Raw genomic sequence first — 142,686 nt, 5'->3', positions numbered from 1 at the left:
ATATTGAGCATCATAGTAAAATACTCTGAAGTAAAAGTAACAAAACTAAGAATGATGATTATTCATGGAATCTAAAATTAGAATACAACATATAGCAATAGTAAACAAGTTACAACATAAGTTTGTACTAATAATATTTAAAAGTGAACCGATTTTTTTTAACACAGAAAAAATAATAATAATAAATTTATGATAAAAGATTAAAGTAAAAATACAGATAAAAGTAATATTAATTCCTAAAACTAATAAAAAAGATAAAATTAAAATAGATTTAAGTTAGTTTAAGATTTTTATGATTATATTGAGATTATTTGTAGTAACAATAAATATAAAATGGATGTAATATACTCTATCATATGATTCCTAAAATCGAAAATAATATACATGCTAAGATTAGAATAGAGGAAAATTCAAAGGACCAAAATTGATTTCTATTCACGTTACATTTTTCTTGAGTTACCTAGCCACATTTTTAAACGATAAAAAAGTCACGTGTCTCTGGAAAACCAAATTTATTATTTTTTATTTACTCTGATATTAATTTTTATAATTAAATAATATAAAAACTATTTGCTTTATTTTAATTTCGTTTTAGACAACTTTTATAGTTTTTATAATAATATTAATAATATCAAATAATATTAAATAAAATATTACAAATTAGAATATCATGTAACATAATTCAGCTAAATACGAGAAATAATCAAAATTTTTATATAATGCCATTGTTTCATTCATAATTATAGGGGTAAAAAACCCAAATAAGCCAAGGGGAGCTCATTTTTACCCAAATCCGCCAAAACAAATTTTGATACATCAATCCACCAGAACACATCTTTATATAATTCGAATCAATAGGATTCGAATTAGCTTTGCACATAATTCGAATTGATTCAATTCGAATTATGACCAAATACTCTTCCCACGTAGTTCGAATCAATTAGATTCGAATTAGGCATGCAAGGTTCGAATTATATCAATTCGAATTACATGGAGTACGTGGCTTAAGGATTCGAATTACAAGTGAATTCCCTATAAAAAGGAGTTCGAATTAAATTAAATTAAATTAATATTTAAATTGAATTCCCTGTAAAATTCTAATAATTATAATATTTAAATTAAATTTTAATTTAATTTTTAATATTTAATTTTTTTTCAATTTTAAATGAATTTAGTATTATTTCAAAGTTAAATGTGATATAATAACTAGTATATTTAAAAATTAATATAATATTTAATTTTAGTACGTAAATAAAATTGATCTATTAATAATTATTAATATAAAAGTTTCTTATTAATTATTTAAATTAGATTTAATAGTAAAATAATATTAAATCTGTTTAAAATTTTTTAAAATTAAAATAGGCTATTTAAATTATTAAAAAATAAATTAAAAAATTAATTTAAATATTAAAAATTAAAATAATACTTTATAGGAGAAAGATAGAGAGTATAAATAATACATTATACGATAAAGTATTATTTTAATTTTTAATATTTAAATTAATTTTTTAATTTATTTTTTAATAATTTAAATAGCCTATTTTAATTTTAAAAAATTTTAAACAGATTTAATATTATTTTACTATTAAATCTAATTTAAATAATTAATAAGAAACTTTTATATTAATAATTATTAATAGATAAATTTTATTTACGTACTAAAATTAAATATTATATTAATTTTTAAATATACTAGTTATTATATCACATTTAACTTTGAAATAATACTAAATTCATTTAAAATTGAAAAAAAATTAAATATTAAAAATTAAATTAAAATTAAATTAAAATATTATAATTATTAGAATTTTACAGGAAATTCAATTTAAATATTAATTTAATTTAATTTAATTCGAACTCCTTTTTATAGGGAATTCACTTGTAATTCGAATCAACTCGATTCGAACTCCCCTAAGCCACGTACTCCATGTAATTCGAATTGATATAATTCGAATCTTGCATGCCTAATTCGAATCTAATTGATTCGAACTACGTGGGAAGAGTATTTGGTCATAATTCGAATTGAATCAATTCGAATTATGTGCAAAGCTAATTCGAATCCTATTGATTCGAATTATATAAAAATGTGTTCTGGTGGATTGATGTATCAAAATTTGTTTTGGCGGATTTGGGTAAAAATGAGCTCCCCTTGGCTCATTTGAGTTTTTTACCCTATAAAAAGTGAAGAAATAACATCATTGTCGTTGAGAAACTCTTGTTGCCTTGTATTAGACGTTATTATGCAAGAAAAAAAGAGACAAATACTTGTTAGTGATATAAAAATTTAGTAATTTACTATAATCACTAGGTTTGCTTTTAAAAGATACAGTTACAGTAGGCTAAATAACAGACATTTATAAATTTTTAATTTAACAAAATGACAAGGGTATTTTTTAAGAAAAATAAAATCTATGAATAAAGATAAATAGCATAGTTTGAAGGATAAATATTGAAGCTATCTTTTTCCAAGACAAATTTGGTCAACCAAATAAACAAGAAGTTGCCTATGAATGATGATAATGATGAAGGCAATCTGTCACTAGGTTTTTGGTACTTTACACGAAATTATTATTATACTTGCAACATTATTTGCAATTACAACCGCTGGTATTTGTTGTAGGGAGAGATATTTTTATCTGTGCAAGCTAAGCCTCTCAAAATTCACAGGCATAATAATAAATCCAAGTATAGCAATTTAAGCTGATCTAACATTGTTTCAAGGCTTTCAATTCACACTGTTTTGAATATGCACCAGCAGACACAAGGCCTACTTTAGAAGACAGTAATTTTCTATAAGTATCTATCTATGAATTCTTCTCCCCCAAAACTTACCAAAAATTTGCATATCCAAAGAATTCTTTGAATTAGGACAAAAACAATATCAGCTTAAGAATCTAAAAAGACCAGCAAAGTAGTAACAATTTCAGAATCTAAGAACATAGTTGGTAGCATTCAACATTCAGAAAAGGGGCTAACTTAATTTCAGCTGATATGAGCATAATACATGAACAAATGGCAGAAAACAAGGAGGAGAGTCGTAGGGTACAACTCTGCAGCAACTAGAAACCAAGAATCATGAGAAATGTTGATCCCTTCAAGAGCTACTGAAACTGGTGGTGATGGGAATGACAATAACAAGGATGAGGATGAGAAGAATAATGATCCCAATGCAGAGCCACTTCCTACTGTTCCTCTGGTACTTTTTAGCGCTCACAAGTTCTTTGTTAGCATCCTTAACATAGTGAGAAGCATGGATCACGTGGTGCTCAATGTCATCCATCTTCTCCCCTTGAGCCTCCACCATAACCGCCATGTCCAAGAACACCTGATGCAACTCAAGCAAGCTCTTCTCGATCTCTTTCGCCGCATCGTGCCTGTCCTGAATCTCAACCACCGTTTCCATCACTTTCCCCCTCCCATGCTCCCCAATCGCCTTCCCCAAGAACTCCTCTTCTTCCCCATTCGAAATTATCTTCTCGATCACCTCTTCGTCCGGGTACTCACCGGTCACCGTGAAGTACCTTCAAGAGCTACTGAAACTGGTGGTGATGGGAATGACAATAACAAGGATGAGGATGAGAAGAATAATGATCCCAATGCAGAGCCACTTCCTACTGTTCCTCTGGTACTTTTTAGCGCTCACAAGTTCTTTGTTAGCATCCTTAACATAGTGAGAAGCATGGATCACGTGGTGCTCAATGTCATCCATCTTCTCCCCTTGAGCCTCCACCATAACCGCCATGTCCAAGAACACCTGATGCAACTCAAGCAAGCTCTTCTCGATCTCTTTCGCCGCATCGTGCCTGTCCTGAATCTCAACCACCGTTTCCATCACTTTCCCCCTCCCATGCTCCCCAATCGCCTTCCCCAAGAACTCCTCTTCTTCCCCATTCGAAATTATCTTCTCGATCACCTCTTCGTCCGGGTACTCACCGGTCACCGTGAAGTACCTTCTTCCAACAGTCTCCTTGTACTCTGTCATCATCCTCTGCCTCAGCCCCTGGAACTCCATCATCAGCTCTTTCAGCTTCTTCCGGAGCCCGTTCGTCACCGCGATCCGAGTGCGGTAGATGGCGGTTGTGGTCCCATCCTTGAGTCCCGAGAGCCTCCTGTTTGCGGAGTTGGCTTTGTCCATGTCTTCCAGATGGGCTCTAATGGCCCGGGCCTTCTTCAGAAGCGTCACAATGTCGGAATTGATTCTTGTCCTTAGAGATTTCAGAGCGTCGGGCTTGTGGAGTGATTTTCCCTCCTCGTTGGCCTGTTGGAGCCTCTCGAGTATCTCGCGGAGGCTCGCCATTTCCGTCTTCACCTTCTCGGCTTCCTCCAAGAACAGGCCCATGTCCGTGTCCATGTGAGTGGTGGAAGAGCTCAGCTCCACTCCCTGCCCTGCTTCCAAGTCCAATTCGTCTTTCATTGCCGCTTTCTTCAGATCCACGTAGCTCGTGAATGACTTGGTCATTAGGTCGTTCATTTTCGATTCCCTGCAACAACACAAACACCAATCAGAACTCTCTGCAACAATTTAGGTTGGCGAAATTGTGAGTTGAAACAAACATACCTAAGATTTGAAACACGAAATGTAGCAAGGTAAGTTATGTCTGTGTGTTTGTTGAAGAAGAAGAAGAAGTGAAGGGTGTTTTATGAGTTCAAAAGTGTAACGGATAGTTTAATAAGGAAACAATAGAGCCGTTGCCCAATTCAACGGCTACATTTTTTTCTTTCTTCAAATGTTGTATTTTATTTCCTTTTTTATCCCCAGTTTAACTTGTGTTCTATGCGCTTAAGTCTTAACTCCCACTTGTTAATTAGATCTCGCCTAATTAAGTTCTATAAATTAAACTACGCCATAAATATTTTAATATTATAATACTCAATGTCCATTCTAAAAGTTTGATTTCTTTTTTAGTTTACAGGCGATATTATTTTTCGGGTAAAAAATTCAAATGTGTCGAGGAGAGCTCATTTTTACCCAAATTTGTCAAAACAAATTTTGATACATCAATCCACCAGAACACATTTTTATATAATTCGAATCAATAAGATTCGAATTAGCTTTGCACATAATTCGAATTGATTCAATTTGAATTATGACCAAATACTCTTCTCACGTAGTTCGAATCAATTAGATTCGAATTAGGCATGCAAGGTTCGAATTATATCAATTCGAATTACATGGAGTACGTAGCTTAGGGGAGTTCGAATCGAGTTGATTCGAATTACAAGTGAATTCCCTGTAAGAAGGAGTTCGAATTAAATTAAATTAAATTAATATTTAAATTGAATTTCCTGTAAAATTCTAATAATTTTAATATTTAAATTAAATTTTAATTTAATTTTTAATATTTAATTTTTTTTTCAATTTTAAATGAATTTAGTATTATTTCAAATTTAAATGTGACATAATAACTAGTATATTTAAAAATTAATATAATATTTAATTTTAGTACGTAAATAAAATTGATCTATTAATAATTATTAATATAAAAGTTTCTTATTAATTATTTAAATTAGATTTAATCGTAAAATAATATTAAATCTGTTTAAAATTTTTTAAAATTAAAATAGGCTATTTAAATTATTAAAAAATAAATTAAAAAATTAATTTAAATATTAAAAATTAAAATAATACTTTATCCTATAATGTATTATTTATACTCTCTATTTTTTTCTATAAAGTATTATTTTAATTTTTAATATTTAATTTTTTTTTTCAATTTTAAATGAATTTAGTATTATTTCAAAGTTAAATGTGACATAATAACTAGTATATTTAAAAATTTATGGAAATATGTTTTTTTTTTGGGTTTATGGCTCATATAATAACCAATAGAACATGTCCATAACTATTTCGATTCTCTGTTGTCAAGTAGAGAGAGAGATATATATGATAACGTGGAAGCAGAAAAAAATATGACGCTTACTTTTAATGTTGGGAAAGTACGAGGACCTAATAGAAGTTTATGAAGTATTAGAAATATAATTATTAGTGTTATTTTTTTTCGTTATATTTAATTTTTGTGAAAAAAATAGATGATAATTTAATTTTATCCAAGTAAAAGATTAAAAAATCTTTACAAAAATAATAAATGAATAAATAAAAATTGAGGTTAGCATTTTATGACACATACATATCAGTTATACAGTAAATAAATTTTAACATCACGAGTTACAATCATATGCTTTATTAAAAATTACTCTTAGTCAACATCGAGATTGACTTGGTAGATTATATTATTAAAAAAATTTTAAGTGTTCCTAGATTTTAATGTTAATAATTTTAATCATTAATCTTAATTATAAAAAATATATAATATATTAATTAAAATTAATTGTTAAAATTAATGAAATATCGGTATTTAAAAAATATTTAAAAAAATTATTATTATTATTATTTATATTATATCAGATTCACAAGCTTGAAATCAAACACAAATAAACAAACAAACAACAAACGTAAAATCATGACGCAGGTGCATAATTTCTGCATGCACTATTCAGAGATCACCATCATCAACAGATAGGAAGAGAAAACTTATTTAAGTTTTCTATTTTTTGTTTTCTTTAGTTTAGTTTATTCTTTGATATAAAGTTCTTTATCTTTTTCCTTTTCTTTGGTCGTGACATAAATAGAAAAAAGCTTGATTAGTTTATTCTTTGATAATAAAAGTTCTTTCTCTTTTTCCTTTAATTTTCTTTGGTCGTGACATAAATAGAAAAAAGCTTGATTGTATCGATGAGTCGGTGGGATAACATGATATTTGGGGATAGAAACAATATGAATATGAATAATGTGATACATATAAGTATTTTTGTTAATTAAATTTAATTAAATTGATCTAATATTAATAAAATATAAATAATATTATTTTAAATATTATTATTTAATTTATAAAAAAATTTAAATATATAAAATTACTAAAACATATATAATCACGTTAGTTTATTACCAAACACGGGTAGGAGTGTTTGCGATGCGGTTTGGTTCGGTTTTAAGAAAAAAAATTATCCAATCCGAACGCTTAATTATGTGCGGTACGGTTTGAATTGAATGGAATTTTTTTGGAAATTCAATATGATTCGATCCAATTACAAGCGGTTTAGATTGGTTTGGATTGACGGTTTTTAAATAAAAAAATTAAATACATATAACAAGTCTCAAAATCAAATTTTAAATAATCAACAATGACATAACAAGTCTTAACAATATCTTAAAAAGTAAATCATAACATAACAATAGAAATAAAATTATTGGTTGGTTAAAATAAATAAATAAATAACATTTTGAATATAAAATATTTATTAAATAATAATAATACATGAATAATAGAAAAATGTATAACAAATTGAACATGTTATAAGTATAATTGTAAATATAATAATAAAATAATATATTATAGCACATTGTGCGATTTGGATTGGATTGGATCGGTTATGAAAAGTAGATCCGAAATCCGATCCAATCCAGCGCTTTGCAAAAAATATAATCCAATCAAATCCGAATTAGTGCGGTTTTAATCGGTTTTCAGTTTGGATCAAATTGGATGAACGTTTTAATTTGGATCGGTTTAGATTTGAACACCCCTAAATACGGAGACATAGCTTTCATTAAATAATAAATATAAATAATAAAAAAATAAGAAGCAAGTGATCATTTTTGGCAGCACTTGAAACTAATAATGGAATGAAAAGGTCTAGAAAAACAATACTCTTTCTAAATAATATTAATAACATTAATTAATAATTATTATTTTTAATTTCTTTTAAAATAAAATTTAAATAACCAACTGTAAACACATTTTAAATAATAAGAATTAGTAAAATATCCGTTTCCCGAATAACGTTTTTTCTCTTTTTTATTAACAATCATAAATCCTTTTCTCCACACCTGCATTACGTCCCATCTTTGCTCTCCTCAACTCCTCACCGGAATCTCGCGAAACACTACACGTATTTTGGCTCCTTCATGCGTCCGCAACCATTCCACGCAATTGTGCTTTGTCGTGTCTCCCCAACCGTCGCTCGCAGCTCAGTCCCGTCGCGCCTCCATCCCGTCCATCGCTGTAGGCAGTCTAGTCTCATCGTGCCACCGCAAGCAACCCAACTTCGTCCTTCATCACGCCACAAGAATTGTCTCTGCCCTCCGTCACTACTATTGTATCGTCGGGTTTCATGTTACTACTACAGGAAGAAGTCGCGCCAATGACACAATCGCAACACCCCTTTGTATCGTCGTCCTCCATCGTGTTCTTCCGCCGCCGTTGGTCTTTTTCTTTTTTTCCTTCCGCGACGTGGGGCGCCCTCCACCTTCCATAAATCATCTCGCAAGCCTCACGGATATTTCTTTTTATTGTACATAAATGTTTAGTTTTTATTGTACATGGGTATTTCTTTTAAACTCGATGGATGTTGTTTTTTATTGTACATAGATGTTTCTTTTTATTGCGACTCTAAGGTCCAACATTGTCGACAATGTTGGCGGCGTGATAGGGGAGGGAGGAATGGAGTGGTTGTGGTGAAAATAAGATAATGAAAAAGAAGAAATGTGTAATTAGGAGTAAGGATGGATAATATATTTTTTCATGTTTAGTAGACCTATGGTGTAGTCTGTAAAATTCGGTAAATTAATAAATAATTAAATAATAAATTAATTATGAGTCAAATAAATTAGAAAATTAAATTTTATATTTTAGAAAAGTAAAAATATTTAAAATACGAATTAAAATATTAATTTTAAAGATTTTGGCCTAAAATTAAGCTAATGAGCCAAATCGATTGGATCGAGCCGTATTAGACCCAAGGCCTAACATATATATACAAGTTCAACCTTCTCTTCTCCCTCATTTCACATGAAACACGCTGAGGAAGAAGGAAGGAGATTAAGAACCTTAACTTTTAATTCAATCTTCAATTCCTCATAATTTTTAATCCGAAACTCAGATCGCTGCACTGTTTGTGGCCACATGACTGTCTCGCCGAGCTCTTCAAAACCATCTCAATAAAGTCATAAGAAATTCGAATTTCTCACCCAGCCCTTTCTTCTCTTTTGCATCATATTTTCTTGTCTTTGTCTACCACTACAAATGCACCTTTTGTCAACATTGTTGATAGTTCCCTCTTGGATGCAACACATAAAGGTTTTATTTCATAGTCAAATCTTACTCTCCCTAATACTTATTTTATTCCTAAATTAAACTTTAATCTTATCTCTATTGGTCAACTTGTTGATCTCGATTTTGATGTCAATTTTTCTATTTCTGGTTGTCGTGTGCAGGATTATCGAACGAAACAGATCATCGGGACTAGACGTAAGATCGGAAGTTTGTTTGAACTTGAGAATCTTCATATTCTTTTACGTCAAATCTATGTGTTGTTTCTTCTCCATCTACACTTCATTTTTAGCATCATCGTCTTATCTATAGCTCCTTAAAAAAATTGTGTCGTCTTATGTCTAAAGGTGTTTTAGGTCAGGTTAATCATGAGTTTTTTAATTGTATTTCTTTCAAACTGTAAAACAACTAGCATTATCTTTTCATAATAATCCATCTCTTTCTTACTCTCCTTTTGATCTTATTCACTCAGATGTTTGGGTCCTGCTCCCACCGCTTCTATAGGATGGGATCGATACTTTGTAGTATTTATTGATAATTATTCACGTTTTACTTGGGTTTATTTCATGACTAATCGTTTTGAGTTGCCTCAACTTTATATTAATTTTGCTACTATAATTAAAACTCAGTTTTTCAAGGTCATTAAAGTCTTTTGATACGATAATGCTATGGAATATCGTGACTTCAAACTTTTAAATTTTCTTGCTGAATAGGGTACTTTGTCCGAGTTTTCTTATCCTGATACATCTCAACAAAATGAAAGAGCTGAACGCAAACACCATCACATTCTTGACTCTATTCGTGCTATACTTATTTCTTCTTCGTGTCTTGAGCGTACTTGGGGTGAAGTTGTTCTCACTATTATCCATGCTATCAATAGAGTTCTTTATTCTGTCATTGGTAACACTACTATCGTTGAGCGTCTTTATCATTACCTCTATAGATTATAGCTCTCTTCATATTTTTTGTTGTGTCTGTTTTGTCCTTCTTCAGTCTCATGAGCATAATAAACTTGAACCTCAGGCTCGCATGTGTTATTTTCTTGTTATGGCACTAAATACAAGAGTTATCATTGTTGGGATCCCATCTCTCGATGTATTCGTATATCTCATCATGTTGTATTTTTGGTGCATTAAATATTCTCTAGTTTCTCCTCTTTTGAGTCCATTCCTTCTACCCAGTCATCATCATTTTTCACTAACTCCCATGTTGATCTTTTTTCTAGTGATGATACTACAGGTTCTATCTCCAGTCAACCTCTTGAGCCTCCTACTCTTGATTATCATTGATTTTCTACTATTCTTCATCACCATGAACCCAAGTCATTCTGAGAAACCTCTACAAATTCAAATTGACAACAAGTAATGCAGGAAAAAATCTAGGCATTTGAAAAAGCATACACTTGGGACTTGGTTGATCCTTCTTCTGATCAAGAAGTTATGGGTAGTAGATGGGTATACAGGATCAAGCTAAGACTCGCTCTGATAGTTTTATTGACCGTTATAAGGTACGATTGGTTGCTCAAGGATGTACGCAAGAATATGATATTGATTATGAAGAGACTTTTGCTTTTGTTGCTCGTCTCATATTTGTTCGCGCTTTCCTTGCCATTGCTGCGGTAAAAAAATAGGCTCTCAATCAGATGGATGTGAAAAATACATTTCTTAATGAGGATTTGAGGAAAAAGGTTTATATGAAATCATCCTGAGATATAATTGTCCTTCTAGCAAAGTTTGTCTTTTTCGTAAAGCACTTTATGGTCTTAAGCAAGCTCCTCGTGAATGGTTTAAAAAGTTCAGCACCACTATATGCAATATCGATTGCACTAGTAACCCTCATGAAAATGCTTTCTTTATTCCTAAAAGTGAACATGGAGTTGTTCTTCTACTTTTGTATATCGATGAAATGATCATGACTAGAGATTATGTTGATAGTATCTTTGATCTTAAAGCATCCCTTCACCACACTTTTGAAATGAAAGATCTTGGTTCTCTCAGTTATTTTTTTGGCCTTGAAGTCATATTCACAGATGACGGTGTCTATCTCTCTCAAGCTAAGTATGCTTCTGATCTTCTCGAGCCGAAATTACAGATAGTCGCACTGAGTCTACTCTTCTTGAGTCTAATGTTCGGTTTACTCCTATGGATGGCACTGTTTTGGATAATTCTACTCTTTATCGATAATTAGTTGGAGGTCTCATCTACTTGTCATGTTCTTAGACAGTTCTTGTCAGCTCCTCGTACTACTCACTATGCGGCAATTCTTTGCATTCTTCGCTATATCAAAGACACTTTGTTTCATGGCCTTCATTTTTCTGTCCATTCATCTTTAACCCTTCAAGTGTACTTTGATACTAATTAGGATGGTGATCCCACTGATCATCGTTTTACTACTGGTTATTATTTGTTTCTTGGTGACTTTCATTTTCTGGCAAGTCAAGAAGCAAACGTTCACTACTCAATCAAGTATCGAAGCTGAATATCGTGCTCTCGCTAACACTACTGCTGAGATTATCTCGATTTGTTGACTTTTCGGAGACTTGGGTGTTCCTCAGTTATCCTCAACTGATATTTTTTGTGACAACTACAGTACTATTCAGATTGTCCATAATGATGTTTTTAATGAATGGACCAAACACATTGAAATTTATTGTCACTTTGTCCGATAACATCTCTTTATCGATGTTGTTTGTCTTATAGCTGTTGGGACTCTGGATCAGACTACTGATCTCTTCATGAAGGCTCATCACCCTACTCATTTTCAGACTCTGATATCTAAACTCAAGATGGTACTTTAGTTCCCATTTGAATTTGAGGAGAGATGTTAGAGTATAATTAGGAACAATTAAGATCAGTTAGTATCAATTATATTTATTTAGCATATCTGTATATATATTTATTATAGAATATTACGTTTTTTTTTACTTTAATTCTTCTAATACTTATATATAACTTTGTATATTGTATCATTCAACACATCAATAATATACAATCACTTTCTTCGTATTACTCTCTAGTTGTTTATAACATTTTGGATGACCATTCATCACGTAGTCAATGTGAAAAATAATTATTTTTGCTAATTTATCGTTAATTGAAGGCTCATTCTTAAACGCTCCTTGCTAAGTATGGAGTGCTGCACACCTTGTTAATTCGTTAAATCTAAACTCTTCATTTGTTATATTTTATTTGAATGGTCTGGATTTAAAAAGGTACCTGTTAATCAGGTTAATCATTTTTTACAAGTTTTAGAATTTTTTTATAAGTGTCAGATATTTGGCTAAAGTTCAAAATAAAAAAATAGTATATAAATATTAAAAACAACATGACTGTAAAAAAAATTATTAGACTTTAAAATTAAAATAAATAATACATAAAAAATAAGTTAAAAATTCATGTACTAAATCTAGAAAAAAATTTAAATAATATTAAAATTTAAATAAATTTTGTTTTATGTGAAATAAAATTATAATATTGAATATAAACACAATGATAAAAAATTGTGTTATATATATATATATATATATATATATATATATATTTTATGTATATAATATTAAAATTTAAATAAATTTTGTTTTATGTGAAATAAAATTATAATATTAAATATAAATACAATGATAAAATTTTTTGTGTTATATATATATATATATATATAATTTTATTTTGTGAGAAACAAAATTAAAACATTAAATATGAATAGAATAATAAAAAAATTTGTATTATATTAATTTAATTAAAAAAACCATATATATAACATAAAAAACAAACAAACATATAACAATTTTATTTTGTGCGAAACAAAAATTCATATAATTTTTTATTAACAATTTTTTTATTGAAATATGTTATTTTACTATATTTATAATATATTATTTGGGATAATTATATTATTTTAGTTAATATATATTATTTAAAAAATATTTAAAATTTATTATTTTGTATTAAGAATATTATTAAAAATATATTGTTAGTTTTTTTTAAAATAATATTTTCTTTTCTTTGATTCAAATACTATGACAATAAATTTTTTGTACGTAACTGTGTCTACTCAATAAATATTATATTCATTTATTTCTATATAGTATGTAAAATAAATAATTAATGTTTAAAAAAGTTAATAAAAAAAGAAGTATTTTTTTTACCAACTTTTAGGTGAATATAGAGATTATGTCATTTGAATTATAACTCGTTGACAAAGAAAGAAATACTCTTAATTATATTTAAATAGAATAATTATTTATTAGGCTCATTCTTATACAAATAAAAATTTTTCTTAGTTTTATATCTGTAACATTTTATACCAATTAGCTTCAAAATTTAATTATTTTTTGAATAAATTAATAAAAAATAATACAAATAATTATTTAAATAAAATTATATTTTAATTTTTCATTCTATTACGTACAAGTTGAGGATAATTTGAAATAAAAGATAATGGACTTGTTATAACTGTCATGTATTTTGTGCTTTGACTGCGTCATCATCTGAGAATCATAGTACCTTCATGGAGACCAGTTCTTCTACAGAATCAGTTTGGAGTTAGCCAACAGCGTCTTCCTTTTCTATGGCAGCAATTTTTTTGGCTTTGAAGGTCCATTTATGGTAGAGGTGGAATGGAGTGGGTTCAAGTGCGTCAAAATCTGTGGCTAGACAGAACAATAGTAAACAAAAAAGTGAAAATGCTTGAAGACATCACATCAACAATAACAGAATAACGGAGGGATTCGATTAAATTTTTCTGAGTATTTTTTTGGTGTAAAGATAGTCCTTTGTTAAACGAGCGAATTAACGTTTTTTGTTAGTGTCGGTTTGTTTGTTCACCCCATAACAAAAAAATAATAACAATAATAAATAAATTTAATTTACTTGATCACTTTTAATAGTAGGTTAACTTTTAAAGAGTGCTGTACTCCTTACTTTACCTGGAGTGCACTAGCTTTCGCCGTAATTGAATACACATATAAAATTATTTTATATTGATGACAATGTATTAAAATTAAATTTATTTAATTAATAGTAAAAAAAATCAAGACTTTTTAACGTCCATTTTATTATTATATGTATTGGCAAATATGTGTTTTTGATATTGATGTTATTATAAAAAAAATTAATTTTTTAAATAAATATATAACAAATAATTAAAATTTTAAATTTAATATTTTTATTGAAAAATTAATTTTATAATTTTTTTAATTAATTAAAATCATTTTAATATGTGTATATCCCTATGTCACATATTAACTAAATCCTATAATTAACTTAAATTAGTCGAATAATTAACTCATTGCTTCACTTAAATACACATTAGAATTTAAATATCATTTTATACGTACAGAAATATTGGCTAACAAATTATATTTCTTGACAAAATTAAGTGTTGGACTAGCTATGCTATACTTATTCGTCATGAAACTATTAAGAAAGTCTTTCGCTGTCAATTAAATTATTAATATTATCAAAATGTGATGATATATAGTTACTAGTTAATTAATCAAATATTTAAAAATATATTTTTTCTAAAATATCTTATTGACTAAAAAAATGTGCTTATTAACTATCAATAGTATATTGATATATAACAGTAGAATAAATTCACTAATTCCAGACAAAATATATAATTAAATTGTAAAACATATTCCATAAAATTCACAATAAAAAAATATCATTGATCAACAACTTTGCATGTTTTAATAACAACAAAACATAAAAGAAACTAAAATACATTACTTAGTAAATAAATTTAATTATTATATGCTTAGACTTGAGAGCAACTATGAACATTCCTTAATTGATCTATAAAGGACGACGCATGCATCTTTCTTCATCTCAATTACTGTTTCTTCACAATAATGTAGAATACAGAAATCCTGGAGCCAAACCGAGAGTGACAAATTATGACCCTGAATTTCGGTAAATGAACAAAAACCTTTGAGTGCATCCTCTTCATAAAAGTAGACATGATTTCGAGTTTCAAAATTTTGTAGCTAGGCCTGTATGTAGCTTAGTTAATTATATCTGCACATATATAATAATCACGTAATGAGCCTCAAATGTGATTTGATACATACGCCTACGTACCCCTAATATGCCAGGAAATTAAATTAAATATACTAATTTAATTAAAGAAAAATATAGGTAGACAATAAAAATATTAAATAATGTGAATAATAGATATATCAGATGTTTAATTCACTAAGTGTGCGGATGGTTATCTAATACTAAGATTTATGTGAATAATTTAGGAGGATAGTGTGTTTTTATTTTATCGGGCCAATTTTAAAGCCTATTATTCACATTATTCACAAAAATTATTATCTACCTAACAAAATCCATTAATTAATAAAATTTAAACAATAGAATCTATCTTATCTTCCGTTCTTGAATTTACCCTACAAGCTAAGCTAAGCTTCATGATCATAAAAAATTATCAAAACACCATGTTAAAAACAAAAATATAATCACAATAAACTCTCTTCTAAAAACATGATAATGATAGACACACAAAATAGTTGAAAATTATTAAACTATAATTTTATCCAAGACAATTGCACGTGAATTTCATCGAAAAACAATTGCTAAGTAAAAATTAACGAACCTAGTTATTAGAAAGAGGAACGAATTTGAAAGCTGAGAGGTGGGCGGTGGTGGTTATGAAGAACAAATTAACCGTCGATCGCTGCCATCCGCAGTTGCACCACCACCACCGCCTCTACAGCCACCGTACTAACCCAAAATTGGTGGAAAGAAATCAGTGATATTGAAATCTTTGAAGCGAAGTTTAGACTTTAGAGAGACCTGAAAGAAAAATAGAATTGGCGGTACAAAATGAATGATTATTACCGGTCATTATATTTCTGTCAGAAAATAAATCAAGTAATTTAGTGGTCAAATTTCGTTTTAAAAGGCGCTGTATAATGGCCATTAAAAGTAATTATTAATGTAATTAACCTTTGGTGTACTGTTAACGTTTGATTTAATTTAGCTGGATAGCTTGATTAATTAGCATTCAGGTATACGATCAGTAGCTTTCTTTAATTTTGCTTTTTCTTTTTTTTTTTCGATGCATAACTCACGTTAATTATTAGTTGGTGATTAAAAATTTTTACCAGCACATGCATAGGATTTTTTTTCTGAAATAAAATAAAAATAATTATTACTTTTTAAAATTTAATTTTTGAACTTTAATTTTTTAAATATATATATATATATATATATATATATATATATATATATATATTTTGCATTTAGGATAAATTCGCGGTATTCATTCTAGGGTGACAACATATACCCTATTTGCAGGTACCGAAATGCTGATCTAGCGCAATTGCATGACATGGTGGACACTACTTAAACAACGGCGTATTGGTTTTGCACGCAAATCAATGCATAATCGTTTAAATAATGTCGACCATGTCATGCAATTGCATCAAATTAGCATTATGGGGATGGAGATGATCGCAGGAGTAAGTTGGAGCCACAATTGCAAATATGGGATTTCTAATTGGGGCCAACGAAATTGTGGGGTCATTTCGAGCACCAAGCTAAATTTCAGGGGTCAAATTGAGAATTAACTCATACTTATGTGCTGACAAAAATGAGATATTTTTTAGGGTTAATTCAGGTCATTAGAGATTGAATTTTGATGTAATTTTTTGCAAACATTATTATAAAAATGAGATATTATTATTCTTAAAATTTGGTAATTTTTTGTTATGTATATATTATTTTGTGATTTTTTAAAAGTATTATTGATTGTTAACAAAAAAAATTTATAAAAAATATATACTTACCGAAAAATCACAAATTTTTATTTATAATAATATCTTATTTTTATAATCATACTTGCAAAAAATTACATCAAAATTCAATCTATAAGGTATTTTTTGAATATATATATTTATTGTTGGGTATTGTTGTTGTGCTTTTAAATTACTTGAAGGCATTTTTGTCGATAGTAAAATTCGGGTGCATTTTTGTCAGCGTATGAATAATTCGGGGGCGTTTTTGGTGGTTAACCCTGTATAAAAATATGTTTCAAGTGGATGTTGAATTAAAAACCTCTTACCAGTGGCGGAGTTTGAAACAAAATTTGGGGGGAGGGGGGCAGATAAAGGATAATTGTCAAGATATTTTTTATATAGACCCCATTTAAGATAAGCTCGTCTAACCTCATCTCTCTAATTTGGGTGATATTGTCAAATTTGAAGTTGTTTTTCAGGGTCTCATTCCAAAAAATTAAGGTCAAAATCATCAGATGCAACTTTTTAAACTTTTAAAGGTTGTATCTTACTTTCTTTGTGATTCATTAAAGTAGAAGAATTATCTACATGTATTGATATTGTAAAAATGATATGTTCTCCTTCTTAAATATTAGCATTTCTCTTAAAAATTCATCAAAAATTTTTTTATGATTATTTTATATAAAAATTTAAATATATATCCTGTAAATTATGTAAAAAAAAAAGTTAAAAGAATAAATATTAAAATTTATAATATTTATTGAATTTCTTTTATCAATTTATACAAATACAATAATATCAATACTTATTGAATATTCTAATATTTTTTATCATATAAAAAATTAAATTAAATAAATAGTAAAATATAAAATAATATTAAATTAAATAAATAAAAAATACCTAATTTTTTATATTTGAACTCAAAGGTAGAGAGAGTATTACTTATTGAATAGAGAGCTACGAAATGCGAAAGAGATAAAGATTGAACTTGGATACTTTAAGTCATAGTAAAATATTTGAGCCAACAAAATTATTTTTTATTTTTTGAAAAAGTACTACTAATTTTTTTTTTGATAAAAAGTTTGCCCCCTGTCTCAACTAAGCTCAACTAAGCTCTGCCCTTGCCTCTCACTAAACTTAAAAGATACTTAGCCACTAAAAGAAAATTATTAATTGGTAATTTAATATTTTTTTTTACATAAAAATCAATTCTATTTTAAATTATCATTAACTTATATAATAACGTTGTATTTCTTTTTATAATCTGCGGGTTAAAAATGGGTAGGGTTAGGGTTGAGATATTCTCAACCCGCAGGTAGGGTAGGGTTGAGTTTATATAAAAATCTCAACCCGTGGGTAGAATTAGGGTTGGCTCCAAACCCTACCCTGTCCATTGCCACCCTTAACTCACTCCGATAAACTTCTATAATTTTATAGAGTTTGTCTTATCTCCCGATAAACTTCATTACGTATTTTTCATAAATATCATATTTTTTTAATTTATAAGTTGAAAAGTTAACAATAACAACCATTATCATCATCTCCAAAGTATATATGAGTATTTTTTTTGAAATACTGATTTTTTTAATTTATAATAAAAAAATCATTGTTAAATATGGCTTATTTCTGTGTGCCGTGCATTTCTGAAAACGTGATAATGGTTACCATGAGCGCCGGCAATATTGAAGAAGTCATACTTATTGTCTGTGTACTTTGTATATTCCTGTATACTGTTGGAGACGATAATAATGGCTTAAAATTTTAAATTTTGTTCTCAGTTAAGTTTTTAGAGAGAATTTGGATGAAACTCGTTGGGGTTGGGTGAACTCTATAAAATTATAAATAAAAAATTCCGCTAGAGAGATAATGAAGAATCTTGAGTTCTTGATAATGTGTACAATGGGCTGGTTATTTAGCCTAATATGAATGAGTGTCGCTAGGGAGCCAATAGGGTATCTGTACAATGGGCTGTTTAATTGGCTCAATATGTTTACCCACATTCATCCTAATTTCAAAAGTAACTACCACCACCTAATCCCTCTCATTATATACATTGTACACTACATATATTAGTTCCCCATACTTTCTCAATACGAATAAATAATGAAAATCACTTAACAAATTATCTAAGAAGAAGTATAGAAAGCCAATGGAATATTTGTACAATATGTACAATGGGGTTTAGAGATGTTTGATTCAGTATTAGAGATATAACTATTAGTGTTATCTTTTCCTATCAGCTTAAGCTTTGGGATGAATGGTTTCATGACATGGTATCAGAGCTCTAGATCCGAAATGTCAAGAGTTTGATCTTTGGTGAACCCCAAACTCAGTTTAAGCTTTTGGGATAAGTGGTTTCATGACATGAGATGTTTATTATCCCTGGTACCTGGATGGTTATTTTAGATAGTTTGGGTGATGTTCATTTTATTCATATTGGGCCAAAGATTTAGCTCATTGTACACATTGTACACTTAGACCATTGGCTCCCTAGCAGTACTAAAAAACTCTCATTCAATTATTTCACATCAAATTTTAAATTTCAAATTCTCCAATTTCAAATTTTAAATTTTCAAAAAATTCAGTAAGTTATTTCAAAAAAATAACCATCCGAAACCCTAATTTATCAAAGCATTTCACTCTAATATATACATTCTTCTTTCTCAACCGTCTACCACTCCACCTTCATCAATAATCATCTCACTTCAACCCTAATAAAAATAACCATCCGCTTAAGGATAAAATTAATCATCCACATACGTAATAAATTAAACATCCAACATATTTTAATTATAACCATATGAATATTACATATCGGTTTCTCAACAATTTTCTTGACTCAATCAATTTCTTATTCACTAGCCTTCAACAGCAGCAACACCCTCCCCCCTAATGAATCGCGAACACCAGCAATTTGGAGATCATGAACAACAGCGGGAGAACGAAGTTGCAAAACAGAAACGGCTGCAGCAGCGCTAGACTCTTGAACAGTAGCAGCAATAGTACTGTGGTTGTGAATATGAGCGGCAGCGAAAGAACATGGTCACGATGATGACGAGGACGTGAATTGAAGATTACGGTAAGATTAGAAATAATAGTATAAATGTGTTTAAATGTTAATTCTATTTTTTAAAATTTTAAAATTTGAATTAAATAATTAATTAATTATCTAATTTTAATTTCTTTTTTATTTTTATTGTATATATTGAACATTAAATTTATTGTTTTTCAATACTTTTTCAATTAAAAGTTTATCGGGATTAAGCGAACTGATTAAAAAAAAATCGTATTCTAAAAATTAAAGTTGGAAACTTGGAATAATAAATTTAGAGAAATAATTATTTTTTTATTTTATTTAAAAAACAAACCACGTGCATGTATCCTAAGAAAATAAGACCACGTTAATTAGTTCAAATAATTAACATGTGTCTTGAATCTTGACAGATGTTAGTTAAATTCTATAAAATTTTATGTAAATAAATATATAATTATTTTATGTATTATAATACTAGGAGAATTGATTTGGAAGGCCTTCTTAATTATTAGCAAGTATTCTAGATATATTAGTTAAAAATAATATTAAGTTTTAAAACTTTTTTACCGTTGTATTTTTAACAAATATTTTAAAGCTATTCTTATTTAATATTTCATCTATTTCAATTTTCAAAATATCTATAGTTTCTAATTTTTCGGTATACTAAAAAAATTAACCTGTCTAAATCTATTTCACATCAAAATACATTTATATTTAAATGTGTTAAAAAACAAAACAATAAATATTTTAAAATTAAATTATTTTATTAATCTCTGTATTTTTTAAATTTATAAATAATTCTCTATATTTTAAATTTTTTATTTTATTTTTACATTAATTTTAAACGTGTAATTAAATATTTTTTAAAAATAAATATTATAAACATCTCACGTCACTAACAAATATATCTCAACATATTTTATTAAGTTAAATTATTAAATTTTTATTTTATTTTTATTTATTTATCATCTTTTAAAAAAGAATTATTATACTTATCTTTTTTTTAAATTAGTTATACTCATCTTTTTTTAACAAAATCAATTTAATAATTAATATAAATAAATAGCACTGTTCTTTCATTAAACAACAACTTACACTGAAATTCACAGATTAGTTACTCCTGTTGCTGGCAAGGTTGTTTGATGCCGTGGCTGTTCGTGATCTTTTTTCGCCGCTCCTTTCAACAAAATTGCAGTCAAATTTTGGAGCTCTCAGCACTCCATGTCTCAGTATAATTCAAGGTGTTACTCTGTCCCCGAGGAAATAATCTCAGACATCCTATTACGACTTTCTGTGAAATCTCTGTTGCGATTCAGGTGTGTTTCCCGGTCCTGGAAATCCTTAATACACTGCCCGATTTTCACAAAACTCCACCTTCAAAGATCTCCTAAGAACACCAACTTCTTGTTGGTAGAAATAGACATGGATCCTGCTTTGGTATTATCATACTCTCTTCATTCTTTAATGAAGGAAGCAATTCCCTTTAATGCACAGTCCCTTGGTTTTGGGAAAGATTTAACAGAATGTTAATGTGTCAATGGTGCAATCAACGGACTTTCTTGCGTTTCAAGTATTGTTTATCACATGAAATATAAGGTATTCAATGTACGGCTTTGGAACCCGGCTACAAGGTTAATATCTGCAGCGTCACCACCTTTATTTGTAAAGAGAGAATGTGCAAGTATTGTTAAGTTTGGATTAGGCTACGACGATTCAACCAACACTTACAAGGTGGTAGCTAACATAATAGATCCTCGACAATGGAAAAATGAGTTGAGAATTTACAGCAGAGCGGGTGACACATGCTGGAGAACTGTTTCAACTTCCCCGGATCTTCTCCTTTCTTGGGAAGAAGGACAATTTGTGAGCAACACTTTTAATTGGTTAGCGGTTTGTCCACGTGGACCAATTGATCGTCAGAGAATTGAGCTATTTGAATACACTTATGATGACTACGTAATCTTTTCACTTCATGTGGGGAAAGAAACGCACAAGCTTTTGCGAATGCCTGTTGATCTTGACCGCTCCAAACGTCAAGAACCAAAGCTCGTAGTGTTGAGGGATCACCTCTGTGTTTTTCATGATTTCAAAGGGACTCATGTTGTTGTGTCGCAGCTTGAGGAATTTGGAGTTGAAGATTCGTGGACTATAATAATGAAATTCAGTTATATTTCTCTTCAAATCGACGCATGTAGCTGTTCATTCGGGGATTATTCACAGTTTAACATGTCCGAAGATGGTAATTATTTGCTGATCTATAACGAACGTGATAGCATATTACTTGTGTATGATCAAAGAGTCAAGGAAGTAAGCAAGTGCATAAACCTTTGCAATAATAATCATCGTTGGGTGGGTGTCAATGGTTACGTTCAAAGCTTGGTTTCGCCTCAATGAAGAATACCGGTTAGGGTTTGCAAGTTGTGTTAGCTAGGTTAGTAATAAGTTCCATATATGCAAAGATGCAACACAACTAGTTTGAATTTTTTTCCGCTCCTTCCTCCTTAGCTTGAGTAGTTTGTTGAATGATTTTAATTTTATTCTTTTTCTAATTATCATATAAAAAAAATAAATAAGATAATAAATAAAAATAAAATAAAAAGTTAATATAAATATTTTTAAAATGACTAAGATACGACTACGAATTTAAAATTCGTAGATGGATTCAATTAAAAATTTTAAAGTATAATAATCTAATTAAAAATTTATTATACAAAAGACTAATGGAATAATTTTATTTTATTTTTAAATAAAAATAATTTTTTAAATATTTTAAAAATATTAATATTTTAATTATTTTAATAATTAATTTTAATTAATTTATATATTATAATTTTTTTATAATTAAAATCTAACAGCTAAAATTAGGAAATATCCACCGCTAAAAAAATGGAATTTAGCCACTAAATTTTAATTACGAACCCCAAATCATGATAAAAATATTTTTTGTAGCCTTTGAATTTGAAATTTATACACCTCTAACTTTGTTTTTTCTGTTTACTCCTCCGATCTTACATTGATTATTGATGTACTATGGTCATCCTTTCTTGAATAAATTTATTATTAATCTATAATATTATTTTTTAAATATTTTAATATTAACACAAATTTAATGAAATTAAATTAAAAAATATAAAAAAATAAATTTAAATAAAATAAAAAATTATAAAAATAAAGATAATATTCTAATAGTTGAATTAATTATAAAAATAAAATTTATTTAGCTAAAATAATAGAATTTGAATAAATAATAAAAAATTCAGTAACTTTTAAGTAAAAAAAAATTTCAATAAATCTTTTACTAAAAATAAATTATTTTAGTGTTTGTTAGATTTAAAAATTATTTTGTAAAATTATAAATTAATTTTTGAATAAAACTTTCTATCCAAGCAAAATTCTTATCCAAATTTATCTTTTTAAATCACACGCTCTTCTCCTTCTCATTCTCCGTTTCTTTCTCCTTCTCCTTCTCCTCGCCCAGATTCTTCTCGTATTTTTTCTTCTTCCAAATTTGCAACGGAAATCTTCTTTCCTTCTTCTTCTCGTTCTCTTAGAAATTGTTAATTTAATTCAAAACACATGTGTCTATTCAATTCAAAACAAATCAATTTAATTCATAATGAACTAAACATATTATTAAGGTGAAACAGAACACGTGATTAAGATGAAACAATTGTATAGTACTAAATGAATAGAATATTATCCATTATATAAAATCAAATTCAAAACAGCTTTCTGTATAATGAACCGAACACGTCATTAAGGTGAAACAATTGTATAGTACTAAATGAACGAAACATTATCCATTATATAAAATCAAATTCAAAACACCTGTGTCTACAATTTAGAGATTATCAATTCAATTCAATTTAAAGCACCTGCGTTCATTCAATTCGATTAAAAAAATAATTCGTTAGCAAAATGTTGATATTGGTGATGACGATGATGAAAGAAGAGAAGAAGAAGAGGAGGAGGAAGAGAAGAAGTAAAAGAAGAATCTACGTGCGCGGAAAAAAAGAAGGAGAAGGAGGAAGAGAAGGTATGCATGAATTTGAAAGAAGAAGAAGAGGACGTATGCATGTATTCGAAAAAAGAAGAAGCGCAATAGAGAAGAAGAAAAAGCGCGCGTAACGACGCTCTTTCAACGAGAGTAGTTTTTATTAATGTTAAACCTACTTGAATAAACTTAGATAAAAAAATATTTAAATATGTAGCAATACCCTTAATTTTTTTATTTATACTCTTATTTAATTGGTATATACTATTAATTAATTATTTTATAATTATTTTTAGTTATAAGAAAATTAATACTAATTAATGAGTAATTACTCACTTGTATAAAAGTTTGTAATTTAAGTAACCAAGAAATTGATTTGTACAATTTTTTATAACAATTTTATGTGATAATTAATTTTTCTAACAAAATAAAATTTTAGTAACTGGCTTAATAATTAAAATTTATTAAACATTAAATTTTTCAGTTAAAAATATTTACAAAGCTGACTTAATGTATAACTCTTATTAATTGTTTCATACATAATAGGTAAATAATTAAATAATAATGTATTATTTGAACCATCAACCGTATCAACAAAGGGATAGTGAGCGTCATAAATCGATTATTAAAATGGTTTTTTAGTTATTTATTGTTATTATAACAAAAATTAAAGTTAAAAATAATATAAGCTCAAAATTTAATTTTAAAATTTTAATTAGAATAAGAAGAAATATTTTTAAGATTAAAGAGCGTTAAAAGACAACCTAAAGACCTAAACAAGAATAACCAAGCTGAATTTTTAAAATTTTAAATTTTAAGATGCGCTTATTAAGGTAGTTTTTGACGAAAAGTTAAAGTAATTATGGAAAAAGTCCTACATAACTTTCCATCACTTCTATTCACGTTTTTTGACTTTTATTTTTCTGCGGCACCTGAAAACACTTTGGTTATATAACCACACTATATGAGTCATATGATACAGTATTTTTCAAGTCTAAAATATTGACTTTTTCTTTCTCCATTTTAGTATTATTTGTTGGGTTTTAGCAACTAGACAACCACATAATAGCAACAACAATAAAAAATTTGTAGAAAATTTGGATGAAATAAGTCTCTACTCCTACTAGAAAAGATTATAATGACCCTTTAGACGTGATTTTTTGAATTCTGATATTTAACTTATTTCTTTTATTTAATTTTGTATTCGATTGTAGACACTTTAAAATGACGGAAATTCAAGTTTGATATTTGAAAAAGGATGAAAAAGTCATGATAAAACTTGATAGCCATGGACAAAGTTGAGATAATAGCCCGAACTTATTGTTACGATTTCTAGGTGTAATGGCCTATAGAGCAATGCTGTAAATTAGAAAGATCTTTGGTGTTGAAAATGTAGGATGTATGTGTGATTTTAGTAGTGCTGTATGTCCGGTAGATTTTGACAAATCTAAACTTATTTTTGAGTTTGCAAACCATAGAATCTCTAACAACGTATTTCAGCAACAAATAAATTTAGAGAAACAGATTGAAACTTAAAAAAAATTATAGATATAATAAAGAAACCAAAATCAATATATGCCAGACATTTAATTAATGTATTTAATAAGTAATAGTTAAAATTTTAAATATATTTATTCTAGAAGATATTAGATTTTTTTTATTTATGTTAAAATTTTTCTAATTTCTTATTATATACAAGTTTAGACTTATTATCTTCTTATTATTATTATTATGAATTCTTATTAGTATTTTTTATTAAAAAATATTTAATATTATATATTTAAAAAAGTTTGATTTTTATTATTAATATTATATATAAATATAATTTTAATTTAATAAAATTGTTCAATTAGTCACAGTTAAATTAAAACAAAAACTACAAATTATTAAAAGAAAAAGTTTTTTACAGAAAAATGTAGTAAATTAGCACAAATTAGTCACATATTATATGTGAAAAACAGTACGAGTTAGCTACAAAAATAGTATAACTAAATAATTTGGTGTTAGCCACGAAAAAAAATTATAGTTAAAAAATTCTATACAAATTAATTACAGATAAAGTGTGGACAATAATATACAAATTATGGCTCTTCAAAAGTTTTCGTTATTTAAGTCTTTAGCTAATAATTCTAAAATCGTGACAAATTAAAAATATAATTCCTAAATTAGCTACAAATATTCTTTCGTATCAATGTATAATTGCCACCGTTATTTTAAAATTTAGTCAATTTTTTTCGTAATTAATTAAATTCCTTATTTGTGGTAGTGACATCTTTATTCTTCTACCAAGAAATTATGAGTTTAGTTGTAATATTAAGATGACGCTATTCTCATTTCATGTTAGTGTCACACACCTTCTCATAGGTTTTTGTCTCTATGTCGTTCATGTTCGATCTCCATTGAAAGTGGATCCTTCAGAGTTCAGACATCAGAGCAGTGGCATTAAATGGATTGTCGCAATCCAATAAATCCATGCGTTAGTCTTTAATAAATGCTGTCAGATATATATAGTACTCCCAGTGTCATGTTTCAATAATGCAGCTTCAAAACCAAAAGATCTCACTCCAAAAAACAAAACAATTCCAGTCATTCATTATTTACAATTTTACATTATGTAGATGTAAGATCCAATAATGATTCATAATCCATTCACCAACTATATATCTCTTTAAAATAGAAAAAGAAAAACACTATATACTTAAGGAAGGATCTATGTATGTGTGTGTGCTTTTAGCCAATGCTATCTTTCTCCACATTCGAACTTTTCTTTTTCTTTAGGATTTGAGAAAATAGTAACTTATTAGTTCATCGAGAATTTTAAAATTTATATGAATAACCCCTCTTCTCATCATGGAAAAAAATAGTTCCTCTGTATAGATTCGTACATTATTTTTATTAAAAAGAAGTTGCAATATTGTTTATTTCATTTGAATAAAATAGTATTATTTTTTAGTTTATTAATATTTATTTCTAAACTTCTATCAATAAAAAATAATATTTATTTCTAAATGTATTTGTTTAAATATAAACACTTATCTATAGTTGTCTTTATTTATTTTATTTTACACTCTCATATATCTTTTTAAGATATATAATTTATTTCTTAAAATAAATACGATTCTATTTACTGATGTTATTGTAAATAAATTTTGATATTAAAAATGTAGAGAAAGATAATAAAAAAATTTTGTTTGTAATTTAATTATTTTTATTTATATTTTATTTTTTAAATTAAATTTATTAATTTCTTTTACAAAAAGATTAGGTCATCAACTCACCATAAAATAGAACACGATTAATAAACCCACTTTATTTTAGGGTGGAGCCCTCATTTATAGTTTTATTAATGTGAATTTTATATTTAAAATTTTTAAATAATTTGATAAATTTAACTAAATTATTATTTAATAATTTTTAAATATTAACCTCAAATAAAAATAACTGTATATATGGCTGCCTTTGTTTTTAGAGACAAGACATGACATGACACTAAAACGGAGGCAATAGGACGGAGACATTGAAAATTATTTTTCGTATATTGTGTTTGGATACGACAAGACACTAATGTAATGTTTTGGATAGACATGGAAAAAACTTAGATATTATACGAAATGACTAAAATAGCCATGCCATTCAAAATTTTTTACATCAAGTACAAATTAATTTAATAAAAAATAAGATTATGTAAGAGTACAAAAAATTAGAAGAAGAATTGGTCTATGAACCAATAAAATAAAAATGGTATTAAAATAACAAAATTAAGAATAAATAAAGTAACATAAAGTAGAAAAGTGAATTAAGTCTCCATTAATACAATATGCCATAGAGAAGAGAATGAACAATAAAAAGGAATAAATTAATTATCCAGTCAAGTAAGAAATTTTACCCAAAAAAAGAGAGTATCTGAAAAAAAGAACGTAGAAAAAGAAGAACTACAATGTAGAAAAGTAGCTAAAATTAGGAAAAATAACAACAGATAATAGTAGAATAATAAAAAATATATATGGATAGAAAAGAAAAAAAATTTGATAAAAAGTCTGTGTCCACCTCTTCAAATTCTGTGTCCATCATAGTCTTTCGTAAAAGAGTGGACACAAAAATAAAAAATAGTATCTTGGAGATAATGTGTTCTGTATCCATGTCTCTGCCTCCAAACACGTTCTAAATATTCATTGTCCATATTTTTGTGTCCTGTCTACGAAAAACAAACGCTACCTATGTGAACCTTTATCTTATTTTAGCGAAATGACCGGACTACTTTTGCCACCGAAGACATCATTGCAAACCACGATTAAAGGTGCAAGAAATGTTATATATGCTCAGGTACACATTCCACTTAGATCAGCTGCATGTGAATATCATCTAACGAAGAAACAAGATTCGATTCTCAACTTCAATATCCATTATCTTTCCAGCATCATTAGGAGCTCAAAAAGTGGAATGAAGCAAGTTTATTTATTACTAAGTTTATCACGTACACTACTTGAAAATTAGCATGAATGAAGTAAACCTAAAATTTATGAAAGATATATGCAATCATCTCTTGCCTCACGTTTTATATATTTTTTTTGGGAAGCATTACCCGTTTAGTTACATAAAAGAGACCAATGCTAATATGTTTCGAACAAATTTGTGTGTAACATACAATTTTAGAAAGAAAAGTTATTAATTAATAAAGAGTGGAGTGCTAGCTCAAGTGTTTAGAAGCTACTCCATACGATTCTTTTTGAAAGAGTTTTTGTTAATATAGCAATAAAAAAGAAAAAAGAATTGTGTTTTTTCTTGCGTTCCGAATCTATGTTATATATTTAAGTTTGAATAATTCTAATAAATGATATGTACATATACAATTAAATAAGAATTGAATTACATTCCTAACTGTAACATGATTTTCAATTATTTTTGGGAGTATACAAACTTAACTTGAACACGTCTTCCTGGAACTCTACAAAAGTGTCATTTTCAAAGAACCGGAAAATAATCTATCATGTTCGGCGTTGATTGAAAGAGTAACAATTGTGTGCCAAACATAAAAGGAGAATAATGATATATATATATATATATATATATATATATATATATATATATATATATATATATGGTAATAAAAAATCTTAGACACTTGGTGACTAATTTTTTATATCTATATATCATGGTTGTAACATCTACCTAATGAGAAAAAAGAAAAAAAAAAGCTTCTCAATTCAAAGAAGATAACTATTATTTGGATATAATTATTTTGGCACTGTGTTTTGGTCACTTATTACCTTTAAAATTAATTTGATTTAAGTCCATCTTACACGAAATTGCATCCCTCCATTCAACGGGTCAACCTATGGTCTTGATGAAGAGGTTTTCTGCTATATATATCTACGGGGATTTTTAAATACTTTTTTATTATCGTATATACTATATATTTATACAAAAATAAAATTATTATTTTTAAAATTTAAAGTCAATTTTTGTTAGAATTAGGATAAAAAATATGTATTTATTATATTTAATAATCTCACATTTAATTTATTATATTACATATTTAAAAAAATTAAAAAATAGACATATTTAATACACTAGTTATTATATATAAAAACTTTATAATTTTGGTTTTTTTAGCAAAGTAAATTAGTAAACAAAGTTATAATAAGTTACCCTTAAAATGCATTAGCAAAGAAGATTATAAAAATGAGAAATAAGAGATGATGAAATTTGGCGGCTGTATTTCACCCCCGTGTCATGTGTTGATGACTAATTTTTAATATATATAATAATTTTATACTAATAAAATATTTATTTTTGTAATTATCTGATGGATAGGATACGACACGATACGGAACACACAAAACATAAAAATTTAAAATTTGTATAAGATACGGAAATATGTTATATATCTAAAATATAAAATATTTTTTAGATAATTATAATGATATTTTGGTCTTTTATTCATATTAAAGTATAAAATAAATTTTTTAATTATTTTTAATGTCTTTTTAATTATATATTAAGAATAAGACAAAACATATTAATATACGAAAATATTTAGATATGTATAAACATATTTAAAATTTTTTATTTTTTATTAAAATACAATCAGATATAAAAAATACGTGTGTCGAATACGACAAATTGAAAAAATATTCATTTTAAATAATTACTATGTAAATAATACAAAACAAATATAATTAAATAATTTTTTACCATCTAAGTGTGAGTGGATTAAAAAATAAAAATTTAGGTATAGTTAGTTTCACGTGAATTTAATAATTAAAATTTGTTAAATAATAATTTAGTCAAATTTATTAAATTATTTAATAATTTTTAACTATTAACTTTGTATAAAATTAATTTAAGAAAAAAATTCTAAACGATTCTTCACAATTATCTCAAAAGATAACAAAACTCTTAAGAAAAAAAACTCTTCTCTATCCTTAATTTTATTTGTATGGGACTAATTAGTTTATGTATATATTTTTTTGATACAGAATTAATCACTCCCATAAAAAAAATCAAAGACTAAATTATTTTTTTGTTTAAAAATTTTGTAGTCTTTTCGAAATAATTATTAAAGGCCCAATTAGGTTGGATATTCAATCTTAATCTAACTGAGTTTTCACCAGATTACAAATAATGTCTAAATGAGTGGCTTGTGGTGTGTGGGTTGAAGAATCGGAACCGCGGCAACGATTTGTCACTACTCACTAGGCTTAGGCTACCTGCTCCTACTTCTCCATCTCCATCTCAATATTTCCAAACGTAAATTACAAAGAAGATGAGACTACGTGACGTCAGCTATGACGCCATCATGCTCCTCTCATATGCACTTACAAATTCACTTCTCTCTTCATTTCATTTAACACCACCGCCTTCTCTTCTTCTTCCTCACTCGTTAATTATAATTAATTAATTGAATTATGAGTATATGCTAATTGCTAAGACATAACAAAACGTCTTCACTTTCCGCCACACTTTCGGCTTTCTAAGTCTACTACCTACAGGTTTGTTTATACGCCATCCATTATTTTGAACCAAGAAAAAAAAAACTGACGTTTACACTTCTTGCTTTCTAATTTTCAAATGATAGTATTATTTTTCTTCTTCCGTTAATCGGTGCTTGTTTCCTGTTTGTGTTTTTGTCCTGCAGTAATTTTTTGAACGATAGTGTGTATGTATAATATAATCATACGTACTCTGTTTTCTTTTTCTCATTCTTCTTGGAATGATCAATGCCGAAACCAGCTCTTTTGTGGCTTTGCATTTTGCATTGAATGGTTTCTGATAAGTACGGTTATCAAATTCTCGAGTTAGCTCATGAGTCTAACTAAATTCATGATTTTACAAGAATTTAGATGATGACTTCTCCGGTTGAATCTTTCACTGTCATTATATTCTTACCTACTTCTCCTTGTAGTTAGTTTCACCCTTGGGATGTTTTTCTTTCATTAAATCTTGTTTCTGCGCCATTCTTTGTGTTCAAATAATCAAGTCAATATGTTTTACACTGAAGGCATGATTTAGCTGACAGATTTTTCTCTTTTACACAGAATTTAAGTAACGAAGAGAAGGCCTAAAAAATGGAGGGGTTTTGGAGCATGTTCTGTGGGGAAGAAACATGCAGCTATGATTTCAAGTTTTTGATTGATCCTTCCTCATGCATCAACCACTTCTTGATATCTTGCTTTGATGTGTTGCTTCTTCTCATGCTCCTATTCATTATGATCAAGAAGTTACCCTCCAAACCGTTACATGGTCTAACAGGGTCACCAAGACTTTCAAAATTGCATCTAGTCTCTGCCATAGCCAATGGTGCTCTTGGCCTGGTGCATTTGTGCTTAGGCATTTGGGTTTTAGTGGAGAATTTGAGGAAAACCCACACTTCTTTGCCTCTTGATCTGTGGTTGCTAGAATTCTTTCAAGGATTGACATGGTTGTCAGTCAGCATAGCAATAAATATTGGCCTAAAACAGCTTCCAAGACCATGGTTAAGGATGTTCTCTGTTCTTATCTTTTTGGTTTCTGGCATTTCCTGTGCTTTTTCCTTGTTTTATGTAATTGGTAGCAAAGACCTGTCCCTTAAGGTAGCTTTAGATATTCTATCTTTCCCAGGGGCAATATTATTGTTGCTTTGCACATATAAATGCAGGGAAACTGACATGGAACTTGATGAAAGCCTTTACACTCCTTTGAATGGTGAGTCCAACAAAATTGGTTCTATCAACAACGATGCTCTATATGGAAGAGCTGGATTCTTTAGTACCATGTCATTTTGGTGGATGAATCCTTTGATGAAGAGGGGTAAAGAGAAAACACTTCAGGAAGAAGATATCCCAAAGTTGCGAGAGCAAGATCAAGCAGAAAGTTGTTACTTGCTGTTTCTAGACCAATTGAACAGGAAGAAACAGAATGATCCGTCTTCGCACTCATCGATTTTGTGGACTATAGTTTTATGTCACCGGAGAGAAATTCTGATATCAGGATTCTTTGCATTGCTTAAGGTGATTGCTATTTCCGTTGGTCCACTGCTTCTGAATTCCTTCATACTGGTAGCTGAGGGCAATGAAAGCTTCAAATATGAAGGTTTTGTATTGGTCATATCACTTTTCTTTACGAAGGTCATAGAATCTTTATCACAAAGGCAGTGGTACTTCCGAGCCAGACTGATAGGTGTGAAAGTTAAATCTCTGCTCACTGCAGCCATTTATAAAAAACAACTGAGGTTATCAAATTCTGCTAGATTGAATCATTCTGGTGGTGAGATCATGAACTATGTGACTGTGGATGCTTATAGAATCGGAGAATTTCCTTATTGGTTTCACCAGACATGGACGACTAGCGTCCAGCTATGCATCTCCTTGGTAATACTTTTTCGCGCCGTCGGGCTAGCTACAATTGCCTCCTTGGTGGTGATAGTTTTCACTGTGCTTTGCAATACTCCACTTGCAAAGTTGCAGCATAAGTTTCAAAGCAAACTCATGGTGGCACAAGATGAGAGGTTGAAGGCTACTTCTGAGGCTCTTCTGAATATGAAGGTGTTGAAATTGTATGCGTGGGAAACCAACTTCAAGGATTCTATTGAAAGATTAAGGAACGTGGAGCTGAAATGGTTGTCTGCAGTGCTATTGCGCAAGGCCTACAACACCTTTCTCTTTTGGTCCTCACCTGTGTTGGTATCCGCTGCTTCCTTTGGAGCTTGTTACTTTCTTAACGTTCCCCTGCATGCTAACAACGTCTTCACCTTCGTGGCAACTTTGCGCCTTGTTCAAGATCCAATTAGAATCATTCCTGATGTCATTGGGGTGATCATTCAGGCCAGAGTCGCGTTTGCCCGGCTTGTAAAGTTCCTTGAGGCACCTGAGCTGCAGAATGCAAATGTCAAGAGGAAGAGTTTCAGCGACAACATGAGGGGCTCCATTTCAATCAAGGCTGCTGACTTTTCATGGGAAGATAATGCATCAAAACCGACACTGCGAAATATCAACTTAGAGGTTAGGCCAGGGAAAAAGTTGGCTATTTGTGGAGAGGTTGGATCAGGAAAATCAACACTGTTAGCAGCAATTCTCAGGGAAGTTCCTAATACTCAGGGAACTGTAAGCTTATTTCACCCTATTGAGAGTGCATTATATTTATTTGAAAGATATCTATCTGATTCACTATTTCTGAATTGCAGATTGAAGTTTATGGCAAATTTGCCTATGTTTCTCAAACAGCATGGATACAGACAGGTACAATAAGGGATAACATATTGTTTGGATCAGCAATGGATACTCAAAAGTATAGAGAAACTCTGCATAGGTCTTCACTAATAAAGGACCTTGAGTTGTTTCCCCATGGTGATCTCACTGAGATAGGGGAGAGAGGGGTTAACCTGAGTGGAGGCCAGAAGCAACGGATTCAGCTCGCTCGTGCTCTTTACCAGAATGCTGATATATACCTCTTGGATGATCCATTCAGTGCTGTTGATGCACATACTGCCACAAATCTGTTTAATGTAATGACAAATTCCTTTCTTTACATACTGCATTTTATTTCTCCAGTGTTGTTTACTTTCTCTTTACTGAAGGATTTATTTGGAATTTTGTAGGAATACATCATGCAAGGACTTGCAGGAAAGACAGTTTTGCTTGTCACTCATCAAGTTGACTTTCTTCCTGCATTTGATTCTGTTTTGGTAATTTGGCAATCTTAAACCACTGTTTAATTTTATATCATACTTCTCTCCTTGTATTTTTGTAAAAATATATGATGATTGCAAATATATAACAAGTTCTAAAGTTATGATTTTGTGATTTTTTTAATTGAATTATGAATGGACTAATTAATTCGTTTTTTACATTTGATGTCACACGGGTTGTTCATGACTAATTTTTTCATTATTTATTTGATTTGTGCGCATCTGCATCATTCAATTGTTGTTTCGGTCCTTAACACCATTCTGCATTATAGTTGATGTCAGATGGTGAAATCCTACAAGCTGCTCCTTATCATGATCTGTTGGCCTCAAGTCAAGAATTTCAGGACCTTGTCAGTGCTCACAAAGAGACTGCTGGTTCTGACCGGCTTATGGATGTTACTTCTTCCCAGAGAAATTCTAATTCTGCAGTAGAGATTAGGAAAACTTCTGTGGAGAAGCAGTTTGATGCATCAAAAGGAGATCAGCTAATTAAGGAAGAAGAGAGAGAGAAAGGAAACCAAGGCTTCCGGCCTTACTTACAGTATCTGAATCAGAACAAAGGATACGTGTACTTCTCTGTGGCTGTCATTTCTCAGATTACATTTGTGATTGGCCAGATATCGCAAAACTCATGGATGGCTGCCAATGTTGACAATCCTCATGTCAGCACTTTGAAATTGATTTTAGTGTACTTGTTGATTGGATTTACTTCAACATTATTCTTGTTGGTGAGAAGTCTTCTTACAGTTGCTATGGGACTTCAGTCATCAAAATCATTATTTCTACAGCTACTGAATTCTCTCTTTCGCGCACCAATGGCATTTTATGACTCCACCCCCTTGGGACGGATACTTAGCAGGGTAAGCATACTAAACTATTTCCTCTTGCAGCCGTATGCAATGGAAGTGTTTTGACTGACCGTTATTTTGTTGTTCAGGTTTCTGGGGATCTCAGCATTGTTGATCTTGATGTCCCATTTGGCCTTCTTTTTGCTGTTGCAGCTACTTCTAACTGTTATGCTAATCTTACAGTCTTAGCAGTTGTTACTTGGCAAGTCTTGTTTGTCTCTATACCGATGATTATTTTTGCAATTCGCTTGCAGGTAACAGATTCTTACTTTTAATGTGAAAGTTATATTCTTTTCTGGAAAGTTTACTAAGAATACTTACTTCTAATACAGAGATATTACTTTGCTACTGCGAAAGAATTGATGCGGCTCAATGGCACAACAAAATCCTATGTAGCTAATCACCTAGCTGAATCTGTAGCTGGAGCTGTGACAATAAGGGCTTTTGAGGAGGAAGATCGTTTTTTTGCAAAGAATCTTCATTTGATTGATGTCAATGCTAGTCCTTTTTTCCATACTTTTGCAGCAAATGAGTGGCTCATTCAGCGGTTGGAAACAGTCAGTGCAGTTGTTCTTGCATCTGCAGCACTTTGCATGGTTGTACTTCCCTCTGGAACTTTCACATCTGGTGAGACTGAGTTCAATGTCACTCTGTGTTTTGTCTAATGGCTTATAAATTATGTCTATATCCTCAAACTTAAGCACTTTTTCAAGAAATTTTTCTAACTTGAAACTTTGGTGTTATTTTCCAGGTTTTATTGGCATGGCTCTCTCATATGGCCTTTCACTTAATGCTTCACTAGTATTTTCAATTCAAAATCAGTGCAACATAGAAAATTACATAATATCAGTGGAAAGGCTTAATCAATATATGCATATACCAAGTGAGGCTCCAGAAATTATAGAAGGAAATCGTCCTCCAACAAATTGGCCACTTGAGGGAAAAGTGGAAATTCATGATTTGCAGGTACATTGTTAGTTATTAGAAAAACTTGTGCATGAAGGCATTTAAATAATGGAAGTTGAACTGAAGTATACAATTTGCTTGTTGATAATTCCAAAACAGATTCGATATAGACCTGATGCGCCTCTTGTACTCCGTGGAATCACATGCACATTTGAAGGAGGACACAAGATTGGTATTGTTGGCAGGACAGGTAGTGGAAAGTCGACACTAATAGGCGCTTTATTCCGGCTTGTGGAGCCGGCCGGTGGAGAGATCATAGTTGATGGCATTAATATTTGTTCCATTGGACTTCATGATTTGAGGTCGCGTTTCGGTATCATACCGCAGGATCCTACTCTTTTCAATGGAACAGTCAGATACAATATGGACCCCTTATCGCAATACACTGATCAAGAGATTTGGGAGGTAATGTATAATCCTTTTGTTTTAAGCATGTTGTTTGATCAATGACAAGTAGAAGCCTTCCTCCTGTTTATCTCTGTTTTGCATAGTAAATATGTACTAATTGTGGCTTCCACTTGAAGGTTCTTGCGAAGTGTCAATTGCGAGAGGCTGTCCAAGAGAAAGAAGAGGGATTAGATTCCTCAGGTGAACTTTTTTCAACCTTTGCTATTATCAGTCTTGTACTGCTCAATTCATGCCTAATTACTTATGACTTATAAGAATCTGTTTTTCAGTTGTTGAAGCCGGAGCGAACTGGAGTATGGGACAAAGGCAGTTGTTTTGTCTGGGGCGCGCACTTCTAAGGAGAAGTCAGATATTAGTGCTGGATGAAGCAACTGCATCAATTGACAATGCAACTGATTTGATTCTGCAGAAAACCATTAGGACTGAATTTGCAGATTGTACTGTAATCACAGTAGCTCACAGGATACCAACTGTGATGGATTGCACCAAGGTTCTTGCCATCAGTGATGGTAAGTTGCATATTAACTGCCACTTGCCATGTGCCATTAGCATCATCAATATGATTGTGCAAATGCTTTTTGAAACTAGTCATAGATCTTGTTCCTCACTAGAATTCTATTATTGTGCAGGAAAACTGGTAGAGTATGATGAGCCAATGAACTTGATGAAGAGGGAAGGATCACTTTTTGGGCAGCTTGTTAAGGAATACTGGTCTCATTTTCAGTCAGCAGAATCACATTGAAGTTGAAAGACCATTTTTTCTTTTTTGCAAGTTAGCACTTCTGATTCTTTCTAAGGCATTGACAAGAAGCAACGAAAAATGTAGTTAGAATTTAGAAGTAGAGAAAAGTGTATTATACTTAGACCAAATCTGAGGTCCGTTAAATGGGAATCAAATGTAACACTTGATGATGATGTTAAGGATAATGTCATTGCTAATTAAGTTGGCATGTATATCACTATATGTTAATAATTGACACAACATTTTGAAGTGATCTTACAAGGGGACTCATGGGTATATGGCATACTTTTCTTGATGATTGTGGGTGTCAAATACTCTGGTCCAAGGAATTCTTCGCATATGAATATATTGCTGCTGGTAAGATTTCGTTTACAACATCTCTCTGTGTCCCACAACATTCTAAAACACTAAGCACATTGTTAATTTAATTTGTTGTACTGCATGTCGGAGTTAATTGTCTGCATCACTGGATGGATTAGCTAAGCTTACACGTTTGGTGAAGCTAGAGATATGTTTTTTTCTCGTATCTAATAGGAACTTAGGCAAGAGTATATTGGTAAGATACTAAGATTTGATGTATATGTTAACTGGGATACCCAGCAGCATTTATTTATTGTAACGTGTATTAAAAATGTTATTTGTATATTAAAATTAATCATTAAAATCAGTCACTAATGTATTTTATATAAATATATGTATAATTTAATTTCTTTTTAATATATATTTATATTTTAACATGTATTTTATGCTGATAGTTAATTATAAAAGCTGATTTTAGTATACATATAGCATGGTTAGATATGTATACATAATTACATATGTTGTTCTTTATTTATTTATTCTTAAGTCAGAAATACATGTGTCCAAATTCCAAAGCAATTTCATTAAGCATCTTCAGATTGTTTTTTAGCAAAACCATTGGTAGACCTTTTTTGTTTTTGGTAATGGTCAATGCATCGAAAATTTGAGTCAGATACATTAATAATAATAGGTGAGTGGCAAGCCCATACAGCAAGCAGTCTGGTGATTTTATAATTGATCAATGATCAGAGTCATCAGACCCATTTAATGGTACAAGCTACAAACTTGTTTCTCTAATCTCTACCAAAAACATAAAGTTGTTTTGTTTATAAATCCAAAAAATAAATATAGCTTTAGCCTTTAGATTACATATTAAAAAATAAACATATAAATGAAGAAATTAACACTACAAAATCATCTAATTTGGAGTGGATTGATTAGCATTTAGCAGACACGTAAGTTATTATTTAAACACTTCTTATTAAATTAAAAATGTTATACTTTTTAGTATATGAATAGATTTTAAGATTTTTGCTATATATATATATATATATATATATATATATATATAATTTTTTGCCAACAAGCTATAACTCAAATAGTATAGTTTCTCCGTACAGAGGTTGCGGATTTGAGTTTTTCTATCATTAGTTAAAAAAAATTATTTTTTAATTAACCAGAATTTTAATAATATGAATTTAAATAATATTACACTTTGAAATTTGAATATTTAATTTAGCGTACAAAATTTGAAAGATGTGGCGCCAATATTTCATTTCCCGCCTAAGCGCAAAGTTTCTCGAAACCACTTTACAAACGACACCGTTTCATCACTCATCCCCTTCAATCCAAATTTGAAGTTGCAGCAAACTTGCACACTCTCACTCTCTCTCTCTCTCTCTCTCCACCGTGCCGGCACCGGTTACCATCTTCACGGCCACCTCCATTTTCGATTTTCCAACTTCATTCTTCTGCTTCTTCTTCTTTTTCCAATTCCATTTCCACCACCACCTTCACCTTCATCTTCACTGTGAATGGGTTCTTCAGAGGCAGATCCAGATCCAGTGACACGCTACTCCCAAACCGAACGCATCGTTCTCCTCATCGACTTGGACCCACTCCTCCACCTCCCTGACCCCACACCTTACACCTCCGCCATCCTCTCCTCCGCCGCCACACTCCTCTCCTTCCCCTCTCTCTCCACAGCACTCTTCTCCTTCAGGCTCTTCTTGTCATCCCTCTCCCCTCTCCTCTCATCCTCCACTCTCTCCATCCCTCTCTCCCTCTCCTTCGACCTCCCTTCCCCCACCCTCCGCCACCTCTCCAACGCCCTCTCCTCCCTCCCCTCTCTCCTCCGCCGCCACCACATTTCATCCCCCAAAGCCTCGCACATCGCCTCCACCTTGCGCCAGCTCATCCACGACTATGCTTGGGATCCCGATTCAAGTCTCGATTCTCCAATACCTTCCAGTTTGGTACTCTTGTTCTCTCCCCTATGCAATTCCTTTGAACAATTGTCTTTGTTTCTTGATAGAGAGGTCGGTGATGAGTATTCTTTCCGCGAGATGTTTTTGGAGTTCTTTGGGGGTGTTAGGGATGTGTTTAGTTCTAGAGATATTCACTGTAGTTGGGTTAGTGTTAGCGCTAGTGCTAGATTTGAATCCGAGTGCGGTGATAGTGGTGAAGTTGGAAGGGTTCGTGGGTTTTTTGAGAGGGGGGTTAAGGGTTTGGGTTGGGGTTTTTGTGGCGCAGATTCGATTGTGCTTGGTTCTGCTCTTGTTCCTTTTGGCTTGATTTACCCCAAAATTGGGGTTTGTTGGGGTTCTCTTGGTTTTAATGATTGTTCTTCTAAGAAAGCTCAAGTGCAGCTGTGTCTTCAGATGTTAGATGTGAATAGGATTCCTATTCAGTGCAATTGTTGTGATCTTGAGTTAGTGGATTTGAAAATTCCACGTAGGTGTGGTGATGCTAGGTTTAATCCGGATTTGGCGAATTCGCAAGGAGCAGGTTGTCAGCGAAATGAGAGATTTCGGAAACAGTTTTCGGATGGAATCATTAAATTTGAGGTTAAGGCTGTGCAGAAGTCTGATGCTTTTGTGAATGTGAGGGAGTGCTTATCTGAATCTGTTATGGTGCGTGAGGTTTTCAGAGAACCTAAGAAGAACAAGGACGAAAATTCGGATCAGTTTTTTGCAGATAGGGTTCTTCAGATGCTTGCTACTGAATTTGGCTTCCAGTGGAGGAGAAAATCAGTGCCCATTTGGGAAATCCTCTTGAGTTTTCTTTGTAAAGAAGGTTGCTGGGCGTTGGTGTCTCTCACCAATGGTAATGGTGGTTCATGTATGGGTGTTCTGAGGCCTTTTACTGTTTATTCTGCTCTCTTATCTGTATTAGGGGATCCAGATATGGATAATGATATAGGTGGAGCAAACATGGCTCAATATATAAGGACAATGGAACATAGGGTTTTTAAATCTGATCGCAAATCTAAGAAGGACAAGGTTTTCTTGGATTCTCAAGCTAAGGAGAGTGATGCAGCTAATGAGGGTCATGGGGAAAAGAAAAAGATGGATTTGAAATCACTTCAAAACCTTACATGGAACTCATTCTGTGAATCAGTATGTGATCAATTTGAAATGGATTTGAAGGATGTTTATTCAGTCATTGAAAGTAGCAAGTCAAAAAAGTTGAAGTTTTTGAAATGGTGGATGAAACAGATAAAGAAGTCTAGCTGTAGTGATATAATAAATTTGTCAGAAATACCAAAGTCAAATGAGATCATTGCAGAAAAGAATAAAGATAAATTAACTGAGTCACCTCAAAATATTGAACAGCCGGTATCCTCATCTGCCTCAGCTGGGATTAACACCGAGGCTTCTAGAATACAGGATGACGCTGTGCTTGACTGTAGGTTAGAATCGTCTGCAGAATTTTTCAGTAATCTTTCCACCAAGATCCAACAGGGGATTGAATCAGAAGATATAGACCTTGGGGCTATGGCAAAGCGACTTGTGAATTCATCTATCTATTGGCTGTGTCGGAAGGATAGCAGAGAAACCAATTCTGAGGGCCAGAAGGGTGGCAGAGAAACAAATTCTGAAGTTCAGCATGATGATAGGGAAATCAGTAATGAGGGTCATAATGCTCCTTCCAGTAGCATTGTTGCATCTGAACTGATAAAATTTCTATTGAAAGAACCAAAAGAGTTGGCAGCAAAGTATAAAAGCAGAAATTCTTTCTCTCAGGCCTCCGAACCAAGACGTACTAAACAAGTTACAGAGCATGCAGCTAGAGAGTATCCTTTGACAATGTTTTCCTTTAATTCTGCATATGATGTGTTGAACAGTTGTAAAATTTGCGGTACTTTTATTTCTTGTATTTCCTTAATCACCATTAGATATGAGCTGCAGATTTTGCTTCGGATGGAGATTTTACAATCAGAGGTTGGAAGTGGAGTCGAGGATTCTAGTAAACACAAGTTTGTCAAGAAAATATGCCAGCTTTTGGATGACATGCACTGCCACATGGAAGGGGGTTTCTTTGGTGATTGGAACCTTGAAAATTATGTGGCAAAGATCATCAAAAGCAGGTACAAGTTTTTACACATGGATTGGGGTGTTTTTGCACGATAGTTGATAATTATTCTGAAAGTTTAAATATTATTTTTGAAGTGTTAGCTATTTATTTTATTTTCATTCGCTGCAGTTATTCCTATATATACACACACCCCTATAATTTTCTAGTCATTTTACTATGTAAAGGAGATAGGGTTAAAAATGGAGGGACGTATACCTGAAAGTATACTTCAGTATGGAAAGAGTGTAGTATTTTTAGTTATTGCAGTGCAGAGTAACTTACAATTGCTTAGTAGTTGTCTTTCTACCCAAACCAGACATACTTTTATCTTTCTCCATAGAAACGGTTGAAAATGAATATATAGAATCAAGGAAAAATAGAAAGATCAAACTGTATAAAGTATATCGCTGATAGATATGGGATTCATAACACTAGGTTTCATACTTTTATTTTATTATACTGATGGAAACGTCAAAATACCAGCATCATTGTTACCAATTCTAGGTTCACTAACAGGAAAACTAATAACCATAAGAACAAAAAAAATGGAACTAAGTAGATGACTGCATAACAAACAAACCAGGTAGACTAATGATAGTGGGACCCCTCAAAATTGCAGGTATTCTCACACTCTTGAAGACGTGGTCCACAAAATCTACAACAAAATGGACCTGCTGCTATTTGCAGATGTGGAGGAAGCCCCTAATAATTTTCTTAACAGTGAGGACAGCGATAAACCCTTGAACCAAATAGTATACAGAGATGAAATGGGTGAAAATGATATCAGTAATGGACCCATTTCATCAGAAAACGAGCCCTTTCAGTTGCAGAATAATGACGCTGGAAAACTCCAAAGGGCTATTCAAGAAGATCATGGCCGAAAACTAATTGAAGCTAAGGAAAGGAGAGATAGGGCACGTAGGTTCTCATCTTTCACGAGTTGGATACCTGATTTGCAGAGAGTTTGGGCGCCAAAACACAAGGCTATGAAACCAAAGACAGACCCCTTTAGAAAGGTGCCAAACGAGAAGCGGAAAAGGGCAAGCTATGACAGAGTATGTGAGACACCACTGACAGGAAACAAGCGTTCAATTCAACGGGAAGGGGATTCAGGTTATGACAATTACATAGCTGATGGGGATCAAGCATCTGGCTCAGTTTCCAGGAAATTGTTTCAGGGTGACTGATCTTTGATGTAAGTAACCTTACCTGGCTTCTACAGATAATTTGTATATGCAAACTGCCAAACTTACAAAACAGAATAACCCAAGATGTGTACTTTAGTTTTTCAGCCACAAATGGTGGATGCTAGTGTCTTGGACTCTGGAGCTGTATATTTGCTTTTCAGGTATCACAATATTAGTGTACTAGCATAATTAGTTGATTCACTTTCATAAGTCATTAGGATTTGTAACTGGAAAAATTTAATTTGTTCAAATTTGATGTATTTGACATATGTATATTAATGAATAATCATTGCAAAAAGTAATGTGATTGCTTTCTAGTGCATTGCTTCTGGCTTTCTGCTACATGCATGACAACTTGTTTCTGGTATTAACTTGTTGGAAAATGGATAGAAAAGAATGGGAAGCTATTTTACATTTCGAAAATATTTGTGTAACTATTGAAAGTTTCTTTTGCATTATATAACTTTCAATTGATAACTTATATAGATAATTCGTAACTTTATTCTATGCTAAACAATTTGTTGGCAAATCATGCATGATAACTTGTTGGATACCCATGGTTGATTTATCATTTATATATCCAAGTATCTCTGCAATGTACATGCGACTCTATTTTCTGACATTGCTTTATGCATTATTGTAACCTGTTAACTCGCGTCTAAAGTCTAATATAGCTCCAATAATAGATATTATAAGTTGTAGTTGAGTTACACGGGTTGCACGAGTTCAATCTAAATTAAAAGTGTTACGTTGATTATTATATTCTGTTTTTGAATAGCTATTTCCTTGTAATTGTCTGTTTTTTTCTTTTTGGAAGGCTGTTTCTATTTCTATATCTTATTACTACAATAATACCTGCCTAGATGCTGTATGTAAATGTTTATAAATTAATTCCAGCAAATTCACGCCAGTTTCAGTTAGTTAATAATGGACGGTGTATTTTAATTTTTAACTTGAGATGTAGCAGTTAGCATCTTATATATCCTGAACGTTAAAAGACAAATAACAAAAGCATATTCCTCTTTATTCTCACAGGCTAATGTCATAGATAACATTTACAAACACATGAAAACGTCGAATAAACGTTGAAATGCCTCGAAAGGATGTTACACGGGTGTTGAATACGCAAGCATTCAACATGATAAGATTGGTAGATTAAGGTTTTTTCTGGGGGGGTTGTACTGACAATTTTTAATATCAAACACATCTTTTGCATGCTTAATTTGATTTCTGAATAATCAAGTGTACTAATCCTATGCTACGTGATCTATAGTTTCTCATCAATAATTGATGATATTTTAAATACCTAAGACTTGTACATCTTAAGGGGCTAAGGATGAAAGCTACTAAGCTAATAGTAGCGGAACTCATGGGTATTTAATTTGTAATTTGATTGCCCAATTAAAATCGATTTGAATTAGTTATATTGATTCTTTATTTAAAGGATAATTAGGGTTGAATCTAATTAAATTTGACCTTAATTAATTTAAAATTTTAGAAATAATTTTTTTTTTTTTTAGATTTTAAATGTTTTTATTTAAATTTTAAATTTTTTTATAATAATTTAAATTTAAATATTTAAAAAAAATAAAAAATATTTTTTTTATGGTTCACAGTATCTTCCTGCTCGAACTCCATCTAAGGATTTGTCGTTGGCCAAATGACCAATAGATGGATTGCTGCATACAGAATGCGGGATTTGGATCCTCTAAATTTTAAATTTTTATTTTAGAGGGTAAAGTGTGATCTTTTATATTTGATTGATTTCTCTCTTATATTTTCTTTTTGTCCCACCTATAAAATAAATGAAGAGATCATACTCTATCTTCTAAAGTATAATTCAAAATGAGCAATGTTAGGGGCCAGCAACATTTGTGATTGGTAGCCATCAACTAGCCATCAATGATGATTTGATGGTGTGAGATTGGTGTGAGATTTCATCCAATGACTCACATTTTTCTGCTGATTACATGCTGGCCAAAATGCAATAAAATTACTGGTCTCCTAGACTTTTTCATTCAAAATTTAAAGAATTCAAATTCAAGCAAATAAGTATGTAAATTGACCACCGGCTAATACAAGTTGATTAACTAGTAAAATTGTTACTTTATTATTTGTTTGGAATAGAATAGTAGGTACTACTCATTTTTTAATATCAAACACATCTTTTGCATGCTTAATTTGATTTCTGAATAATCAAGTGTACGAATCTTATACTAAGTGGTCCAAAGTTTCTCATCAATAATTGATCACATTTTAAATGCTAGAGATTTCTAGTACATAAGTTATTGTGACCATTATAAATAGGTTACTTCACACTGTCTTTGCACCACACTCTCCACTAAAAACAGAAAACCACTATGGCTTCCAACAAGAGTAGTAGTACTCATCAAGCATTAGCATTGCTCCTCTTCTTCCTCCTCACCCTCTCCTCTGCACATGCCAAAGGTGGCATAGCCATCTACTGGGGCCAGAACAATGGCGACGGTACCTTAACCTCCACATGTGACACCGGAAACTTTGAGATTGTGATCCTCGCCTTTCTCTACACTTTCGGTTGTGGCAGAACTCCAGATTGGAACTTTGCTGGCCACTGTGGGCCATGGTCCCCTTGTGACAAACTCGAACCAGAAATTAAACATTGCCAAAGCAACGGTGTGAAGGTGTTCCTCTCCCTTGGAGGAGCCGTTGGGCCTTACTCCTTATGCTCGCCGGACGATGCCAGGAACGTCTCCGACTACCTTTACAAGAACTTCCTCACTGGCCAAAAGGGTCCATTAGGGAGTGTGTACCTTGATGGCATTGATTTCGACATTGAAGGTGGTGGTGTGAACCTTTATTGGGATGACTTAGCTAGAGAACTCGATGCACGCAGAAAGCAAGACAGGTGCATACTCACAAATATTTATCAATACTTAAAAAATATTACTAAAATTAATTTCATATTTTTTTACATCTTTACAACATCTTTTGTTTTTATTTTTTATATTTAAAAGTATAGGAAATAATAATAAATTGTAGAAAAAACAAGAGTGCAACTTTTGTTAAAAATTAATTTGTTATTGAAAATTAAAAAAAATCATTTTAAATTTTAAATATTAAATTTTATATATAAATTATTGATATAAAATATAAAATTTGTTAATTAACTAAAAATGTTATCAAATAATAAAAATAATATTTTAATTTTAGTATAATTATTATAATCATCATAATAATAATCATCGTAATATATACTATGTTAAGAGCGATATATTTCTCTTTTATAATATTAGTTGTGCTTTTGTATTAATTAGGAGCGAAATTAACTTTAGCTAACTAGTTAAAAGATAATTCTCTTACAAAAAAAATCATTACCTTAATTTTTTAAATTTTAAAATAAAAAATGATCTTAATTAGCTTATATTATAGTTAGTCTTCTAAATTTAATTATTACAACTAAATTCATCATCAATGGTCAATACAAGAAAAAAAGTTTAAAAGTCAACAATGTTAATTTATATTAACAAATATTTTTAATCGAGAAGTGTTAGGAACTAACAAATTTTGTGATTTATAGACATTAATTAGTTATTATTAATATTTTTAATGATATAAAATTATATCTAATAATATAAAATTATTCATTTTTTTACTGATTAAATATTGACTAAATTTTAATAAAATTATGCGGGTCCCTAAATTTTTTCTTTTTAATCAATAGTTCAATATTTTTAGTTTAACAGTTTAATGCTATATTTTTAGTCAATATTTTTAAAAATTACTAACTAATAATAAAAAATAATACTATTATTTTATACCGGTACTTGATCAACAATAGTTTAAATTCATATTTAAAAAAGTGCACTAAAAAGATATAATTTATACCTATGTTTTTTTTTTATTGAAGATAGAGAGACTCGAATCACAACCTCTTAAATGAGTACGAAAAGATTATACCATTTATTATTGGCTTATACTTATATTTATTAAAACTTACAAACATAAGTCAATATAGCTTGTCAAAATTTTTATATATAAATTATAAAATTTATTTATTTTAAATAATTTAGTACTAAAATTTGTTAAATCGGCTGGTTCTCAAAATTTTGTGTTATCAAAATATTTTGGATCCGTTACTTGTGTGTAGGTACTTTTACTTGTCGGCAGCACCACAATGTTTCTTCACAGATTACTACCTTGATACCGCCATTAGAACTTGGCTTTTCGATTACCTCTTCATCCAATTCTACAACAACCCTCCATGCCAATATAGTAACGGCGACGCATCTCTGCTCATATCTTCATGGAATACATGGACCTCCTATGTGAAGCTCAATAACACGGTGTTTATGGGACTACCCGCTGCACCTGATGCAGCTCCCAGCGGTGGCTATATTTCACCGCAAGATCTGTGTACTAAGGTTCTTCCAATCATCAAGCACACTCCTAACTATGGTGGCGTCATGCTATGGGATAGGTTCCGCGATGTTACTAACCACTACAGCGATCAAATCAAGGATTGTGTTATAGTTGATGATAGTGTTAGGGTTTCACAAACATTGATGGCAACGTTATCAAACACTATAACTGAATGTGTATCTGCAGCTTTCAACCGCATCATGCCGAAACTAAGACCCTTCTAGAATGAATATCTGCTTTATATATATGTAACGATGGAATAATAAGTGGCGATGATGATTACTTATTATGAGTTATGTGTAGATCAATATCATCATCACCTTGTGGTATCTAGTTTCTTCAGGCTTTGATTTTTGTAATCAAAGTATGTTGATGCTGTTTTGCATGTGCTGGTTTTTTCTTTGAATAATAAAGGTTTCATACGTAGACCTACTTTAATTATAGTCATCAACCTAGGGTTAATTAATTGCGTTATCTCTATCTTTCATATTTAATTTAAGGGTTAAGTACGATTTTGGTTTTTAAGGTAGGAACTGAAAATTTTGTTTGCTCCTAAATTTTTTTGTTTACAAAATCGTCCTTAAAATTTAACTTAATTTTAAAATAGTTCTTTTTGGATAAAAAAAACCTTTCCCTTCTTTCCCAAAAACTTTATTTTTTTTTTTCTTTTTTTTTCATCACAGAAGCAGATAAACAAGATAAGAAGCAGAAACAAAAGCAATACACATGAATAATAGAAGCAGATAAATAAGACAACCAAAAGATAAACAAAGCAATATAAATTGAGAATAAGAAGAAACAGAAAATAATAAAGTAGAGTCTTACCTTCATCTTCAACAAAAAAAACAAAAGCAGAAACAACCAAAAGCATCAATAACAACAATGGAATAAAAAAGAATAAATAGAAGTAACTAGAAACATCAACAACAACAACAACAATAATGGAATAAACAGAAGTAAAACACCTTTCTTTAAATTTAAAAATTAAAGAAAAAAATAAGAAATTAAAACAGCACTACAGAGGCCTCGAGGGAGAACAGGTGATTTGCGAATCACGAGAAGAAGGACTGCGATGGCGATGGAGGAGGGGCTGCAACGGTGAACTGTGAATCGCGAGGGAAGGAAAACTGCAACGGTGGTGGCGAATCGCGTGGAAAAGACTGTGGCAGTGGTGGCGACGTCGTGAATTGAAACGAGAATGGAGATACGGTGGTCAGCGACGCTGCGAATCGCGATGAGAACAATTTTGTAGTGGTCGGCAGCGTTGCGAATCACGAAGAAAGCACTGCGGCGGTACAAACCGCGAGGAATGACGACACTCTTGAGAGCTGGCGGTGGATTTCCTTCTCCCTCTTCTTACCTGAACACCCCCGATCCCCTTTCCACTTTTTCTTTAACCTGTTTTTTTTTTTTTTTAATTTCAGTTAGAGATAATTTGATAATAAAAATTAAAATTTTTTAGTATAATGATGATTTTAAAATTGAACTTTAGAGACGATTTTATAAACAAAAAAATATTAGAAATAAAAAAAATTTTCAATTCCTACCTTATAACTAAAATAACTAAAATCGTATTTAACCTTTAATTTGATAAAATAACCTAATCTAGAAGTTTAGATATGAATAAGAGAAAAAGATAAATATGTCATTGACATTTTGATCTGCAAACATTTAAATTATCAAAAATTTAAAAATACATTTAAGTTTCTGACTTCAAAACATGAACATATTGATTTCTCATGTTTATTTGAATTTTTTAGACTCAACGAAAAAATTAAATGTGACTCCTGATATATACTGACCTAGTTAATACGAATACATACGTGAAAAAAATTTTAAAATTAAACAAATTAAACTCAAAAATTGATATATTCAAATTTTAAAAAAATAAAAAATTTTAATATATTTTAAAATTTTCAGAATCTTAAATGTTCATATACTAGGAAGTTAATTTGTTTTTTTATTTCTATAAATAATTATTTGATAGTGACTGTATGGTGAGTGGGGTATACTCGCATTGATAAAGGACAAACTTCTGATTCACTTCTAATTTTACGTGTTTCCACATATCTCAACAGTATTGTTAATCACGTGATAATCAAATCCAACACATTTGTAATAAGTATCTTTCTTGGTCTACTGTTTGAAACTTAAAATATTTATTATCAAGAGTAATTAATTTTTTTCGTTGGGATGTAAGTGCTCTAATAAATAAAGTAGGCAGTCAAAATTGTAAAATTTAATTATTATCTTATTTGTTTATTTTTATGGCATAATACAATATTTTGGAAATGAAAATATTAGGTAATTAATATTTTTTATGTCTTATATTTAAATTTAATACTAATTAATTTCCTTTTTTTTAGAAACACTAAAAGACAATAACTTTTACAAAAAAAAAAGGTTTCAGAAAACATTTGAAATCATAAAATAATTTAAAGAAATACTAATTTAACAACTAGAAAGGAATTAATTTATTCAAATACTGATCTTTGATGTTAGTAATCTTACCTGACAGAGTATGTGAGACACCGTTGGCAGGAAACAAGCGTTCAATTCAACGGGAAGGGGGTTCAGGTTATGACAATTATAGAGCTGATGGGGATCAAGTATCTTGCGAGACAGATCTTCTCAATTTTTTTTACTAATTGAAGAAGTAAAGTGTGATATTTTATTATTAATTTTATAAATAAAATTAAAAATAAATATGAAAAAGAATAATAAAAAATTAGAGATTATATCTTACATTTTCAATTTTTTTTTAATAATTAAAAAAATTCATTCCCTCGTCTGGCTTAGTTTCCAAGATGTGTACTTTAGTTTTTCAGCCACAAATAGTGGATGCTAGTGTCTTGGACTCTGGAGCTGTATATCTGCTTTTCCGGTGTCACAATACTAGTGTACTAGCAAGATTAGTTGATTCACTTTCATAAGTCATTAAATTAATTTGTTCAAATTTGATGTATTTGACATATGTATAATAATGTATTTTTAGTGCATTGCTTCTGGCTTTCTGCTACATGCATGACAAGTTGTTTCTGGTATTAACTTTCTGGAAAATGGATAGAAAAAATGGGACGCTATTTTACGCTTCGAAAATATTTATGTAACTATGAAAGTTTCTTTTGCATTAGACAACTTTCAATTGATAACTTATATAGATAATTCGTAACTGTAGTCTATGCTAAACAATTTAATTTGTTGGCAAATCATGCATGATAACTTGTTGGTTACCCATGGTTAATTTATCATTTATCTAAGTATGTCTGCAAATGTATATGTGACTCTATTTTCTGACATTGCTTTATGCATCATTATTGTAACCTGTTAATAACTCACGTCTAAAGTCGAATAGCTCAAATAATAAATATTATTATAAGTTGGAGTTACACGGGTTGCACGAGTTCACTCTTTAGAAGTGTTAGGTTGATTATTATATTCTGTTTTTGCATAGCTATTTCCTTGTAATTTTGTGTTTCTTTTTCTTTCTGGAAGGTTGTTTCTTCTATTTCTATTCACTGTTCTTATCACTAGCTGACTAGCTGCCGTATGTAAATTTTTATAGCATTTGTAAATTAATGCAGCAAATTCACGCCAGTTTCAATTATTTTAACTTGAGATGTGGCAATTAGCATCATATATATCCAAATTAAAAGACAAATAATAACAAAAGCATATTCCTCTTTAGCCTCACAGGTTACTGTTTACAAACACATGAAAACGTCGGATAAAAGCATGTTACACGTGTATTGAATACACACAAGCATTCAACAAGATAAGATTGGTACATTAAGTTTTCTTGGTGGAATGTACTGACAATTTTTAATATCAATCAAGCACATCTTTTGCATGCTTAATTTAATTTCTGAATAGTCAAAGTGCACGAATCCTATACTACATGATCCAAAGTTTCTCATCAATTATTGTAACCATTATAAATTACTTCACGGTCTCTATGCACCACACTCTCCACTAAAAACAAAACCACTATATATGGCTTCCAACAAGAGTAGTAGTACTCATCAACCATTAACATTGCTCCTCTTCTTCCTCCTCACCCTCTCCTCTGCACATGCCAAAGGTGGCATAGCCATCTACTGGGGCCAGAACAATGGCGACGGCAACTTAACCTCCACATGTGACACCGGAAACTACGAGATTGTGCTTCTCGCCTTTCTCTACACTTTCGGTTGTGGCAGAACTCCAGATTGGAACTTTGCTGGCCACTGTGGTTCATGGTCCCCTTGTGACAAACTACAACCAGAAATCGAACATTGCCAAAGAAACGGTGTGAAGGTGTTCCTCTCCCTTGGAGGAGCCGTTGGGCCCTACTCCTTATGCTCGCCGGAAGATGCCAAGAGCGTCTCCGACTACCTTTACAACAACTTCCTCACTGGCCAAAAGGGTCCATTAGGGAGTGTGTACCTTGATGGCATTGATTTCGACATTGAAGGTGGTTCAAACCTTTATTGGGATGACTTAGCTAGAGAACTCGATACACGCAGAAAGCAAGACAGGTGCATACTCACAAATATTTATCATTATTATACAAGTTTTACTTATATTTACTAAATTTTTTTGTAGATAAATTAGTAAAATTTATTTATTCTAAATAATTTAGTATTTTGGATCCGTTACTTGTGTGTAGGTACTTTTACTTGTCGGCAGCACCACAATGTTTCTTTACAGATTACTACCTTGATACCGCCATTAGAACTTGGCTTTTCGATTACCTCTTCGTCCAGTTCTACAACAACCCTCCATGCCAATATAGTAACGGCGACGCGTCTCTGCTCTTATCTTCTTGGAATACATGGACCTCCTATGTGAAGATCAACAACACGGTGTTTATGGGGCTACCCGCTGCACCTGATGCAGCTCCCAGCGGTGGCTATATTTCACCGCAAGATCTGTGTACTAAGGTTCTTCCAATCATCAAGCACACTCCTAACTATGGTGGCGTCATGCTATGGGATAGGTTCCGCGATGTTACTAACCACTACAGCGATCAAATCAAGGATTGTGTTATAGTTGATGATAGTGTTAGGGTGTCACAGACTGTGATGGCAACGTTATCAAACACTGTATCTCAATGTGTATCTGCAGCTTTCAACCGCATCATACCAAAACTAAGACCCTTTTAGAATGAATATCTGCTATTTAATGAAGGAATAATAAGTGGTGGTGATGAATGGTGATTACTTATGAGTTATGAGCTATGTGCAATCAATATCATCATCACCTTAATTAGCATCTACAGGCTTTGATTCTTGTGTTCAAAGTATGTTGATGCTGTTATGCATGTACTGGTTTTTGCTTTGAATAATAATACAAAGGTTTCACACGTAGACCTACTTTAATTTTAGTTAATTGCGTTCTCTCCATCTCTAGTCAAAATTTATCATATTTAATTTGATTAAACAACATAATCCCGCTAGGAAAACAATGACATTTGTATACAATATGTACAATGGGCTTTTTATCTAACTCAATTATATTAGATAATAATAAACACCTAGTTAACCTAATTATAATCCCTAAATAAAATTACCCCAATTCACCCCCTTTTGACTGCGTTACCCTACCACCAACCCCCAATTCAACTCCTCCTCGCTGCTCACCAACCCCCACACCGTCGCCTAGCCGTCCAAATCGCAACCTGCAGCAGCTCCGGAAACACATTCGGCTTGGAGACCCCCCACCCCCTTTGCGATCGAACATCGTCGATGGCAGCGATTTGGTGGAACGTTGGGTCCTCCCTTCCAACCCGAGTTGCTGCCCCCAAGCGCCGCGCCTGTTCGCCCTCACCGGAAGCATCAACGGTGCACGGTTTGCGGCTGCGTATCTGATCCTTGTTGCGTCAATTGACCTGTTCCAGAACCTTTTCGAACATCCATGGTGAGTGCTTTTGTTTTCTATTTTCATGATTATTCATTGAAGTTGCTACTTGTTTTACACGGTGTTTAAGATGCTTAGTTTTCTGAAACTACATGGTGAAAAGGCAAAAAATGGAATTTTATTATTTTGGAGCACGAGAAATTAGTTGTTGCTTGAGATTGTTGCAGTTGATTTAACAGCTTCGCCACCTGATGTGAACCATTCACCAGGACCAACACGAACATCAGAATTATATCGTCATCGAGCATCCACGTTAAGTGGGTTAGTTTCTTCCTTTCATGAAACAACACTGAATTTGCGTTTTTTAATGTAGAGAGTATATGTTGCTTGTTTGCTTGATTTTACATGATAAAAATGTAGTACATGGAATTTTAGTTTGTTCGAGCATGAGAAATTAGTTGTTGTTTGTAATTGTTGTAATTGATATAACTTTTGAGCAGGAAAGGTGAAATAAGTTTGTTAATCTAGTTTAAATAGTATTTTATTTTCCCGACCCAGGTGGTCCTTTGGATGCGATGTAAAGTAAACCAGCTGAACACTGGCCTTTTTTGGAATAAGCCACTGCATGGATCACCATCACTGCTCCAAGAGCTAAGGATCTTTCCCTCCGGGTCTAGTGAGGATTTCAAGTCCATAAGAGCTCTCAGTTCTGCATTTCCATGAATCAGTTGCACAATGGAAAATGAAACCAAAACAAGCAATGAAAGAAGGAAACTAAGGGAATTCATAGCTGATTTTGGTGTAAAAATTTGTCAAACATATACTAAAAGAGAAACACCTGTATGATGTAGTATCCTAAAGAATCTAACTTTATTATTTGGTTCCTACTGTAACATGATTTTGAAACTTGACACCTTGCTTGATATTTCTTTATTATATATGAAGTTGCTGTTACTATTACTAGTCTATGATTTTGTAATTAGTTGATAGATGCTACTATAGTGGAGAAAATGGGAAGACTAGCCATGCTAATGAGAAACATTTTCAAAGATGTTGCATAATTAATTGATATAACTTTTTTGAGTCGCTGACAGGCTAAAGTAAGTTGGTGCACATTTGCATTTCTCTAATCTCATTAGATGGTTACTTTAGTAGCGTATTGGATGTTTGGTGTTTATGAAAAATATTTTTTGCCCTTTTTTTTGTTCGATACATTAGTAGGTAATCAGATGGTTGGAACCATTCATATTCTAGCTAAAACAAACATTCGTCTAACTATGTCTTTATTCAGGGATTTATCTTTAGTTTTCCAAAGTGGAACGACTTGAAATTGTTAAGCATTGAGTTCTTGAAATTTGAACTTGAGTCGAGTTTCCATAAAACATTCTGAACAGATGTTATAGCAAAAATGAACATCCATTTTTTCTGTGAAAGTAACCATCTAGGTTCTTACTATAACGAACATCCAGTCTTTATCCAGAGATTTATGTTTATTTTTCCAAAGTCAAATGACTTGAATTTGTTAACCATTGAGTTCTTGAATTTTGACATTGAGCCAAGAGTTCATGAAGCGTTCTGAATAGACGCTATAGTGATCACGGTCTAAACATCCAGCTATATGTAAAGATGAACATCTAACATTTGTGAGTAGCGATAATCGTGTAATCAATAAGTGGGATCATATAATCAGAATGAACATCCGTCTTGTCTAATAAATTAACCATCCAGATGGATACAATAACGGTGAACATCATTAATATTTAGAAACAAACATCCAAAATTTTTTTAAAATAAACCCATTCTTTCTAGACCAGATAACCGTTTTCGTCTATAGTATCTAATACATGAATTATGTACTGAAAGTCATGTCCAACATAAATTAATTATTGTCGAATGAACTTAACAAAGACATGAACCCATCAAATTGGTGGGGCTCATTGCGGCCAACATGAGCACCGACCTTTAGAGTCCAAATCTCGTAACCAAGATCCGTCTCTTCACTTCCAACCTCAATAACATCCGACAGTTGCATGGCCTACAATTCCAAAATAATAATAATAATAATAATAATAATAATAATAATAATAATAATAATAATAATAATAATAATAATAAGATAAATCCTTAGTGTATATTATTTGCTTGAAACCTCACTAACCAGTACAAACAATGCAACTGTAAAAACGAAATCAAGTCAATCATTCTACCAAGTACAGAGACCAAAAAAGAAACCTCACTAACCAGCACAAACAATGTCACTATACATCACATACATGAACATACAGTAGATACAACTATCAAGCACATAGTCCAGACATCGATTTCAGAGCTAATGGTGACTAGAGTTATTTTTTTTATTCATTTAGTGTTTATCATGTGTGATCATATGTATATTCCAAACTAAACATGCAGGAAGCATATTAAGTCGCCCATCCGTTGATAACTAACTCTTGGTTATTTAATTTTCATTATCAAATTAAATCTTAATGATGATAATAACATTCGCTATTTTTCATATTCAACAATCTCATGCTTATACATGCAATTTACATTAAGCCATATAAATTCATATACCAATAAAAGTTAGTCCAAGAAAGACCTAGTTTCATCCAGCGTCACATTAATATGCCATGCTTAATTAACACATACAAATTCCTCATACATAAAAGTATACCATGGACATAAAACCTTCATAAATTTGGTTGAATCATGAATGTTTATGATGCATTTGGGTAAGCATTAAACATAAAAATAAATATGCCACTTGCATTGAGTATGAACATCTAATTCACATGAAAATAACCATTCATTATCAATGCATTCAACAAACGTTGCTCATTATATTAGATTTCTCACCCTCGACGACATTATGGTTTGCTAAGTGTTCATGTGTATGTGATGAATTTTCATTACCGCCGGAAGATGGAACACGACATAGCGGTTCAACCAAATTGGACTCCATTAAAGAACTTTCGCAGAGTGATAATATGAAGACAAACCTAGCTAATATGTAAAATGTTGAGGAAAACAGGTTGAAAATGTATAATATGCTCAAAAGAAAGTGAGATTTTTCATAATTAAGGAGCCTATGTAACTAATATAGGAATAAATGCAATTAACGCGCAAACAACTTAAACTAAAGCAATTTAGAGTGAATTGAGACTGGAAACCTTAGTTATTGCAATTGTGTTTTGAATTTGCAAGGGTTAATCAAAATTAGCACAAAGAAAATAATCAAGACAATAATAAAGAAGCCCACTTATTCATGTCAAAGAGTATAAAATAATCACATAAACACAACCCTTTCTTCAAAAAGCAATAATTTTGATGAAACCAATTTTAATTGCTCAAAAACTTCAAAGAACGAATGATGATGCATGTGATCATTTATGTTTAAAACCAACATGAATAAACCATTTCATTCAAATCACTCAATAAAACATGGTATGCACTTCTTAAAAATATACCAAACAATTGATAACACCTAAATTTTTAACCAAATTGGTGTTTTGATAAAAAATCACAAATAAGTACATAACAAAATTTAAGCTCAAACATCATTAGAAATCACATAAAACTGCACAATTATAAATTATAATGTCTCATGGGAATAGAATTTAAGTCAAATGTTGGCCATCCATAAGAATTAAACATACAGATTTCATTTAGGCATTTCATCGAGCATATGGTGTGCATCATGTGTAAACAGAGCATTCAGTTCAATGGAAGCAGCAATCAACCCATAAAATTCAGCCAGCAAATACATTCAATCTAGCAACAGATATTAACTAGTCCTAAGCCTAATCTATATGCAGAAACTAGAATTAAAAGCAATGAAATAAATAAAATAGAAAGAACTAGGGACAAGGAAAGGGATGGAACCTGCGTTGATAAAGGAGAGAAGAAGAACGGGGACAGTGATGGTGTCGCAGCGGCACAGAACTTAGCCGCTGCTGGGTTACACCGGGGTGTTGCTTGCCGGAGCTGGCAGGCGCGAACAGGGGCGTGGCGCAGCGAACACGGCAGGGAGAAATGGGGAAAGAGGAAAGAAAGAGAAGAGAGAGGGGGTGGGCAATGGTGGTTGGTTGGCTGGGGGGTGATGGTTGGGGTGATCTGGGTTGAAAAAACGAAGAAGAGAGATAAGAGTTGGTTAGAGAAGAAGCGATGGAGAGTAAGGAGGTAATGGCGGATTGAGAGAGGAGTTTGTTGTTTTGATTCTATAATTGAGGGTAATTCTAATTTAATTTAAATTTTAAATCAGAAAGAAATCAAAATTAAATAACTATCTATAATTTAATATTAATTACAATTAAACTCCCATTGTACACATTGTACAATAAGATTATTGTCTACTCATACTTTTCCTTGGTGATTGTATGGTTAGTGGGGTATACTCCCATTATTGATAGAGGACAAACTTCTGATTCACTTCTAATTTACGTGTTTTCACATATCTCAACAAGGTGAATCTCAACAATTTCAACAATAAAAATTAAAGTATACATAAAAATATATATATATAATAAACAATACACAATAAAAAAATTAAAATTAAAATTTTTAATTAATTAAATAATTATTATCAGATTTTAAATTTAAATTTTAAATTAATTAAATTAAATCATCATTTTATTTTTTTTATTTACATTATTGCTTGTTCTTAATTTACAAGACAACCATGATTCGGAAGGTGATTTGGGCAATGGTGGAAGCAATACAGTTCTGCGGCACAGACCTAAAGGCCGTCCCTCACAATGACAAAACTCCGAAATGCTAGTGTCCTCCCCTCTCCGTAGCCCGTTTAGATGACGTAGCGCAGCCACACGCACCCATCCGTTTCCATCACCTTTTTGTGCTGCCTCCGCCTCTTCCATTCACGTGTATAGGAGCGCCATCACTACAATTGTTGTCTTGCTGTTTTTGCGTCTTTCTTTTCTGACGGCGTTGCTTTGGTGCCGCGCAGTTGTTGTGGTGCCGCTGTTGACTGCTGCCGCGCGAGTGATGCCATCGTGCGTGTTCTCTATGTGCCACTGCGGCTGTCTCAAGCTGTCTCGTCGCCGTCCTCGATCTACCATCGTGGTTCTCCTCCTTCTCTTTTTCTTTTCTTTTAATTTGGATTGGATTTAAGTAGATACAATAAAATTTGTTGGATTTTCATTTTACTAGATAGGTAGATGGTTATCAATTAAAGCCCTAGCCATCAACTAACAATTCGAAGCAGCGGCTAGCGACGGCACTAAGAAGCTCAACAGCGAGCTTGGTGTCCGGTGAGTGAGAAAGACGCTGGGTGGCGATGGTTGGCGAAGCAGTGACAGTGCTCACGAGCTCGGCAGTGATGATGATGTCTGGCTGGGAAGAGAGCGATACTTGTGCAAAGGCTGGTTACGAAAGTAGCAACGGCATTGAAAAGCCAGGGGGACGACGATGATATCCGATGAGGAGAGAGCAACGCCGGTGGAAGACTGGCTAAAGAGCAATGGTGCTGATAGAATTTTTAGAAAAAATAACAGCAGCATATGGTTAAAATTTGAAAAGCCAATTTGAGTGGATTTTTTTTTTATTTTCGATAAAGAGAAAAATCATCTCGTTATTCATATTATTCAAATTTTCTGTTATTTATTTAATGGTATTAATCACGTGATAATTAAAAACCAACAAATTTGTAAGTATATTTCTTGTTTTACTGTTAGAATATTATTGTCAGTAATTAATTTTTTTTGTTGGCCTGTAAGTATTTTAATAAATGAAATAGTCAGTCAAAATGTTAAAATTTGATTAACTTATTTGTTTATCTTTATGGCACAATACAATATTTTTTAGGCTGATTTTTTATGTATATAAAAAATGTGGAGTTTAATTTTTAAAATATATGCGTATAAAGTTATTACATTAATATGATATTAGAGTAAAATGCAGGTAGCGATCGATTTATTTTTTTCAAATTTTTAAATCAAAGCATGTAAAACACAGGTTACGTTTGATGATTTATATTTTTATAAAATGTCTGCCTACAAAACATAAGTTGTGTTTTAGCTATATTTTTTTTCGAAATAACAAATCGTATCTTGCATTTTATGTTTTCTAAATTTTTTTTATTGAAAGCTACAAAATATAGAAAAATATATTTTAATCAAAAGTCTTACTTATAAATACGATTGTTAATTTATCTATAATTCATACCTCATTTTTATTTCTCTTTCTTTTATATTTGTGAGTTTTTGATAATTAGTAGTGTCAAAAAAATTTGGTAGATAAAATTGAGGTTATGAAAGGTATTACAAATTTCTGAGTGTATTATAACAGTGAGATTATATCAAATACACATGAAAGAGTGATTTTGTTTGTAAATATCCATTTTTCTTTGCTATTCCATACACCATGAGTTTTGTAGAATTGCAAAATATTCTTTGTGAGAACATACAAAGTCACATTTTAAATAAAGCGAGCAACATTTTATATAGGAATCATATACAAATATTTGATGAGCTGATACAGTTTCAAATAATGTTAATTATTGACGACGCATGTATGCAATAGATGTTCTATATTTATCAACAAACCTAATTTTACGTATCCGTGATAGAGTTGTACGTTGAATTTAAACAGCATATGAGGTCAGACGCGGCTGGCGAGGAGGTGAATATTGATTAGCTCAGGAATATAAATTGGGAAAAAGATAATAATGATAGTGAAAAGGAGTTCGAAGCCAACTACGAATTGTGTTTGGATAACAGTTTACAAACGTGAGTTTGCATAAAATTAATTTTACAAAATTGATTTTGATAAAAAGTAAGTTTAGGTTAATGTGATTTATTTTTGACAATGTTTATATCAAAATTGATTATAGTAAAATAAATGTTGTTTGGATTATACTACTCAAAATCATTTTTAGATGAAAAATTACTAAAAGAGACATCAATTTAAATTATTTTTTTATATACATGCAAAAACAGAACCTAACAAATATAATATAAAAAATATTTATTATATAAATAAATAAATACAATAAAAAATGAGAAAGAGAGTACTATCAATTTTATAATGTTAAACAAAAAAAATATTCTATAATTTTTTTAGTACCCATACTCTTTAATTTAGTATTATTTTGGATTATAAATTTTCATTATTTATGACTCTATTGTTACTTATAATTAATTTTTTATTTATTTTGTCTTTTTTTTATAGGATCATAGTTTATATTATACAAAATTTGATAATAAACGTAGTATATAATAATTATAATTACAAATTTTACGAAATCAAAATAAAAAATAAAAAAATTAATATAAAACAAATATAGAGTACATCAAAGAATAGAAAGAAATCATACAGATAAAAAATAATAAAAATTTCATAAAACCAACAACATCTATCATATGAACAAAAAAATACCATAAAAACTAAATAAAATTCATATGAATAAAATAAATAAAAAATAAAAAAATTCATACACAACATATATACAATGTAAAAGATAAAAAAAATTCATATGAACAAAAAATAATAAAAATATCATAGAAATTAATAAAATACTTGAAAAATCATAATATTACAAAAAATAAAAAAAATCAACAACATTTGTCATATGAATAAAAGAAATACAATAAAATAAATAAAAAATAATATAAACAAAGTCAAACAAAAATAAAAAAATTCATATAAAAAATAGTATAGAAAATGATAAAAAAAACTCATAAAAATATAACATCAAAAATCGTAACACTAAAAATTAAAATATGAAAATGAATACTAAAAATAATAAAAAATTTAAAATATTCAATTTGTCTGTGTTTGAAACAAATCTGAACGATTTTGATGAAAAGAAAAATGGAAAGAAGAACTATGAAAAAGTAGAAAGAACTACAGAGAACTATATCCTTTTTATAGAAGAAAATGAAGGGTAAGGTTAATAAAAAAAAAAAAAAATTTTCACCTAATTTTCTAAAGGTAATCAGCAACCATGAACGTGAAATGTAGAAGTTACAAATTTCAGCTTCTTCTCAACGTGAGTTTATAGGCAAATCGTTTCTGCGTTTAGAAAGAAAAAAATTGCCAAACATAAAAGTGAAACTTTCAAGAAGTTCAAACTCACTTCTTTCTTCACCAATGCGTTTGCCAAACACACCCCAAGTCGATGACGAAAATGATAACGGAGATGAGAGGCAATCCGGTAGTGCGAAAATGAAGCAAATACACTTTTAAACCAGTACCCTTTGGTGTTTTATCTTTTATGCGAATTCTAGATCTTGCAGCCATGCATGCATGCTTCCAGAATTTCCTGAGTATGTGAATAAAGATATGTTATATTTATTCATTAAAGTTACCACTACCATTTCTTTTATTTGCCTTGACCAACTAACAGTGGTTTGCATGTCGTAGACGAAGGCAATGTTGTGGCGGAAGATGGTGAGTTTAGTGTTGGGATGAAATTTGGTTCTAGAGAGTCGGTGATCTCTATAATCAAAAGTTACACTATTTCTAGGGGAGTTGATTTCACTATGTATGAGTTTGAGTCACTGACATTCTATACAAAATACAACGGGTATGGTGCAAGGTGCTATTGGATTATCCAAGCTAGCTTGATTCAGAAAAAAGGTTGTTGAGAGATCATGAGATATGATGACAAACACACGTGCACCATGAGAATGATTTCACAAGATCATGTCAAGTTGGACTGAGACACGATTGTCCTTGGTTAAAGCAGATCCGTCGATAAAGATGAAGTCTATCATTACAGAAGTTCAATTTAGGTTCAACTACACTATGAGTTATTGCAAAATATAATAGGCAAAATAAAAATTTGTGGCCAAAATTTTTGGTGTTTAAAAAAATTCTTATCAGATTCTGCCAGTATAATTAAAAGTAATGATTGCGAAAATGCTAAAATTTCGTGTTTAAATAAAAATATTTTTTATTTATCGTGAGAATAAAAAAATGAATGATGTAAAAGTTTTAATTTTTATTCCGTATTTTGGAGTTTCTATTTGTGTATTATAATATTTAGATACTATAAATTTTTAGTAAAAATTGATGACACACATAAAAAATATAAAAATATACTTTTAGTTACTATAGTACAAAATAGAAATTAAAATATTGTGCAGATTGTTTTCGTAGAAGAATTTGGCCCGTTAACTCGCGTCTAAAGTCTAATAACTCAAATAATAAATATTATTATAAGTTGAAGTTGAGTTGCACGGATTACGAGTTCAATCTTTAGAAGTGCTAGGTTGATTATTATATTCTGTTTTTGAATAGCTATTTCCTCATAATTTTCTGTTTCTTTTTCTTTCTGGAATGTTTCTATTTCTATTCACTATTCTTATCTTATTACTAGCAGGCTAGCTGCCGTATGTAAATTTTGACAGCATTTGTAAATTATTGCAGCAAATTCACGTCAGTTTCAATTATTTAATGGACGGTGCATTTAACTTGAGATGAAGGTTAAAAGACAAATAACGAAAGCATATTCAATTCCTCTCTATTCTCAAAGGTTACTGTCATAGATAAGATTTACAAACATATGATGAAACGTCGGATAAACGTTGAAATGCCTCGAATATGTTAAAATCAGGAACGGACTTATTCACAATATTGTGGGGATATTTACTCTTATTGAATCTTAAAAAAAATATATATTTTTTAAATAATTAAAGTGTATGATTATTATACTAAGATTTAGTTTGATAAATTTTTTAAAGAGTGTTTTTGTGCTTTTTAAAAGTACAAACTTTTTAGTTTATGTTTATTAAATTAAAAAAATTATATACTTATAGATCTAAAAAATAAAGTATTTTTATTATAATATTTAAACTAAAAAATTATAAAATTAATTTATACTTATCAAAATTAAAAGATCTAATATAACTTTATTTATTAAATAATTTTTAAATTTAATTTTTATATTTATGTTTATTATATTATTTTTAAATTTTAAAAATTATTTTATTAAATATCATTGTTGTTATTTATATTTATTAAAAATTATTTTTAATTTACTAAATAAAATATTACAACTTTTAAAAAATTATATTTTAAAGACTATCTTTATATAAGCTACCTTTAAAGGAGGTACAAAGTTTCTCATCAATAATTGATCATGTTCTAAATTGTTAAGAAAATAATAACTTAAAATTATATATATTTTTTAATTTAATATCTATAATTATACATATATTATATCTAATATATTAATAATTTTTACAATAATTTAAAAATATTAAATAAATGATTTTGATCTGCTTTAAAATAACTTTTTATTATCTTTTAAATATTTTTTATTTTAAAAAAAATGCTAGGGGTCAATATTTTTTATTAATTTTATCTGATACTTTAGTCAACTCCTTATGTTTATACTATTATTACAGTTTAAGATATAGGGTTTAGTTTTTAGAATTTAGTTTTTAATATTTAGAATTAGCAAAATTTTGAAAATTAAAAGTTCAAAAATTTAATCAAAATTTATCCAGAATTATGCAAATATAATAAAATAATATATTTATATATACAATATATATATATAATTATTTTAAATATTTAGATTTTTTTTAGATTTTAGATTATTTTTTTAATAATTTTAGATGTTTATATTGCTTAACTTAATATTTTTTGAATAATTTGTTTATTAAGTTTTAAAATTTTTATAATGATTTTAGATTTTTTTTAATTATATTTTAGATGTTTCTTTTTGTTATATTTTCAAAAAAAATTTTATTAAGAATTTTTAAAATAGTTTTAAATATTTTTTTAGATTTTAATTTTAGATAATTGTTATGATAATTTGAATTCATATTTCCACTAAAAATTCAAAAAAATTACTAATTATCTGAAGTTCACTGTTGCAATAATTAGTTGGAGCCACTCATATAAAGATATTAAAAACGTCTTTTCTTAAGATGTTTTTTAATAATTATAATTCAACACATATAACTAATTAAATTGTATTAATTTTTATCAATTTAATCAAAAAACCAATAAATTAAATTTTGAATCAGTATAAATTAATATTTTTTTAGAAAATAACAATAATATCTCTATTATAAAAAATAATTAAAATACCCCGATTATATATATATATATATATATATATATATTAATTCTAAATTCTAATCCTATAACGGTAGAAAAAAATGCTAGAATTTATAATTTTTAAAATTAATATATGTATAATAAGAATGTTTTAGTTATTTTTTATAATAAGGATATTGTAATTATTTTTTATAAAAAATAATATTAATTTAGACCAATTTAAGATTTGATTTACTATTTTTCGATTAAATTATTTGTTTGACTTAATTTTAACAATAATAACACAATTTAATTGATTATATATGTTATATTTTAATTATTAAAAGATATCTTAAAAAAAGACGTTTTAAACGTTTTTACGATAGTGACTCCAAATTGGTTAACTAGGGAGATTGTTATTTTATTATTTGATTGGAGTAGAATAGTATGTACTCCTCAATTTTTAATAGGAGATTACTTTAATAAAGACATTAAAAATATCTTTTTTTAAAGACATTCGCATATGTCATATTATTACTGGACATCTTTATTAAATCGGTTAATAATTTATTTTTTTAATAAACCATAACAAAATCAGTTTATTATAGCAACAATAATAAATCCAATTGTCTGCATTATAATTATTAGACTCGATTTGATCCGATCAAATTATACAGTCTAAACCGAATATCTTTAAATTTTTTAATAAAAAGATAAATATATCTTTGATTTTTTGTTTTGCGGACATTTAATTCTCTAAAAATTTAAAAATACAATTAAATCCTTAAAAAATTTTGAGTTTATTATTATTGTTATAAAAAAAAATTGGTTTTATTCTAATTTGTTAAAAAATTAAAAAATAACCAATTTATTAATACGTCAAATAATAATATAACACGTAAATATTTTTACAAAAAGAGGTTCCACGTATCTTTATGGAGCATCTCCTTTTTAATATCAAACACATATTTTGCATGTTTAATTTGATTTCTGAATAATCAAGTGTATGCGAATCCTATTATTCTACATGACCCATAACATTGACCTTATTATAAGGAAAAGTATGAGGAGAAAATAATTTTATTGTACAATCTATATAATGAGATTTAATTAAAATTAAAATTAAATTATGAGTTATTAATTAATTTTAAATTTTTTTTAATTTAAAATTTAAAACAAATTAAAATTTTTATATGGGTGAATTGAGGCTCTGTAACTAACCTCTCAATTTATCTTTCTCTCGCTAGCCCCTCTCACCAATTACCGTGCATCCACATAGTAATTAGTTTTAATATACAAATAATATTTAAAAAAATGAGCCTGTATATGCGATTCTATTTTCTGATATTGCTTCGTGCATTATTGTAACCTGTTACACGTGTCTAAATAGCTCAAATATTAAATATTATTATAAGTCGGACGTAGTAATTGAGTTACACGGGTCACGGGTTGCTTAACTACTCCAACAGTGTTAACTGTTAAGTTTATTATTATTATGTTTTTTAATATCTATTTTCCTAGTAATGCTCTTGTCTTTTTCTGGAATGTTGTTTCTGTTTCTATTTTTGTCTTATTTCTAGCTGCCGTATGTAGATTATTACAACAATTGTAAATTAATGCAGCAAATTCACCATAATTCGAATTCCACTTACATTAATGTATTAGTTAATAACATTTTAAATAAAATTTAAATCTCCGATTGGACTATACTGTATATAACCAAAACCAAAAAATATATGTAAATAAAAAGTATAACTATTTATATATTAAAATTAATTACTAATATATTTATATATAAATATATTATTTAATTTATTTTTAATAAATATTTATATTTTAATATATATTTTTTATTATTAATTAATTTTTATAACTAATCTTAATACACGCTTAATATAATTATATATAAATAATGCTTTTTTAATATAAAATAATTTATATTTATATTTAATTATATAATTTTATATTAATAAAAATAACTACTTTTTATATTAATTCTATCATATAATCATGGATATGTGCCCAAATGTACTTCTTAAGGGGCTAAGGATGAAAGTTAATAGTAGCGGAGCTCATGGGTATTTAATTTCTAATTTAATCCGAACCAATTATATTGACTCTTTATTTAATAGATAATTATGATCCAATCTAATTAAATTCCACCTTAATTTGTTTAAAATTAATTTTAAAATAAATTTTAAAATTTTAAAAATAATTGAATTTTTTAAATTTTAAATATTTTTATTTAAAAGTTAGATGTTTTTATAATGGTTTGAAGTCACATTTTTTTTAAAAAATAAATAAAAAATACTAGTTAATTAAAGTTAACTGCATCCTTAGTTGATTAACTAGCAAAATTATTATTTTATTATTGAATAGAATGGTACTTACTATACTCTTTTTTTTATATATCAAACACATCTTTTGCATGCTTAATTTGATTTCTAATAATCAAGTACGAATCTTATACTACGTGATCCAAAGTTTCTCATCAATAATTGATCATATTTTAAATGCTAGAGACTTCTAGTACATAAGTTATTGTGACTATTATAAATAGGTTATTATAAATAGTACTATGGTTTCCAACAAGAGTAGTATTACTCATCAAGCATTAATATTGCTCTTCTTCTTCCTCCTCGCCCTCTCCTCTGCACATGCCAAAGGTGGCATAGCCATCTATTGGGGCCAGAACAATGGCGACGGCACCTTAACCTCCACATGTGACACCGGAAACTTTGAGATTGTGCTCCTCGCCTTTCTCTACACTTTCGGTTGTGGCACAACTCCAGATTGGAACTTTGCTGTGGTTCCCTTGTTACAATCTACAACCAGAAATCGAACATTGCCAAAGAAACGGTTTGCGTTGACAGTGCGAGAGTTGGGTGCGAGAGAGGGTTGTGAAAGAGCTAGGGTGCGACAGAGAGAGGGCTGGGTGCGTGGGTTCTCAACAGTGATGGGTACTCATCGGAGACAAGTCAGCTGGGTGCGAGGGTACTCATTAGAGAGAGGGCACCTGGGTGCGACGTCCTCCTCGACAGTGATGAAGATGAAGTGCAGCTGCTGGGTGCGATGGCTTCTTTAGGGTCAATTTGTTTCACTAGGGTTAAAACTTAAAAGTCAAGTGTAAAGTGTGCTTTCACTTCTAGTGTTAAAAGTGAATATTTGTAAAAGAAGGTAAAGTGTTTGAAAAAAATAGGTGGGAGAATGAAATTAAATTTTGGGTAGAAATTCTACCGGTACACTTTTTTAGAGTGTCCAAATAATTAGAGGATATAGACACGCTTTAAAAAGGAAAAGTCTAGGAGGCAGTAGTTTTATTGAATTTTGGCCAGCATGTAACCAGCAGGGAAAGGTGAGCCATTGGATGAAATCTCATACCAATCTCACACCATCAAATCATCATTGATGGCTAGTTGATGACTAACAATCACAAAAATTATTGACCCCTAGCATTACTACTTTAAAGATATGACTGTTGAAAGACAAATTAATCAACAACAAGCCAGCAAATATTTTTTAACTGTCCTTTATATTAATTAATTGTCATTAATTAATGATTATTTAAATTTTATTTTTTAAAAAATACAAATTAATAATTATTAATTGCAGTTATTTAAAATTGACTAATTAAGAGTTGTTTACCTATACTTTCTCATTACTAATAAATAGATATGTAATCTTTCTTAGTTATTGTTTGCACAGAAAAATACATCTCAAGCAACTCTTTGTCATAGCTTAATGCTCTGAGTCTACCCTTCAAAAGTGCAGGAACAAGCCACTAATACTCGACTATATTATTATAGCCTAAAACCTTGTAACAATTCTTCAGTGAGAATACATCGAGAATATCTTCATCAAACTCAGTCAACTAATCAGTGTAATTAGTCTCATAAACTACACTACCATATAGCTTCTTGACAAAATTGTCTCCATAACGATACGCAATGGTTATTAAATCATCCATCTGAAAATTAAATAAGATTCAAAAACATATAATGGTTAATATTTATACTTACTTCAGTCTATTTTAAAGCATGTATATGGACTTCCATTCAAAAATAGAAATTGTTAAATCTTCCATTGATTCCAACATCTCATAAATTAAAATATAGAAAAACACAAACAACAAGCCTCTTTATTTTTACTATAAAAAAATATTGTTACTAATATCCATGTACCTAACGCATAGTCAGTTGATCATAGCAAAATACATAAAAAAAAAATCAAACTCTAGCATACAAGAGCACTACCAATTTTAACAACCATAATCCACCGAAGTCCTCGAAAGAATCATTGATCAAATATAGCAAAAAACACTGAACAACAAACCTCAACTAACATATTGCAACAAAATAGCTAGTATTGCATGTTCAGAGTAATGATTTTGTTATTGACACATTCGTAAACAAATTGTGGTTTTGAGTTCCTCATCTTCATTATAGGCCGCCTAAACTAGTGCGAAAAGCTTCCAACTTCACCTTTAACGACAACTTTAGTTCTTTCTCACCACAGTAGCCTATACAAGATGAGAAAGAAGAAGGGTCAATTGAAATTTTAGTAATCATAATCACAGTGCTTTAGGGGTTTGTTTAACTTCCTTGTCATGTTGCACAATGTCGTTTTGCAATATTTTGGGCGCCAACAACGACATCATTTATATAATGCCAAGTGTTAATTAAATTTGTCATGTTATCTCTCCGATAACAAAAATGAAAAAAAAGGCTAATTTGAGTCTCGTCGCTTCAAAGCTTTAAAATATATATTGGGTCAATTAAAATTTTGAGGGTCAAATTGATTCGGATATCAAATTTTAGAAGCCATTTTAAGTAAGAAAAGTATACGGAACCAACTAATAATCAGTCAAGAATGGAACAACATAATTAATTATAATTAGTTTTATTAATTTATAATTTAATTTGTTTGTTAAATTATTGTTGACCACGTTCAAAACATGAGGGAAGATATGCTAGTGTTAGGAGAGAATCACGGAACAGATGCTTTGATCATTCATTAGTTGGTTTCATATAATTAATTATGTTTTATTAATGCGTAACACATGAAACATAGAAACCATATCCAAAAAAATCCAATTTACAAGAAAAAGAAATATCCGTGTGCCTATCAGTAGTAACATTTGGTTAAAATCACCGGTGCCTCTAGTTTACCAATTGGCTGATTCTTGACTTATATAAAGTTGGTTTCCTAGCATTGTTGTTTTAAGTATTATATTGATAATTTGTATATGCAAATTAAGCTTGCAAAACCGAATAACCCAAGATGTGTACTTTAGTTTTTTAGCCACAATGGTGGATGCTAGTGTCTTGGACTCTGGAGCTGTATATTTGCTTTTCCGGAGTCACAATACTAGTGTACTAGCATGATGAGTTGATTCACTTTCATAAGTCATTAAATTAATTTGTTCAAATTTGATGTATTTGACATATGTATAATAATGAATAATCATTGCAAAAAGCAATGTGATTGCTTTTTAGTGCATTGCTTCTGGCTTTCTGCTACATGCATGACAAGTTGTTTCTAGTATTAACTTGTTGGAAAACAAATAGGAAAGAAAGGGACGCTATTTTACGTTTCGAAAATATTTGTGTAACTATTGAAAGTTTCTTTTGCTTTAGATAACTTTCAATTGATAACTTATATAGATAATTCGTAACTTTAGCCTATGCTAAACAATTTAATAATTTGTTGGCAAATCATGCATGATAACTTGTTGGTCACCCATGGTTGATTTATCCTTTATCTAAGTATCTCTGCAATGTCGTATATGCAACTCTATTTTCTGACATTGCTTTATGCATTATCGTAACCTGCTGTTAACTCGCGTCCAAAGTCTAATAGCTCAAATAAGAAATAGAGAAAATGACAAATCGATCTTTAATTTTTTTGGTTTGCGGATATTTAAGCTTTTAAATATTTAAAAATCTCTTTAAGTCTTTGACTTTTTTAAAATTTAGATATATCGATTTTTAAGTCTAATTTGTCCCGGCCTATTTTAAAAATTTTCTCACGTGTACATTCGTATTAATTAGGTCAGTACAACGAGAGTCACGTACGTTTGATTTTTTTGTTGAGTCTGACAAATCTAACTGAATATGAGGAATCGATATATCTATATTTTAAAAAAATTAAAAATTTAAATAAATTTTTAAATTTTTAAAGACTTAAATATTTATAGATAAAAAGATTAAAGATTTATTTGTCTCTAATAAATATTATTATAAGTTGAAGTTGAGTTTCACGAGTTGCACGAGTTCAATCTTTAGAAGTGTTAGGTTGATTATTATATCCTTTTTTGAACAGCTATTTGCCTATTTCCTTGTAATTTTCTGTTTTCTTTTTTTTTTTGGAAGGTTGTTTGACTTGTTTCTATTTCTATTCACTATTCTTATCTTATTACTATTTGACTAGCTGCGGTATGTAAATTTTTACAGCATCTGTAAAATAATTCAGCAAATTCACGCAAGTTACAATTATTTAACGGACGGTGTATTTTAACTTGAGATGTAGCAATTAGCATCATATATATCCTAAGGCACCAAGGGATGAACGTTAAAAGACAAATAACAAAAGCATATTCCTCTTTATTCTCACAGGTTACTATCTATTTACATTTTACACACATAAAAACGTCGGATAAACGTTGAAATGCCTCGAATGTGTTGAAGTAATCTTATAGTAGAGTAAATCAATACTAGATGCAGCATGTTACACGGGTATTGAATACACAACCATTCATTCAACATGATAAGATTGGTACATTAATACCAAGCACATCTTTTAATTTGCATGCTTAATTTAATTTCTGAATAGTCAAGTATAAGAATCCTATACTACATTATCCAAAGTTTTTCATCAATCATGGATCATATTTTAAATACTAGAGATTTCTAGTACATAAATTATTGTAGGTGAATTCTACATATACAAATTTTATAATTGTCTTTATGTAAATAAAGATATTTTCTTTTATTATTAGATCATAAATTATAAAATTTGATTTTGTTATATTATAAAAATGTTATTCTTTTTAAAATATGACTATATAAATAAAACACATTTTTAATAAAAAAATCTTTGACAAAGTATTTGATGGAATATTTAGAGAGACTTTTATCTCATAAAACTGCTTAAATTATTTACAATACAGTTCTAATTTATTGTGGTAGCTTATAAGTAACAAAATTATTCATATTTGTAAAAGGGTTAAGTATAATTTTGATTCCTAACGTAGAGGCTAAAATTTTATTTCGTTCTTGACATTTTTTTCGTTACAAAATAGTTCCAAAGATTTCAGTTTGTTTTGAAATCGTCATTTTTACCAAATTTTTTATTTTTATTACTAAATTATCCCAAACTAAGAAAATTATAAAATAAAATAAAATAAAAAAAAAAAGAAAGAAAGGGAACGACGAGAGGGAGAAAGAGAATGGGAGAGAAAGAGAATCGGGAGGTGTTGTTTCCAGGGAAGAGGGGGAAGGGGGAAGGGGGAAGGTTGCTACTCCACGCCACCGCCGATGTTCCTCACCGCCGCTGCTGCTTTCTCGTCGCTGCTCCTTTCTTTCTCAGCACACACATGGTGAGAAATTTATAACCCACAAACTAACCGACAAGTGCATCGAGTCATACCAAGTAGTATCTCAAGTGAATGAGGGTCGATCCCACGAAGATTGATAGACTAAGCAACAATGATTGAGTGATTCACTTAGTTAGACAAATAGAAAATGGTGTTTTGAAAGTTCAATTTTATCAAACAGTAAATTCAGAAAATTAATAAAGCAAGCAGTAAACGGGTTGTGAAATATATGGAGAAAACAGTTAAGGTTTCAGAGATATCTATTTTTCAGATTAACTTTTCTTACTAACTTTTTTAATCATGCAAGATTCAATTCATGATGGCAAACTATATGTGACTAAACCCTAATTTCTTAGACCTTTTTAGTCTCCTCTAACCTTCATCAACCGCCAATTCCTTGGTTAATTGATTCTGATTAGAGGGTTAAGTTAAATTCTAATTTATGTGCCACAGAAACTCTAATTACCCAAATATAAGAGGATTATATGTCACATATCCCGTTAAGTCCAGATAATTAGAAATTTATGAGAATTTGTTTTCAAGCTGTTGTTCAGATAAATTACTTTTCCAAGGTTTACAAGAACTCAATTAGATTAAGGGTCATGCTTCCGTTCTATCCATATTCATAAGATAAAGAACGAAAACAATTCTTGAAATTGAAATCAGTACATGAATTAAAATAGAAAGTAATAGTATCAATTCATACAATAGACAGAGCTCCTAACCTTAACAGTGGAGGTTTAGTTGCTCATGGTTCAGAGAAAAAACAAGCTAAGGATTCTGTAAAACGTAAAGTGCGAAATGAGGTGAGAGAGAAGAGAAGAGAGAGGAACCCGAAGGGCTGATTCTTTTCCCTTTTATAACTAATCCTGATTAATATAAAATATATTTTCTAAAACTAAATAATATCTTTTTCTATTTGTAATTAAAATTAATTTTTAATTAAAATAAAATTAAAATCCTTCGTTCCGCAGCTTCAACACACGTGGAGACCACAGCTTATCCACAACTGTGAAGTTAGACTTTGCCATGGCCGAAGAGATTGGAGTGCACTTTCAAGCTTTGGCAGTGAAGTTAGGCATGGAGGGTGCAGCCGTGCAGCAAGCAATTGAAAGGCAAGTGCTTCTTCCGGCGCCTAACTTGGAGAATCCCAAGTTAGGCGCCACCAAGACCGTACAGCTGGAAGAGAAGTGTATACTATTATATATCGTTGGAAAGCTTTGGAAATTAGGTTTCCAGTGCCGTTGAAATCATGTTAATTGGATCTCTGTAACTCAAGTTATTTCTATTTGAGTGCAAGGAGGTTAGGGTTGACAGCATCATCCGATCCACTTTCTTCCTCTTCTTCTATAAAATTCTATTAAATCCATCCGAATGCTACCTGAAATAACCAAAATTGCACACAAATCAAAGTAGCATTCATAATGGCTAAAAGGTATTCAAATATTGATTAAACTCAACAATTCAAATGCAAATTCATTAGAAAAATGTAGGAAAGATGCTCACGCATCAACACACTAACAGCAAGAGAGAAGAGAGCAGAGAGAGAGAGAGAAAGAGAAGAGAGGAACGGAGCTGTTCTCGTCGCCACACCCTTGCCCTCGTCGTGATTCGCAGCGCCGCCAACTACCACAACGCCCTCCTCGTCGCGATTTGCAGCTCGCCACCACCGCATCGCCGTTCTCGTCGCAATTCGCGGCGTTGCCACCACTGCCGCAGCCCTTTCCATGCGATATGCCACCACCACCGCAGCTCTCCTCCCCTCGCGATTTGCAATTTACCGCCACAGCCCCTCCTCCCCTACCACCGCCGCAGCCCTTCCCCTGCAGTGCTGTTTTAATTTTTTGTTCCTTTTTTTTAATTTTTCAAATGTAAAGGAAGGTGTTTTGCTTCTGTTTATTCCATTGTTGTTGTTGCTGCTTCTGGTTGTTTCTATGTATTCCTTTTATTCCATTGTTGTTGTTGATGCTTTGGTTGCTTCTGCTTTTGTCTGGTTCTATTTTTGCTTCTGCTTTCAATTATGCTTTTGTTATTGTTCTGATTCCATTATCTATTATTATTGTTGTTATTGTTCTGTTGGTTGTTGTTGTTGCTTGATTGTTGTTATTATTCTGCTTCTGCATTTTGCTTCTGTTTCTATGTTTACTTGTGCCTCTGCGCTTCTATTTCTAGTTTTGGGGAAGAAAAAGGGTGGGGTATTTTCGTTCGAAAGACGATTTTAAAATTATGTTAAACCTTTGAGACCATTTTGTAGCGAAAAAAGACCGAAGACGAAATAATTTTTTGATCTCTATGTTAGAAACCAAAATCGTACTTAACCCTTTATAAACAATCCCAAAGAAGATTATTCATTTTTGGGGGTCTTGGGACAAGTTAAACAAAGACAGAGTACCCAACCCAAAAAAAATGTGCAGCCCGGTTCATGGTAAAGAGAATCATATCCTCTGTTGCTGGCTGGCACCGCCTCTACTACTGGTTCACCCTCAAACAAGAGTCTCTTTTGGGTTTGTTTGATTTTTGTATAGGCTTTCTTTTCTCTTTTATTTGCCTTATGCTATTTTTCACTTTTGGGATTTACCAATGATTAAACTCTTAACCTTTTGGATATAGAGCTCTGATACCATGTCATGAAACTACTCATCCCAAAAACTTAAACTGATATAAAAAAGTAACATTAATGATTATATCTCTAACACTTTCCCTCAAACAAGAGTCTCTTTTAGATTTGTTTGATTTTTGCATAAACTTTCTTTTCTCTTTTATCGTTTTTAAATTTCTATCTTTTGTTCTTTTTCTTTTTGTAATTAGTCAAAAAAATGTTTGGAGTTATTTTACAAATATAAAAAGTCTTGTTAGTCATGAGTAAATACATCATAATAAATTGGATTACATTATAAATGCTTTAAGCAACTCCATCATATAAATTTTTTTTTGAGAGCTCCATCAAATATTTTATAAAAAATTTTATAAAAAAATATTTTTAACATCTTTATTCAGGTGTAACAATTATAAGAGGAGTACTAGAGATTTCAACTTTTGTATTTTGTAACTATCAATTAGCCATCAATAATGTTTTTAATGATGTGAGATTACATTCAATAGTAAAAAATCACTCATTCTTTTTTTTATAGTTAAGTGTTGGTCACAAAACACAAAAATTGCTACCCTATACTTTCTCCAATTATAAATAGGTTACTTCCCAATCTCTATGCACCATGCTCTCCGCTAACAACAAAACCGCTATGGCTTCCAACAAGAGTAGTAGAACTCATCAAGCATTAGCATTGCTCCTCTTCTTCCTCCTCACCCTCTCCTCTGCACATGCCAAAGATGGCATAGCCATGTACTGGGGGCAGAAAAATGGCGACGGCACCTTAACCTCCATATGCGACACCGGAAACTTTGAGATTGTGAACCTCGCCTCTCTCAGCACTTTCGGTTGTGGCAGAACTCCAGAATGGAACTTTGCTGGCCACTGTAGACCATGGTCCCGTTGTAAAAAACTCGCACCAGAAATCAAACATTGCCAAAGAAACGGTGTGAAGGTGTTCCTTTCCCTTGGAGGAGCCGATGGGTTCTACTCCTTATGCTCGCCGGAAGATGCCAAGAGCGTCTCCGACTATCTTTACAACAACTTCCTGAGTGGCAGAAAGGGACCATTTGGGAGTGTGTACCTTGATGGCATTGATTTGGACATTGAAGGTGGTTCAAACCTTTATTGGGATGACTTAGCTAGAGGACTCGATACACGCAGAAAGCAAGACAGGTGCATACTCCCAAATATTTATCATTATTATACAACTTTTACCAACACTTTTAAAAAAATTACTAAAATTGCAGCCTAGGCCTGGGGTAGATGGCCACTTTGTGTACCTTCCATAGAGCTGCACCGGGTTCAAGTCCTTGTGGAGGAATATAGAACCATTTATGTGTATTCCCATATAGTGTGTGTGAGTGAGTTGTGTGAGTGTGTAATACATGGGTGTATGAATGTAATGCTTAGGATTGGGGTTGTCCAATCCATTTGACCAAAAAAAAAAAATACTAAAATTAATTTCATCATATCTTTTTACATTTTTGCAACATCCTTTGTTTTTATGTTTTTATATTAAAAAGCATAGTACATGCTAATCTTAAATTTTATATATAAACTATTAATATAAATATAATAAATAAATGAATAAAACTTATTTAATTAATTAAAAATATTATAAAAAATAAAAAAATATTATTTTAATTTTAATATAATTACTATAATCACCGTAATAATAGTCATCATAAGTCATAACATACATGGCGTTAAAGCAGTTAAGACTTAAGAGTCATATGTTTCTCTTTTATAATATTAGTTATCGCAACTAAATTAATCATCAAGATATCAATGCAAGAGAAAAGTTTAAAAGTCAACGATTTTAATCAATAATTTAATATTTTTAATTTAACTAGTATTATATTTTTAATTAATACTTTTAAATATTAATTATTGATAATAAAAAATAATATTATCATTTTGAACTTATATTTAGTCCATAATAATTTACATTCATATTTAAAAAGATTCGCATACAAAAATCACATATATAATTTATATTTATATATAGTAAAATTTACATACATAAATAAATATAATTTGAATTCCGTTAAAAAGATAATAAAAAATTTTAATAATAATGTGTACAATAAATTAATTTATTAATTCATAGTAGATTAAAAAATAAAAAACACTTCGTAATATATGACAAAAATAACTATCAAATTTTAAATCCTCCAATTTCAAATTTTAAATTTTAACAACATGATTTTCGCAACTCCAACAACGCCATGACCTCCCCAGCAGCCACAACAACGCCATGAACCCCTCCCCCAATTAAAATAATCATCCGGTTAATATATAAAACTAATCACTCCTCAAAATGTTTAGTCTTAATGCTTCAAGCAAATCTAATAAAATAATTATCCAAATGCTCATTAAAACAACCATCTGCGTATCTACTGTATTGAATATTCAAATTATTTTAATTGTACTTACGTAAATAATTATCCACATTAGGCATAAAAATAACCATCTACCGACCTACTATAATGAACATCCGCATAAAAAAAGACTTTCACTTGTGTACCTGATTGATATCTTGTAGGAGTTGTAAAGCACAATTGCCATTTGAAGGAATATAATCATCAATGGTTATTGATGATGGTATAGCAGAATTTTCTTCACTCATCGTGCTTGCGTGAAGAGAAGAGAAGGGCTTCCGATTTTCGAATTTGCTACCACGGTGTGCCAACGGAGGTTTAGCGGTGACCAGTTGCGGCTGCGGCTAGATCCAGAGGGTGCAGCGTTGAATGGTTGCCGGTTGCGCGGTAACCCGACGTGGCCACGGCGACGGGGGAGAAAGGAAGGGCCTACCGAGAAATCCGATACGCCAACGGAAAGACCAGGTGCAATTTTGGTCGGTCAGGGGTTGCTACAACGTCAATGTCAGGCACCGATGGATGGTAAGTTTTGATGAGATGTTGAATAACTGTAAATATTAAAACGTTTTTTTGTGACTTAAATAAACTAAATAAAGAAAAAGTACAAGAAAAACAAAGGAATTGCTTAAATAGAATAAGACTACTTTTAAACTCATCTCAAGGAGAAGGAAGTTTTAGATGATGAAGTTGTGACCTCATTGTCATCTTTGCCATGGTGTTTGCCATTGTGTTTACATCTCTCGTAATCAAACGAAAGTCCACACGCCAATTCCAATGCATGATATCTCTTATTTTGAACACCAACGGATTAATAAACCCAAAACTATCTTGGTGATTAGTAACAAGATTAAACGCTTTCACATAATCCATCTCACAAATAACATCTCGCTGACCCACATCCCAAGCTAAGAGATATCCTATCTAAATAACAAACAATCAATTCCTTTTGAAAAATACTATTACTCTCAATCATTTCCAAACATCTCATTTGCCAATTCCCATTACAATCTCTAATAACGCAAACAAAATCAACACTATCACCCGAATCAGGATAACTAGCATCACAATTAATCTTGAAGGTACCAATGGTGGAAATTCTAAAAACCATTTAGAATAAAGAGAAAGGACATACGTTATAATTCAGAAGTATTCTTAAACTCCGTTTCTGAAGCTAATGCCAGAGAAATCACTTTTTTCAGAGGCCAAGTTTCATGAGGATTGAATATGTCATTATTCCTTATTCGCCATATCCACTAAAGTCTCAAAAGAACTTGAACGGATACTTTATACTATGATATAAGAACCAATTCTTCAAATTTAGAAAATGACAAAAAGTATCCAACCTATACTATACAAATTGAATTTTTAGAATACATATTAAAACATTTAATTATTAATCCTAATTTTTTAAAATTTAAATTTTAAAATTAATAAAAAAGTTAATTATTAATTATAATTTAATTTTTTTATTTTACTCCTATTATACATATTATATACTAAAATCATTATCTCTCTATACTTTTTCATATAAAGTAACAAAATTTATTTATTCTTAGTATTTATACTAATCAATTACCTACTAAAATTTGTTTAAATCTACTGACTCAGAGATTTTCTGACACCAAAATATTTTGGATGTGTTACTTCTGTAGGTACTTTTACTTGTCGGCAGCACCAGAATGTTCCTTCACAGATCACTACCTTGATACCGCCATTAGAACTTGGCTTTTCGATTACATATTCGTCCAGTTCTACAACAACCCTCCATGCCAATATAGTAACGGCGACGCATCTCGGCTCTTATCTTCTTGGAATACATGGACCTCCTACGTGAAGCGAAATAACACGGTGTTTATGGGGCTACCCGCAGGACCTGATGCAGCTCCCAGCGGTGGCTATATTTCACCGCAAGATCTGTGTACTAAGGTTCTTCCAACCATCAAGCACACTCCTAACTATGGAGGCGTCATGCTATGGGATAGGTACCGCGATATTACTAACCACTACGGCGATCAAATCAAGGATTGTGTTGAAGTTGATGATAGTGTTAGGGGGTCCCAAACATTGATGGCAACGTTATCAAACACTGTATATGAATGTGTATCTGCAGCTTTCAACCGCATCGTACCGAAACTAAGACCCTTTTAGAATGAATATCTGCTATGTAATGATGGAATAATAAGTGGTGGTGATGAATGATGATTACTTATGAGTTATATGCAATCAATATCATCATCACCTTAGCTTCTTCAGGCTTTGATTCTTGTGATCAAAGTATGTTGATGCTGTTATGCATGTACTGGTTTTTGCTTTGAATTGAATAATAATAATAATATAAAGGTTTCATACGTAGACCTACTCTAATTTTAGTTAATTGCGTTATCTCTATGACTCTATCTCTAGTCAAAATTTATCATATTTAATTTGATTAAACAACATAATCTAATCTAGAAGTTTAGATATGAAGTATTTGATAGTGATTGTATGGTCGGTGGGGTATACTCTCATTGATAGAGAACAAACTTCTGATTCACTTCTAATTTACGTGTTTCCACATATCTCAACAATTTTGTTAATCACGTGATAAAAAAAGGTTTCAGAAAACTTTTGAAATCATAAAATAATTTTAAAGAAATACAAATTTAACAACTAGAAAGAATTAATTAACCTTTTTTTTTGGACCTGAATGTTACTGTTAAATTATTATTTTTCAATAGGTTTTGGGCTTTTGGTTTGATAAAAAGTTTTTGTAAACTTCTTTCAACTTTCAAAAACGTTCTTATATCTGGGAGTCTGGCCCAAACATAAAGGAGGATCTTGCCCAAACTAGAGTATCTACTCACTTACTGTAGCCATGGTTGACAAGCCCAAAACCATTGCCATGAAAAAAGAACACACTTTCTTACAACGAGTGACACAAATTGCTTGATTTTAATAATTTAATTAGTATAGTGTTGATTTTGGTTAGTAATTCAGTACAAGTATAACGTGTCCCTTCTAATTAATTTGCACACTTTACTAATTTAACTTCCCAAAAAACCAAAAAATGGCGGTGAGAGTCTGAGAGAGAGTTGCTCACTTGCTCCAAAAAACATTGAAGACTATAGAGCGAGTGTGTGCGGGACCCTTCTTTATAATGGGTTCCTCTTTCTCGTTGCAGTGTCCCGGTCGTAGTAGAGTCATGAGTTATGACCTCTTAACATTCAGCTGTACCATTCAAAAAAAGAAAAAAAGTTTGTCATATTTGATAATGAGAATGAGAATCGAGTAAAAAAGCAAAGCAGTGTAAAGTGTAAACCAAAGTAAAGACTAAAGAGGCTCACAGTCACTTGACTTGGGAATATTTCTTTTCAGGAAGAGGAAGACGAAGAGGTTTCATTAGCATTTAGCATTAAGCATTTTTGATGGTGATGGAGCGTAAAGGAAGTGAGAGCCCGGTTTCTGTCAGGCAGTGGAGCAGTGAATCTAGCTCTCTTTCTTCACGTAATGGCGCTGCTGGCCATGCTCGCTCCTCCTCCCTAACTCTCACCGGAAACAATGGAATCTCAACCGTCAAGAGGAATCAAAATGTTGCCGCCAAAGCCGCCGCTCAGCGCCTCGCACAGGTCATGGCTTCCCAGACCGCCGACGACGACGATGACGACGACGACGACGATCTCGGATTTCGCTACACTGCTCCTCCACCTCTCTCTCTATCCAGGAATGCCATCAAATCTACCAGCAACATCACCTCCCGCACTCGTAGATCTCCCTCTCCTGCGGTGCGTTCTTCTTTCCTTTTCCTTTTCTTCCTCGTTTAGTTGCTACTTGTTACTCTAACCGACTAACTAAATACTTTGGATTCTTTAATGCTGTGAATTGCTATATTAATTAGTTACCTCAGAATCCTGTGGTTCTGGAAGAAGCACCAGCATCAGCGTCGTATCTTCGTCCGGCTCCGGCACTATCACCAGCACCGGCACAATCACCTACAGTGAATAGACCACCGCTCAGCCTCAGGACTCCTACTCTGGCCGCAGCAGCAGCAGCAGCTCCAGCTCCAGCTCCAGCTCCACTCGACCCTCTCATTCGCTCCAATAAGCCAAAGGATAAAAGGTAAATTTAACTAACTACCACTCTCACGCTCACTCTGGCTCATTCCTCTGCATTACAAATTGTTTATTTCTAGTTCTGATAAGACGCGAATGCTTCCTTAGTTGGATTTGGATATTTTAATATGAAAACTGCAATAACAATTTTGAGCTCCTCTATCTGCATTATCATGTAACTCGGTTTAGCGGAATATTTACAGGTTTCCGTTTGACTCTGGCCTTGTTCAGCCAAAAGATTCAGGAGGAAACCGTGATGCTTCTGCACTTCTTGATGAGGTTAGTTGTTTCTTGTACCACACCTTTGGTATGCATTTCCCATAAAAGAGGATTTGTATGTTTCGAATTGAGGTATCTTCTCTGTCTGCAGGTTGATATGCTCCAGGAAGAGAATGAAAGCATTCTTGACAAGGTATTCTAATATTATCTCTTTCTCCCTCGTGATGCTGATAGTACTAACCTTGGTTGAAACTGATACACACAGCTCAGAGTTGAGGAAGAGAGATGCAAGGAAGCAGAGGCCAGAGTTAGGGAGCTTGAGAAACAGGTACTTGCTTTATTTCTTTCTTGGTATATGATTGAGGTTTACTAAATGATTGTCCTTGTTCTCTGTTGACATGCTTAAATAGTTTCACCTATAAGTATAAATGATAAAACTTTTTTGCTTCTATTTTACTTCTGAAATTTATTATATTTATGTTTACATGCCTATTGTGAAAAAGATGGTAGAAACTCACTCTAGATTGGTTGGTCACGTGTGAAGAGACTTGTAAAGAGTAGTTTGATTGGAGGGTAGCCTTGTATATTGAGGTAGAGGACACCATAACATTGTTTGATCTTCATGTATCCAACTCCACTTAGTTGCAAAAGACTTGATTGTTCTTGTATGTGTGTTATGAGACAATTCAGATTTCTGCATTTGCGGTGTTTAATTAATTAATCTCTTTATTTTGGAGTCTGCAGGTAGCTTCTCTTGGAGAAGGTGTATCTTTGGAAGCTAAACTTTTGAGCAGGTTAGTGAATTATATCTTAACTCTTTCAAGTGGATTTTCTTTCACTTAATAGTATATATGACACACCTGCATTATGACATTGCAGAAAGGAAGCAGCATTGCGCCAAAGAGAGGTAATGTGGGAATAACTTGAAGTGTAGATGTGTGTATCATAAAAGAAGTATGTATACTTCACAGAGAATGGAGCTATTGTTCACCAAATAGTAGCATGTACCATCTCTTGTTGGATACAGGCTGCACTTAAAAATGCCAAAGACTCTAAGGATGGAATTGGTAAGGAAATCACATCTCTGAAGGCTGCAGTTGAGGTACATATGCTTTCTTCCCCCCTTGATTATTGCCAGCATAAATATTTTTTCTAAGAATTATTCCTCTCTTGTTATATGTTGAAATGATTTCTTCTCCAACAGAACGCAAAAGTTGAAGTGGCAGCTGCTGTGAGCCAGTTAAATGGAGCTGAATCTGAAGTGAAAGCTCTTCGGTCAATGACACACAGAATGATATTAACTCAGAAAGAAATGGTATGTAATTCCCCAGTTGCAGGAGTCGGTTGGGATATGCTAGTTATTTGGGAAACTTACTGATAAATTGTCTTTTCAGGAGGAAGTTGTTCTTAAGAGGTGTTGGCTTGCTCGGTATTGGGGTTTAGCTGCAAAATATGGTAAGCTGCTGTTTGGTTTAGCTTTATTTTTAATTTATTTTCTTCTGGGGATGTGGGATTATGGCATCCATTCCTGACATGACCTAGAAGCCATTTTAATATCAATTGTTCAATATGTTAATCAATTTGGAACAAACTTGAATGAACTCTTGAAGATTTTTATCATCGTTTTCAATTGTATTCACTGTTTGTGAATTTTTTAGATCTTAATGTTGTGACTGTTAACAAGTTTCAAGCTATGATACTGTGGCAAAATCTAATCTATGTTGACTTCACCGACTGAATACAAGGCTTAGCTGTTGTTATTGTTGTTTATGTTGTGCTTTATTGTAAATAGTTTCATACCCAAATTTCATGTCCAGTAAAATGGTGGGGTTGGGCAAGGAACTTAACAACAAACATAAAACTTAATGAATCATCAGGACATTGATAAAGAATATGGTTGTGTTAGTATTTTAATCTTTGGTCATAGTATACGTGTTAGCATACACAATGTTTTGGGTGTTTATCTATTATTCTAGCATGAATATGAATTAGCTGATTTTAATAAGTCATTACTGCTAAATTTTATTTTGTGTAACATTTGCTATGGATTATAGGCATCTGTGCAGATGTTGCAGTTTCAAAGTATGAACTTTGGTCATCATTAGCCCCTCTTCCTTTTGAGGTTGTCCTTTCTGCAGGACAAAAAGCTAAGGAGGAATGCTGGGAAAAAGGCATGAAATAAAGACTTCTTACTCTTCATTTCATACTAATTTGTCAGCGTTATAGGACAAATCTGTGCTCATGTTATTTCTTCTTTAATAATAATTTTTACTGTTCTGTTTCGTGAACCCTTGGTTTTTCCAGATATAATTATAATCAGTTTTAAGCAGGTGATGAAGCCCCAGATAAGAGGAGCAAACTTGTTCCAGATTTGAATGATCTTACTGGAGAAGGAAATATCGAGAGTATGCTTTCAGTTGAAATGGGACTGAAGGAGCTTGCATCTTTAAAGGTTTCTTTGAATGCATTGGTTTTCTTGTTTTCCTAACATTCCTCTACCGCACATTTTTATAATTAAACCCTTTAAAATTTTCATGTTTTTGTTTAGAAGGCATTGTGTTTGCTGCTTTGAATTCCCAATCAATAGTTGTCGTGCATAACCTGTCAAATCATTTTTCCTTTCTCATTTTGGTTGCTTACTTAAGGTTGAGGATGCTATTGTGCAAGTATTAGCCCAACAACGTCGTCCAAGTTCTGCTCGACAATCTGTCTCAGGTATGCATTCCCGCATTCATCACTATTCTAGTTAGTTTCTATTCTTAGTTTGAGTGACTGTCTACGGTCTACCTATAGACAAGGGTGAGTACCCCATTCCATGGCCAGGGTATGGCAAAAGTGAGCAGCCTTACAAGTGAAGTGCTTCTGTCCTTATCTGTTAAACCAGTACACGCATATTTTGACTTTATAGTTATAGGACAACAGGGGAAGTATATGACCTTGAAAGCACATTTGACTTCTCTCTATTGGCCTTTTTCTATACGCAATAAAATGTGCTTGCCATTTTAACTAATAAATAAATTATAACATTCACACCCTTTTGACATTATAGATATTAAATCACCAGGGGACCCGAAGTTCATGGAAGCCTTTGGTAAGTTTCTCCCACCTACTATTTGCTGAATAAATATGTCTCTTTCTTGCAAATAATAAGGCTATTCTAAATGTCATTGTCTTTATGTAGAATTAAGTCCAGAGGAGTCTGAGGATGTTCTTTTCAAGGAGGTACAAATCTCCCCTTTTCCGAGTTAACAAATGGGGTTTAGCTCTCCCTTAATTCGTGATTTTTTATCTTTGATTGTTTGTGTTTTCTACAAGTTATTCTCTTCTGCATTATAGATAAATGGTTCTTTTAGTTTGATTTACATGTACAATTTTTAAATCATTAACAACACCTATTAATCTCTCAACCCTTTTCATTTTATCGATTGGTGGATTATAACCAGTAGGGATTGATGACCAATAGTTTATGTTTATTCTCACTATTCTCTATGCCAAACAAGAAATATAATTTGCAGTACTGAAACATGCCGTCTAAATTAAACTGTTCTATATGGACAGGCTTGGCTTACATATTTTTGGAGAAGAGCAAAGGCTCATGGTATAGAGGAGGACATTGCCAAAGAACGTCTTCAGTTTTGGATTGGTCGAAGTGTGCATTCTCCTACCTCGCATGATGCTGTTGACGGTAGTGCTGACACATTTATTTTAATTAGTTACTTTGTACACAGTTATATAGATGTATCAATTCGTGCCATCTTAGGTGGTTTGTAAGTAGAATGATCAGTTGTTTCACCATTAATCTTCCCCCATTTTAATGAATTCTTTTTTTATAGGAAAAAAAAAGGGGGAAAATTCACTATCAATTATCCGAGTGAACTTTTGCTAATGTTCCACTTTAATCATACAAGACAAAGCTGCATAACACCTCATTATGTGCATGGAGTCTGAATTGATAGCCTGAGTCTAGACTAGGGAAACGACAATGAAGGAGAGAGTCGTAGTGAATCATGGACACTTGTATTACTGGGCTTGTAGTAGCCACTATTTTTTTCCCCGGGTCAGGTGTAGTAGCCACTTGTATAAGACAAAGCATTGCACTTTTTTCCATCTACCATCCAGGCATCTACCATATAAATAGTTGGTCCTTCTCCCTGATTTCTGTTTTCTGTTTTCTGTACCCATTCACCCCGGTGGTGCTAAATTAGTTCACATCTGAATTCAACTATGCTGGCATATGCACTTAATAGGTTATGCTTTATTTTTCGTCCCCATTTTGCACTTCATACTTCATAGGAATGAATTCTTGTTATTATACTTGAGAGTATTTCCAATTTGTCATTCGTTTATTTTCAAATTTCAGTTGACCAAGGACTTTTGGAGCTCAGGAAACTGGGGATTGAACATCGACTCTGGGAAGCATCCAGGAAAGAAGTTGATCACGAATATACTATTGCACCAAAATTAACGACTTGACCTGAAATTAATGTTTAGTTAATTTCCTTTCATAGGTTTTTGACGTATTATATATACGAATGTTGGATTTAATCTTCCACTTACAAATTTGCCTCACACAATGGTGTTCAAGCGAGTTTATCCCACGTCTAGCATTAAGCTTTTTAACTATTTTTATAACACTTTTCAACAAAATTTAGGATCTTATGACACTCTAGTGCATTTCATTTACCCCTGTTTGGATGAGGCAAATAATATTGATAGCCCGTCAGAACAATGAGATAACATGCAATAATATTTTCAACCAAAACTGTGTCCAATATGATGTTTAGGAAAGTTTGGTTTTACATGACTTTGAGCGATGTAGAAGCTCAGCATGAAATTTGTGTTGGTTAAGTTTGAGATGGCAACAAGTCCTGGGTATGATGGACGAACTTCAATAATGGAAATATGGTCCTCTTGCATGCACCTTAATGTAGCATTGCTACAATTTCATGGAACAGCAACCATTTCTCATATTCAAGAGGTTCCTGCTTCTCATTTGTTATTGATACTAACTATTGCGGGAGAAGACCACGATGAAATCTCTAATGAAGAAGGTCTACAAAACTTAAATAAGAGAATGTATGTCATCTATTTATTTTTTGAACTGTATGTTCGTGATTTGAAGGATAACGATCATAAAGGAAGTGTTAACTCAGCTTCTACTATATCTTAAACGTGCAACAATAATTTGCATGTCTAAAAAATATATTTCTTTGGCACTTCCATATATGAAAATAGATTATAGAGCTTTATCCTGAATATCTAGTAACAAACGAAATGCATGTCACTCCCTCCAACAATTTTAAGTCACAGCTTCGAGAAAACTGGCTTTCGTTTCTGCAGTTGTGCTGCTACTGCTTCAGTTAAATCACTTGACAACAATCTGGCAGAATTCATGGTTGCAACAAAGTCCAATCCCTGATCCACAGTTAAGTCCCTACTTTTAAGCAGCACTGTTTTTGTCCCCATGATTGCAATGGGAGACTTGGCAGCAATTTCTGTCAAGTATCAAAATCACCAACTATATCAGGAAACTTACCATGTCATGAATGAAATATGAAGTGATGCCAATAACAATTTAGATGAACCACTTCACTCGAGTAGTGTAGTGTAGCAGACTATAGACTCTTAAGTATTAATTCTATAGTGTATAAATCAATTTCATAATAAGGTCATCCAATTAGACTAAAATCGATAACATGAACACTGACCCTGAGCAAGAACCGAGACAGCTTGATCGAGGTCATCTTTGGAAGGGAAAGCGCGAGAAACGAGGCCCAACTGCTTAGCCTCGGAACCGGAAAACCGGCGAGCTGTCAAGGCCAACTCCATGGCGTTACCGTAGCCAACAATTAATGGCAGTCTCTGAAGAGTGCCGAGATCAGCAGCCAGGGCCAAATCAACCTCCTTCACCGAAAAGAACGCGTCCTCCGTGCAATACCTTAAGTCACAGGCTGTCACGATGTCAATTGCACCACCGATGCAAGCGCCATGGATACTAGCAATCACTGGCTTCCGGCACCGCTCCAACGCCGTGATGGAATCTTGCATCGCCAGGATCTGCCGACGGAGACTCTCCCCGGCATCGTGGTAGGACTGCGAGATAGATTTCAACTGGGAAATGTCGATGCCGGAGCAGAAGTGATCACCGGCGCCGGATAACACGATGACGTTGACGTCACGGTTGTGGTCCAGGGCATACAGGGCTTTGGGGAACTCAGTGAAGAAATCATGCGTCAGAGCGTTGCGTTGTCTCGGACGATTCAAGTAAAGGTGGAACACCCCTGATTTGGGGTTCTTCTCTACTACCTCTAGGGTTTTGTATTTCTCATCCGCCATTGATTTCCCTAATTTTCTTCTTCCACTTCCCGACAAGGCAGGCACATTTCTTAGTTTCTATTTACTTCACTTTCATAAAGATAAAACTTTTCTTGTCCAAATTTAAGATTTTAAAAAAGAATTTAGCTAACATAAACAAAAAAAAACAGGTCCTACCGGGAGTCGAACCCAGGTCGCTGGATTCAAAGTCCAGAGTGCTAACCACTACACCATAGAACCGATTGTGATTTTTTGTCCAGAAAAGATTTAGTGATACTCTTCTGTATGCCTTATATACTAGCAAATAAAAAACAAAAACGAGTAATTTGTATAGTAAAATGATTATAAATTATCCTATTAATTCTAAATTAAAAAGACTTGGAAATTTTTTTATTTTGCTATGTTTTCAAAAATTAAATATACATATAAATTTTTATCCATTTAAAAATTAGAAGGATTAATTAAAACTTTTATTATTACTAAATTCACCTTTTCTTTGTGAGTTAGAGACTTTCAATGAGTTGAGAGGAAGCTAAGGCACATATCATTACCCTTATTATGTGGTAACATTTTGAGCAATGCTAGGGGCAGTAATTTTTGTGATTGTTAGCCATCAATTAGCCATCAATAATGATTTGATGGTGTGAGATTTCATTCAATGGCTCACACCATAAAACTATTGCGCTAAACTTTTTCTTTTTAAAAAATTACCGAAATAATTGTCAATTACTTTTTATGAGCTAAAATGGAACATTTGAAACTATGAAGAGGGAGCAGCCCGTAAGAGGCGCAGAAGATCCAAATTATGCGCAGTTGAAAGAGCTTTGGGATAGAAATGGATGGACAGATTTCTTGCAAAATATTGGAATAGTTTCTTACTTTACTATATACGTCAATGGTAAAGAATTTACCATGTCATCTCCACCAAAATAGGCAAAATAGCTAAAGGAAACAAAAAAAAAAAGAGAGAGAGAAGAAAGTAAAAAAAAAAGAAAAAAAACATGAGATAGAATTACACAAATAACTAAAAACATCAAAGGCCATAATTTTTTTTTGAAAAAAAAAAAAAAAACAGGAGCAGGAATACGGAGCCCCATGCATGTCCATGAAAGACATTAGAGCTCTGAATTTGACTGATGAATCTGAAGAACAATACAAACAAGAGAAAAATTTGTAGCTAATGGCATGTGGCAATATGCAATAGCGTTAGCATTATTAGTATGGAGAAATCCTTCAGTTTTTCATCATATCATTTTAGCGCTGCTTCTCAGAAACAGAGAGACAAGGATTTGGAATCATCATCATCCATTCGCGGCGGCCCGCAATGGAAATCAGCCGGAGGAGAGGAGGAACTGGCGGCATTCTTCCACGACCACGACACCATCCTACAAGTTTCCGAGGAAGTGGATGGTTTCCTTGAAACCAGTGCTACCACTCCTCCTCTTCTACATGTCCCTGATTGCGTTCACCGTCTAACCAAGATATTGGATTCCATGGTGTATAGATACAACACCGGTAAAAGCAAGTTGGGAAAAGATGCAGAAGATGATGACTTGTTTCTCGCCGTTGTGGATCGCATCTCAAAGATCTCTGCTATTCTCTCTACCTTCCCCTGTGATCCCTCTGTCTTGGACAAAACTACCTTCTCCTTGGAAAAAGCTATGTCGTTCTTGGAGAAACATCTCTGCACCATTTTACAGGATCCAAAATCATCCACCACCACCACCACCCCTACCTCCAGCAACCACGGCAGCTTTCGATCCGGATCCGGATCCGAATCCAAACCTAAACCTCCTAAAAAATCATCTTCCTTCGGTTCTCTTACTCAAGTTCATGATGCGGCGCTTTGTTCTCCCTTTGACCTTGTAAATCTCAGTGATCCTCCTATCATACCTACTCTATCGTCTCATCAGGATCAAGATCAAGATACATCGTTCCCTGCATTCTCTCCGGAGAAAGTTTCACTCATGAACAAGATCGCCACCTCCATGATCGCCGCGGGATATCAAACGGAGTGTTGCGTGGCTTTCGCCAGCTTCAGGAGGATCGCCTTCAAAACCGCGCTGCAAGAGTTCGGGTACGTGAGCGTAGGCATGGAAGAGATCCATAAAATGCAATGGGAAATGCTGGAAGGAGAGATTGCCACGTGGAACAACGCGGTTCGACATTGCATAACCGTTTTGTTCAACGGCGAAAAAAAGCTCTACGCCTCAGTTTTCCCCAATCAACAATCCATATCTCAAAACCTCTTGAGCGATCTTGCACGCGCCGTAATCATTCATTTCCTGAACTTCGCACAAGGTGTCGTGTTAACATTGCTCACCGTAGAGAAGCTGTTCAAGTTTCTAGACATGTATGAGACGCTGAGGGACGTGGTGGAGATCGCCATCGCCGACGGTTCTTACTTAGAGAGGTGCAGGAAGGAGCTGGCGCACGAGATAGCCACCACCAAGCTTCGAATAGCAGAGGCCACCATGGCCATGTTTCGCGACTTGGAAAATTCTGTTAAGGGTGACAACGACAGGGTTCCGGTTCCAAACGGCGCAATTCATCCATTGACGCGCTATGTGATGAATTATCTGGAGTATGCTTGCGAGTACAAGGACACATTGGAACAAGTTCTGCGACAATGCCTTCATGATGATTATCATAGTTGCCGTTATTACAGTCCTATCCGCAAAATCGAGTTAGAGGAGGACGATGGAACGCCTAAGAATTCAGCCTTGGCGATTCAGTTAATGACAATCATGGACCTGTTGAGCTTGAATCTTGAGTACAAGGCCATGTTGTATAAGGATTTTGCATTGAGAAGTGTTTTCTTGATGAATAATGGGAGGTACATAGTGCAGAAGGTGAAAGGTTGCAAAGATCTTCACCAATGCATGGGTGACAATTGGTGTAGAAAGAGGCAATCCGGGTTAAAACTGCACCATAAAGATTACCGGACAGAAACATGGTCTAAGGTTTTGAACTGCCTTAGTACAGATGGACTTCAAGGAAACACGAGTAGTGTGTTAAGCCCGAGAGCCAATAAAGATAAAAAGCCGAAACAAGAGGTAAAAGATAAGTTTAAACGTTTCAATAGCACGTTTGAAGATATATATAAAACGCAGAGTTCTTGGGTGGTTAGTGATGAACAGCTTAAGTCTGAGCTCAGAGCTTCAATAGCTGCTTTGGTGATCCCAGCTTACCGCTCCTTTTATGGCAGATTCAAGCACCATTTAAATTCTAGTAGACATGTTGACAAGTATATTAAGTATCATCCTGAAGATATTGAGGCTTTAATTGAAGAACTATTTGATGGGGGTACTTCTAAAAGGAAATCGTGATACTGTTTATTTTTATACAAGACTCATCAATAATCAACCATGCTTCATTTTCACACGTGATGTTCTGCTCTATCTCCATTTCTTAATAATATTTATCATTTTTAATGTAAATAGTGTTTACTAATCAACAAAGTGTCATGAAAATGCATTTATTGATGATCTTATTAGCAAATTAGTTAGGTGATTTGTTTTGCTGTCTCCTTCAATTAAGGGGGTTCGGGACGCTTTTTTTTTTATTGGCATCACTATGGTGCATCCTGGACCAATTGTAATTTAGTATAAATTAGTGCAATTTGTCTTAATCTATCTTCTCTATTTTTAATACTTAGATCGACTGTGGTACCGCATTTTTGTTCCTCTTTGCATTCCCTAGAACAATTTCAATGTGTTATTCCGAATTAAATTTTATAGTAAAACATATAAATGTTCGGTGACCAGTATAACATGCCATTGAAAGTAGGTTTTGGATTTGGTTATCTTTAGGAAAACAGTTACTATAGAATATGTTTTGCGGTTTGTACTAGGTGATAATTGTGTTTAGTAGATGTGCATGTGACCATGTTAAACTGTTGTTTTATTGTGTTTGTTGTTGTATCTCATGATTATTGATCCATTTTTCATGACATAGTAAAAGGAGATGGATTAATAGTCGTTGAGGGTGCCTTTCATTTCATGGGTTGTAACTAAAATCTAAACAAAAATGTTTCTCAACTATTGTTTCTTACTAACAAGTAAGAATATACTTTGAAAGAGGAAATTGTATAAGCTATTTGCAGAAGCCAAAGAATATTACAACCTCGGTGGTGAACTACTTTGTAAAGAAGGAAGATTGACTTTGACATGCGCAAATACATTATTCACTTATGAAACCCTGATTTTCCCTTATGATGCAACTTGCAAGTCATGTTTTAGTGTTTAGTTATTGCTCGATGCAATCTAATTCCACTCGTCAGTTTTTTCTTATTAATGTATTTTTTTTATAAGAAATAATAAGTGACCAATATTTTTTCTTTGTTTTTATCTTATATATATATAAACCAACATTAATTAACTATCTATTTTTTATTATTAAAAATATTGACTTTCTAGTATTAATGAGACAATTTATGTCATAATAATAATAATAATAATAATAATAATAATAATAATAATAATAATAATAAACAATACAAATACATTTTTCATTTTTTTTAAATAATTTAGCTTCTATTGTGGTAATAAAAATTAAAATATATATCCAAATAGATCCCTGAAAATTTTTGTATTGGCCATTTTTGTCCCGAAGAAAATTTTATTATATTAAAGTCTCTGAATTTTACAAAAATAGATATATAAGTCCTTACCTTAATTAGATTTATTGTTTTCATTTGAATAAATAGGTCTTGAAAAGTGTGACGCAATATTTTATATGTCTTATGTTTGTAAAGTTCAGTAACCTCAACATAATAAATCTTTTTTGGGGATGAAAATGTTCGATGTAAAATTTTTCAGAGACCTATTTAGATATATACTCTAAAAATTAATATAATGCAAAGAGACATAAGTCTCTAACTAATTAAAAATATAAAAATATCCTTCATTTTTTAAAATATGAGACAATTAAGTCCATCCGTGTAAAATATATAAGAACAAATAGGTCTTTTAGAAGAACTTAGATATCTCATGTTTTAAAAAATAAATGATATTTTTGTATTTTTAATTAATCAAGGACTTATTTGTCTTTGAAATAACAAATCAAAGACCTATTTGTCGTTTTCTCTTGATGTTATTTTAGTTGATTTTTAAGTTTTCAAAAGACTGATTGTCCATATTTTTTTCATACCAAACTATTTTTAAGGTGATTATTCACTTAAAGAATAAAGAAAAGGACAAATAGGTCTCTATTTTTTTTTAAAACCATGACAAATAAGTTTCTCACAAAACTTAATTACAAATGTAATCCTCACCTTTACAAACGGCAGACAAATACATCTCTCTGTTCATTTGCCTCTCCAAAAGCCAACGAAAATGGCTAATGTGGCGCCCATATGTCAGTAATGGAGCAACATGTTTGTCACAGTGGCAAGATGGCATGGTCCCAAAAAGATAAAGGACAAATAGGTCCCTGTATTAGAAAAATGGCGTCGTTTTGTTGAGCTACTCTAACTCTTCAAATTGATGTCAGACTCTATTACAACGCCATTGTTAGAGAGTTTTTGTGTTTAAGGTTGTGTTCTATGGCCAACGAAGGAGCTTCCTTGAGCACGCAAGAAGTCTCATTGCCCTCTACCATTTGTTGTGTGCAAGGTGGAGACGAGAAGGATGGCGTTGCTCAATGTTCAAATGTGAAGTCTATACTATATTTTACAAGTTCAGGATGCCAACCAATTCTAACAGATTATTTCTCAACTGCCCTTTCTTTTAAGGTAAGATGGTTATAAATGTTGAATGAGATTGATATTGTTCATGAATTTTTTATTTTGTTTATGAATTTGTAACTGATAAATTTAGCCTACTGCAAGTTCTTTATTAGCTTAATGATCATGTTGCAAAAATTGAAAGTACAGACAAGCTAAACTGTGACAATGAAATTGATGATGTGAAGGAATATTTGTGCAAGAATAAAGTAAAAAAGAGACTGGTGAATTTAAAAAAGAAGCTAGCCTATTTAGAGAGGAAGAAAAAAGCTAATATGTGAATTGTTCTTGTATGTTTGCTTGTAAGTTGTGTTGTTGTTGTTATCGTTGAGTCTTGAAAAATAGACAGTTAGATTATGTACATTGTTGTTGTAATGAATTGTGGTATGAGTTTACAAATTGTGTTATGTTTATTACTTAATGAATGATGTTATTTTGGTCTTGTAGGGACTGTAGATACATACACTGATGATTTGGTGCTACTGATGATATTTGACTGCTTGCTAGAGCAAGTTGTTGTTGCCCATTAGCAGGATTCGAGCTACCCTGCAAAAATATTATACACTTGGATCAAATTAATAAAGATCAAATGTTTGCATTCGATATTTGATATTTGCTTACTGCATCATGGTTCTAATTGATTGTTTCAGGGATACTTTGTTGTCAATTCTAAACAATGACAACAAAAGCATGTGTCACATAGTTGATAAAAAAGCTAATTAGACAACTAAAATCCTAAAAAAATAAAAATGTGCACAATAGTTCCTAAGAAAAAAAAGATAATTGAATTCTTTATTTTTTTTATCAAGAGGATAAATTTGTTTTTGGAATTTACTTTTGATTGAAGTCCAAACTGAGACAGTGTCAGCTCAGCTTGTGTATAACCATCAGTGGTGCCATGCTTTGTTCTCTGTCTTAATTTTTTAATTGGTACCAACAATGTAATGTGACTCGTTGCGTGCTCGAAAAAGATTTTTGCTAATCATGAAACACAACCCTAACAACAAATAACCTTCAACAATGGCGTTGCAATAAAATCTATATTTAATTTGAAGAATTAAGATAGCTCCCAAAAATAGCGTCGTTTTACTAGTTCAGGGATTTAGTTGTCCTCTATTTTTTTTGGGGGGTCATGCCACTTTAGTACCATAAGGAACATGTTGTTCCGTTACTAACATATCGATGTCCTCCGTGTGACAAAAGTAGCCTGTCTTAGATTTGCATTTGGTTTGTGGTTATCCGACCCTATGTAGTTCTCCAACCCTCCAAAAGTCCTATCTACGTGGAAGTGAACGTTTGTTTTCACTAAGAGTTTGGACAAAAAAGCACATTTCACCGGAGATTCTTCTATGCCCTAGCAGAGGTTCATCGTGGCTCCATGCCCAAATCGGAGAAGACGATCGGAGCACTCCCAATCGATCATCACTAACACGTAATACTCTCATCGTGCATAGATTAGCAAGGAAAGCCTCATACCAGGCATTTTCTCAGAGACAGCGAAGACGTCACTCCCTTTCATTCGTGAAGAACAGAGGTACATCTTTGCAATTGTTGAAAAATTTCATATGTCATTGCCACTAATTAAACAGATTCTGAAACCTTATCAAACCCTGTGATTAATTTTATGTGTTCGAGAGTTGTTAGAATAGTTGGTTGAGGGTTTGTGTTAGTTGTAGTTACAGAAAATGTTTTATTTGATTGTATTGTTTAATTTTACTTCTAGGAATAGCCACCATCCATATAACTCTGTCCATTAATCATAGAGGACGGTTTGAGAGAGGGCCATGTGGAGAAGTAACAGAGATTGAGAGGGTTAACGTTGATACCCTGAATGATTTTTTCATATCTGATTTGCTGAAGGACATTGGATATACGTCTATTGCTGACTTTTACTTGCTAGAACCTGAGAAGGAGCTTGATGAGAGGTTGAGGTTACTAAGGGCTGATATGGACATAGTTAAAATGTATGAGGCAGTCGTGAGGAACGGTAACAAAATTAATGTCTATACTGAGCATCCGATGGATCAGCCTATGCTAGTTGAGAAGAAGAATATAGCTCCATCAAAGATGAGAATAAAGAGTTGTGCTAAAAGGGTTCCAAATCTAAAAAAGAGTCCAAGAAGAAGATCGATAGTGGTGGAAGATAATAATGATGCTGAAATAGTAGGACATGTCCAAGTTGTGAAGGAGGCCCAAGAAAAGGGTAAGGCCCAGCTCAGGAAAAAGGCCCATGAAAATAATAACTAGGTTGATGTTGAGGTCCAGAATGAGGACAGTGTCAGATTGTCCCAACACTTAGGAGATCCACCACATTCATCATCTCCTGATGCAAGACAGATTTCTCAGCCTCCCCCAATACCTATCCTACTGGATGAGCCACCATCAACTCAGTCCCAACCTTCCCAGCCACATATTGAGCGTGACCAGCAACCAATACATAATAATGGTTCAGACCTAGTTTCCCCCTCTGAAGACAATGTCTCTGAGCCTCTTGCACCTGAACAACAAACCCAATATATCCCACATCCGTATAAGAATCCACTTTCACAATGAATTCTTGAGTCAGTCCCATCTTCTGGCTTCAACAGGACTCTCCAAAATAATCAAACCAATCCTTCATATGAGGTTGAGAGACGGCCAAAGGTGAACAAGAGAAGGTCAACAAAGAGGTCTCCCTCTACAGGACAATCCTTCATCCTGAACCCTAACCCGGAAAAGCCTCCAACCTTCTATGTACCAGTTGATGAGGAGGAAAAAATGGTATTTCAAGCGGAAGCAGTAACTCGACTCCAATTTTATATACTAGTTATGGTGGTTTTTTGTTATTTTTAATATACTTTAGAGAGATACACAATTCATGTATTTTGTTATGCATTTTCATGATACGTCTAAGTGTAGACTTAGTTATGCTGGTTTTGAAGGTGTGATTTGAGTTGGCAATACTTGCCTTCTTTGACTTATGTGACAATCATTGGAACCTGCAGCATCTATATATAAAAGTGTTCTCTAACTTATTGCTAATTTTATCACTCTTGTAACAGCACTTTGTTCTGAATTTGGAACAAATTCATATATTGAAAATCAAAACCATTAGATTACTATGTTACAGATTCGGCTTATTATTGGATCCTTAAGAAGAAAAGAGTGATTCATGTGCATTTTCAATGACATTGTCTACAGATAAACGTTATCAAAATTATTTTAGATGGCAGCAACAAGTTCAAAGCATGCGTGTCTACGTCAATGTATCAGAAATCAAAAAAATCAGAACAATATAAGGAACACAACATATCATGCCAATATCAGGAACAAATTTCACTATCATGAACAAAGATCTCCAATTTTATAGATCTTATAATTTTATCACCAAATACAACTCACAGAATAAACAAAACGCTACCCCCAACGCAACGATTGAAAGCAACACTATAATTTTCCTAATTTCACCCCTAATTTCAACCCTAAATTTGTCTATCTTCCTAACCATCACTGAGGATGCTTGCTGATTTTCCCCCACTGCAATGACAGTCAATCTATCATCATGCCTTGCATAAGAATACTTCGACTTTCTCTTGGCTAAACATCTTGCTCGACCCTCCCATCCTTCTTGGAATTCATCCACCCAAACAAAATATTTGCAGTCTCTTGTCTAAAAAAAAACATACTAAATGTCAACTAAATTCAAAAATAAATTTCTCATCTCAACAACAACAGCATTTGGTCCTTACCGTCCATAGAGGACATCTGATGAACCATTTATTAGGATTCGTAATCGTGCCAGACTAGCAAACTCCATCAACGCAACCTCTCTCCCACAAAAACATCTGTTGTCGAGTTTCTTCTCCTTTATCTTCTTCAAACTTGTAGAACTACTGTGACTTCTATCATTTACATCAGAGTTAAATATGTGCAAAGATATTCTAGAGTTACGAACTAATTCTTTATGACTGTAGGTGCACTTGAATTTCAACAATATTTGATTTTAGGGGTATGGTTCGAATCGAAAAAGATAAGTTGCTAAAATTTCAATTTGATGTGTAAAGTCCTTTCTACCTTCATATACAAACGTTCACTTCTACGTAAATAGGGTTTTTGGAGGGTTGGAGAATCACAAACCAAGTGCAGATTTAAGATAGGCTATTTTTGTCACACAGAAAACATCTTACATAGGTACAAATTTAATTTTAACTTAGTGTGAATACGTATCTCAGCATTTTTATTTTCCATAGATACAAATACTCATTTATTCATTTGTCAAATAATATTGGGGGATAATATAGTAATTTCAAGGTGAATACATGTGCATGCCGGCACGGGAATATCCTATATCCCCAAATGTGTTAATAACAATCAAACTCTACATATTGGTTTCGCAGTGTGGTGATACTCAGACGGTGGAAATCAATGGCAGCTACATTCACCATCACAACAACAGCGGCAGCAACTCTCGTAAGTAAAGATGATAACTTTTCATTTCTTCATTTCTACTTCTTTTTCTTTATTTGTTTTTTTTTTTCCCGCAATTTGGTGAGAATATATGTGTTTTGGGTGCTCAGTCAAATGTTTCAGGAAACAGGAGCAGAATCAGAGGTTTGAACCCTAACCCTAACGCTATCAACACCAGTTCCAGTTGCAGTGCGATTGCTACTTCATCGAAGCACAGGCTCCTCGGGGGGATTCTTCATCCGCGACTGAATGCGATTCCGCTCGTAAGAACCACGAGGCAAAGGGGTTTTGTGCGGGCGAGTTCGGAGGATGCACCACTACAGTCCAAAGTAACTCACAAGGTGTTCTTCGACATCAGCATTGGAAACCCCGTTGGGAAGCTTGCTGGGAGGATTGTGATTGGACTGTTCGGTGACGATGTTCCTCAAACTGCAGAGAATTTCCGCGCCCTCTGCACCGGAGAGAAGGGTTTTGGTTATAAGGGCTCCACCTTCCACCGTGTAATCAAGGATTTCATGATTCAAGGAGGAGACTTTGACAAAGGAAATGTATGTCTCTGTATTAACTACTACTAACAATGTTCATTCGTTTCATTTAATACAGCATTTACATAAGTATCTTTTCTCTTCTTGCAGGGAACTGGAGGCAAAAGTATATACGGGCGCACCTTCAAAGATGAGAATTTTAAACGTGAGTTTACCCACTCTTGTGTCTTCACTTCATTACACAAATGTCATACTTATCTTACCAACAAGTTACTAATTGTTATGCCAACTTAACTGCTTATATTCGCTGGCTTCTCCAGCTACAAAGTACAGACCACTTGGTCAAACTATAGGGAGGCTGTTGGTTAAATAAGTTTGACACTAGTTAATTACAAGTAATTTCGATGGTCAAGCAACTCGAAACTTGAAAGAGTGTATTTTTGAGTGTAATACTCAACTTCAGTAGTGTTTTGAGAACCCTGGGGATTGCCAATTCGGCTATGTTTGGGACATTTTTTTTTAATCAAGGGTGGAAGCGGAGTGTCGTTGATGGCACGGAGGAGAAATGGGAGGGTCTGCTTTCCTAAATAGACCTTTAGGGTGTGTGTGGCTCAAGTATTACTTTGTTACTCAGATTCCTTTCCCATGGGGATCAAATATATCCAGGGGGAAGGTGGGAATTGAAATGATGGTATTTTGATTCCCTGGAATCAAAATTGCTTGGAAATAGCTTTTCAAACTTTGAACCAAACATGGGAATATGATATTCCCATCTTAAAATTCCTAAGAATTATTTATAATTCCCCCAACCACACAGACCCTTAAGTCCTGACCATGTGCTAGAATCCATTGTAGTATTCACTATTGAGAAGTTAAATTATTGAAATTAATGGAAGCCTTTGCATCAATATTGTCTCACTTATTTTCATTTGTTTATGTAAATAAAAAAGGGAGAAACTTTTTCAATAATGTGTTTTCTTCTATTCTCATCTTCAGTATTGAATATTTAGTTGAAGTGTTATTCAAATACAATGCTGATATGTACAACATCTGTAGTCTCTCATACTGGACCTGGAGTTGTGAGCATGGCAAATGCAGGCCCCAACACAAATGGAAGTCAGTTTTTCATTTGCACGGTGAAGGTATATCATCCTTTTCCAACTCTTCTTTGTCTACGCTTATTCTAGACAAAATGCACTAATCATGGACTGACATGTTCTCAAATGGCCGCTGCATGTCAGTGACCAAATTGATCCATGTTAATACTATAATGGAATAAATATACTAAACTTACTCTTTTCTGTTTATTTTATTTTTGTCCAACTGCCCTGTTTTCCCCTGCTCTTGCAAGTTGCATTCACCTTGAAAGTGGCTCCTTGCAATCTCAACCTGTGGGCTATGGACATCAATTGCAAAAACGAGTAAAATAGAAATATTAAATCAAATATCTGGTACCATCATTAGACTTGACCTGAGTTTGAGTTCACTGCATATGGTGACCATTTCTTGGGACTCGACACTGTTGTTACTGTCATTTTCTCCACACATTGGAACTAGGAAGAATTGACTTATTTCACTGAGAGGCATTGTGATTATGATTTATTTCTCTATTGATAATGGGTAGTGTAAACCTATATTGGGAGGAGGGGGGCTGCTAGGGTGTCGGGTAAGTGGTTAGTGGGGGTATGTGAGAGTGTTGATGGAAGGGAGTGAAGGGAATGTTGTGGCCGTGGCGTTGCAGCTGGTATCAATTGTTGACTTTTCTGCCAATTTTTCCTATATCCATGTCATAGTTTATCCTGATATTTAGTATCAGTATCACCAACATTTTTAAACCTTTGCACTTATATGCTTTGCAATTTTTCTGAGTACTACTGACATTGATTACTCATTACTCTTTATGATGAAAAGTAAAAAAAAAACTCTAAAATACGTATTAAAAACAAAGGGGATAATGTTTATGATCCTTGGTTTGACCTAATCAACTTTGATGAATTGGCAGACACCATGGCTGGATCAGAGGCATGTTGTATTTGGCCAAGTTTTGGAAGGCATGGACATTGTTAGGCTGATTGAGTCGCAGGAGACAGATCGGGGAGACCGTCCAAGAAAGAAGGTTACCATCAGTGACTCTGGTGAGCTTCCAATTGCTTGATGTGGTGGTTGTTTGTTTGTTGATCCTCGCTTTTGATTGGCGGTTGCTCGTCGACAAAGGATGGGGAGAGTAGAGAAAGAAAGGAGGGACTTTATTTCTATATATAGAGTTTCATTTCACTGCTGAGTTGAGTTTAGTACCTTTTTGTTTCCTTTCTGGTCCCAGAAACTGCTAGCACTTGTATTCCAGTAGATTTAGTTTGAGTTGGTGTCACGTTAGAAAAATTCATTTCCAATCTGACCACATCATTAAGCCAAAGTGGATTTTTCCATTTGGAATTGGACTCTGATAAAATTCTTGAAATCTTGTATGAGAGGCATGGTCAAATTTTAATATTACTAGTATAGCAAATTAAACAATATAAATAGTCAAATATAATGATATTAAAAAACATTTTAAATGATCAAATAAATAATTGTGATGGCCATTTTATAACAAAACCATTATCTTTACTTATGGAATGGATGCATTTCTCTTTTTATTTTTTGGTGACCGTGGAATGGATATAACGAAGAAAAATATTTAGAAAATAATGTGTCATCTATAATATAAATGTTGCTCTCGTAATAATTGCAAGGCATATTGGCATGTCTAGAAATGATTTTTCTTACGTGTCATCGATATTTGTTTTTATTTTTTTTTTCTGATTTTATTCAAATGTAACTAGACCAGTACGGCAGTACCCGAGTGCAATAACAGGCAAAAGCTGGCATTTTTTTAAATAAATAATTTAATTATTTTATTTATCGAAATATGTAATTTATAGTGTATTTATTAATTTATAATACATTGATATATTTTGTTTACTGTATAAATTAAATAATTATGAAAATATTTCGTTTATAGTATAGACGAGATATATTTATAATTATTTTATTTATACTAAATAAAATAAATTAATGTAATGTAAATTAATAAAATATATTATAAATTATATATTTTAGTAAATAAAATAATTAAATTATTTCTTTATAAAAAAATTCCAAAAGCTGAGGATGTTCGATTTCGATAATAATATTTACACCCACTTAAATATCAAAACAAAGTATTTCTACATCTACATGACTATATAAACTTTATAGATTTAGATCCTCTTAATTTTAAATTTTATTTTAAAAAGTAAAGTGTAATTTTTTATTATTTATTTCATTGATAAAATTAAATATATATATAAAAAATTATTTAAAAATAAAAGATCACATTTTATATTTTTGAGTGAAAATTTAAAATTTAGAGTATCTCAATTCAAACTCCATAACCACTCCACATACCATTCTTCATAACTTTAGGAATTAGGATATGTATATAGTATATACACCTATGATGTACGGATATCAACTAATATATATATATATATATATATATATATATATATATATATATATATATATATATATATATATGATCCACGGATATTAACTACCACACAAATTTTAAAATTTTATAAAATACAAAAATATGATATATATATATATATATAATATAAAATATTTTTTAAATAAATTATAATAATATTTTAATATTTTATTAATATTAAAATATAAATCAATTTTTTAATTATATAAATATTTAAAATATTTTTTATTTTCATAAATAATAATAATATATATTATTTTTAATTTTTTAATAATATATATTAAAAATAAAGTTAGACACACTGATATATAATAGTATTTAAACGTGTTTAAATGTGTGCAGAAATTTTTTTATTTTTATTAAGATTTGTAGAACATAAAAAACACATGCCAGACGAGTGTTTAAAATGTGCCTTACACACAAACACAACAACTCAACTTAAGAGTTCATTTTTATAGATATACACTAAAAATCAGAAATGTATCTTCTTAATTTTTTTCTTCAATTGTTTAGTAAAGCGTGATCTCTCACCTTACACCTTTTAAGTGGGACCAAAAAAATTAAATGATAAGATATCACATTTGATCAAACAATTAAAAAAATCCACTCTTAAAATCTTATCAAATTAATTATTTATATAAAATAATATATATTTATATATAAATACAAAATAATCGATTTAATAATTGAATTTTTTTATGTATATATCATATTTTTTTTATCGAAATATAATTACATTAAGTGTGCACAAAGATTAGGAAAGAAGTTTTTTTGTTTTTCATGGTATCTCTCAATTCGGTAGTCTAAGAAATAATTCGTCGCAAATCGAAATTTTATTTAAGATTTGCGGTTTTGCCACTGGGTTAATGCATGTATAAGGTAGAATTATTTATAAAATTTTTGGTCTACTCATCTCAAATTTGATTATTTATATACACAAATTTTTTATATATTTTCAAGATAAATTATATATTAATTTTGAAAATAAATTATTTAAAAAAATAGAATAAATAAATTCATATTTATTTTTTTCATTCAATATATTAATTTAATTTATAAACATCATATTCTATGATCATTCTTTAATAATAAAAAAAAAAATAAAATAGCATTATTTGAAAATATAGAAGAACCCTCAACATAAATTTTTATACATAAATAATTAAAAATATTTGTGTAAATATTTATGAAGGTAATACTTTAGAACTTACATACAATGGAAGCCAAGTCATTTATAAAGTTAAATTTGTAAATTTTAATCAACCATAAAGTCAATGTGGATGATTTACAAAAAGTGGATTTTATGGTGCTAATTTAGTGCCTAATTTTGCCTAATTTATTTTTTATGATAAATTTTAAATATTTTATAATTATTTAATTTTATATTTTTAAAATTAAATATTAATTTTTAAATTTTTTTAGTAAATTAGGCAAATATTTTTAGACATCGTAACAATCACTTATACAAAATTCAAATGTAAAGCTCCTAACACTTTATAACACTTGAAAAAGAAATGTCATGACAAATTCAGATGTTCTAGTCATGTTTCTTAAAAAATTTTGAAATTTATTAGTTATAATGTTGTACAAAATAGGCTTACAGTTAAAATTATTGTTTGTACTACTATAATTAATAATTATATTAAAAAATTAATTTTTTTTACTTAAAAATATTTTTTTAACTTTATTCGGTGTCAAATAATAATCTTCATAATGTAATGGTCTCATAAATTTAGTTATTATTATTATTTTTACGACATTTTGATATAAATATTATAGGTTAATAATTAAATAATGTTATTTTTTATGGTATTTTTGCATTAATTAATAAAATTATTTTTTTGTATATATATATTTTATCTTTTGTATTTTTTATTTATTATATATTTTTAATAATATTTTATTATTCTAATTAATAAAAATATTATAAGAGGTTGTTATTGAAAAAAGATAAAAAAATATTTGAAGAGATTGTTTTAGAATTTTAAAAATTTTTTAGAGTTTGTTTTGAGATTTTTTAAAATTTGTCTAGATTGTATACACAGACATTTAATGGCCATGTGTATAAATTATCGGAAGATAACAGTATTATCTAACAAAAATAAATGTTAAAATTTATTTTGTGTATTTTAAAATTTAAAGAAATAAAGTATACTATTTTAAAAATTTTAAAAATTAATTCAGGTAATTACTCAAAAATAAACATCTTATAAATAATCAACCAAAAAACAAATGCAATTGAATATTTATGTAAAAGTTTTTTGGCATAGGGTTTAAATGTCTTCGAATGTTTGGACCATTAGATGGTTCAAGTAACAAAACTCAAAACATATTCTTTTTAAATTTTTTTATAATTATTAAATAGTCTTTATTTAATTTTAACTACAACTTAAACTCAGTTTGGATAAATAACTTAATTAAGTTACTTTTGATAAAATTACTTAAACAGTAAATTGTTATATTAAAAGTAACTTATAAATAAGTTATTTTATATTTGGATTTTTAACTTCAAAATTATTTATTTTATAGAAATATAATAAAAAAACAGTAATATTATGAGAGAAGTAATTTTTTAAACTTCTCTGTAAGCTTCTAAATAGCTTCTTAGAAAGTTGCAATTTAGTTTTGAAAATTGCACCTGATATTAATACTACTACTTTTCATAAGTCAAAAACTAAAAATAAAATTACTTTTAAAACTTTTCAAGCGGGCTCTTTTTTTTTCAAAGATAGATATTATTTTATTATTATAAAATAAAGTTATTTTCATAAGGAAGTACAAAAGAAGTTGGGTATTCCCAATTATCACCAAATGTGATTGGAAGACAAATAGCTTAAGAAAAAGTAAAATAAGAATAAAGAAAAATTAGCAGCATCCATCAGGTATGTCTATTGAATTCATGCACTAGATTGCTGGCTTCTTGCACTATCTCCGGCGCTGGGCTTATTAGCTTCTCAAAGACACACCTAGGCGCTAGGCTTATTAGCTTCTCAAAGACACACCTATTCTTCTCTTTCCAAGTGCTCCAACACAGTGCCGTGATGAAGAGGATCTTTTGTCTACCTTCAATTTGAGCAGCTGCCCAAAATAAGGCTTGTTGCCACCAATTGATGAAGGTCTCTTATTCTCTCTGCCATAGGTCAGGATTATTAAATTTAGATTCCAAATTATTGAAGATAGAGGGCATTGAAACAAGGCATGAGAAATTTATTCAGCTTTCAGTATGCATCTTAGGCAAGTGGCGGGGGTGGATGCAAACCGGCTATGCATTTGTTGCAAAATCAGAAGCTTTTCATGAAGACTCTTCCATAAAAAAATCTTAATTTTATGAGATAATTTCAATTTTTAAATGCTATTCCATATTCTGTTGTTCTGTATGTTCTGAGGTCTCAATGAATTAGGAGAATGAAAGAATTCATAAGCAACTTTCTATTATTGTATATGAATATTATATATTTTTTATTTTCATTGTCAAAATATTTATAAAAATTACAAAGATTTATTTTATTGTTATTTTTATTTTTAATTATTAATAAATACAATAGATGAATAATAAAATAATAATTTATAAAATAAAAAATAAATTTAATAATTAAATAATATAAAAAAAATTAAGTTATAATTAAAATTAAATAAAAATTATTTAATAATTATTAAAAAATTTAAAAAAATATATTTTATTATTGAATCATTGTCCATCAAAATTAAACTCCGTTAGAAAGGATGAAAACAACTTGAAAAGAATTCCCTTGCTTTTAGGATTATAAACTCACTCTTAATATCATTTTCTTATTCTTATTTCTTATATAAATAAAATAAATAAACAGGGATTTGAAATCCAAAGGAAGACGATGACTTCAATTTTCAGGCGAGGCGCTTGATATTATCCCAAAACCCCAATTATTACCTTTCATGTTCGTCAGAATTCAGCGGACTCAGAATCTGTCAATCTGCTACTGTGGTTCAGCCTCTGTTTCTCTTCATCTCGTCTTTATAAGCAACTAGCTTGTGTTAGATTGATTGGGTTAGGGTAAATTCTTTGCAATGAATTGAATCTTATATTGATTGAGTTGCAGTGAAAGGAAGAAGAAAGGAGAATGCCGAAGAGGACAACACATACATACTCAAGTGAAGATGCAGCGCCGGAGGGTCCTCACTCCGATCTCTTTGTTTATTACTGCAAGCACTGTGGTTCTCACGTCCTCATAACTGGTTCATATCCCATTCCTCTATTTACTAAACCCTAATTACCTTTTGATCATTGTTAATTATAGTTAGAATATATATGTAATCGATCTCTCTTTGTCTTGATCCTCTCTAAGATACTCAGTTACAGAAAATGCCCAAAAGGAAGACCGATAAAGCCTACGTTTTAGACAAGAACAAACATCTTGCTAGATTCAACATTCATGAAGCCGGAAAAGTTATCTTGAAACGGTTAATTACTTACTTACTTGCTTTGATCGTCCTTAATAGTACTTCATAACACTGAAAATGCAGAATTGTTGGTTTACTCATTGATAGTGATATTCTTTGATTCTTGGTCACATACTCATTCGCTCACTTTGACATTGCCGTGGCGCAGAGGCGAAGGCAAACTCGAGAAACAATTCCGCATGAATTGTATTGGTTGTGGTCTCTTTGTTTGTTACCGTGCAGAACAAGATTTAGAACTTTCGTCTTTTGTGTATGTTGTTGATGGAGCACTCAGTACTGTAGCTGCTGAAACCAATCCACAGGTCTCTCATTTCCTCCATAAAAACCTTTGTACCCCATTCCTGAGTGATATGTATGTAGATGATAATACATCTTCTCAATGTGATTTGGTTGTGTCATGGTTTCTTTCTTCTTTAGGATGCACCAGTTCCACCGTGTATCTCCCAGCTTGAAGGAGGACTTGTTCAGGTTGCGATAGAAGTGGAAGATCGAGCACAAAGATCTGCAATCACAAGTAGCTTCTTTCTTACAATTGATATTTTTATACTATTTTTCTTCAATAAACACATAAGTGATATAGAACAGAGTGCAAATCAAAAACTTGCCCCATGTAGTTCTGTTTGTTAATGATATGGAATGTGGACCACTAATAATACAAATAAAAGATTGTCCATGCCGTCATATAGTTTTCAATGACCAATGATTCTTTTTGATTCCCATTATTATGGTTAGGTATTTTATGATACTGCAAATTTAATATGCCAAACTTGTAACATTCTTACAAACATAGCAAATTCTACGTACTTGCATATCTCTCTTTCTTCAGTAAAATTTCATGGCTATTGGAAGCCTGCAACTTAGAAAACAAAATTAGCTCAAATATTATTTCAGCGAAGATTGAGTATGTCTTTAGAATTATGTTATTAGTTAAAGGTCTCATTGTCTCATGGGGTTCAAGGGAAGGTTTGTTGCATAAAACCACTGTTGACATTAGGTCTTGATTGAGAAGGTGGAGAGAAACCTGAAATGAAAATATAGAAATGAATGAGGGGGCGATGAAAGCACCAGAGCAAATGGGGAATGGTATAGTAAAAAGTTGTCTTCCTGTACCCACATTTTCTAGTAGTGGTTTTTCTTTTTTTTTTTTAAATCAAAACAGGGTTGAAACTTTGAATTATCTGGAGTATGAATACCTGATACAATGATACATCTATTTGGCCATAGGGTAACTTATAGTTGAAGAGGAACTGCTGTACAGACTTATTAGTAAAGGAATGATTGATCTGGAGAATTATTTATATCTTGTTTTCTTCGGTTTAGGAGTAAATGCAGATGATGTTCGAGTCACTGTAGCTGCTCCTGCTGCCCGTGGAGAAGCAAACAACGAACTATTGGAATTTATGGGAAAAGTATGTTTCTTATCTATTTGTTACTCATTTTGTAAGGGACCGGCTTTGGTGCTGTGTTAAATGTTTCCCTTGTGACTGGGGATGGTTATGGGATGTAGTTGCAAAAACAGCATTTCTCTGTTCAGAATTGTTGCGATCATACTCATGGAACCCTTGCGAAACCCACAATGGTGGGAGCGCTGTGCATTTATTAGCTGCCCTTTACATGTTTATCATTTTGTTTCTACTCTAAACCTCAGTTACATATTTGACATAGGTTTTGGGTTTGAGATTGAGTCAGATGACTCTTCAGAGAGGATGGAATAACAAGTCAAAGCTGCTTGTGGTGAGTTATATTACTACATATACACCTTCAATTCAAGCATCCTTTGATTCCTTTCTGAGTGATTTATGATCCTAATTCTCAAATTGTATTTATGGTGATGATTGGCAAACAAAATGTATTCTCTCATAAGATGTTGTCCCCTACTTTGAATTTGTTCTGAACATCTGAAGATTGTTTCAGGTGGAGGATTTGACTGCTAGACAAGTTTATGAGAAACTTTTGGAGGCTGTGCAACCTTGACCTTTTTTCTTCTTTCTTTGTTTTTAATGTAGCAAAACTGACTCTGGTGTTGTAATTTTCTTTTTGTCTTTTACTCAGAGATACAACATACAAGGTCATTGTGGCCAATTGCTTGTACGCAAATACTTCTTGTTAATTTCTAACCCAATGCATTCAGTTCCAAAGAAAATTGCTTTCCATCCCATACATTATCCCAATTTTATGCTCTGCTTTGTGGTTGTTTACATATGCATTTGAAGGAATCTTTCAAAGTTAAACTAAATGAGCCATACATCTAAGAGAGATAAATCTCCTTTTTTAATTTAAAAAAAAAAACGATTAAGAGGGATATTCTGGAGAAGAAGGGGAAAATGGCTAAGAAACTTGACATTGATCCTGTTGGTGTTGAATAAGAAGAAAGGACTAAAAAGAAATTTATAAATTCTTGTACACAAATATCTAGCTAATTTGGGTTTGTTTAGAAGATGATCTAGATAAATATCTAACCATGCTGGTTGTTTGAACCGTCCAATTTCTTTCAATGAAATATTCACGTGTGGTCAGAGAGAGAATACAAAAGTGTCTATATTTTTCAGACCAAAAATCTGTGTTGGCTTTTTTGTTGAAATAAGTGGTGATTTTTCTTCCGGAAAAATTTAGTATGTAACTCTACAAAACACAATAGTTTATTATGTTTTGTTTTCGAATTAGATGACACTAGAGATGATTGATTTTTAGTTATTGACCGTGTAAGCAAATAAACAATACACTAACAATGTATCACTTTTTGAATTTAAATTTTAGAAGTTCAAAAATTTTTTACATAAATATCTAATTATATATTATCATATTAGTAAAAATGAATAATTATTTACAAGAATTTTTATAGCATATTTTTTTGGTGCACTTATTTTTAATGTTAAGTTGATACCAATGTCCAATCTTATAATTATTTACATTTTTAAAAGTGTCTATAATATAATTTTGATCCCGCAAGTATTTTAAAAAGTCAAAAATTATAATTTAATAAATTTAATTAAATTATTATTTAACTGTTTTCAATTATCTAAGTCTTCACCTTCCAAAATAGCAGTGTGGCGATATTTACTGCCAAATCTGAATCTCAATCTCAATCGTTGCCATACATACAATAAAATAAAGAAAAGAAAATAGTAATGCACGCATTACATAACACTATTCTCTCTCTTTCTCTGCTACTTGAAGTTCTAAGTTCTAACTAACAGTGACTCAACTGAAAGCTCCATTGAGTTCGTTGGAAGCCATGGATTGTGTGCGTGGCTTGCAGTGCCACTCTTCTACTTCTCCCTTCAGATTCACACATCCATCTTCCTCTTCCTCTTCCCCTTCCTCCTCCTTCTTCTTCCTTCCTCCGCCTCTCACTCGCCGTCTCCGATTCCGTTCCACCCACACTCTTCCCCTTCTCACTCTCTCCGCTCTCACCTCTACTCAAACTAGGGAAGAGCACACGATGAAGAAGAAGAAGGCGAAGGCTAAGGAGAAAGTCCAGCTTCACGTTCAGTTAGATCACCAAGTTGAATTCGGCGATCACGTCGCGATTCTAGGATCAACCAAAGAGCTTGGATCTTGGAAGAACAATGTTCCCATGAACTGGACGGAAAATGGATGGGTCTGCGACCTCAACCTCGACCTCAAAGCGGGTCAAGAAGACGAAAACGCCCTCCAGTTTAAGTTCGTTATTGTGAAGAACGACAACACTCTTGTTTGGGAAGATGGAGATAACAGAGTGTTGAAACTCCCCACCAAGCCAGGCAATTTTGCCACCCTTGCCACATGGAACGCTACCGATGAGAATATGGAGCTCATGCCTTTGGAATTGGACGAAGACCATGGCGGCGGCGATGATGATGCGTCCGCCGCTGAGGATCAGGGTAATGGAGCTTCTCCTGTCTTGGAAGCGGATTCCGAGACCAGTCCTTTTGTGGGACAGTGGCAGGGTAAATCCATTTCTTTTATGCGATCCAACGAGCATGAATCCCATGAAACTCAACGGAAATGGGACACTTCTGGTCTTCAAGGCTTGGCTCTCCGATTGGTTGAAGGTGATCAAAGTGCCAGGAACTGGTGGAGAAAGGTACATTTGCTGCAAATTACTACTTTTCCTAATTGTTCAATCTTTCTGCATATTTTCAATCATGTTAGATTAATAAATGTATTGATTTCATTCACCATTTTTCCCTTTCAAGCTTGATATCGTTCGCGATATTATAGATGGAAGTCTGCAGGGAGGAGATTCCCTGGATGCTCTCATATACTCTGCCATCTATCTCAAGGTCTTGTTCTGTTTTTTTGGCTTTATTGTGTTTGATACGTTTGTGCTTTTGTTCCTCTTGTATAGCCATCTGAGTCATTCGTAGTTCATCTTATGCAGTGGATAAACACAGGGCAGATTCCTTGTTTTGAAGATGGAGGTCACCATCGCCCAAATAGGCATGCTGAGATTTCAAGGCTTATATTTCGTGAATTAGAGCGGCATACAAGCCGGAAGGATACATCACCACAGGTTAGTACTAACCTCTGTACAAGTGTATGTATTATAAATATGCATTTCCGTAAGTTTCCATCATATACTAGTGCATGAGATAAAATTGAGTTACGACTTCAGTAAGTTTTTTTGTCACCCTTTTTTTTCTTCCCCCTTCTATCAATGATTATGTATTTTGATGTGGAGTTATGAAGGTGATTGTATTCCGGCCACATTTCAGGCTTGGTTCTACAGTTCACATTCAGTCAACTAGAGTTGTTCTGACTTTAATTCTGTACTAAAATGTCGCTCTGTAATTTTAAGGAAATTTACATTCTACGCATAATCCCTAGGATTGGAAATTGTTCTGGAAGTTTTCCAATTGTCAATTAATATAATGTTTGGTTTTCCATTTGCTACATATTGTGTCTTGCTGTCTAATAGAATTTGGGCCTTGCTTCTTTCATTTACCATAACTTTTCATTGATATACAGGAAGTTCTTGTCATCCGTAAGATTCATCCATGTTTGCCATCTTTCAAGGCTGAATTCACTGCATCTGTTCCTCTGACTCGAATTAGAGATATTGCTCACCGGAATGACATCCCACATGACCTCAAGGTTGTTTTCCCACAGTACCTCAAGTATGTAATCCCATTTCAGTTTAATGTAAATGATAGATTGCCTGTTTCATGCTCTTTTTGGGCAGTTACAAATTAAGCACACTATACAAAACAAGCTTCACCGAAATGCTGGTCCTGAAGATTTGGTTGCAACAGAAGCTATGCTTGCTAAAATCACAAAGAACCCAGGAGAATATAGTCAAGCATTTGTGGAGCAATTCAAGATATTTCATCAAGAACTCAAAGACTTCTTTAATGCTGGCAGGTTTATGTTGAATTCTCAGTATCACTTGTAAACATATGTAAATTAAACTTGTTTTGCTTATCTTAATTCAAAATATCATATTATGAGACATGTTATATGTCATGGTATTTTCTCTTGAAGACCTTTAACCTTCTACTGGATCACTACATCATTTGAATTCATGATTAGACATTATAAACCAATAGATCGATCATGAAACTTCATGCATTCATTGACAAGACTGAGCATGAAATCCAGTGCATGCATCTGTGCAATTGTGTGGTTTGGTGAGTGTCATGCAACATTTCCCCTTGTGTTAAGATTGTTCCTGTTCCCAGGACTAGAAACTCTGGGTTGTGACCACCAAAGTCATACAACAGCAACCTTACTGTTGCATCATACCTTGCTGTCTCTTGTGATTTCCAGCAGCTGTAAGAGAGAGAAAAAACATCATTTCTTGTTCTGTTTATGTAACTTAATTGTTGTTCACTTTAAGGGTGAACATAGTACCTTAATCTCAAAGAGATAGTCAAATCACTTTTACAGCCAACTAACTTATTCATGGTTGGGCAATCATAATTTTGATATCTTATTGTATGACTTTATCATGCTGCAGTCTTGCTGAACAGCTAGAATCAATTCGTGAATCTATGGATGAGCATGCCATTTCAGCACTTAACTCGTTCTTGGAGTGCAAAAAGGTGGATTTGCTATTTCTTTCTTACTTCCTCCCTGTTCTGCTATCTGCCAATTTTATTTCTTGGTTTGGTCTCAGGGTCTGTGTTATACTAATTATTGAATGAGATTTAGGATGTGAAAAAATAAACTATATGCTGAAGTAATTTGATCAGTCTGTTATGGTGCTTCTATCTTAATCCATATCCTTGTATGGAAATACTAATCATTGCCCTTCTACTATTTTCATAGTTAAATATATAAAATACTACTTGCATAGGAACCTTAGAGTACTCTGAATTCATGTGAAATCTCTATTATCCTACTGTTTTATTTTGCTTCCGGACTAAGCCATTAGTAAGAAATGAGAATGTGTGTTTGCAATTTAGCATCTAATTTAGGATGCTAATTTAATATCTTATTTGATGTATGATTCTCTCAGTCATATTGTGGTTGTCAACATATTTCTTGGATATGAACTCCCTCCTTTCCTTTCTATTAAGGAATAAGCTTTATTCTGGTACTCATAGTTGTATGTACTGCTAAGGGACAATGTTGATTACTTCTTCAGGATTTGGATGCTGCATCAGAATCAACTTCTGATTCAGAAGAAAAAGGAATTAAACTTCTATTTAAAACCATGGAATCTTTGAATGCTTTGAGAGAAATTATTGTAAAGGGTCTCGAAAGTGGTCTCAGGAATGATGCTCCAGATTCAGCAATAGCTATGCGGCAAAAGGTGACACTACTTTGTTTAATTGTTTGGTAAAATTTAGTCTAGATAGCTATTGGAAGAATGCTGGCATGCTTTAATTTTTTTTTTCCTTTTCTGTTTATTTGGAGGTACAGTGGCGCTTATGTGAGATTGGCCTTGAGGATTACTCGTTTGTTCTTTTGAGCAGGTTCTTGCCATACCTTTTTCTGCTTCACAGTTTGAATGACTATCAGATCTCAGATGCTAATGAGTTTTGTGAAATATATAAAGAGTACAATGTTATGCAAAAGTCAGGTGTACTTAGACATTATTAGCTACCCTCTGAATATAATATATAGTTACTCTAGTTATATTGAGATAGATTTTTGTTAGACCTTGAATTTATTTAAAAAATTATATTCTTAATATTGTAAACTTGATTACACTTCAAATTAGCTTAAAGGGAGAGAGATGGATAAGTTCAAGAAGGCTGTCTTTTATTGGAAAAGAATAAAAAGCTATCATAGCCCTATCCTTACACCATATTGAACATGCCTAGGAATATCTAAAGTGTGAAATTTGGAAGAAATGAACACATACACGTGGCGTATTATCAATTACAAAATACACTCTAGTACTGTTCAAATTTGTGGGCTCAATTCAAACCCAAAAGCTAGATCAACTGGGCAGATGCACCCTAGTGTTTATAAAGACTATCTTGACTAAATCCATAATGTAATTTGGGACTTAAAATATATCAACTAATTTTAATAATTGCAAATGATAAAGAGTAGTGTTAAAGTGAAGCCAAATATTTGATGCAGATGTAGAACTTTTTGGCTACGTGTTACTTACAAGAACACAAAACCTTTCTTGGTAGTGTGTTAACTTTTGAATTCATATGAATAGATATCTCAATGTGCTTGAAGTTCTGGGGGGTGCTCGTTGGCTGGCTGCAAATGTGCAGTCAAAAAATGTAGCTTCATGGAATGATCCTCTTGGAGCCCTTACTATTGGAGTCCACCAGCTGAAATTGTCTAATTGGAAACCAGAAGAATGTGGTGCTATCGAAAATGAGCTCAGTGCCTGGAGTAAACAAGGCCTTTCTGATTTGGAAGGTAACTTTCTTAGGTCTTTCCTTGAATTATGCCATCTTTGTTGTAAATAATTTTACTGTGTTGATTAATTTTTCCTGTTAAATTTAATCCCCTTTGTCTTTTATTAGGGAATGAAGATGGCAAGACTATTTGGACATTGAGACTGAAAGCTACTCTTGATAGGACAAAAAGGCTAACTGATGAATATACTGAAGAACTTCTTAAGATATTCCCCCAAAAAGTCGAGGTTAAAAAGTGTACTATTATTCTCTAAATGCATGATAGCTTGATGCCAATGTATAAAATTATTGATCACAATATTTTATAAATCATCTACAAAATTTTCCTACAAGCAAAATATAAATTGAAAAATGAAACAGTTTTCTAGTCCTAATAACCCTAAATAATTTGATTTGTGGCTTACTAGAATGTTCGACATATCACACTCAAAAGACAACCCTATTGTAAAAAGACGAACCCATACTGTTGAGGCAAATCCATTCCTTGAAATATAGTAACAAATTAAGTATTTTTTGAAAATTTTTATATTTGACTCTAGAATCCTCTTTATATGATGCATAATTGCATATAACTTGAAATAAACTAAGTTTTCACTTTTAATGCCGCAGATGCTAGGAAAAGCTCTAGGAATTCCTGAAAACAATGTCCGAACATATACAGAAGCTGAAATTCGTGCTGGGTATGACTGCATTATCCTCGGCATTTTATTGAGAGAAGTCGTAGTAATTATAATTTAGTGATCTCAGCAGTTTGTGTGCTTTCTTTTTATTTATTCATCGACTTGGATTTCATTGCCATAACTAACTTCTCTACTGGAAATTCTTAGTGTGATATTTCAGGTTTCGAAATTATGCACTCTTCTTCTAAAAGCTGTTAGAAGTAGTCTTGGTTCTCAAGGTTGGGATGTTCTTGTTCCAGGAGCTGTTTCAGGAACATTGGTTCAGGTACTGAACTACACTTAGAAATATCATGTGAAGATAGATTCATACAGATGAAGTGGTAGAGAGAGAGTGTGTGTGTGTCTTAGTCGTCAACTCTGAAGATCTGAGCATGTTATGCAACACTTCAACTTAGCAATCATATCCATCGAAAATTTTATTTTGACTACATAGACAAACTAGCAGCTCAGTGTGTTTTGTAAGCAGGTAATGAAATCAAATGCTAGGTCTCATCTTTCACTAGAGCCACCTTTTCCACATGCACACTCCTTTGCCACCCATCGTGGCATGAGCTTTTGAAGCATTCTTCACACATAGGACTTAAGATAGTCAACAGAAGCAGTAAGGTATTAATGGGAAGGAGAGAATCAGTGTAAGAAACAAGACAAGAAAACACACTCATTGTTCTTTTCTATCAGTAATTGGACCAAAGGGACATCAAGGTCCTCAAAGAACCAAATAAGCAATAAACTAGGATAGGATTACCATATCCAAACAACAGAGAAAAAAATAATGACCCTCCTCCCCTTCGGATGGGGGTGAGTCCACTCCAAATAGGCAAATAGCACATATTTCCAGTTTGTTTTGACTTAGCTTCCCTTCGGTCACTCCACTCTAACTCACGTATATTTCTTATTTGTTTAACCTAGGTTGAAAGGATTGTTCCGGGATCACTACCATCACCAACAGAAGGACCTATTATCCTTCTTGTTAACAAAGCTGATGGTGATGAAGAGGTAATGTTGTACCTTGGTGGGTACACTGAGTGCTAAATACTTTAATGTTGATTTATTTTTCATTATGCTGGCAGGTTACTGCTGCTGGGAAGAACATAGTGGGAGTCATACTTCAGCAAGAGCTACCTCACTTATCTCATCTTGGTGTTAGGGCCCGGCAGGCAAGTCTTTCAAGTATCCACTTAATTATGTTGAGGTGTGAAATTCATGTTAATGACATCCATAAAGCTATTGTCTATACAGGAAAAGGTTGTATTTGTCACTTGTGAAGATGAAGAAGAAGTTGCTAATATAAAAAGTCTTGTCGGGTCACCTGTGAGGTTATATTTTAAGTTAAACTTTTTGTTCCAGATTACTAGTCTGAAAACTGAATTATTTTCCCCCCAAATTATTTCTTCCATGTTGTCAATATATCTAATGCTATAATGTTCTCCATTTTCTTTGTTTGTTGTTTCAATTAACTTTTCAGGCTGGAAGCATCTCCCGCGGGTGTGAATCTGAAGCTGTCCTCTTTAGTTGATTCTGATGACAAATATTCAGTTAAAACTTCTGATGACAGTTTCTCTGGAGTTGACATTTCATCTTTCTCTGCTGGTAGAATCTCCACTTATATTCAGGTAGAGAACAATAAACTCATTTACTCTGATATTTTTTAAGTTAATACATTATTGTTTATGAGTTGACTTTGTTTTGTGTTCAGAAATGAACTTTCAGCTTGTTGAATGTGGTTAGATTTAGCGTTAAAAGAATTTATTAGCTATAGCATTTTAATGACGTGAATAATGGTGCTGCATGGTAGAGATAAAATCCTTTCATCAGTGAAGAATTAATAGAGGATGGAAGTGTAATTCACCAAAATGGTATTCAATCCTATGATAACACTTTGGGTGCACTACAAATAATTACTTACCGAGTTCCATAACGATTTCCTAATACCAATTATTGAGTGAAGTATCAAAATTACCCATGAAAAATAAAACTTCATCCCATATACCAAAAAAGCTTTATTCAGAGGGCAAAATACCCATGTTGCAGACAAAAATGCCCACCTTTTAGGAAGATTTGACCCCTAAAAATAAGTCTTTTGGGTATATTGGATGAACATTAGTTCTTTCATGTGTAATTTTGTTCGCCACATGATCTTCCATAGGTAATTTTCGTACTTTACTCCAATTATTTTATAAAATCCTTCACACCTTTCTTTATATTTCACATAACAACAGTATTTGGTGCTGAAGTGTATTGGTCATACAGAAGTAAAAAGTAAATCATCTTGAGGTCAATCCCTTTAGAACAAGGTAGGTCCTTCAGGAACCCTGTTCAGACAGCAGACAGTTCTAATCCTTCACCTGGTAACATAACCCTTTAGGTTGTCTGTTTCTCTAAGACTGCAGCCATGCAGGTAATTAATAGTCAAAGTTTGTTAAGCACATTATCTTGTTTGGTTTGTAGTCTTATTGAGCGGGGCTTGTACAGACAGAACTACCCTAGTACTAGACTTAAATCATTAGAGATTAATGCTTTATATTGCAACGCGTTATCTAATATGATATTCAGAGTAATGGCTGCTGATGCTTCAGGCTTACTAATGGCCCAGCTACATCCCAAATTCTCATGATCTTTATACCTAGAGAATTTATTTAATTACCTTTCTTTAATTTCTCTATTATAAGAACTTCAAAGTAATGGTTAACTTTAATCATATCAAGGGTGCTTCTTCCGGAGGAGTTATCTTGCTTCCTGATGCAGAAACACAGACTTCTGGTGCAAAGGCAGCTGCATGTGGTCGTTTGTCTTCATTGTCCTCTGTTTCTGATAAAGGTAAGATGAAGCCAAAGTAATATTGTACTTATGTTGCCCACTCTCTTGCATAGTTGCATGTGGATAATGCAACAAGTAACCTCAAGCCCCATTCTTATGTTTTTGATGATATCTTCCTGTGCTAATGGATATGATACCATCTATCTATTTTTTAAAATTTCGTTTTATTTTTAAAATCCGAAATCTGACTATTGTGTTTTATTTATTTATTTATTTATTGAGGGTTGATGTTTTGTTGCATTTTTATTTTATATTTTTTCTTGAATGTAGAGGAGGATGTCATATGGTTCAATTCTTCGCTCCCCCACTTGATGAATTCTTCTATTATCTCTAGAAGAACCTATTACATCTTCACGAAAGAAAGTTTAATATAGTAAAATGCCTATGAAATTTTGATAGTCAATTGTCAGAATCATAGACTAACTGAGGATATCAAGAATGTGCATCATAATAATTGGCAGCAATTATTTATTCTTCCTGATCATATTTTCTGTGACTTCATCAAGAGTCAAGGTAGTATCTAACTATATGAAAACTTGATTTTCAATTACAGTTTACAGTGATCAGGGAGTGCCGGCTTCTTTTCGAGTTCCTGCTGGGGCAGTTTTACCATTTGGATCCATGGAATTGGAGCTAGAGAATAGTAACTGCACTGAAACATTTAGGTCGTTGTTGGAAAAGATAGAAACTGCAAAACTAGAGGGTGGTGAGCTTGATGAGCTATGCCATCAATTGCAGCAATTGATTTCTTCCTTGAAGCCATCAAAAGATGTGATTGAAAGCATTGAGAGGATGTTTCCAAGCAATGCACGATTGATTGTTCGTTCCAGCGCCAACGTTGAAGACTTAGCTGGAATGTCAGCTGCTGGACTCTACGAATCAATACCCAATGTTAGTCCTTCCAATCCAACAGTTTTTGGATCTGCAGTTAGCCAAGTGTGGGCTTCGCTATACACACGACGGGCAGTTTTGAGTCGCCGTGCTGCTGGTGTGCCGCAGAAGGAAGCTTCCATGGCAGTTTTAGTCCAAGAAATGCTTTCGCCAGATCTATCATTTGTACTACACACTGTCAGCCCAACAGAGCAGGATAATAATGTTGTGGCGGCCGAGATTGCTTCTGGCCTTGGTGAAACTCTGGCTTCTGGTACCAGGGGTACTCCATGGCGTATATCAACAGGTAAATTTAACGGTCAAGTGCAAACGCTGGCTTTTGCAAACTTTAGTGAGGAATTGCTGGTACGTGGAGCAGGACCTGCGGATGGAGAGGTTATCCGTTTGACTGTGGATTACAGCAAGAAACCGCTGACTGTTGATCCAGTTTTCCGTAGACAACTCGGTCAACGCCTTTGTTCGGTGGGGTTTTTCCTTGAGAGGAAATTTGGTTGCCCACAGGATGTGGAGGGATGTCTTGTTGGAAAAGACATCTTCATTGTACAGACAAGGCCACAGCCGCAGTAGAGAGATACTCATCATTATTATGTATTCCAAGTAAAGGAAGCACATACTTGTGTTATAAGGCACTATCACTGTTGAACATGTCGTGTCTGTGTTAACCATTTTGTGGCTTAGTTCCTTTCTGTTGAGATCAGCCCTCATGGTTAGCCTAGTGTACTTTGTAGCTTTTATGTAACTACTTTTTGTTTAGAAAGGTTACAAACAAATAATGTTATAGACATACAAAATATGAGTTGCAAATTCAGCGAATATGGGATGAAGATGGGGAAGCTATTCGGATTGCTATTCATGCCCTGGAAAATAAAAACGAAATCAATGTTTTGGAATCGTTGATGTTGATGTTGCTAATATTTCAATATTTTAACCTATATTTTTTCAGAACTAAATTAAGATTTTACTTTTCATATTTAAACCTTTTTTTTTTACGTTCTTAAAACACTAGCGTAATAAAAACAAAAAAATTGTCACTCAATTAAAAAAAACTAGATTTAGATCTATGCGTTTGTGCAGAACTAAAAGTAATTATTTATGCTATTGGCTTTTTGTAACGTATTCTTTAATTGCAAAAATAAACTTCTCTTTAGAATAAAATTATAATTATAATTAGTTAGACGAATATTATCAACTATGGTTATTCATATACAAGAAAACATTAGTCACAAAAAAATATACAAGAAAACATTAATAATAAACTCAATATATGAATGCAATTGGAAAAAGAAATAGAATTGTATTTATATTTATAACCATAGACAAAAAAATAAAAAATTGAAGAGTAAAGTATAACAACTATTGCATGAAACAACTTATTTGTGTAATAAATGTGTAATAAGATAATAATAACTACTCACATAAAGATATTTTATGTAAAAGTAATAGGTAAGATGATCATATTAATTGTTAAGTAATTTAGTATTTCACACTTAAATAAATATTAAGAAAACAATTTTATTAAATAGATAACAAAGAAGATTATGAATAATGTGAATAATAGACAATGTGTTTCTTTAGGTTTTATTATTTTGATAAAAAAATTTTAATAATTTTTTTATTTTTTAGTGTGTTTGATAAATTTTTAATAATAAAAATAAAAATATTAAAAAAATATTTTTTAAAAAAATATAATTTATATCTTTTTTTTAAATATTTTTTAAAAAAATATATTTTATATAATAAATAAATAAAAAAAATTTATATTATTATACTCAAACATAATTTATATCTAAAATTTTTTTTTATAAGACTTCTAAAAAAAATAACTCGAAGAAACGTCTTACCTTCAAACCATAAATATTAAAGCGTGGTTCCTTTACAAAACCTTGGGTGAAAGAAGGAAAGGCTGAGTGAGCGTGTATCTATATATATTTTCCTCTTTTTGTGTTGCTTCCTTTTGTTTTTGTCGTCCTTATTTTCCAAATCTGCCATTTATGGTCTAAGTGCGAACAAATTCAGGGACGGAGAGATAGAGATATATGTATTTCTATCTATTTCTGCAAAATTTTGGGTTCCAATTCAATTTTGTATTACCCAAGCTCAATCATTTATTTTACCATTCCATTCCATTCTCTTCAAATTCAGTAGATATTGTAAGATTGTATTGTGATGTGAAATTATCAGATTAATGAATAACGAAGAACATAACGTAGAAAGTGAAATGAGAATTCAACATAGCAGATGATGAGTTTGTCTGAATTCTGATTGACATCAAAACGGACACTATCGGAATCGTTGCAATTGGTACTATTATTATGCATTTCTGTTCGATTTCTTTGTGTTCAACTGAATTGCCATGAACATGAGCATGAACATAAACTTGATGATAGCTATATATATATATACATGCAGGTGAGGGTGAATTAAATGAGGGATGGGATCATGCGTGTCAATAACGGTGGAAGCAGGGCCTTGTGCTCCGATCTCTGAATCAAATGGGAATGAGAATGGCAGAGGAAATGGGAATGAGAAGCGGCGACAGAGGAGGAGGAGGACACAATTACAGCGACAACCACAACCGCATTCAAGCTCAGTTCACCGCGGTTGTTCTTCCTCGTCCGCCGCCTTCGATTACAGGGTGGATGAAGATAGCTTGCATAGAATTCCCGGAAGGATCTTTCTTAATGGATCCACCCGCATTGCTTCCCTGTATTGTAAGCAAGGTAGAAAAGGCCAGAACCAAGATGCTATGCTTCTTTGGGAGGTAATCAACTTAACTATTCCAATAATATCTGCCACATTTACATTCTAAAATGTTGTATTTTCCCTACAAATCCCTTTATTATTGATGATTAGTGATAGATGATGTATGGTGATTTATATGTGAATATCCATTACAAGTTAATTAAAAAATAATTTAAATATACTATTAATTAGTAGCAAGTAGCAACTACATTTTTTTACGAATATCAAGAGTGTTTGGTGTATGGATAGTGTTTTTTGTTAAATTTATGTTGATAATGGTCATTCTTTCTTTTCCTCTACAATGGAAATGACAGAACGTTTGCTCAAAAGAGGACACTGTTTTTTGTGGTGTGTTTGATGGGCATGGACCTCATGGGCATAGGGTTGCAAAGAAAGTGAGGGATTCCTTCCCTCTAATACTTATGGCTGAATGGGATTTGCATCTTCATAACAATAAAGATGGACTCTGCAGCAGTTCTGCAGCTGTAGAGAAACCCAACCTAGAGAGCCATGACACAAATGCTTTGGAGGCAGTTAGAGAATCTTATGTGAAGGCTTGTAAGCTTATGGACAAAGAAATCAACATGCAGAATAATTTTGACTGCTATTGCAGTGGGACTACAGCAGTTACCGTGGTTAAGCAGGTACCTTAATTGTTGTTGCAGAAACGAAATATATATGATGAGTAAATAGGACACAATTCCAAACTAATTGTTTTTGTTCTGTATGTTCTTTTAGGGACAGCACCTTGTAATTGGGAATGTCGGGGACTCGAGAGCTGTGTTGTGTACCCGAGATCATGACGATTCTCTTGTTCCTGTTCAGTTAACAACTGACTTTAAGCCAAGTCTTCCAAGTATCGCCTCTTCTATCTCTCTCTGTTTAATTCTCTCTTTCTTTAATTTGTGCATGTGAATGTGGGTTGATTTGGAAGAATGGTTATGGCATAACTATTTAGGGGAAGCAGAGAGGATAAAGCTTTCTAAGGGAAGGGTGTTTGGCCTTCCGAATGAACCAGAGGTAGCTCGAGTATGGCTGCCTAACATCGATTCACCAGGGCTTGCTATGTCGCGAGCTTTCGGAGATTTTTGCCTCAAGGACTTTGGCCTCATCTCTCTTCCTGATGTCTCCTATCATCACATTTCTGACAAGGATGAATTTGTGGTATTAGCTACTGATGGGGTAAGTAGTAATCTAAACACTTACTTTCATTTTGATTTGATATGATCGTATGATTATTTGTTTATGCTTGCATGCAGATTTGGGATGTGTTATCAAACAGAGAAGTACTGGGCATTGTGGGCAGCGTGCCACGATCATGTGCAGCTCGAATCGTCGTGGACTCGGCTGTTCATGCATGGAGGACTAAGTTCCCCGCTGCCAAGATTGATGATTGTTCTGTCGTGTGCCTCTTCTTTGATTCAGATTCAGATCAGGGTAAGTCACCATCCTCTGCAGAAGACATGATGATGATGATGGATGAGCAATCTGAGGTTGGAACTGTTTTATCTGCCACTAACACTATAGTTGGCCCAATGCAACCATTGAGATCAAGAACCAACACCACCTCTAAGTAACAACCTGCATTTTGTACCACTCATGCCTCTTCCCAAGCCTCCATTGATTTTATTTTGGTACTTGGTTGGTAAAATATAAAATTATTAAGGATTCGCCAGTCATATGAAGTGGTTCATCGTTTCATAATCCTTCCCACTTTTTTTATTGCCAACTTTTTTCTGTGTTTTTATTGTTTATCTTTTCCCTCAGCAGAATTTGACAGGGAAAAGAAGGGGCTTGCATATGTATATATATTGTTAAATATTTAGAAGAAAATGATGTATATAACGTATATTTTTTCACTGTAAGGAGAATACAAAAAAACTGAAAATAGAATCCACCATTTTCATTGTCCAGTAAATAAACCAAAATCGTCATATATTAACATAGCTCTACACTATTTACGACAACTTGCAAAATAAAATGTCATACTCTGCGGGTTAGTTAGTTTGAATCAAACAGCAAAACATCGTCACAAAAATTTACCAATGCAAGCAGAGATCAGTTTTTAACCAACAATATGCAGATAACATTACTAGTATATTCAGGAGCTGTTCTAAGTACATGGAATCATAAGCATTCTAGTTAAGAATCAGGGATGTCCATCTTGCTCATTTTTTCATGTGAGTTAATATTCGGCTCACTAAGGCCTCCTTCTTCCCAGAAACAGGAAGATTATGTGCTGTAAGATAATATTTTAACTCCACCACAGTCAAATCCTTCAACTGCAAAACATGAAATGATTTCACATCAACCACATCTGATAGAGGACAAGCGTGATTTTGAAAGGCATAGACAACTTCCTGATGTTATATCTCTCGTCACACGTTCATTCTATAAATTGTTACCCTATTATGATTTTAGAGGGAAAAGGGGAAAGAAAATGATGAATTCTCCTAATACATCTTCTGAGCAATCCTCCCAATTAGTAGATATAGAAAGTTGGGAGGATTGTTACGAAATGGTTTAGAAGAATGTATCATCACTCAATTTTAAAAGATTTTAATGTATGTAACATAGTTACAGGGTACGTTTGTTATGCAAAACTGGTTCAAGGCTGTCGCACGCGTGCTTGTCTCAAATCAACTTTCCACGAGAAAACGATAAACAGCAATTTTCAAGGTTTACCTTTCCAGTATCAGCAAGTTCACCCCAATCATAGTTTTCACACTCTTTTGTTGCGACCTCAGCTTGTGCTTTTCGTTTCTTGGAGGCTTCACTTGGCTTCGCATTGGCTTCACATTCCTCGTCGTAATTCTCTCCATAAACTGAGGTCTTGAATTCTTCTAATGCCTTCACCACTCCTGGTCTGCACAGAACATAGGCCGGATTATCATGTCATACCTCGGTCACGAATCTTTTTCGACAAAGGGGGAAAAACCAGACGTAATGAAATGTAAAACAATTTGATATAAAACCTTGCCGCTACCTGGCCAAGCCTTCCTCATCAGGTAATGTTTCATCTTTTATTTCTGGAATCTCATCCTCCTCCAGAGCTAATGCCTGCAATACTGCATAGTGTCTCTGCAAGCCTGAAAACTATTTGGTTAGCAACACAAGGCAGGGGAGGTGAGAGTAGTTTGCCATAAATCAAATGGGATAATTTTAAAATTAAGGCTGATCAAGTAATCCATCATCAAGCCCAATATAGTTAGAATTGGAAAAGGGATGAACGAGAAGAATAGAAACTAGAAAGATAAGAAACATCGTACCTGGGTTAGCAAATTGGCATATGGAAAAATCTTTCAAGTCAATACGCTTAATTACATCAGCTGCTTTCTTTATTTGATCGTTACTTGCTCTAGTCACCATTCCAACTTTTTCTGAATGACGCTGAAAAAATTCCACCATATCTTACAATAACTTCATATTTAAAATTCATGGTTATTTTTTTTATCCCTCTTTATATAGAATAAGAAATATTATTAGAATTGAAGAAACGAGTAAGAAAGAAGACAAAATATCCTTCACACATGCCCCCCCAAAAAAAAAATCTAAGACCTATGTGGATGACCATGCACAGCAAAGGATGCCAATCCCTTTAATCACACATAATACACCAGAAAATTTACAAATCAATACCTCTTCAACAAGTCTAATGTCATCAGAATACGGAAGAGAAATCATGTGCATTCCAGGCGGCTCAATCTGACCACCTGACTGGATAATTTCATCCTACAATTACAGAAGTTAATAAATTAGTTGGGCAGATTTTCCAGAAACATAGATCAATTCAAAAATTGAAACAATCTTATAACTCAAATTAGGGTAACAGTACACAAACATTCTAAGAGACAACAGTCATACCTGTGCAATTAGGGCAACCAATTGAGGTCGAGATGAACCACCATAAAATGCAACTGCAAAACTGGGGGACAACAGGGCATTACTTTGATCAGAAATCATTACAGCACATTATGTTAATACGACATTTATCCAGCTACGTCACAGGCACAACTAATACTAATCATATGTTACCACAAAGTAGTATTAGTAAGAAGTCCATAATATCTTTTGTGTAGTTGTATACACATACAATAACTTGAATTGTGCAACAGACTTCACAAATCCCCTACGCCTCTCTTTCCCTTTACCATCTTAAATACTAAACAACCCATAAAAATAAAGATTTCTTGATCTAGTGTCATTCAATGTTCTAAAATTTCAAATTCTAACTGGGTTACAATTTAATTTTACAGGGTAAAAGAGAATGCACATATCCAATGGGGAAATAGGTGAGAAGACCTTCTGAATTATGAAAATTTACTAATCCCCCAAAAACAAAAGAAAATGCTGAACACGAATAAAAGAATTGACAGACAGGAGCATCCATTTCACCCCAACAATAGGTGTCTAGTCCTCCATAACTATAGCTAAACTACTTACAACTTTCAAAAATATGAAAAGGTTTAGTTGCAAGGATACCGTTTGAGCTGTATCATGGACCTATGAAGGGCAATAAAGATACAGATGCTACCATCCATAGCCTGGAAAACAAAAAAGGCATCACATAAAGAATGATATAAAATAGAGAAATATATATAAAATACAGATGCATATATGATAAACTTTTTTATGACTCAGCATTTCCAGAATACAGACAGACAACTTGCTAAGAATACTACTTCAAGTTCTCTACCAGATGTTTAATCAAGCATCTGACAGAGTAAGCAGCCTAAAATATCTACAAATTATAGTAATAACTTTTAAATCAAGGAACTGGATAAATGAATAATATCTGGTGCAAAGGTTAAAAAATATTGCAAGAATACAGGCATAAGAACACGAGTTATTGGTGGCAGTTCCAGTGTACTGATAGAAGACTCTGTTAATGAAGAATGTCCTAGTCCTACAAGTTAAAAATCTGATTTTTGGCTTCGGATGCAGAATGGCACAAATTACTGTCTGATACTTGAGTCGTGTGATGTTCATGGTAAAATTAAACAAGTATAAGCACCTATTTGGTTGGATTTGAATCCTTTAAACTGCTGGAGTTGTACAGTGATGAATTGAGCAGGTAACCACAAATCCACCATCCAACTTTAGCGGATCCAAAATCCCATTTGGTAAGTTGAAGGTACATAAAAACATATCTTTAACAAGCAACTATAAGTCTATAAGCTGACAAAATTTTAAACTGGCTTAAATATCATTGGCTATCAAAACTATCATATCAATTTGTATAAAGCAAACTTCCTGGTGGCAAAAGGAGGTAAATAACATCATCTGACAGATAATGGAAACAACATTAGAAAATGTGTTCAAAGAACTGGATAATAAATCAGCAGAAAGCAGCTAACTTCAATTAAAACCCAAAATTATTGATGACAAAAGATGCACTAAGCATTTCATTCATTGATGGCAAGACCATTGACCTCATCACTAGGGTAAAGGAAGGTTGATGGCTTCAAGTTGTAATAATCTCTTAAGCAACTTAGTGGCTTGAAACCTAAAAGATGCAGGTGTCCAGTCGAAAATCTTTTGATCTCAGATAGCTCCTTCGTTGAAAAAACGATATTCTGGCTGGGGAAAAAAAAGAAAAAAGAGAGGCCATTATGCTATGTTATAACTATAGAAATTAGAAAAGAAAAGAATACATCCCATCACAGCTGAAAAAATTATACTATAATATATCACAAGTATCAAATATTAAATGATATGGACAATCGTTTTCAATCATTTTAGTGATTTTATCATAGAAATGCAAAAGCTTTATACAATATGAACAAAATAGATAATCTTATAACAATTTCGAGTTGAAATGCTCAAATATAAATTACTTATAGTAAAATCAATTATTTAAAAAAAATAAACAAGTTACTATTAAAAACAAGTTTAGTCTTGAAACTATTCCAAACATACCCTAGATACCTCACATCTTGCTATGGGTGGTAAGTCTGTTTCCCTTTAAAAGCTACATCAGCTTCCACCTAGAAAGCTTTTCCACCCTTTCAAAAAATAGTCTTAACTAAACTTATTCACCCCAGCCTATGAGTTAAGTCTCCAACAAGGATCTGAGAAGCAGGAAGGGAGAAAAAGGTATTTCAGCACAGATAGGACTAACTTTAACACCTTCCAAAGAGAAAAGAACACTTCCAGTTATCCCAGTTCTTAGAGGCCTTTTCAAGCACTGGATCCTAGAAAGAAATAGCCTAAAGTTTATCACCCAAAAAAAAATCGTAATAAAATAATTTGCTATCAAATTTTAACCTAGTGAGCTAAGCCAGCTCATTTGTTCCTTCAATGAACAAAAATTTCCAGAACAAGAACTGGTTATGTGATCCAATTCGAGAAACTCCTAATCTCCCTGGAATGCTCTCCCTGTATAGTAAGGTTGCTTCAATTTCTGAAATCCACTCCATACAAGAACAAAAAACAATTTTCTTTTAAGGAAATAAGAAGTGCCCAAACAATCAAACAAATATAGTGTTCAAAAAGGGCAAAAGTTAGCAGCATGAAATAATACATACTTTTTATAAGGATGAAACCGTTTAGTAGATTCTTCGACCAAAGCACCAGTATCGGCACAAATGAAGGTTCTTTCACTCTGCACCATCAAGCCAATAAAATCATTTTTTTTAAATGCAGATCAAAGAGCAATCCCCATTATGGTTCAAGAAAAATGAAAAATAAAAAAAAAATATAATCAAAGGAAATTCAAGAGCATTATGATTAAAATGAACATATAATAAAATAACAATGATGGATTCTTACTGTGGCATAAACTATGGATAAATGAGGCAATAAATTGTTTGGTGGCTTGGCCTTCTTAAAACTATTAGAAAGTCAAAGCAAATTCATATGTTCTTTCTCTACAATTATGTTAAAATTCTATGTATAATGAATTTGGTTACAAGGATTAAATCATGTTTTGACTGAGAGATAGGATGCCAAAGACATTGAAATTAAATATGGGAAAGAAACAATTTTCAAACTAAGGCTATAACATTTGTCACCTTCAAAGGTTGATTTGTGACAGAATCAAGCCATGTGATTGCTCCTAAAAATCAAAAGGCAGGAAAGTCATTCAAAATAAAAGGAAAGAAGAAGCTAGATTGCTACAACCCTTTTTAAGTAAAATACTTGAGATGAACCAAGTAGAAACTTTGCAGAAAAAAATGCAGATAAATTAACAGCTTTAGGCTAGAAAATGAAGAAATACTCACCTGGAACAGTGGGGCGAATTAAAGCATACGAGTTTAATTCTATAGATATACCATCCACTATAATGAATTTGAGCTTTTTAACTATGCGTTTCTTAAACATGCGCTTTCTTAGCTGATCTTTCATGTCCTCCAATCTGCAGTTTGCAAAATATAACTTAAAGAACTAAGATTTTAAAAATCCAATCTAGCAAATATCACAATGCTTTAACAGAAATAAAATAACCCTCCAATCTGCAGTTTGCAAAATATAAGTTAAAAAATTAACATTTTAAAAATCCAACCTATCAAATATCACAATGCTCTAACAGAAATAAAATAATGATGTAAGAGCATGTACTTGATTCCGGATGATGGCATGAAGTCAGCAAGTTCATCTTCTTCAAGCCCAATCAACTCCTGAAAGAAAAAAGGTTGACTGATTGAGCATGACATATTTATCTCATCAGCAACAGTTACAAGGGAATGGAACACATATACTTCAAATATGTCCACATACAGCATAGAACTGAGATACATTAAACGGATCACTCGGATGACTCAACGGAAGAAGTTCAATAGAGATGCCAAGATCCTGTGCATCCTTTACAAACCAAAAAGAGTAATCATGAATCATTAGAATCATTCAACTTCATGAAAAAAAACATGTGTGCATATATAGCATATACAGATTGAGATCGGTACCTTAGCTCTCTGCAAGGTCATTCTTTTCATATCTGATTTGATAGCCCCTTTAATACACCCAAAAGGATCATCTTCATTTGTGAACAAAAGCACACGTTTATCAACTGTCTTTGCTGACCTGGTATAAATGTACACCATTGTTTCTTACCAACAATCATGTAGACAGAACTGTAACATGAGCACATACACTACGCAAATATTACCCCTTACGAAGAAGAGCTTGTGCCACCCAAATAGCATTGTAGAGAGAATTTTCTCTAGTCCCAGGCACAATACCATGCTGGCTTCCAATGTCTTTGGCAAAAGATTCTATAGAAGATTAAGAGCACATGACTACTAGCCCCAGAATTATAAAGTATTAATACATCCAACAAGACAGATATTTCATCTTTGAGACAAATACTAATCCTGTTTGAGTATGACTAATTAAGAAAGAGGTACCATATAACAAGTTAAGTGTTGAATTTACAAATAGTCATGATATCAATATAGGTTTAGGGAATAGTACTAGAATAATATACATTCTTTTCGAGTCTTCCAATCAATAAAATTTCGCTCCTTAATTAGAGGAACGGATACTTGACAAGCAATAAAAGTTCGAGTTCAATTCAAACGTGATCACATTTTCAAGCTAAATAGTTCAGTAGGTGACGACCTTGTTGCATCAAGATGGTTGTTAGAAAACATACCCTCGATGCGGTCAAATTCTTTTATGAGCCTAGCAGTTGGCCTATCTAGATAGTCTCTTTCAGGAACATTAAATACAAAAACACCACTCAATTCTTGTATGTTTCTCTTCTCCCTCTGCAACAAATAACAGAGTAAAACAAATCATTACTTAATAAAAACCGGGGTTAATCCAAAACAAATGACAATTAACAGAAAAAAAGAACTTACAGTGTTAAAAAAGCAAATGGCAAGTTCGTCATAGGACCTGTTGATGATTTGATTCTTGAGTGATTGAGAGATACAGCTGAGAGCAATGTGGAAGTGACTTTCTTCCTTTTGATCATCCTGCAACAACGGAAACCATTACAACAAACGCAAAGGAAGCTGAAAATTGAGACAGAGATGAACATTATCAAACTACTAACCGCAGAGGCAGGGCAAGTTGAGGTGAACATTTTAGGGGAAGCATCTACCAGGTAAACCACGTACTCCTTTGTGGACTCTTTTTCCTTATCAATTTTTGAAATAATATAAATATTTTTAGTTCTATTTTTTTGCGTAATAAGAAAGAAAGGAAGAGAAGCAAAATGAAGTAGAGCTGAGCTAACAAACAAACTAACTAACTAACTAACCAGAGAGAGGTGAGCATCGGGGTCATCCTCGTCGTCTCTGAAAGGATCATCAGATTCATGCTCAAAATCCATTTTTCACGGAGAGAAAGAGAGAAGGCGTTAGCGGGTAACAGTGAGTTGATTAGTTGAAAAGAGAAGGAAACTTTGAGAAGAAGATTTCAATGCAAATCCCTTTTCAATGCGCGCCCGCTCGAATTCCCGTTTTTTTTTTTTTTTTTCTGGTTGCTAGTCGTACAATACCTCTGCCACTCCGGTTTTTTTTTTATTTTTCCTTTACTTTTTTCGGTTTTTATGCACTTCCTCTTCCATTTTACAATCTTACTTGGGCTAACAGGGGCCAAAAGCCCAGTTTAGTATTAGTCCTGTCATGTTTAAAAAAAATTATTATAGTTTATCAAAAAAAAATCACTACAACTACAAAAAAAATTTCTCTCTATATGAGAGTACCATTGCATATTACTCTAATTGGGAGATGCTTCAGGGAGCAAGCATTTACAGATATATTAAATACCTTCTCAATATCATTTTAAATATGTGTCTTCAAGATTGTTACTGCATGCATGAACTGTAGGATTATATAGCACAGCAAAAAAATACACCAAAAAAATGGCCATGACAGTGTAGAATCTAGACATACCCAGATATACCCATGAGCTAGAATAGATCAAGCCAAATCTTTAAACATGAGAGAAGAAAGAAGATGGAAACAGACTTCTAGAGGAAGGTGCTGCTCTCCCCATAGATAGTCTTTCCTTTTGGCTTGAAGCAGCGTCTAAAGGTAAGTGCCCACGAGAACCCTTGGTGGCTTGGGCGTTGGGAGTAGATGTGAATACGTTTTCAGAGGCAGAAAGCGGGGCAAAGCCAAGGGCTGAAGTCTAGTCCAGCGTTGATACAACTCTTTGACAAGCCTACCCATCATCAAAGCAAGTCTATGCAAGAAGGCCAAGGTCCTGTCCTCCGGATCTATCCAAATTCAAAGAGTTGGGCTACATAAAAGATCCTATTCTGAAATGGATATAGGCTTAACTAAAGCCCAATGCCAAGCAAAGCCCTAGACCACAAGAAGGGGATGAAGAGATGGAGGCGCGTGACATCCAGGACAACTATGAGAGAGTGGAGAAACTACAAAAATCTACAGCCAGCAGGATAGGTAGAAATTTAGAAGAAGGAAAGAAGGAAAGGGATAAAGAGAAGGAGGTGCGTGACATCTAGGACAATTATGAGAGAGTGAAGGAACTACAAAATTTATAGCCAGCAGAGTAGGTAGAAATTTAGAAAAAGGAAGGAAGGAAAAAAGAAAAAAAAAAGTTCTCAAAGTTACAGAGAGCAGGTAGCAAGTAAAGGAAGAAAGGAAAAAAGAAAAAAAAGTTCTCAGAGCTACAGAGAACAGGTAGCAGGTAAAGGAAGGAAGGAAAAAAGAAAAAAAAAGTTCTCAGAGCTACAGAGAACAGGTAGCAAGTAAAAGAAATTCCTCTTAATCAGCTGAGGATGCCCAAGAAAATTACAATAGAAGAGTCAAGAAGATACTAGAGAAAATTATTATAGACTTAAAGGATTTTTTACTTTAATAAATAAATTAATTATAATAATTAACGAAATAAATAATTTAAAAAATATTTATGAAAATAAATATTCCTCTCTTATTTCGTTTACACTATAAATGAGATATATGTATTTTTTAAAAAAATAAAAATAATAAAAATATTAATATTATCAATAATTCAAATTTGTAGCATGTAATTAGTACATAAAAAATATTAATATTATCAATAATCCAAATTTGTAGCATGTAATTAGTACATAAAAAGGTTAGTAGATCCGAAGAGATTAAAATGGATATGTTTGATAAATTAGTACTCAAAAAGGCTGATAGGATAGTGGGAAGAGAATTGAAACGGTTCTCTCACGTTAGCTCCCACTACCTAACCGTTTTAATTCTCTCTCCACTATCTCATCAATCTCTCTTATCAAGAAGATACTAGAGAAAATTATGATAGACTTAAAGGATTTTTTACTTTAATAAATAAATTAATTATAATAATTAACGAAATAAATAATTTAAAAAATATTTATGAAAATAAATATTCCTCTCTTATTTCGTTTACACTATAAATGAGATATATGTATTTTTTAAAAATAATAAAAATATTAATATTATCAATAATTCAAATTTGTAGCATGTAATTAGTACATAAAAAATGTTAATATTATCAATAATCCAAATTTGTAGCATGTAATTAGTACATAAAAAGGTTAGTAGAAGAGATTAAAATGGATATGTTTGATAAATTAGTACTCAAAAAGGCTGATGGGATAATGGGAAGAGAATTGAAACGGTTCTCTCACGTTAGCTCCCACTACCTAACCGTTTTAATTCTCTCTCCACTATCTCATCAATCTCTCCTAACAATTGGCAAAAGGTTATTTTTATTTTTCAAATTTAAATCAATCTAATTGGATTATAATTTGATTTAAAATTTTTTAAAATGGATATTTTACCCATTATTAATAATGTGTTGAAAACGTGTGTCCATTATTAACTGCACATTACCCATTATTAATAGTGGACAACACATTTGTTTTCTTCCTTATTCATTCACTCTTTTTTGTATGGGACTAATGGGAGTACATATTTAAATTATATTTTAAATTTTTAAATAGTGGATAATTAGAAAAGAGGTAATCGTGTAAATAGTGGATATTTTAATGGTTTTTAAATAAACGTGTTAATCCTTATCATCTAAAACTTTTTTCGGTTTTTATGCGCTTCCTCTTCCATTTTACAATCTTACTTGGACTAACACGGGCCAAAGGCCCAGTTTAGCATTAGTCCTGTCATGTTTAAAAAAATCACTACAGTTTATCGAAAAAAAATTCACTACAACTACAAAAAAAATTTCTCTCTACATGAGAGTACCACTGCAAATTACTCTAATTGGGAGATGCTTCAGGGAGCAAGTATAAACAGATACATTAAATACCTTCTCAATATCATTTTAAATATGTGTCCTCAAGATTGTTACTGCATGCATGAACTGTAGGATTATATAGCACAGCAAAAAAATACACCAAAAAAATGGCCATGGTAGTGTAGAATCTAGACATACCCAAATATACCCATGAGCTAGAATAGACCAAGCCAAATCTTTAAACAGGAGAGAAGAAAGAAGATGGAAACAGAGCAAATCACAAGAAGGGGATGAAGAGATGGAGGCGCGTGACATCCAGGACAACTATGAGAGAGTGGAGAAACTACAAAAATCTACAGCCAGCAGGATAGGTAGAAATTTAGAAGAAGGAAAGAAGGAAAGGGATGAAGAGAAGGAGGTGCGTGACATCTAGGACAATTATGAGAGAGTGAAGGAACTACAAAATTTATAGACAGCAGAGTAGGTAGAAATTTAGAAAAAGGAAGGAAGGAAAAAAGAAAAAAAAAGTTCTCAGAGCTACAGAGAGCAGGTAACAGGTAAAGGAAGGAAGAAAAAAAAAGTTCTTAGAGCTACAGAAAGCAGGAAGGAAAAAAAAAATTCTTAGAGCTACAGAGAGCAGGTAGCAGGTAAAGAAAGAAAGGAAAAAAGAAAAAAAAAAGTTCTCAGAGCTACAGAGAGCAGGTAGCAGGTAAAGGAAGGAAGGAAAAAAGAAAAAAAAAAGTTCTCAGACCTACAGAGAGAAGAAATTCCTCTTAATCAGCTGAGGATGTCTAAGAAAATTACAATAGAAGAGTCAAGAAGATACTAGAGAAAATTATGATAGACTTAAAGGATTTTTTACTTTAATAAATAAATTAATTATAATAATTAACGAAATAAATAATTTAAAAAATATTTATGAAAATAAATATTCCTCTCTTATTTCGTTTACACTATAAATGAAATATATGTATTTTTTTAAGAAAAATAAAAATAATAAAAATATTAATATTATCAATCATTCAAATTTGTAGCATGTAATTAGTACATAAAAAATATTAATATTATCAATAATCCAAATTTGTAGCATGTAATTAGTACATAAAAAGGTTAGTAGAAGAGATTAAAATGGATATGTTTGATAAATTAGTACTCAAAAAGGCTGATGGGATAGTGGGAAGAGAATTGAAACGGTTCTCTCACGTTAGCTCACACTACCTAACCGTTTTAATTCTCTCTCTACTATCTCATCAATCACTCCTAACAAAGGTTATTTTTATTTTTCAAATTTAAATCAATCTAATTGGATTATAATTTAATTTAAAATTTTTTAAAATGGATATTTTTGTAAGTTGCAACTGCCCATTATTAATAATGTGCTGAAAACGTGTGTCCATTATTAATGGCACATTACCCATTATTAATAGTGGGCAACACATTTGTTTTCTTCCTTATTCATTCACTCTTTTTTTGTATGGGACTAATGGGAGTACATATTTAAATTATATTTTAAATTTTTAAATAGTGGATAATTAGAAAAGAGGTAATCGTGTAAATAGTGGATATTTTAATGGTTTTTAAATAAACGTGTTAATCCTTATCATCTAAAACTTTTTTCGGTTTTTATGCGCTTCCTCTTCCATTTTACAATCTTACTTGGGCTAACACGGGCCAAAGGCCCAGTTTAGCATTAGTCCTGTCATGTTTAAAAAAAATCACTACAGTTTAACGAAAAAAATTCACTACAACTACAAAAAAATTTCTCTCTACATGAGAGTACCACTGCAAATTACTCTAATTGGGAGATGCTTTAGGGAGCAAGCATAAATAGATACATTAAATACCTTCTCAATATCATTTTAAATATGTGTCTTCAAGATTGTTACTGCATGCATGAACTGTAGGATTATATAGCACAGCAAAAAAAATACACCAAAAAAATGGCCATGGCAGTGTAGAATCTAGACATACCCAGATATACCCATGAGCTAGAATAGACCAAGCCAAATCTTTAAATAGGAGAGAAGAAAGAAGATGGAAACAGAGCAAATCACAAGAAGGGGATGGAGAGATGGAGGCGCGTGACATCCAGGACAACTATGAGAGAGTGGAGAAACTACAAAAATCTACAGCTAGCAGGATAGGTAGAAATTTAGAAGAAGGAAAGAAGGAAAGGGATGAAGAGAAGGAGGTGCGTGACATCTAGGACAATTATGAGAGAGTGAAGGAACTACAAAATTTATAGGTAGCAGAGTAGGTAGAAATTTAGAAAAAGGAAGGAAGGAAAAAAGAAAAAAAAGTTCTCAGAGCTACAGAGAGCAGGTAGCAGGTAAAGAAAGAAAGGAAAAAAGAAAAAAAAAGTTCTCAGAGCTACAGAGAGCAGGTAGCAGGTAAAGGAAGGAAGGAAAAAAGAAAAAAAACGTTCTCAGAGCTACAGAGCAGATAGCAGGTACAAGAAATTCCTCTTAATCAGCTGAGGATGTCCAAAAAAATTACAATAGAAGAGTCAAGAAGATACTAGAGAAAATTATGATAGACTTAAAGGATTTTTTACTTTAATAAATAAATTAATTATAATAATTAACGAAATAAATAATTTAAAAAATATTTATGAAAGTAAATATTCCTCTCTTATTTCGTTTACACTATAAATGAGATATATGTATTTTTTTAAAAAAATAAAAATAATAAGAATATTAATATTATCAATAATTCAAATTTGTAGCATGTAATTAGTACATAAAAAATATTAATATTATCAATAATCCAAATTTGTAGCATGTAATTAGTACATAAAAAGGTTAGTAGAAGAGATTAAAATGGATATGTTTGATAAATTAGTACTCAAAAAGGCTGATGGGATAGTGGGAAGAGAATTGAAACGGTTCTCTCACGTTAGCTCCCACTACCTAACCGTTTTAATTCTCTCTCCACTATCTCATCAATCTCTCCTAACAATTGGCAAAAGGTTATTTTTATTTTTCAAATTTAAATCAATCTAATTGGATTATAATTTAATTTAAAAATTTTTAAAATGGATATTTTTGTAAGTTGCAACTGCCCATTATTAATAATGTGCTGAAAACGTGTGTCCATTATTAATGGCACATTACCCATTATTAATATTGGGCAACACATTTGTTTTCTTCCTTATTCATTCACTCTTTTTTTGTATGGGACTAATGGGAGTACATATTTAAATTATATTTTAAATTTTTAAATAGTGGATAATTAGAAAAGAGGTAATCGTGTAAATAGTGGATATTTTAATGGTTTTTAAATAAACGTGTTAATCCTTATCATCTAAAACTTTTTTCGGTTTTTATGCGCTTCCTCTTCCATTTTACAATCTTACTTGGGCTAACACGGGCCAAAGGCCCAGTTTAGCATTAGTCCTGTCATGTTTAAAAAAAATCACTACAGTTTAACGAAAAAAATTCACTACAACAACAAAAAAAAATTTCTCTCTACATGAGAGTACCACTGCAAATTACTCTAATTGGGAGATGCTTTAGGGAGCAAGCAAAAACAGATACATTAAATACCTTCTCAATATCATTTTAAATATGTGTCTTCAAGATTGTTACTGCATGCATGAACTGTAGGATTATATAGCACAGCAAAAAAAAATACACCAAAAAAATGACCATAGCAGTGTAGAATCTAGACATACCCAGATATACCCATGAGCTAGAATAGACCAAGCCAAATCTTTAAACAGGAGAGAAGAAAGAAGATGGAAACAGAGCAAATCACAAGAAGGGAATGAAGAGATGGAGGCGCGTGACATCCAGGACAACTATGAGAGAGTGGAGAAACTACAAAAATCTACAGCTAGCAGGATAGGTAGAAATTTAGAAGAAGGAAAGAAGGAAAGGGATGAAGAGAAGGAGGTGCGTGACATCTAGGACAATTATGAGAGAGTAAAGGAACTACAAAATTTATAGCCAGCAGAGTAGGTAGAAATTTAGAAAAAGGAAGGAAGGAAAAAAGAAAAAAAAGTTATTAGAGCTACAGAGAGCAGGAAGGAAAAAAAAAGTTCTTAGAGCTACAGAGAGCAGGTAGCAGGTAAAGAAAGAAAGGAAAAAAGAAAAAAAAAGTTCTCAGAGCTACATAGAGCAGGTAGCAGGTAAAGGAAGGAAGGAAAAAAGAAAAAAAAAGTTCTCAGAGCTACATAGAGCAGATAGCAGGTAAAAGAAATTCCTCTTAATCAGCTGAGGATGTCCAAGAAAATTACAATAGAAGAGTCAAGAAGATACTAGAGAAAATTATGATAGATTTAAAGAATTTTTTACTTTAATAAATAAATTAATTATATTAATTAACGAAATAAATAATTTAAAAAATATTTATGAAAGTAAATATTCCTCTCTTATTTCGTTTACACTATAAATGAAATATATGTATTTTTTTAAAAAAAAATAAAAATAATAAAAATATTAATATTATCAATAATTCAAATTTGTAGCATGTAATTAGTACATAAAAAATATTAATATTATCAATAATCCAAATTTGTAACATGTAATTAGTACATAAAAAGGTTAGTAGAAGAGATTAAAATGGATATGTTTGATAAATTAGTACTCAAAAAGGCTGATGGGATAGTGGGAAGAGAATTGAAACGGTTCTCTCACGTTAGCTCACACTACCTAACCGTTTTAATTCTCTCTCCACTATCTCATCAATCTCTCCTAACAATTGGCAAAAGGTTATTTTTATTTTTCAAATTTAAATCAATCTAATTGGATTATAATTTAATTTAAAATTTTTTAAAATGGATATTTTTGTAAGTTGCAACTGACCATTATTAATAATGTGCTGAAAACGTGTGTCCATTATTAATGGCACATTACCCATTATTAATATTGGGCAACACATTTGTTTTCTTCCTTATTCATTCACTCTTTTTTTGTATGGGACTAATGGGAGTACATATTTAAATTATATTTTAAATTTTTAAATAGTGGATAATTAGAAAAGAGATAATCGTGTAAATGGTGGATATTTTAATGGTTTTTAAATAAACGTGTTAATCTTTATCATCTAAAACTTTTTTCGGTTTTTATGCGCTTCGTCTTTCATTTTACAATCCTACTTGGGCTAACACGGGCCAAAGGCCCAACTTAGCATTAGTCCTATCATGTTTAAAAAAAAATCACTACAGTTTATCGAAAAAAATTCACTACAACTACAAAAAATTTCTCTCTACATGAGAGTACCACTGCAAATTACTCAGATACATTAAATACCTTCTCAATATCATTTTAAATATGTGTCTTCAAGATTGTTACTGCATGCATGAACTGTAGGATTATATAGCACAGCAAAAAAAAATACACCAAAAAAATGGCCATGGCAGTGTAGAATCTAGACATACCCAGATATACCCATGAGCTAGAATAGACCAAGTCAAATCTTTAAACAGGAGAGAAGAACGAAGATGGAAACAGAGCAAATCACAAGAAGGGGATGAAGAGATGGAGGCGCGTGACATCCAGGACAACTATGAGAGAGCGGAGAAACTACAAAAATCTACAGCTAGCAGGATAGGTAGAAATTTAGAAAAAGAAAAGAAGGAAAGGGATAAAGAGAAGGAGGTGCGTGACATCTAGGACAATTATGAGAGAGTGAAGGAACTACAAAATTTATAGCCAGCAGAGTTGGTAGAAATTTAGAAAAAGGAAGGAAGGAAAAAAGAAAAAAAAGTTCTCAGAGCTACAGAGAGCAGGTAACAGGTAAAGGAAGGAAGGAAAAAAAAAGTTCTTAGAGCTACAGAGAGCAGGAAGGAAAAAAAAGTTCTTTGAGCTACAGAGAGCAGGTAGCAGGTAAAGAAAGAAAGGAAAAAAGAAAAAAAAAGTTCTCAGAGCTACAGAGAGCACGTAGCAGGTAAAGGAAGGAAGGAAAAAAGAAAAAAAAAGTTCTCAGAGCTACAGAGAGCAGATAGCAGGTAAAAGAAATTCCTCTTAATCAGCTGAGGATGTCCAAGAAAATTACAATAGAAGAGTCAAGAAGATACTAGAGAAAATTATGATAGATTTAAAGGATTTTTTACTTTAATAAATAAATTAATTATATTAATTAACGAAATAAATAATTTAAAAAATATTTATGAAAGTAAATATTCCTCTCTTATTTCGTTTACACTATAAATGAGATATATGTATTTTTTTAAAAAAAATAAAAATAATAAAAATATTAATATTATCAATAATTCAAATTTGTAGCATGTAATTAGTACATAAAAAATATTAATATTATCAATAATCCAAATTTGTAGCATGTAATTAGTACATAAAAAGGTTAGTAGAAGAGATTAAAATGGATATGTTTGATAAATTAGTACTCAAAAAGGCTGATGGGATAGTGGGAAGAGAATTGAAACGGTTCTCTCACGTTAGCTCCCACTACCTAACCGTTTTAATTCTCTCTCCACTATCTCATCAATCTCTCCTAACAATTGGCAAAAGGTTATTTTTATTTTTCAAATTTAAATCAATCTAATTGGATTATAATTTAATTTAAAAATTTTTAAAATGAATATTTTTGTAAGTTGCAACTGCCCATTATTAATAATGTGCTGAAAACGTGTGTCCATTATTAACTGCACATTACCCATTATTAATAGTGGGCAACACATTTGTTTTCTTCCTTATTCATTCACTCTTTTTTTGTATGGGACTAATGGGAGTACATATTTAAATTATATTTTAAATTTTTAAATAGTGGAAAATTAGAAAAGAGGTAATCGTGTAAATAGTAGATATTTTAATGGTTTTTAAATAAACGTGTTAATCCTTATCATCTAAAACTTTTTTCGGTTTTTATGCGCTTCCTCTTCCATTTTACAATCCTACTTGGGCTAACACGGGCCAAAGGCCCAATTTAGCATTAGTCCTATCAGGTTTAAAAAAAATCACTACAGTTTATCGAAAAAAATTCACTACAACTACAAAAAAAATTTCTCTCTACATGAGAGTACCACTGCAAATTACTCTAATTGGGAGATGCTTCAGGGAGCAAGCATAAACAGATACATTAAATACCATCTCAATATCATTTTAAATATGTGTCTTCAAGATTGTTACTGCATGCATGAACTGTAGGATTATATCGCACAGCAAAAAAAATACACCAAAAAAATGGCCATGGCAGTGTAGAATCTAGACATACCCAGATATACCCATGAGCTAGAATAGACCAAGCCAAATCTTTAAACAGTAGAGAAGAAAGAAGATGGAAACAGAGCAAATCACAAGAAGGGGATGAAGAGATGGAGGCGCGTGACATCCAGGACAACTATGAGAGAGTGGAGAAACTACAAAATCTACAGCCAGCAGGATAGGTAGAAATTTAGAAGAAGGAAAGAAGGAAAGGGATGAAGAGAAGGAGGTGCGTGACATCTAGGACAATTATGAGAGAGTGAAGGAACTACAAAATTTATAGCCAGCAGAGTAGGTAGAAATATAGAAAAAGGAAGGAAGGAAAAAAGAAAAAAAAGTTCTCAGAGCTACAGAGAGCAGGTAATAGGTAAAGGAAGGAAAGAAAAAAAAAGTTCTTAGAGCTGCAGAGAGCAGGAAGAAAAACAAAAGTTCTAAAAAAGTTCTCAGAGCTACAAAGAGCAGGTAGCAGGTAAAGGAAGGAAGGAAAAAAGAAAAAAAAAGTTCTCAGAGTTACAGAGAACAGATAGCAGGTAAAAGAAATTCCTCTTAATCAGCTGAGGATGTCCAAGAAAGTTACAATAGAAGAGTCAAGAAGATATTAGAGAAAATTATGATAGACTTAAAGGATTTTTTACTTTAATAAATAAATTATTTATAATAATTAACGAAATAAATAATTTAAAAAATATTTATGAAAATAAATATTCCTCTCTTATTTCGTTTACACTATAAATGAGATATATGTATTTTTTTAAAAAAATAAAAATAATAAAAATATTAATATTATCAATAATTCAAATTTGTAGCATGTAATTAGTACATAAAAAATATTAATATTATCAATAATCCAAATTTGTAGCATGTAATTAGTACATAAAAAGGTTAGTAGAAGAGATTAAAATGGATATGTTTGATAAATTAGTACTCAAAAAGGCTGATGGGATAGTGGGAAGAGAATTGAAACGGTTCTCTCACGTTAGCTCCCACTACCTAACCGTTTTAATTCTCTCTCCACTATCTCATAAATCTCTCCTAACAATTGGCAAAAGGTTATTTTTATTTTCAAATTTAAATCAATCTAATTGGATTATAATTTAATTTAAAATTTTTTAAAATGGATATTTTTGTAAGTTGCAACTGCCCATTATTAATAATGTGCTGAAAACGTGTGTCCATTATTAATGGCACATTACCCATTATTAATAGTGGGCAACACATTTGTTTTCTTCTTTATTCATTCACTCTTTTTTTTTGTATGGGACTAATGGGAGTAAATATTTAAATTATATTTTAAATTTTTAAATGGTGGATAATTAGAAAAGAGCTAATCGTGTAAATAGTGGATATTCTAATGGTTTTTAAATAAACGTGTTAATCCTTATCACCTAAAACTTTTTTCCGTTTTTATGCGCTTCCTCTCCCATTTTACAATCTTACTTGGGCTAACACGGGCCAAAGGCCCAGTTTAGCATTAGTCCTGTCATGTTTAAAAAAAATCACTACAGTTTATCGAAAAAAATTCACTACAACTACAAAAAAAATTTCTCTCTACATGAGAGTACCACTGCAAATTACTCTAATTGGGAGATGCTTCAGGGAGCAAGCATAAACAGATACATTAAATACCTTCTCAATATCATTTTAAATATGTGTCTTCAAGATTGTTACTACATGCATGAACTGTAGGATTATATAGCACAGCAAAAAAAATACACCAAAAAAATGGTCATTGCAGTGTAGAATCTAGACATACCCAGATATACCCATGAGCTAGAATAGACCAAGCCAAATCTTTAAACAGGAGAGAAGAAAGAAGATGGTAACAGAGCAAATCACAAAAAGGGGATGAAGAGATGGAGGCGCGTGACATCCAGGACAACTATGAGAAAGTGGAGAAACTACAAAAATCTACAGCTAGCAGGATAGGTAGAAATTTAGAAGAAGGAAAGAAGGAAAGGGATGAAGAGAAGGAGGTGCGTGACATCTAGGACAATTATGAGAGAGTGAAGGAGCTACAAAATTTATAGCCAGCAGAGTAGGTAGAAATTTAGAAAAAGGAAGGAAGGAAAAAAGAAAAAAAAGTTCTCAGAGCTACAGAGAGCAGGTAATAGGTAAAGGAAGGAAGGAAAAAAAAAGTTCTTAGAGCTACAGAGAGCAGGAAGGAAAAAAAAAGTTCTTAGAGCTACAGAGAGAAGGTAGCAGGTAAAGAAAGAAAGGAAAAAAGAAAAAAAAAGTTCTCAGAGCTACAGAGAGCAGGTAGCATGTAAAGGAAGGAAGGAAAAAAGAAAAAAAAAAGTTCTCAGAGCTACAAACAGCATATAGCAGGTAAAAGAAATTCCTCTTAATCAGCTGAGGATGTCCAAGAAAATTACAATAGAAGAGTCAAGAAGATACTAGAGAAAATTATGATAGACTTAAAGGATTTTTTACTTTAATAAATAAATTAATTATAATAACTAACGAAATAAATAATTTAAAAAATATTTATGAAAGTAAATATTTCTCTCTTATTTCGTTTACACTATAAATGAGATATATGTATTTTTTTAAAAAAATAAAAATAATAAAAATATTAATATTATCAATAATTCAAATTTGTAGCATGTAATTAGTACATAAAAAATATTAATATTATCAATAATCCAAATTTGTAGCATGTAATTAGTACATAAAAAGGTTAGTAGAAGAGATTAAAATGGATATGTTTGATAAATTAGTACTCAAAAAGACTGATGGGATAGTGGGAAGAGAATTGAAACGGTTCTCTCACGTTAGCTCCCACTACCTAACCGTTTTAATTCTCTCTCCACTATCTCATCAATCTCTCCTAACAATTGGCAAAAGGTTATTTTTATTTTT

The 142,686-nt window shown here is 32.1% G+C and overlaps 15 protein-coding genes, 2 long non-coding RNA genes and 1 other non-coding gene across 23 annotated transcripts; 13 read left to right on the top strand and 5 right to left on the bottom strand.

Moving 5' to 3' along the window:
* Window positions 1–2,814: 2,814 nt before the first annotated feature.
* Window positions 2,815–4,675, bottom strand: LOC112712417 (syntaxin-related protein KNOLLE). The gene is made up of 2 exons (XM_072203618.1): window positions 4,562–4,675; window positions 2,815–4,484 (listed from the first exon to the last, which is right to left on the bottom strand). Exon 2 carries the CDS (start codon window positions 4,472–4,474, stop codon window positions 3,527–3,529), a length of 948 nt encoding a protein of 315 aa, XP_072059719.1. The 5' UTR covers window positions 4,475–4,484; window positions 4,562–4,675; the 3' UTR covers window positions 2,815–3,526.
* A 10,036-nt stretch (window positions 4,676–14,711) lies between these two features.
* On the bottom strand, window positions 14,712–15,923 carry LOC112712416 (uncharacterized). The gene is made up of 2 exons (XR_003157785.3): window positions 15,708–15,923; window positions 14,712–15,127 (listed from the first exon to the last, which is right to left on the bottom strand). It is a non-coding gene; the product is annotated as an uncharacterized lncRNA (long non-coding RNA).
* A 5,546-nt stretch (window positions 15,924–21,469) lies between these two features.
* Window positions 21,470–22,279, top strand: LOC112709593 (F-box/kelch-repeat protein At3g23880-like). The gene has a single exon (XM_025761479.1). It carries the CDS (start codon window positions 21,470–21,472, stop codon window positions 22,277–22,279), a length of 810 nt encoding a protein of 269 aa, XP_025617264.1.
* Window positions 22,280–30,471: 8,192 nt separating this feature from the next.
* LOC112712414 (ABC transporter C family member 10) lies at window positions 30,472–37,385 on the top strand. 3 transcript variants are annotated; one of them, XM_025765305.3, is made up of 12 exons: window positions 30,472–30,871; window positions 31,418–33,460; window positions 33,541–33,861; window positions 33,955–34,041; window positions 34,317–34,904; window positions 34,982–35,146; window positions 35,225–35,519; window positions 35,644–35,858; window positions 35,958–36,263; window positions 36,383–36,446; window positions 36,536–36,775; window positions 36,896–37,385. In XM_025765305.3, exons 2-12 carry the CDS (start codon window positions 31,448–31,450, stop codon window positions 37,006–37,008), a joined length of 4,407 nt encoding a protein of 1,468 aa, XP_025621090.1. In that variant the 5' UTR covers window positions 30,472–30,871; window positions 31,418–31,447; the 3' UTR covers window positions 37,009–37,385. The 3 variants fall into 3 exon arrangements, with proteins under 3 accessions (XP_025621090.1, XP_072059717.1, XP_072059718.1); XM_072203616.1 differs by lacking the exon at window positions 30,472–30,871 and adding an exon at window positions 30,880–31,038; XM_072203617.1 differs by lacking the exon at window positions 30,472–30,871 and adding an exon at window positions 30,880–31,155.
* A 1,269-nt stretch (window positions 37,386–38,654) lies between these two features.
* LOC112712413 (uncharacterized) lies at window positions 38,655–42,894 on the top strand. 2 transcript variants are annotated; one of them, XM_025765304.3, is made up of 4 exons: window positions 38,655–41,104; window positions 41,207–41,398; window positions 42,005–42,580; window positions 42,670–42,894. In XM_025765304.3, exons 1-3 carry the CDS (start codon window positions 38,844–38,846, stop codon window positions 42,570–42,572), a joined length of 3,021 nt encoding a protein of 1,006 aa, XP_025621089.1. In that variant the 5' UTR covers window positions 38,655–38,843; the 3' UTR covers window positions 42,573–42,580; window positions 42,670–42,894. The 2 variants fall into 2 exon arrangements, with proteins under 2 accessions (XP_025621089.1, XP_025621088.1); XM_025765303.3 differs by having other exon boundaries at window positions 42,005–42,894.
* A 1,999-nt stretch (window positions 42,895–44,893) lies between these two features.
* Window positions 44,894–47,420, top strand: LOC112712412 (hevamine-A). Its single transcript, XM_025765300.3, has 2 exons — window positions 44,894–45,459; window positions 46,702–47,420. The coding sequence occupies exons 1-2, from the start codon at window positions 44,933–44,935 to the stop codon at window positions 47,195–47,197; spliced, it is 1,023 nt and encodes a 340-aa protein (XP_025621085.1). The 5' UTR covers window positions 44,894–44,932; the 3' UTR covers window positions 47,198–47,420.
* A 3,496-nt stretch (window positions 47,421–50,916) lies between these two features.
* LOC140172973 (hevamine-A-like) lies at window positions 50,917–52,338 on the top strand. The gene is made up of 2 exons (XM_025765301.3): window positions 50,917–51,490; window positions 51,622–52,338. The coding sequence occupies exons 1-2, from the start codon at window positions 50,967–50,969 to the stop codon at window positions 52,115–52,117; spliced, it is 1,020 nt and encodes a 339-aa protein (XP_025621086.2). The 5' UTR covers window positions 50,917–50,966; the 3' UTR covers window positions 52,118–52,338.
* Window positions 52,339–74,630: 22,292 nt separating this feature from the next.
* On the top strand, window positions 74,631–78,738 carry LOC140172926 (hevamine-A-like). Its single transcript, XM_025765299.3, has 2 exons — window positions 74,631–75,178; window positions 78,039–78,738. The coding sequence occupies exons 1-2, from the start codon at window positions 74,655–74,657 to the stop codon at window positions 78,532–78,534; spliced, it is 1,020 nt and encodes a 339-aa protein (XP_025621084.2). The 5' UTR covers window positions 74,631–74,654; the 3' UTR covers window positions 78,535–78,738.
* A 724-nt stretch (window positions 78,739–79,462) lies between these two features.
* On the top strand, window positions 79,463–85,455 carry LOC112712409 (coiled-coil domain-containing protein SCD2). 2 transcript variants are annotated; one of them, XM_025765295.3, is made up of 17 exons: window positions 79,463–80,147; window positions 80,261–80,481; window positions 80,678–80,753; window positions 80,845–80,886; window positions 80,959–81,021; window positions 81,438–81,487; window positions 81,573–81,600; window positions 81,721–81,795; window positions 81,898–82,008; window positions 82,088–82,148; window positions 82,748–82,864; window positions 83,024–83,145; window positions 83,339–83,408; window positions 83,743–83,784; window positions 83,875–83,915; window positions 84,252–84,378; window positions 85,054–85,455. In XM_025765295.3, exons 1-17 carry the CDS (start codon window positions 79,791–79,793, stop codon window positions 85,164–85,166), a joined length of 1,716 nt encoding a protein of 571 aa, XP_025621080.1. In that variant the 5' UTR covers window positions 79,463–79,790; the 3' UTR covers window positions 85,167–85,455. The 2 variants fall into 2 exon arrangements, with proteins under 2 accessions (XP_025621080.1, XP_025621081.1); XM_025765296.3 differs by having other exon boundaries at window positions 79,548–80,147; window positions 80,270–80,481.
* A 305-nt stretch (window positions 85,456–85,760) lies between these two features.
* Window positions 85,761–87,266, bottom strand: LOC112712411 (delta(3,5)-Delta(2,4)-dienoyl-CoA isomerase, peroxisomal). The gene is made up of 2 exons (XM_025765298.3): window positions 86,402–87,266; window positions 85,761–86,188 (listed from the first exon to the last, which is right to left on the bottom strand). The coding sequence occupies exons 1-2, from the start codon at window positions 87,027–87,029 to the stop codon at window positions 85,998–86,000; spliced, it is 819 nt and encodes a 272-aa protein (XP_025621083.1). The 5' UTR covers window positions 87,030–87,266; the 3' UTR covers window positions 85,761–85,997.
* Window positions 87,177–87,248, bottom strand: TRNAQ-UUG (transfer RNA glutamine (anticodon UUG)). Its single transcript has one exon. It is a non-coding gene; the product is annotated as a tRNA-Gln (tRNA).
* A 962-nt stretch (window positions 87,267–88,228) lies between the features above and the next one.
* On the top strand, window positions 88,229–90,337 carry LOC112709592 (exocyst complex component EXO70C1-like). The gene has a single exon (XM_025761478.1). The coding sequence runs from the start codon at window positions 88,229–88,231 to the stop codon at window positions 90,335–90,337; it is 2,109 nt and encodes a 702-aa protein (XP_025617263.1).
* Window positions 90,338–92,478: 2,141 nt separating this feature from the next.
* On the top strand, window positions 92,479–93,358 carry LOC140175009 (uncharacterized). The gene is made up of 2 exons (XR_011865182.1): window positions 92,479–92,742; window positions 93,181–93,358. It is a non-coding gene; the product is annotated as an uncharacterized lncRNA (long non-coding RNA).
* A 3,641-nt stretch (window positions 93,359–96,999) lies between these two features.
* LOC112712408 (photosynthetic NDH subunit of lumenal location 5, chloroplastic) lies at window positions 97,000–100,178 on the top strand. The gene is made up of 5 exons (XM_025765294.3): window positions 97,000–97,182; window positions 97,290–97,727; window positions 97,815–97,869; window positions 98,721–98,806; window positions 99,667–100,178. Exons 1-5 carry the CDS (start codon window positions 97,138–97,140, stop codon window positions 99,817–99,819), a joined length of 777 nt encoding a protein of 258 aa, XP_025621079.1. The 5' UTR covers window positions 97,000–97,137; the 3' UTR covers window positions 99,820–100,178.
* A 4,708-nt stretch (window positions 100,179–104,886) lies between these two features.
* On the top strand, window positions 104,887–107,755 carry LOC112712407 (UPF0235 protein At5g63440). Its single transcript, XM_025765293.2, has 8 exons — window positions 104,887–105,136; window positions 105,252–105,387; window positions 105,498–105,612; window positions 105,761–105,914; window positions 106,030–106,126; window positions 106,933–107,021; window positions 107,278–107,346; window positions 107,527–107,755. The coding sequence occupies exons 2-8, from the start codon at window positions 105,273–105,275 to the stop codon at window positions 107,584–107,586; spliced, it is 699 nt and encodes a 232-aa protein (XP_025621078.1). The 5' UTR covers window positions 104,887–105,136; window positions 105,252–105,272; the 3' UTR covers window positions 107,587–107,755.
* Window positions 107,756–108,641: 886 nt separating this feature from the next.
* Window positions 108,642–118,698, top strand: LOC112712406 (phosphoglucan, water dikinase, chloroplastic). The gene is made up of 18 exons (XM_025765292.3): window positions 108,642–109,678; window positions 109,791–109,877; window positions 109,976–110,107; window positions 110,563–110,688; window positions 110,777–110,955; window positions 111,551–111,635; window positions 112,181–112,348; window positions 112,459–112,511; window positions 113,213–113,421; window positions 113,529–113,647; window positions 114,030–114,100; window positions 114,248–114,365; window positions 115,010–115,096; window positions 115,171–115,257; window positions 115,340–115,416; window positions 115,566–115,713; window positions 116,806–116,917; window positions 117,471–118,698. Exons 1-18 carry the CDS (start codon window positions 108,848–108,850, stop codon window positions 118,373–118,375), a joined length of 3,594 nt encoding a protein of 1,197 aa, XP_025621077.1. The 5' UTR covers window positions 108,642–108,847; the 3' UTR covers window positions 118,376–118,698.
* Window positions 118,699–119,431: 733 nt separating this feature from the next.
* LOC112712405 (probable protein phosphatase 2C 33) lies at window positions 119,432–122,472 on the top strand. Its single transcript, XM_025765291.3, has 6 exons — window positions 119,432–120,109; window positions 120,218–120,569; window positions 120,865–121,194; window positions 121,289–121,406; window positions 121,509–121,732; window positions 121,810–122,472. Exons 2-6 carry the CDS (start codon window positions 120,240–120,242, stop codon window positions 122,125–122,127), a joined length of 1,320 nt encoding a protein of 439 aa, XP_025621076.1. The 5' UTR covers window positions 119,432–120,109; window positions 120,218–120,239; the 3' UTR covers window positions 122,128–122,472.
* Window positions 122,433–130,656, bottom strand: LOC112712403 (ATP-dependent DNA helicase 2 subunit KU70). Of its 2 annotated transcripts, XM_025765290.3 has the most exons (20): window positions 130,393–130,656; window positions 129,756–129,792; window positions 129,549–129,632; window positions 129,352–129,468; window positions 129,144–129,258; window positions 128,658–128,763; window positions 128,455–128,572; window positions 128,270–128,353; window positions 128,111–128,169; window positions 127,774–127,907; window positions 127,564–127,607; window positions 127,078–127,154; window positions 125,983–126,130; window positions 125,033–125,094; window positions 124,415–124,475; window positions 124,190–124,282; window positions 123,820–123,940; window positions 123,537–123,639; window positions 123,236–123,416; window positions 122,433–122,832 (listed from the first exon to the last, which is right to left on the bottom strand). In XM_025765290.3, the coding sequence occupies exons 1-20, from the start codon at window positions 130,404–130,406 to the stop codon at window positions 122,719–122,721; spliced, it is 1,872 nt and encodes a 623-aa protein (XP_025621075.1). In that variant the 5' UTR covers window positions 130,407–130,656; the 3' UTR covers window positions 122,433–122,718. The 2 variants fall into 2 exon arrangements, with proteins under 2 accessions (XP_025621075.1, XP_025621073.1); XM_025765288.3 differs by lacking the exon at window positions 130,393–130,656 and having other exon boundaries at window positions 129,756–130,013.
* Window positions 130,657–142,686: the final 12,030 nt, after the last annotated feature.

The sequence above is a fragment of the Arachis hypogaea genome, chromosome 9 (assembly GCF_003086295.3).
Source record: "Arachis hypogaea cultivar Tifrunner chromosome 9, arahy.Tifrunner.gnm2.J5K5, whole genome shotgun sequence".
NCBI classification, from domain to species: domain Eukaryota; kingdom Viridiplantae; phylum Streptophyta; class Magnoliopsida; order Fabales; family Fabaceae; genus Arachis; species Arachis hypogaea.
Note: the sequence above shows the minus strand (reverse complement) of the source record. Positions and strands in the feature narration are given on the sequence as shown.

Bases quoted from the DNA above. Each gene is read 5' to 3' on its own strand.
- LOC112712417 (XM_072203618.1), bottom strand. From the start codon at position 4,474: ATGAACGACCTAATGACCAAGTCATTCACGAGCTACGTGGATCTGAAG.
- LOC112709593 (XM_025761479.1), top strand. From the start codon at position 21,470: ATGAAATATAAGGTATTCAATGTACGGCTTTGGAACCCGGCTACAAGG.
- LOC112712414 (XM_025765305.3), top strand. From the start codon at position 31,448: ATGGAGGGGTTTTGGAGCATGTTCTGTGGGGAAGAAACATGCAGCTAT. The intron at 35,520-35,643 runs GTGAGACTGAGT...GTTATTTTCCAG, and splicing joins CTCTGGAACTTTCACATCTG to GTTTTATTGGCATGGCTCTC. The intron at 36,264-36,382 runs GTAATGTATAAT...TTCCACTTGAAG, and splicing joins CTGATCAAGAGATTTGGGAG to GTTCTTGCGAAGTGTCAATT.
- LOC112712413 (XM_025765304.3), top strand. From the start codon at position 38,844: ATGGGTTCTTCAGAGGCAGATCCAGATCCAGTGACACGCTACTCCCAA. The intron at 41,105-41,206 runs GTATCCTTTGAC...AATCACCATTAG, and splicing joins ACAGAGCATGCAGCTAGAGA to ATATGAGCTGCAGATTTTGC. The intron at 41,399-42,004 runs GTACAAGTTTTT...TCAAAATTGCAG, and splicing joins GCAAAGATCATCAAAAGCAG to GTATTCTCACACTCTTGAAG.
- LOC112712412 (XM_025765300.3), top strand. From the start codon at position 44,933: ATGGCTTCCAACAAGAGTAGTAGTACTCATCAAGCATTAGCATTGCTC. The intron at 45,460-46,701 runs GTGCATACTCAC...ACTTGTGTGTAG, and splicing joins GCACGCAGAAAGCAAGACAG to GTACTTTTACTTGTCGGCAG.
- LOC140172973 (XM_025765301.3), top strand. From the start codon at position 50,967: ATGGCTTCCAACAAGAGTAGTAGTACTCATCAACCATTAACATTGCTC. The intron at 51,491-51,621 runs GTGCATACTCAC...ACTTGTGTGTAG, and splicing joins ACACGCAGAAAGCAAGACAG to GTACTTTTACTTGTCGGCAG.
- LOC140172926 (XM_025765299.3), top strand. From the start codon at position 74,655: ATGGCTTCCAACAAGAGTAGTAGAACTCATCAAGCATTAGCATTGCTC. The intron at 75,179-78,038 runs GTGCATACTCCC...TTACTTCTGTAG, and splicing joins ACACGCAGAAAGCAAGACAG to GTACTTTTACTTGTCGGCAG.
- LOC112712409 (XM_025765295.3), top strand. From the start codon at position 79,791: ATGGTGATGGAGCGTAAAGGAAGTGAGAGCCCGGTTTCTGTCAGGCAG. The intron at 81,601-81,720 runs GTAATGTGGGAA...TGTTGGATACAG, and splicing joins CAGCATTGCGCCAAAGAGAG to GCTGCACTTAAAAATGCCAA. The intron at 83,785-83,874 runs GTAAGTTTCTCC...GTCTTTATGTAG, and splicing joins GAAGTTCATGGAAGCCTTTG to AATTAAGTCCAGAGGAGTCT.
- LOC112712411 (XM_025765298.3), bottom strand. From the start codon at position 87,029: ATGGCGGATGAGAAATACAAAACCCTAGAGGTAGTAGAGAAGAACCCC. The intron at 86,189-86,401 runs GTCAGTGTTCAT...GATACTTGACAG, and splicing joins TGTCTCGGTTCTTGCTCAGG to AAATTGCTGCCAAGTCTCCC.
- LOC112709592 (XM_025761478.1), top strand. From the start codon at position 88,229: ATGGAGAAATCCTTCAGTTTTTCATCATATCATTTTAGCGCTGCTTCT.
- LOC112712408 (XM_025765294.3), top strand. From the start codon at position 97,138: ATGGCAGCTACATTCACCATCACAACAACAGCGGCAGCAACTCTC. The intron at 97,728-97,814 runs GTATGTCTCTGT...CTCTTCTTGCAG, and splicing joins GAGACTTTGACAAAGGAAAT to GGAACTGGAGGCAAAAGTAT. The intron at 97,870-98,720 runs GTGAGTTTACCC...CAACATCTGTAG, and splicing joins CAAAGATGAGAATTTTAAAC to TCTCTCATACTGGACCTGGA.
- LOC112712407 (XM_025765293.2), top strand. From the start codon at position 105,273: ATGCCGAAGAGGACAACACATACATACTCAAGTGAAGATGCAGCGCCG. The intron at 105,915-106,029 runs GTCTCTCATTTC...TTTCTTCTTTAG, and splicing joins CTGCTGAAACCAATCCACAG to GATGCACCAGTTCCACCGTG. The intron at 107,347-107,526 runs GTGAGTTATATT...AGATTGTTTCAG, and splicing joins ACAAGTCAAAGCTGCTTGTG to GTGGAGGATTTGACTGCTAG.
- LOC112712406 (XM_025765292.3), top strand. From the start codon at position 108,848: ATGGATTGTGTGCGTGGCTTGCAGTGCCACTCTTCTACTTCTCCCTTC. The intron at 112,349-112,458 runs GTGACACTACTT...TTGGAGGTACAG, and splicing joins CAATAGCTATGCGGCAAAAG to TGGCGCTTATGTGAGATTGG. The intron at 115,097-115,170 runs GTAATGTTGTAC...TTATGCTGGCAG, and splicing joins AAGCTGATGGTGATGAAGAG to GTTACTGCTGCTGGGAAGAA.
- LOC112712405 (XM_025765291.3), top strand. From the start codon at position 120,240: ATGGGATCATGCGTGTCAATAACGGTGGAAGCAGGGCCTTGTGCTCCG. The intron at 120,570-120,864 runs GTAATCAACTTA...TGGAAATGACAG, and splicing joins ATGCTATGCTTCTTTGGGAG to AACGTTTGCTCAAAAGAGGA. The intron at 121,407-121,508 runs GTATCGCCTCTT...ATAACTATTTAG, and splicing joins CTTTAAGCCAAGTCTTCCAA to GGGAAGCAGAGAGGATAAAG.
- LOC112712403 (XM_025765288.3), bottom strand. From the start codon at position 129,827: ATGGATTTTGAGCATGAATCTGATGATCCTTTCAGAGACGACGAGGAT. The intron at 123,640-123,819 runs GTACGATGTTTC...AATAGTTTTCAG, and splicing joins ATGCCAATTTGCTAACCCAG to GCTTGCAGAGACACTATGCA. The intron at 123,417-123,536 runs GTAGCGGCAAGG...TGTTCTGTGCAG, and splicing joins GATGAGGAAGGCTTGGCCAG to ACCAGGAGTGGTGAAGGCAT.